The sequence below is a fragment of the Oryctolagus cuniculus genome, chromosome 5 (genome assembly GCF_964237555.1).
Source record: "Oryctolagus cuniculus chromosome 5, mOryCun1.1, whole genome shotgun sequence".
NCBI lineage: Eukaryota > Metazoa > Chordata > Mammalia > Lagomorpha > Leporidae > Oryctolagus > Oryctolagus cuniculus.
In genome coordinates, this window is record NC_091436.1 from 76,474,511 (window position 1) to 76,618,689 (window position 144,179).

Here is a 144,179-nt window from a genome sequence, read left to right on the forward strand (position 1 = left end):
AGATTTCTGAAAATGAAAACTGACTAGTGACGCAACATATGCACAGAATTTCACCCTTTCCAAAAACGTGAAGTTTTTTAGGTGCATCATTTCTTAAGGAGATACTTCTTTACAGCAATTCTAGGGTTGCTATTAGTACTCATACTTAAAAATAGAAACCGTAAGTTATCTAGAGTGGTTGAAGGAAGGAAATTGAATTGTTTTGACCAGGTTAACTGACTGCCTTTTTTTCTGTTTAAAATGTCAATTCTTTTCTTTGTCCTTTAACAACAACATGGCATACAGAGAATTAATACATCTAAGGGGTGCTTCAATCCCTTAGATTCAATTATAAATCTTCAAATACTGACATGGCAATCATTTAGTCACTTAATAAATATTTATTGAGCACATACTTTGTTACTGGACTATTAGTAAGTACAATTCTATTGAAGTGAACAGTTCAGGTAGGACAGTGCAAATGTTTTAGTTTAAAAGATTTTACATGATCCTTACATTGCCTACAAGTTCAAATCAATATTGAGCTTCTGCCTCTCTGAACTGAAATAATACTTGAACAAGATCCCTTGAGCTTATTCCACTGTCACCACGGTGTTCAGATATCTCTCTTGTTTTTTCTTGAGCAACATCTCAGTCCATTTGCACCAGCTCTTACCTCTAACTGGCATGTTCTTCCTACAGTTCTTACAGTTTTTTCTCATGATTCAGATCTCGGTATCTTCACACAGAAATCTCTGCTGTAAAATAGTTCCTAGTCCAACTTTTAATCACTATGCCCAAATTCTGTTTTATTTCTTATCAAAAATAATAGAATTTGGAATTGTCTCATTTAGCTTTATATATGTATTGCCTTTTCCAAGTCTTGACAGCATTTCTGATTTTATGCCTACATTTGTCAGCTACATTACACCTTGTAGATCTTATCTTTAGGACTCTGCTCTATGTTCCTGGGCCACATTTTTCTTATTTGTATTATAGCACTGAGTAATCTCCATACTGTAATGACTTTGGTATTAAGTTGTCACCAAGCATTAATATGTAGGCTATTTGAAAATAAGAACTATACATTTCAATTCAAGCTTCAGGTATTGAACAATACAATACAACACATAGTAGTTTCTCAAGAAAATATTTATTGAGCAAGTTAATGAACATGTCAGTTTAAAAATTGGTACAGTGTTGACTACTTAATATACATTATTTTTGCTGTTCTACATAAGTTTGAGGAAAAAGATATAAGCTTAATATCTCTTTTCCTTTTCTATAAAAGTGTTTCAAACTTACTCTAAAACTATCAGAGCCCTACAAATATTTTTGCACGCTACTTTTCAGTTCCAGGATAAAAAGCGTTCTTCTCTTTGTTCTGCAGAAGGGAAACAAGTAGGATGAACTATGAAGCTTTGAGTACTATGATTTGAAATTTCTATTTTAGGTTACATAATTCTGTTAGTTTATTTATAGGGAAAGTCTACAATATTTTACAGGAAGGAGCTCATTTATCTGTGTGGATGAATGGATGAAATAAGCTTTACACACTATTTTTTAAATTATAATTTAGACATCTGACATGTATAGAGTCATTTTAATATGTATTATGCCCTCTTTTAGCAAAGAGAAGATTAAGTTTATTCCAACAGTGACAAAAGATTACTCCAGCATTGGTTATAGCTCTTCCACTTTAAGAAATCTTAGTTCCTTCTGAAGATATATGTTTATGATTTATTTTTACATATTATGTAATTCTTGTGGTTCAAAACGAGTTATAGAGAAGATCTTGGATAAGATTGACAGAACACTGAAAAGCATAATTATATGCAGAAAACAAAATATAATTTTTATTTGATTATGCATATTTTCATCATAATTCTGTTTCAAAATGTAATTTAAATCCCAAATACTTATAAGAAAAATGGAATAAAATAGATCTGTAATTAATACAGTCACATGCTATGCCATTGGAGTAACTTAAGATGTCATTACTTTACTCATTACCTTAACATTGCACAAAGAATCATATTTCAGCCTTTAAATTGAAATATTATTCTTCCATGTGTAGTTAAAAATACATATCAATAATATAAACCTCAGAAATGGGATTAAATGAACCATTAATCTGGGCCAAGTATTAAGTAAAGGCATTGCATTATCCAATTATACTAGATATAGGGCTTTACTTTTCAAAAATATTAAACTGGCTCATTACAAAAGAGCAAGTTTCTTTAATTTGGCTCAGAATGTCAATTTTACAACATACTCTTTATGCAAAAATTACATGCTCAAGAGCACATTAAATTTTATGCTCCAGAAAAGGTATGAGATGGCATTGCTTTTTGCTTTCTATTGCCTTTACCAAAGCTGTGCAGGTAAATTGAACTGTAATTAATGTAAGACACAAAGATCAGCTGAAATTTCAATGTGCCATGGTCTATGGTGTTCTTTCTATCAATCTAAGGTGTATTGGGCAGTCTTTTCTGTTCTAAAATCTTTCAATATTGGCCTTTCATAGTGCAGGAAAAGATATACTGCGGTGACTGGCAGCCAGACTTGCCTGAGTATTCGCAGCAGTAGCACCTTGCATTTATGTCATTTTATTTTTTAATGCATGGAGGTAGTCAGAGATTTATGTTCGTAGTTCTTCAGTACAGACAACGAGGTACAAACCACCTGCCAATTGCATATGTATGAAAATACAATTGGAACAATGCTGTTTTTTTTTTTAAGATTTATTTATTTGAAAGTCAGAGTTACACAGAGAGAGGAGAGGCAGAGAGAGGGAGGGAGAGAAAGAGAGAGAGAGAGGTCTTCCTTTCGATGGTTCACTCTTCAATAGACCACAATTGACTGCAACGGCTGGAGCTGTGCGGATCCAAAGCCAGGAACCAGGAGCTTCTTGTGGGTCTCCCATGTGGGTGCAGGGGCCCAAGGGCTTGGGCCATCTCTACTGCTCTCCTAGGCCACAGCAGAGAGCTGGATTGGAAGTGGAGAAGCTGGGTTTTGAACAGGCACCCATATAGGGTGCTGGCACTTCAGGCCAGGGCATTAATCCACTGTGCCACAGTGCCGGCCCCGGAACAGTGCTGTTTTAAAAGAAAGATGGACACAGGACTGTCCAGGAAAGAGGAGGGAATATGACCTAGAAGAATGAAAGGGGAGGATGGTTACATCTATAGAATTCTGGAATGAGCCAGAATGTGAAAAAGGATGCATGGGCTGGATTACATCTAAGTCAGAGTCCACAAGAAATTTAAGCCCATTTTCTTTTTATTGTTTTCCACATTTTATCTCATATTTATTTGTCAAACTCAACCCATATTGTTTTCAGATAATTTTATTGTCTTAATATTTTATAGCACATTGCACGGATGGTTTCCAGGAAGATGATCTTTAGCCACTTGACTTCATAAGAGTGAATTCTTAGGGAGCAAAAAATATACTGACAGTTTTTATTATAATTTACTCAGAAATTGGCAGGAATATTTATGTAGGGAAAAGTGAGAGCATGCAAAAGATGATATTGTAGCCCCATTCTCCCCACATACAATGAAACACATTGTCCTGAGGACAGGTAGGGTGCTGCTGTTCTTCCCTGTCATGGTGAAGGAGTTCCCTCCCACACAGCACCCCAGAAGATATCTTTGGTACCTAACCCTTTCAAAGTTCATGATCATGAGGAGAATTCTGCTGAAAAAACAAATAAATAAGCAAACAAACCAACAATAGGCACACTGTAACTATAATGCTTTTCCTAACTTGGGTCTCTATCCTGAAGATGATTGCTAAAGTCTGGGAAGACTTGACACTGGCCATAACGTGAGCTCAGTCAAGTTCACGCTTCAAATCATGGTCTAAATATTCAAGTATATCTAATGGGTGAAGCATCTCCCTAATTTTACCAGCATAAGAGTTTAAATTGACCTTGCATTAAACAATTATTATCTTTCATCCTTTAATATCCCTATGTTCTGTTTTAATGCATTATTAAATATATAAGGATACTAGGGTCAGATCTTGAAAACAGTAAATATGAGGCCAGAAATTTACATTTATGACTGTGACTCTCAAATATATTCCCTATTACCACATATATTTCCATTAGAACTAAGTGTTTACCACTTTTTTGAGGACATTGACAGTCTTAAGTAAGTAACAAATTTTCTTCCTGGAAAAATATATGTGATTCTTATTCAGGGAAATACATTATACAGTGTAAGTGGTTCACAGTCCCTACTCTGTGGGATCAATATTTGATTCCAAACAAACTCTCCTGGAGGGGTCACAATATAGACTTTATTTATCTTCTTTTCTGGAGGCCATGAAATTTTAAAAACTGATGTTGAATTCCAAGAGGAAAAGGAAAATAAATAGGTTGATTTGAGGAACTAAATTATGTTACAAATTCAAGGTCAGCAACAACAAAACAACAAGAGCAATCATTGTGTTCTTTATGATTAGAACAAAGATTAAATTTAACATACCTCCTTCCTTCAAAAGCCTGCATTTTAAAATAATCACTTGTGCAGTTAGTCTGATATCATTTGCTTCACTCCTTATGTAGCTGCTACTCTAATTTTTTTTTTTCAGTTCTTCTTCAGGAAACTTAATCTTGCCAGAATGTTTAAACATTGATGCATTTAGTCAATATAATGTATGTGATTCAGAAACTTGAAGGCATCATAATTTAAGTCACACAATGCAATGGCATGTTTCATATTAACTAAAGCCTTATGTTAGCACAATTCTAATCTAGATTTCTGAATCAGGGAAGCTTACCATATTTGATTCTCTGTATTTAGTCTCAAGTGGCTAAAGCCTTAGATACTTTCAGGCTTTATTTGATTTTTGTTCTTTATTTAAATTCAGTAATATAAATATTAAAACAATTAGAAGCAGAAATAAACAAAAATTTAAAAATGAAACTCTATGAATCTATACAATCCACTATACTTCTGGCTTATTTATCAGAAGCTTTCAAATAAATTAAGATCAGGTCATTTTGATCTAGACTATTTCTACACTCAAGAATACAAAAGGCTACTTTTCTTTCAATGAATGGTTTTTAAAAAGTTAAAAAAAAATTCTTTACACAGATACATTGCCTTCCTACCATTTCACCTAACAACCATTGAACCATCACATAATTATAGAAGTATGCACCTCATAATCCCTTGAAAATACAACAAAAAAATGCAACTTCTTCCACAGCATAAGGAGTATAAGCAAACACAGTAATAACAAGTAGAAAGTAGGGAAATTTGGAGACTTTCTGAGGATCAATGAGAAAAACATAAAACTGCCTTATGAAATTTAAATTACTGTCTTCATATATAACTTGTCATTTTACTATTACCAGTACCCTTACTACTGCCACCCACAGTTAATATTGGGATTTAAGGGACTATAAGGTAATTTAATAGTTCCTATATGTCCATCAGAATAGGTGAAATATTATTTTTAAAGATTTATTTGTTTATTTATTTGAAAGGCACAGTGACAGAGAATGAGAAGCAGAGACAGAGAGAATAAACAAAAACAAACGCACACAAAAGCACAGAGATAAAGGACAAATTACGAGCATCAAAACTCTGAATCACTTATGTGCTCACTACAAAGCCTCTTATGCTTCAGCATCAAGATCTTAACAATGTTCTTAACCATGACTCTCACCAGTTCTTCTTTTCCTTGTGCGTAGAATACAGGGGACACGATTCCAGTTAGAGATCAAAGGTCTCTTGTAATGAGCATGGTCTAAACTCCAACTACGATAATGTGGAGAAAGAAGGCAATAGGCTGATGGATCTATTTAACAAAAAATGCCAAAATGTCAGCATTGATAGACCAGAGGACACACATAAAGTAGATATGGACACAAAAACTGTACAATGACTTGAATACATACAGATGATCTTAATTTTTGATATGCTGAATTGGAAGTGCAGGTGAAGTACTAAAGTGGAGTTGTGCAGCTAATAATAAAAAAAAAGCATCTATTTTATGTGAGCACATGCAATCGAATCTATTTGAAACAATCGCTTGTTTGGAGTTGACTACATACATCTCAGAAACTGGTTAATGAAAGTATTGACATAGAGGAAACCAAAAAACACTTAGGATAAAATTTGGAGCTAAATCTTTGGGTAAATTCCAAGGAGTGGGATGGCTGGGTTGAACAGTAGGGTTATCTTCAGGTTTCTGAGGAATCTCCAGACTGACTTCCATAGTGGCTTGACCAGTTTGCATTCCCACCAACAGTGGGTTAGTGTCCCTTTTTCCCCACATCCTCGCCAGCATCTGTTGTTGGTAGATTTCTGCATGTGAGCCATTCTAACCGGGGTGAGGTGAAACCTCATTGTGGTTTTGATTTGCATTTCCCTGATTGCTAATGACCTTGAACATTTTTTCATGTGCCTGTTGGCCATTTGGATTTCCTCTTTTGAAAAATGTCTATTGAGGTCCTTGGCCCATCTCTTAATTGGGTTGTTGGTTTTGTTTTTGTGGAGTTTCTTGATCTCTTTGTAGATTCTGGTTATTAACCCTTTATCTGTTGCATAGTTTGCAAATATTTTTTCCCATTCTGTCGGTTGTCTCTTCACTCTCCTGACTGTTTCTTTTGCAGTACAGAAACTTCTCAATTTGATGCAATCCCAATAGTTGATTTTGGCTTTGACTGCCTGTGCCTCCCGGGTCTTGTCCAGAAACTCTTTGCCTGTGCCAATATCTTGAAGGGTTTCTCCAATGTTCTCTAATAACTTGATGGTTTCAGGTCATAGATTTAGGTCTTTAATCCATGTTGAGTGGATTTTTGTGTAAGGTGTAAGGTAGGGGTCTTGCTTCATGATTCTGCACGTGGAAATCCAATTTTCCCAGCACCATTTATTGAATAGACTGTCCTTGCTCCAGGAATTAGTTTTAGATCCTTGATCAAATATAAGTTGGCTGTAGATGTTTGGGTTGATTTCTGGTGTTTCAATTCTGTTCCATTGGTCTATCCATCTGTTTCTGTACCAGTACCATGCTGTTTTGATTCCAACTGCCCTGTAGTATGTCCTGAAATCGGGTATTGTGATGCCTCCGGCTTTGTTTTTGTTGTACAAGATTGCTTTAGCTATTCGAGGTCTCTTGTGCCTCCATATAAATTTCAGCACCATTTTTTCCAGATCTGAGAAGAAGGTCTTCGGTATCTTGATTGGTATTGCATTGAATCTGTAAATTGCTTTTGGGAGAATGGACATTTTGATGATATTGATTCTTCCAATCCATGAGCATGGAAGATTTTTCCATTTCTTGGTATCCTCTTCTATTTCTTTCTTTAAGGTTTTGTAATTTTCATCGTAGAGATCTTTAACGTCTTTGGTTAAGTTTATTCCAAGGTATTTGATTGTTTTTGTAGCTATTGTGAATGGGATTGATCTTAGAAGTTCTTCCTCAGCCATGGCATTGTCTGTGTATACAAAGGCTGTTGATTTTTGTGCATTGATTTTATACCCTGCTACTTTGCCAAACTCTTCTATGAGTTCCAATTATCTCTTAGTAGAGTTCTTTGGGTCCCCTAAATACAGAATCATGTCATCTGCAAAGAGGGATAGTTTGAGTTCTTCCTTCCCAATTTGTATCCCTTTAATTTCTTTTTCTTGCCTAATAGCTCTGGCTAGAACCTCCAGAACTATATTGAATAGCAGTGGTGAGAGTGGGCATCCCTGTCTGGTTCCAGATCTCAGTGGAAATGCTTCCAACTTTTCCCCATTCAATAGGATGTTGGCTGTGGGTTTTTCATAGATTGCTTTGATTGTATTGAGGAATGTTCCTTCCAAACCCAGTTTGTTTAGAGTTTTCATCATGAACGGGTGTTGTATTTTATCAAATGCTTTCTCGGCATCTATTGAGATAATCATATGGTTTTTCTTCTGTAGTCTGTTAATGTGGTGTATCACATTGATTGTCTTGCGCACATTAAACCATCCCTGCATACCAGGGATAAATCCCACTTGGTCTGGGTGGATGATCTTTCTGATGTGTTGTTGCATTCTATTGGCCAGAATTTTATTGAGGATTTTTGCATCTATGTTCATCAGGGATATTGGTCTGTAATTCTCTTTCAGTGCTGCATCTTTTTCTGACTTAGGAATTAAGGTGATGCTGGCTTCATAGAAAGAATTTGGGAGGATTCCCTCTTCTTCGATTGTTCTGAATAGTTTGAGAAGAATTGGAGTTAGTTCTTCTTTAAATGTCTGGTAGAATTCAGCAGTGAATCCATCTGGTCCTGGGCTTTTCTTTGTTGGGAGGGCCTTTATTACTGTTTCAATTTCTGTCTCAGTTATGGGTCTGTTTAGGTTTTCGATGTCTTCCTGGTTCAATTTAGGTAGGTTGCATGTGTCCAGGAATCTATCCATTTCTGATAGGTTTCCCTGTTTGCTGGCATACAAGTCCTTGTAGTAATTTCTGATGATTCTTTTTATTTCTGTGGTGTCTGTTGTTACGTTTCCTTTTTCATCTCTGATTTTATTGATTTGGGTCTTTTCTCTTCTTTTCTTAGTTAGTTGGGCCAATGGGGTGTCAATTTTGTTTATTTTTTCAAAAAACCAGCTCCTCGTTTGGCTGATTTTTTGTAATGTTTTTCTTGATTCAATCCTGTTGATTTCTTCTCTGATTTTAATTATTTCTCTTCTCCTACTAGATTTGGGTCTGGTTTGCTGTAGGTTTTCTAGATCCTTGAGGTGAATTGAAAGCTCATCTATTTGGTTTCTTTCCAATTTCTTGATGTAGGCACCTATTGATATAAACTTTCCTCTTAACACTGCTTTTGCTGTGTCCCATAAGTTTTGGTATGTTGTGCTGTTATCCTCATTTACTTCCAGAAAGTTTTTGATTTCTCTTTTGATTTCTTCTATGACCCATTGTTCATTCAGGAGCATATTGTTCAATCTCCATGTGTTTGTGTATGCTCTAGGGATTCCTGAGTTGCTAATTTCCAACTTCATTCCTTTATGGTCTGAGAAGCTGCATGGTATGATTCTAATTCTTTTGAATTTGCTGAGACTAGGTCTGCACCCTAATGTTTCTTGCAGCTCAATTCACAATAGCTAAGACCTGGAACCAACCTAAATGCCCATCAACGATAGACTGCATAAAGAAATTATGGGATATGTACTCTTTAGAATACTATACTGCAGTAAGAACAAACGAAATCCAGTCATTTGCAACAAAATGGAGGAATCTGGAACACATCATGCTGAGTGAAATAAGCCAGTCCCAAAGGGACAAATACCATATGTTCTCCCTGATCGGTGACGACTGACTGAACACCAAGAGGGAAACCTGTTGGAGTGAGGTGGACACTATGGGAAACGGTGGCTTGATCAGCATAGCCCTGACTGTTAATGAACAACTTAATACATTATCCCTCTTAGTAGTTTTTTTATCTGTTCTACTTAATATGACTGGTTTAGATCTGTAATTGATGCACAGTTATTCTTAAGTGTTGAAAATTAACTGAAATGTGATCCCTGTTGAACATGGTGGTGGGAATGGGAGAGGGAAGAGATGTATAATTTGGGACATGCTCAGGCTGACTTGCCCCAAGTGGTGGAGTTGGAAGCATACCAGGGGATTCCAATTCAATCCCATTGAGGTCGCATGTACCAATGCCATCTCACTGTTCCAGGTGATCAGTTTCAGTTCACAGTTGGTCATGGAGGAGGGACTGGGAGTCAAAGGGAGCACATAGACAAGTCTAGTACCTGCTAACGCTAACCGATGGAGTAAATAAAGGGGAGAGTGATCCAACATGGGAAGTGAGATACTCAGCAGACTCATAGAATGGCAGATGTCCTAAATAGCACTCTGGCCTCAGAATCAGCCCTAAAGGCATTCAGAGCTGGCTGAAAAGCTCATGAGAGTATTTCAGGCATGGAAAGCCAAGATACTCTGGCAAAAGATCTCTGCGAGTGAGATCCCAGTGGAAAGAACAGGTCCTCAAAGAAGGAGGTACCTTTCTCTGAAGGGAGGAGAGAACCTCCACTTTGACTATGACCTTGTCTAAACAAGATAAGAGTCGGAGAACTCAGAGGGCTTCCATAGCCTTGGAAACTCATGACTGGAGCATAGGGAGATTACTGATGCCATAGACAGGAGTGTCAATTGGTAAAGTCAACAACAGGAGTCACTGTGCACTTACTCCTCATGTAGGATCTCTATCCTTAATGTGCTGTACATTGAGATTTAATGCTATAACGAGTACTCAAACAATATATTTCACTTTGTGTTTCTATGGGGGTGCAAACTGTTGAAATCCTTACTTAATGCATACTAAACTGATCCTCTGTAAAAAAAAAAAAAAAGAAATTATCAACTCCCAACTTGACTCTCACTGGGATTAAACATGACAATAGGTCTGCTATGATTTCATCATCATTTAAAAAAAATCATCTATTATTTTTCACTTTATGTTTCTGTGTGGGAGCAAACTGTTGAAATCCATACTTGATGTATACTAAGCTGATCTTCTGTATATTAATATAATCAAAAATGAATCTTGATGTGAATGAAAGGGGAGAGGGAGTGGGAAAGGGGAGGGTTGTGGGTGGGAGGGACGGTATGTGGGGGAAGCCATTGTAATCCATAAGTCGTACTTTGGAAATTTATATGCATTAAATAAAAGTTTAAAAAAAATTTGGAGGTAAATCTGAAATTCAGATGAGTAAAATGGAAGATGAACCAGCAACATTAGAGGAAGCATGATAAGAGAGAAGTGAGGAGATTTGCTGTGTTCAACTTGGTTAGGAGATAAATCATTTCAAGAAAGACATAATGACAAATATGTACATTTAATCACAAAGAAATCAAAGAGGAGGGAATTAAAATACAAACTATGGGGGCCAATGTTGTGGCTTAGTTGGTAAAGCTTCTGCCTGCAAAGCCAGCATTACATACGGGTGCTAGTTCCTCTCCTAGCTGCTCCACTTCCAATCCAGATTCATGATAACAGCCTGGGAAAGCAGCCAAAGATGGCCCACATGTTTGGGCTACTGCACCTACGTGAAAGATGCAGAAGAAGCTTCCGGCCTGGTCTGTCCCTGCTTGTTGCAGCCATTTGGGTAGTGGATCAGCAGATGGAAGATCTCTCTTTGTCTCTCCCTTTCTCTTTCTGTAATTCTGTCAAATGAATCTTTAAAAAAATAAAATACAAACTATGGGATTCATATAGAAAATTATTAATGTGATGGGGTAGAAGACAAAATCTAAAGGGCTAAGGATTGTATGAGAAAGGAAGACACAAAGAAGTACCTTGAAGTTGAGACAAGATTGAATGCCCTGGAGTTTTGTTTCCATTTGTTCGTTTGTTTTCTTCAATTTATATGCAAAGATTTTTGCATTCTCATTTGGAAGCATTGATAATGCAACATAAAATAAAAAAGATTTCTCCCTACTGTCAAAAAAGGCATATATAGGGGCCGGTGCTGTGGTGCGGTGGGTTAACGCCCTGGCCTGAAGCATCGGCATCCCATATGGGCGCTTGTTTCAAGACCCGGCTGCTCCACTTCCTGTCCAGCTCTCTGCTATGGCCCAGGAATGCCAGAAGATGGCGTAGGTCCTTGGGCCCATGCACCCACGTGGGAGACCGGGAAGAAACTCCTGGCTCCTGGCTTCAGATCTGCACAGCTCTGGCTGTTGTGGCCATCTGGGGAGTGAACCATCAGATGGAAGACCTCTCTCTCTCTCTCTCTCTCTCTCTCTCTCTCTCCCTCTGCCTCTCCTCTCTCTGTGTAACTCTGACTTTCAAATAAATAAATAAATCTTTTTTAAAAAAAGGCATGTATAGTAACTAGGACTTCATTCCTCCATGTTTTCTTCCCTTATCCTACAGTCATTATGCTGAAACCTCATTTTTAAAAAGTGATCAAGTAATTTCAAGTTGTTTTCTTTAGGAACTATTAGCATGTCATTGTTGGGGTATGGGGTGGTAACTGAGTGGACTAAGGACAGTCAACTTTAAAAGTTGAACTATTGCAAAATGGGCACGATATTTAGGTATTTATGCCCTTTTTTTGTAACACTTGTCCTGCAATAGAAATATTTTCTTTTTTTTTATTTTTTAACTTCTTTAGCTACTTAGAAGAAATCTGTTTATGGCACAATTTGCATTAATTCTTTCCAAGTTAGATATTTGCTTTCTTGTTTTAAAAATACTATTTAGTCCAATTTTCCAAATAGATATTGTTCATGGGAAAGTTAGTGAAGGAGTTTGGAAGAGAATGAATTGGGAAGGAAAGGGTACAATGGTATTTGACTAGCAGGACTTTTGTTAAGTGGGGAGAAAGGAGGAAAAACTGAGTAAGATCTTGCCACTTGGTCTCAACTTTCATAGTAAGGTCTGTTCCAAGACCATCTTTGCAAAGTGAAAAGGGGTGAAGTTCTCAATTAATATTAGAAAAATTAAGTGAATGAGAACAGCAGTAATAGGGAGAGGAGAAAATAAATAGGAAAATAATGATGGTGGTTTTATAGAAAGGAATGAATGGGAAGTTGAAAATAGGAAAATTGTTTTTAAAGAAATGTTGATGAAATATTGGAGAACTAAGAGAATAAACAATATTAGCACTACAGATTTCGAGACTTTTATAAATAACTGAAAATAATGAAATTATTAGGGAATGGGTAGGAATGAAATTCAGATTAGGCAATCGATATTTATAGAAGCAACTATCCATTTATTTGTTATTTATTTTTTCTGTCTTTCTTACTATTCCTGCTCATATAAAAACTTTGTCAGGAATAAGGGGGTATTTTAATTCTGTAAAAAATGCCCAATCTTTGAATTATCTGAAAAATTTTCATTATGCAATTTTGATGCAAATTTTAATAGACTGAACATATACAGCCTTGGGAAAGTTAATTTGTTTCTAAGGAATCTTTTAATAGCTACTGCAAAAACAGCAAAAAACAGACCAAAAAAGGATTAAATTTGATATATCTTGTTTCTCAGGAGATGCAAAGCTAACTGAAAATACAAAATGCTTTCAATGCATAGAAATTGTTGTCATAAAAATAAATTATCTCAGTGAATGTGCATTCAGAAGGTGGTAAATAATGCTATCTACTCAAAAAAACACATTTTAAACTGAAAAAAAGGGCAGACATCTCACATTAAGAAAGAAAGCCTCTTATGTCCTTGTAATATAGATACTCTAAATTGTATGAAAACACAACATTGTCAGGAAGTCTGAAAACTCACTGAGGTCATGTTTACCTACTGATTGCAGTAAGATCCAGGATCACAAAGGATATTGTGCCCCTTCACCTATTGTCACTCTGTTAAAAAATAATGTAACTAAAACAGAAAACAGAGAAAAACATCTTATATATCATTTCCTGGAATCAGAAAAAAATGATAGATAACTCACAATCACAAGGAGATAAATATACTCAGCAGAGTCGATTCATTTCCCACTTCGTTTCAGTGAGATAAAGAGCACACAGACCTTTTATTCTGTGTTTCTAATCAGAAGCCTCTACCCTGCTGGGTGGCTGAAAGAAAGAAAAGAAAATATATTCAATTTAGTGATCTTGGACTGAGTCAAAAACATTAAAACACTATTCATACAATTCTATCTTTGGATAAAATATTTTCCTTCCAAATATTCATCTCTCCCTTTTTTTAAAGATTTATTTTATTTATTTGAAAGACAGAGTTACAGAGAGAAGTAGAGACAGAGAGAGGTCTTCCAACCACTGGTTCACTCCCCAGATGACTGCAACAGCCAGAGATGCGCCAGCTGCGCTGATCTGAAGCCAGGAGCCAGGAGCTTCTTCCGGGTCTCCCATGGGGTGCAAGGTCCCAAGCACCTGGGCCATCCTCCATTGCCTTCCCAGGCCACAGCAGAGAGCTGGACTGGAAGAGGAGCAACCGGGACTAGACCCCGGCACCCATATGGGATGCCAGCCCTTCAGGCGAGGGCTTTAACCCTCTGCGTCACAGTGCAAGCCCCATCTTTCCCTTTTTAAGAGCGTGTAATTAGTTATGTAACTTCCTTTCAGCAAGGTGAGAATGACACTCTAGACCCATCAGGTAGCCGGTGAATTTTTCAAGATCCTGTCTATGGAGGGACTTAAACTTGCCAGCTTTCTGCTTTTTTTTTTTTTTTTAAGATTTTATTTATTTATTTGAAAGTCAGAGTTACACAGAGAGAGAAGAAAAGGCAGAGAGAGAGGTTTTCCGTCCACTGGTTCACTCCCCAGAGCTGCACGGATCCCAAGCCAGAAATCCAGGTGCTTCTTCCCGGTCTCCCATGTGGGTGCAGGGGCCCAAGCACTTGGGCCATCTTCTACTGCTTTCCCAGGCCACAGCAGAGAGCCAGATTGGAAGAGGGGAAGCCGAGACTAGAACCGGTGCCCACATAGTATGGAGGATTAACGTACCGCGCCATGGCACCGGCCCCAGCTCTCTGAAGTGAGGTGTAACAAGTAGCATTTCAGTATTTGTGTGTCATGGGCTGGCATTCAGTTCTGGAGACTGGGGTTGTAGATATTGGTCTCATGTTGCAATGTTCTTATTTGTAGTAGCTCAATCATGAAACTGCCAATTTAACAGACCACCTAATGTCTTTGTTATTATCTTGTGTCTCCCTTTGAAGTACACTGGAACTTCTAAAGTCTCAATATATGAGTAAAAGCCTAGAGGAACACAAGTTCTTTATCCAGTGTCTACCTGTCTCTGGCTACCAGCTCTGACCACTGGCACAGCACATGTAGAACATTTACCCAGTGTTTGATAGGCTCCATCATACAATTCCCCCAAAATTACATCATTTGCTACAACGTTTTAAACTCTGGATGTTTCTCAAAACTCTCATCTTAAGGTTTGGATACCAAAAGAAGAGAGTGAAGCTTTGGTTCTCATAGTATCTTATCTTAGAAGAACAAGATATAGAATCTGATCATAGACAGAATATCTTATCTGCAATGTGAAAGAAAAACTATGGCTGGGGTTTGTCAAGCCTATGTCTTCATATACTAAAACACTGTAGAAAATCACCTCTCTTTTGAAGGGTTTTGATACCTAGAAATTTTTTTCAGAAAACAATTTCTTTTGAATATCACTAAATATGCATTTCTGATAAATTTGCTGTTACTACTTATCTCTGATATTTATGTATAAAAATCTTGGTACACTTCTGAGATCTTAACTCAAATGTTCCATTCAATTGCACTTTGCTGTATCAACCATCTTTTCCCTATCCCATCCCCTCATCCCACCACTTGTTTCACCATTGTCATGGCAACTATCTTCACACAAATATAAGCTGACCATACCTCCTTCAGCTACACTAGTTAGCTACAATTTATGTCTGTCTCAAGTTCCTTGACACAGGACACCTGCAGGAACCAATTTGGCCACTCATTCATGGAGGACCTGGAAGCTGAGAATGCTAATACCTCAGTGAGTAACAAGTGGACAGTGTAGCATAGCTAGTACTCAGTTACTAAGTTTGGACCCCTTGTGTCCCTCAAGCAAGCAGTTCTAGGACACAATCTTCATGACTCCAGAGAAAGTCAAAATAAAATCAAGTTCAGTTGTCACCAGAGTTAAAGAATTCAAAAAGGCAACCGTTAAAGCTATGACTATAATGTAAATAAAATGTATTATCTAAAAATTTTAAAAAGAAAGAAAGAAACAGGGAAGAGGGGAAGGATCATTATATTCTTAGAATTATATCTATGAAGTACACTAAATGTGTTCTCTTTATATTAATAATTAAAATTGAAGTGAAAAAATAAGGTAAGCTTGGTATTGGTTTTCTCTCTATTCATGTCTCATTCTACCAATCTCTGTTTCCCAATATTATTTCTGAAAATAAGCAACCTGCCTACAGGTAATGGTCTCAGTCTGTTTCAAGGCAGATACCTTGACTCTGATATTCTCTTTGATAATCTCAGTGAAACACAATCCCTTCTTTCTTCCCTGTTATACGAGATATTTTATTTGTTCTTATTATTCCTCCTTGTAGTTGGATGTAAAATTATGGAAATTGTGGGCTATTCATGTTCACAGTCATTGGTTTCCGCATGGTAGATTTTCAATCATTTCTTGAATAGAGATCTAAATTTTTAATTCCTTAAAAATAGATGACATAAACCATTGAATGTGCATGTTGTCTGCAAAACTCAATAGTACTTTTCTTATGAAATGCACAGCATAAACTTTTGGTCAATGAGACAATATCAAATTATTTAAAACTAAATTCTTGAAAGAGAACTCTGCCAATTTGGGTTTCAGAAGCCATCAATTCAGGAGAATTATTGTCATACATTTATGTTCAGGATTTTTTGGATTTAGGATGGCTAATCATCTTTTTAAATTTTTTTTATTTTTTTTTTAATTTTTTTTGACAGGCAGAGTTAGGCAGTAAGAGAGAGAGACAGAGAGAAAGGTCTTCCCTTTTCTGTTGGTTTATCCCCCAAGAGGCTGCTAGGGCTGGCGCGCTGCACCGATCCAAAGCCAGGAGCCAGGTGCCTCCTCTTGGTCTCCCATGCGGGTGCAGGGCCCAAGGCCCCCGGCGGTCCTCCACTGCACTCCCAGGCCACAGCAGAGAGCTGGACTGGAAGAGGAGCAAACGGGACTAGAACCCAGGGTGCCGGCGCCACAGGCAGAGGATTAGCCTAGTGAGCCACAGCGCCAGCCGTGGATGCCTAGTCATCTTGAGAGGATCATTTGAGACTGTGTCTATGCAACATTAACAAAAAGAAAATAATGGAAAACAAGTTTATTGCTAGAGAAATCAGAATTTATGCTAACATAGAAGCTGGCCATATAATTTACTTTTGCCCTTTTTTCATAATGCTAGTGATAATGAAGAAGATTCCTAGTAAGAATATCCTATGTATCTATTGGTTTATTAAACTTATTGTCAAATCCCCACAAAGTCAATATCTTTCAGTCTAAAAAAATATAAAGGGTTGCTGTTCTCCCTTTTCCCCTATGACCTTCTTGAAATTCCTTTTTCCACAAAGAATATTTAAAATGCATATCAGCTCATGTCATAATACTGCTTAAAATGGGAATGCTAAGGCCGGCGCCGCGGCTCACTAAGCTAATCCTCCGCCTTGCGGCGCCAGCACACTGGGTTCTAGTCCTGGTCGGGGAGCCAGATTCTGTCCCAGTTGCACCTCTTCCAGGCCAGCTCTCTCTGTGGCCAGGGAGTGCAGTGGAGGATGGCCCAAGGGCTTCGGCCCTGCACCCCATGGGAGACCAGGATAAGTACCTGGCTCCTGCCATCGGATCAGCGCGGTGCACCAGCCGGGGCGGCCATTGGAGGGTGAACCAACGGCAAAGGAAGACCTTTCTCTCTGTCTCTCTCTCTCACTGTCCACTCTGCCTGTCAAAAAAAAAAAAAAAAAAAAAAAAGGGAATGCTAAAACAAGTCTATGGCTTTAACCTAAGTGCACAGCTCTGCATGATCTGACTTTTACTTGAGACTCCTATCTTCCACTACTGGTCACACAGTCTTCCATTCTGTACTGCTCAAAACCTTTCTCACTTCTAGATATTCAGCCCACCCCCTTTTACCTGGAATACTCATTTTTCTTTTGTATGTCTGAGTCATTAGTATTCTTTATGTATCGGTACAATATTACCCCCTTAAGATAACTCTTCCAAGAAAGCCACTTGTAATTGCACAATATACAATCATATCTTTCATATCACTTTTTGCTCTGTGTTATTAACTTGTACATTTATCTCTTTATTTGTTCTCACTTTGCTTGCCTTCCCATTTCTTCACTGCCAGGTCCATGGGAGAATGGACCTTGTCTTTTGCATGCATTGCTCTATCCCTTGTGATCTTCCTAGAGCAATGGTTTTCAATAAATCTCTAATGAATAAATGCGTGAGAAACAGGATAGCATGGTAGGAAGAGCACAGGCTCTGCCATCACAGGGCGTGGCATTGAAAGGCAGCCTCATTGCTCACTAAAATGCCAACACACTTCACTTCCCTGTGCCTGGGTAAAGTAGAAATCATCAAAAGGCTGGCTTGAGAAAATTGTATTAAAACGAGAAGCCTGGAAAACACCCCCAAAGGATGAGCACGTAATAAACGCTGTCAAACATAGAGGAGGGTGAAGACTAAAAGGGAGAGAAAGAGAAGAGAAAGGCACAGGATGAGAGAAGAGGGGAGGGAGAGCAGGGAAGTGAAGAAAAAGGAAGAGGTGTATCTAACTTTAGTTTATGAGGGCAAAGTTGCCTGTGTTTCTACCACTGTGTATGAGAAACTCTAATATTTGGGATGTGGTGGAAGAAGGATCACAGTGGTGGTAGATATTTTGCTGGTTTCATGTAAAAAAAAAAAGAAAATTTAAAATTTTTCTCTGGAATGGCTCCTGAGGAAATAGCATGGTGATGCGCTTACATACAATGTCAAAGAACACTTCCTAAGAGGGAGGGACTGATTTTCATGGAGTGCCTTGCCATAATAACGTTGAAGACTTCTCAGAAAGAAGATAGCAGAATCTTTTAAGATTACCTTATAAAGAGATCCAGTAATTACACAGCTGAAAAAAAAAAAAAAAGAAATGCTTAAGAGAAGCAATTGATATGCTAAATTGAAGTTTCCTTTTTTTTTTTCAGCTCCCATGAAATTACTATTGAATAGGAAGATAGAATGAACAAGAGAAGACAAAGCACAATTATTTTATATATCTGAGTGGTAATGTGAAAATTTTGGAATTTCAGACACATAACTAGTCAGGACTCTCCAAGGAACAGAATAAATAGATTTGTCACACACACTCACAGACTCAAAGAAAGTTCATGGTCAATGTAATTAAAACAAGTTTATTTTGGCAAAAAAAATTAAAATCCATACTTAGCTTTTTCATGACATGCATTTTCCATGAACTTTGAAGATACTCCATATGCATGAATTTCAAATTTTTTAACCAAAGTAAGTTTATGTGTGAATTACACTTTTCATGTTCCAAAAGGATTCATTCATTTCTTTAAAAGGAAGAGCAACAGAAAGAGACAGAAAGATAGAAAATAATATTCCATATTTTTGGATATACAATTGTTTTTCTACCTAAACTCAAGATTGAGGACATCTTGAGTGTTTCTTTGTGTGTGTGTGTGTGATTATAAATAAAACTGCTATACACATTTTGGTGATCATGAATACAACTGCTATATAACTGTGTGTACATATATTTTCAAATCTCTAAAATTCTTGGGAGTTTGATGATTAATCATGTGTTACAATTAGCTTTAGATATGTAAGAAATTCCAAAACTGCCTTTAAAAGTGACTGTACAATTTTACATTCCTACCAATAATCAATGAAAATGAATTATTCTGCTCACCAGCATTTTGAATTGTCAGCATTATATTTCTAGTAATTGTATAATGGTATCTCCTGATTAATTTAGATCTCCCTAATGATATGCTGTTAATTAGTATTCTAAAGATGTGGATCATATTTTCAAGAATTTATTTGCTATCTCTGTACCTTCTCTGTTGATGTGTGTCTTCAGATCTTTTGCCTATAAGTTAATAATAATTTAACTTATTTTTGTTTTCAGTTCTCTAAATATTTAGCAATATGTCCTTTATCATATGCACGTAGTGCAAATATTTTCACCTATGGCTTGTATTTCATTCCATTAACCATGTCTTTCACATAGAAGATGGCTTTAATTTTAATCAGAGCCAATACATCCATTTTTTTTTACTTTATGGATGAGGCTTTTTTAAACATTTATTTATTTATTTTGAAAGTCAGAGTTATAGAGAGACAGAGAGAGAGAGAGAGAGAGAGAGAGAGAGAGAATCTTTCATTCACTTATTCACTTCCCAGATAGCTACAATGGCCAGCACTGGCCAGGCCAAAACCAGGAGCCAAGGGTCACAGATTGTTTTCATATATTTTCTTCCAGAAATTTCACAGTTTTTCATTTTTGCATTCAGGAAACCAATTTTATGACAATTATATTTAACTGTAAATTTCTTTGCTCGTTTTTTGGCTTTGTTATTGTTGTTCAGATGAGTCTTCCCTTCCAAGATTATTTTGCCAAGTGCTTAGCCCCCAGGAAACGAGCTGCATTTCAGGCAGACTATCTACTGACCTGAGCTGGCCAGACTCAGGTAAAGCCAAATGTCTGGCAGCATTTCCTCCTTGCTTTGGTTATGATAGCTGCCAGGACCAAAACCAGGTGTTCCAGTCTATTATTCATCTCTCATGTCTCAGGAAGCAGGCATCTTTGGATCTTTGGTGACCTGTAAAGTCATCAATTAATTTTCAATATTACACCATGGGGAGGAAAAGCAGATGGTGGGGTAGGCTGCACATTGTATATTCTCAGATCTTTCAGAGCTATAATGCTTGAGATTCAGTACTGTCACATGAGTTTTATATTAAAAATATATAAAGTAACTTGACTTAATACATGCTAAAAATTCCTTTGCTCTTGTGACAATATTACTTCAGTGGTTGATACCAGCAGTCCAGACTGATAGATAACTCCTTGGCAATGATAGCATGTCTATCAGAAATGCAGGCAGGTGGGCATTGCTGACATTTTAAAAGCTAGATTTATTATACAGTCAATTTTAAGGTTGATGTACTCTCCCTTGGGTTGGAATTTAGCTTTTTTAATTAAAAGCTCATTTATCTAAATTATGTTAGGTTTCCAGCAAATCTGAAATATGAACACCTGAAAGTGATATTAACATTCTAAAGCCCAGGCAGCATAGGAATTGGTGAGTTATTTTTTATTGTTAAAAGTGCCCTAGGTCCAGTTCTCCCTATGAAGTAAATAAATATATAATAAAGAAAAAATGAAACCCAATATTACTTCCTGGGAAGATGGGTAATTTTTAGAGGCCAGTGTAAATAACCATATTGATAAATCCCTTTCTTAATTTATTTTGCAATGAATATTGAAAATAGTAGCCTATTATGATGAATGAAAGCTCTGACACCAGATTATACAGGCTGTATCCCAGCTCCAAATATGAATGGGTCATTGATCTTGTGGAAGTTACTTAACTCTCTATGTGCCTCATTTTCCTAACATGTATTTAATTTTAGTGGGTTTAATGCTGCCTCTGTTCACACATTACCTTTCAAATAAATAAATAAATCTTGAAAAAAAAGGAGCTTAGCAGGTCTGTTACTACTTGAACACAAACATCACTCCTTATTATGTCCCAGAACACTCCCCTAATTTGGAAATTCAAAATGGATTAAACATAGCAATTTTTGGCTAAGGAAACTGCAAAAAGGAAATAAAGGAAAAACTATCTTGATCCTTTGAAACAGCAACACATAACAGAGATGAAAATAGAGAATGCAAAAAGGGTTGAAAGGAAAGCAATCAGAATTCCTCTGTATGCATTATTTGGCTAATTTATATTCCCACTAAGTAGAAGTCCCTTGATCTTTATATCTAGGAAAAACAAAGCAAGTCATGTTCAGGAACTCACTTATAGTTAAGAAAGTTAGTCAATAAATAAGTTATTTCCAATGGAAAGTTATTCAATAAGGTAGGCAACTCACATCTGTGTCACATCAGTCTTTGGCTGTTGCTCTCTCCAGAGTCTGGGTCTGATTCTGGATGTCCCAGATGGTACTAAATCAAGGGCTTACTGAAAAAAAAAAACATACGTTCAGATGCTTCTAACATGTTTCCTTTCAGCAAAAATGATTTCCAAGGCTCTTGTGAATAAAGCAATTTAACAAATGGGAAAAATTCACAATATTAGTTAATGTTTACTAACCAGGAAAATAACACAGCTAGATTTGTTCCCATATAATGATTAAAACAAATTGAAAAGTCATTTTCTATTTCTTAAGCCATACTAGGGTCAGATTTATATATTCTGCCCATTAAAATAGGACTATTCCTTTTATTAAAACAAAGTACCAATCTCATGCTTTTTCTTGCAATTTCTATAAACCTCTGGAATATTGTCTGATGATACCTTGAACCTACACTGACTTAATCATATATTTTATTTCTTTCATCACAGATGTTGATATTTAGCACTAAACCTCAGCTTGGATTTCACATAATAGTCTATTTGCATTTTAACAAGCTAATTATTATACTGTTACTTTCTTTGCTATAATTAGTTTGCACTTTGTGATAAAATCCTATTTTCTAAGTTTTATGGCATGACAGTAAATATTCCCTGAAGCCAATATTAACTTACCCAATTATTTGCATTTCATTTTTATATAATGAAACATAACCTTGTTTCTGTGTATATATGTGTGTGCATTTTTTCCAAATGAGAGATGGTAATAGGTTTAGGAAATTTTGTATATTTATTTCATTTTTATTTAAACATTTTTAAAAATTGATTTACTGACAGGCAGCAGAGATCTTCTATCCAGTAATTCACTCCACAAATATTCACAACAACCTGGCCTGGGCCAGGCTGAAGCCAGCAGCCAGGAACTCAGTCAGAGTCTTCATGTGAGTGGATAGGAATCACCTTCTTGAGTTGTCACCTTCTGCCTCCCAGGGTGCACATTAGCAGGAAAGCTAGAATAAGTAGTAGAGCCTACAGTTGAATGTAGATATTCCAATATGAGATGCTTATGCTACAAGCCATGTCTTAACCATTTTGCCAAAAGCACACCATTCCTTTTCATATCCTAGCCTCATGTGGAAATTTACTAAACTTTTACAATTATGAAACGTTTTCACTAACAGTTTCTCTTTCCTAAAACTATTTTGAGCCATAAAAATCTGAAGCAATATTCTCTATCTCAAAATCTGTCACAGTAAATTGTGCTACCATCTTTCTTTTTTATTTTTTTTTGGCAATGGGTATATCCTTTTTATTACTTTAAAAACTTGACAGATAATAATTTCATATCATTATGGAATATATTGTGATGTTCTGGTTTAGATTTTCAATCATATCATCTCAAACCTTTTTAATACTTTATGATAAAGACATCCAAAATCCTTTCTTCTAGCCATTTTGAAATGAAATTGAAGAGACAACTGACAGAATGGGAAAATATATTTGCAAACTATGCAACTGATAAGGGTTGATAACCAGAATCTACAAAGAAATCAAGAAACTCCACAAGATCAAAACAAACAACCCACTTAAGAGATGGGCCAAGGACCTCAATAGACATTTTTCAAAAGAGGAAATCCAAAGGGCCAACAGACACATGAAAAAATGTTCAAGATCACTAGCAATCAGGGAAATGCAAATCAAAACCACAGTGAGGTTCCACCTCACCCCAGTTAGAATGGCTCACATTCAGAAATCTACCAACAATAGATGCTGGAGAGGATGTGGGGAAAAAGGGACACTAACCCACTGTTGGTGGGAATGCAAACTGGTTAAGCCACTATGGAAGTCAGTCTGGAGATTCCTCAGAAACCTGAATATAACCCTACCATACAACCCAGCCATCCCACTCCTTGGAATTTACCCAAAGGAAATTAAATTGGCAAACAAAAAAGCAGTCTGCACATTAATGTTTATTGCAGCTCAATTCACAATAGCTAAGACCTGGAACCAACCCAAATGCCCATCAACAGTAGACTGGATAAAGAAATTATGGGACATGTACTCTATAGAATACTATACAGCAGTCAAAAACAACGAAACCCAGTCATTTGCAACATGATGGAGGAATTTGGAACACATCATGCTGAGTGAATTAAGCCAGTCCCAAAGGGACAAATATCATATGTTCTCCCTGATTGGCGACAACTAACTGAGCACCAAAGGGGAAACTTGTTGAAGTGAAATGGACACTATGAGAAATAGTGACTTGATCAGCTCTTGTCCTCACAGTTGATGTACAATGTAATACTTTATCCATTTTAGTATTTTTTTTGTTCTAGTACCATTGGTTGAACTCTGTAATTAACACACAATTATTCTTAGGTGTTTAAATTTTAACTGAAAAGTGATCCCTGTTAGGAATTTGGAAAACATTATGTTGAGTGAAATAAGCCAATCCCAAAGGGATTGTTATCCCTATTAGGTGACAACTAACTGAGCACCAAATAGGAAAACTGTTAAAGTGAAATGAACACTATGAGAAATGGTGACTTGATCAGCCCTCACCCTGACTGTTGATGAGCAGCTTAATATGTTATCCCTCTTAGTATTTTTTTTGTTTGTTCTACTTAATACTTTTGGTTGAATATTATAATCAATACACAGTTATTCTTAAGTGCTGAAACTTAACTGAAAAGTGATTGCTGTTAAATATAAGAGTGGGAATAAGAGAGGGAAGAGATGTGCAATTCGGGACATGCTCAAGCTGACTTACCTCAAATGGTAGAGTTAGAAACATACCAGGGGATTCCAATTCAATCCCATCGAGGTGGCATGTACCAATGCCATCTCACTAGTCCCAGTGATCAATTTCTGTTCACAATTGATCGTAATGATAGGACTAAGAACCAAAGGGATCACATAAACAAGAATAGTGTCTGCAAATACTAGCTGATAGAATAAAAAAGAGAGAGAATGATCCAACATGGGAAGTGAGATACAGAGCAGACCCATAGAATGGCAAATGTCCTAACAGCACTCTGGCCTCATGATCAGCCCTTAAGGCATGCGGATCCGGCTGAAATGCCCATGAGAGTATTTCAGGCATGGAAAGCCAAAACACTCTGGGGGAAAAAAAAACCTAAATGAAAGATCTCTGCAAGTGAGATCCCAGTGGAAAGAATGGGTCATCAGAGAAGGAGGTACCTTTCTCTGAAGGGAGGAGAGAACTTCCACTTTGACCATGGCCTTTTCTAAAAATGATCAGAGTCAGTGAACTCAGGGGGCTTCCATAGCCTTGGCAACTTATGACAAGAGCCTAGGGTGATTACTGATGCCATAAGCAAAAGTGTCAATTTGTTAAGTCAACAACAGGAGTCACTGTGCACTTACTCCTCATGTAGGATCTTTGTCCTTAGTGTGCTGTACATTGAGATCTAATGCTATAACTAGTACTCAAACAGTATTTTTCACTTTCTGTTTCTGTGTGGGAGCAAACTGTTGAAATCTTTACTTAATGTATGCTAAACTGATCTTCTGTATATAAAGAGAATCGAAAATGAATCTTGATGTGAATGGAAGGGAGAGGGAGTGGGTAGGGGAGGGTTGCGGGTTGGAGGGACGTTATTGGGGGGAAGCCATTGTAATCAATATTCTGTACTTTGGAAATTTATATTCATTAAATAAAAGTTAAAAAAAATTCTTTAATGAAAAAAAAAAAGAAATGTGTATTATAGTAGCATCAACTGTAATCACAGTTCACCAGAACTGTCTAACAGAGCACCGGAATTTAATCCTCCCATCTGGCTGTGACTCTGACCACTAATTTTTCCCCATCATATCACTCCTCTACCCTCTTGGCCAATGATAACCTCCACTATACCAGCCTCTGCTTTTATGAGCTTACTTTGTTGTTATTGTTGTCTATGTGTGTCTGTGTGTATGTGTGTGTTGTGTGCTTATTGGCACATGAGTCATTGAGGAAACACGAATCAAAGCTGCAATGATGGGTGGGCATTTGGCCTGGGAGTTAAGATGCCTACTCCACACTGGAGTGCCTGGGTTTAATTTTCTTCGCAAGCCCCCAGTGCCAGCTCCCGCCAGTGTCAGCTCCTCGAAATGCCAGCTCTCAGAGGCAGCAGGTATGGCTCAAGTAGTTATGTTCCTTTCACCCACATGGTAGACCTAGATTCTGTTCCTGACTCCTGGCTCTGACTGCGGTCTAGTCCCAGTCATTGTAGGCGTTCAGGGAGTGAATCAGCAGATTGCAGCTCTCTCTGTCTGCCTGCCTCTCTGTATTTTTATCTTTCAAATTAATAACAAACATAAAAATTAAAAGATGACGGTTACTTTAATCCAAGTTAGAATTAGGTTATTATCAAAAAGGCAAAAAAGAAAAAATGACATGAATAATGAAGGACTCTTAGATACAGCTGGCAGAAGTATAAATTAGAACATACACTAAAGAGAACAGTATGGAAGCTTCTCAAAATTTTAAAACTAGAAATAGCATGTGATCCAGCATTCCTACTTCTGGGTATATAACTAGAGGAAACAAATTCAATATATCAAAGAGATACTTGCACTCTCATGTTAATTACGGCACTATTCTCATTAGCCAACAGCAAATAAGAAGTCCATCAATTAATGAATAAAAAAATGTCATATGAGGGGTCTTCCAAAGATTCACGGAAATATACTAAAAAAAAAAAAAAAAAACTAAACAGCTTTCTAAGACATTGAAAGAATCGTTCATTCTTTCAAGGATAACCTGACAGTGGAAAAATGCACTTAATGAGAAAAACAGAGACAAAAACAATCCTTGAAAACAGAGTAAATGGGTAACTTAGAAGAACTAAACAATGAGGAAAAAATCTCCATAATGATCGTTTCTTAACCTCTTTAAGAGATAAGATACAGCATCCATTAAAAAAGAATAGGATGCTATAAAAGGGAACTGTTCAGAGGGGGAAAGGGTTCTTAAAATTTAAATAAAAAAAGTATATAAAACAGATAAAATCTCAGTGGAGGGGCTGGCACTGTGGCATAGTAGGTTAAGCCTCCAGCTGCAGTTCCTGCATTCCATGTGGCACCAGTTATTGTCCCAGTTGCTCCTCTTCAGACACAGCACTTTGCTATGCCCTGAGAAAGCAGTAGAAGATGGCTCAAGTGCTTGGGCCTCTGCACCCATGTGGGAGACTTCGGAGAAGCTCCTGGCTTCAGATGGGCCCAACTCTAGCCATTGTGGCCATTTGGGAGGGTGAACTAGCAGTTGGAAGACCTTTCTCTCTGTCTTTCACTACTTCTGTCTGTGTGACTGTGTCTCTCAAATAAATAAATAAAATCTTAACAAAAAAAAATCTCACTGGAAGTATTAGGAGTTAAGATTTAGTGAAAATAATAAGATATACAGTAAAATGACTAAGAGATATAAATAAGAAGATGGTAGGATTACATAGTCCAGGAGTATCAAGATCCAGAAAGAGAGAACAGAAAGAAAATAACATCAACAGTATAGAATAAACAAGCAAGCCAAAAAAAAAAAAAAGGCAGAAGAAATTATCAAAGAAATAAAACAAGAATTGATTATATAGCTGTGGGTACGTGATTTCCATTTGAAATAAATCACAGAGAGATTATAGCATGCTGATGGAAATGTCTAACATGGAGACCTACGATTGTGACATTTCTTTGATGCTGCTTTTAAATTAGTTATTCTTTCTTAAAATCTTAATGTTTTAATTATGAGATTTTAAACTCTAAATTTTTAGACATAGAAATACTATAATAGTTTGGTCCTGATGTCTCTTCTTCAAACATTCCATACCTACTTCAGAGAGATGGGAGAGACTGTCACACTTCAATGAAGGATGCTTCATAAATGGCAAGTGCTAGTTTAAGGAAGCTGGCAATTGAGAAGACATGCTGGGTTTCCATGGAAACCTCTTCAGTTATAAGAACAACTCTTAGTGCCAGATTTTAATCTCAAAGGAAACAATCACAGAGTTACACTTTCCAAATGGAGAAGAGATGTAGGATGATGGAGAAAAATGCTAATTTGAAGGCATAGGGTGATTTTTTGTGCAAATTTCAAGTCTCATTCTAAATTTATATATATATATATATGTTTAATATACAGATCTACAGTTTACAAATAGTGTATCCAAGTTTGATTTCATCACAGGTCCAGAAATACTCAAAATGAAGCATTTTTAACAGGAGACTCTCATCTCCATTGTTAGAGGGAATTCTGAGAAAGCAATTTAAAGGACAGAATTCTACAATTTTGTGAGTTTTTTTCTTTGTGTGTGTGTGTGTGTGTGTGTTTGGCACAGGCTCATCTTTGTGGAAGCAAAGCACCATTACTAGACACCAAATGAGAAATTGACTATGTGTTGAATAGATGATAAATATGTGAGAAGTACATTAAATGAAGACTAAGTGAGTGGGGTTCTTTTGTAATACCTGCAATGAAAATTTGGTGGAAGAGAAAGGAAAACCTTTGTTTTAGTCTCAAAAACATTTGTGGGTTAGTTGGAGATGGGATGATTTGTGAGTGGGAGGGTGATTATGGGGGGGAAAGCCTCTATCATTCAAAAGTTTTACTTTCGAAATTTATATTTATTAAATAAAAGTTTTCTAAAAAAAATAAAGAGCAAGTTAAAAGGAGGTGGGGTACATTGCCAGCTAGAGCAAAGAAAAGTTCTTTAAAAATATTTTAAAAGATCTTTTCAATGTTTTCACCATTTGGGGGAAGATCAAAGCTAACTAGAAGGTTATGAATTGGGTAATGGATTTTATAAAACTCTGTAATCAATTACTTTTCCTCATTGAAAGTCCTAGAGCACACAAGGATCATTTGATGTAAAACTTTAAAAATCTTAGACATAGAACAGTTTTCTGAGTTTTTTTTAAAAAAGGTATTTTAAGTGAAGTGAATTGCAGTGGTGAGGGGCAAGCAGAATGGTCACCAAAACCACTATTTCCAGAAGAAAATAAAATTAAACTATCAGAATTGTGTTAAGAACACCAAAATTCCAGAAACAGCAGTAAGCAACTTGTAATACTTAGGTGAAAGTCTATTGCATAAGAGCAAATTCTGCATCAATCTATTAAATTTTTAGGGAAAACTATGTTTTCTATAACTCAAAAATACGAATGTTTTGATATGTCCATTTCTATGATTAGACTTCTTGCTCAAGCTTCATGTACTCCCATGAACTTGTCTCGACTGTGACACAGCAAGCATGAAACAAAGGTCCCAGGAGGACATGGAGCTAACATTCCAGAAGAGATGACATACTCTAAAAACACAATTAAATACTATTTTCTTTTGTTGAAAAGGACATTGAAGTAAGGTGAAATAGTGCAAGAGAATGATGTGTCTGCTACTTTTTCTTATCTACGTGGGGATGGGACCCTTAAAATTTTGGGGAAGAGGCCTAAATAAGATGAAAGACCAACGAGTTTGCAAACATCTCGAAAAAGATCATTCTGAGAAGGGGTAACAGAAAAGAGGGAAGAAGGAGGGTCCTGAGCAACACACTGTTTAAAATACCATGCAGACAGCCAGGAGGGGGACTTGATTAGGGATGAGGGACAAGGAGACAGTGAAGGAACATGGTCAGGACAGAAGCAAAGGATAGCTCAAGTAGGGCCCTTGCCACCTACTGCAAATACTTTGAGTAATATTCCTGGTGGTGAGGGTAATTATTGAATGCATTTTAATGGAACTGAAATGTCATGATGCAGCAACATTTTTAAAAAGATTATTAATTTATTTGAAAGTCAGAGTTACAGAGGAAGAGAAAGAGAGAGGAAGAGAGAGCCACATGGGTTCAGGGTCCCTAGCAATTGGGCCATCTTCCACTGCTTTCCCACGCACAATAGCAGGGAGCTGGATGGGAAGCTGGGTAGCTGGGACATGAACTGGCGCCCATATGGGAATATAGGTGCCACAGATGGCAGCTTAATCCACCGTGCCACAGCACGATCCCTGATGCAGTAACATTTTTAACAGGATTACACAGAGGGGATTTGGTTGTAAGTGTCCAAAAACACAGATGAGTTTAGATGCTATTACTATATCCAGGGAGGAGAAGATAATGGCTGCTAGAATTAAAATGGTCTAGGAAATGGAGTAAGAAACATTTATTTTCAGGACGCATTTTAAAGGTAAACTCAGGAGATTGAGAAAAAAAGAGTGAATGTGGAATAGTAAGTAAAGAGGGGAATTGCAAAGATTTGGGCATTTAGAATAGTATGGTGATGCCACCTAATAGGAAAGCAAATGTTTATGGGACCTGGAAGTCAAATTTTAAAAATCATATTTGCATTACCTCTGTGAAATTCAAAGTACTTATTAGATATATAAACCTGGCACTCAGAAGAAAAGTTAAGGCTACAGATATTGTTTGGAAGTCATGTGAACTTTCATATTAGTTAAAGCCATGAAATTAGGCAAGATCATCTAGGAAGGGAATGTGGAGAAAAAGAGATGTACAAGAGCAGAGACCTACAACACTTCATCCTTCAAGGTTAAGAAAGGCAGGAGGACGTAGCAAGGGAGGATGAAAAGCAGCAGCCCATGTTGGAAGGAGTAATGGCTCGAGTAATGACAGCACCAGATTTAAGGTGGGAGAGAATGCTCCCAACAAGAGGAAATGATCAATACTGTGTCTGCTGAGAGTTTTGGTATCATGTAGACTGAGAATTGCATTTTGAATTGCGTAATTTGGGGGTCATTAACAGCACTTTTAGTAGTCATAGGAAAGTATGATTACTTGAGAGTGGCAGGAAAAGTAAGATAATATAAACAACATCTTTGAGATATTTTATATAAAATAGAGTACAGGGTCTATGCCAGTGGGAGATTAGGTTAAAGAAAGGTTTTTGTTATTTAATAATGATAATTTTACACTTGCTTCTGTATAAATGAGAACTATTTCATAGCAGGAAAGGGGTTGATGGCGATGATGATAGCGAGGGAAAAATTATTACAATAGTAAAGATTTTAAGGAAGAGAGAAGAAATAGGATCAACTGGACCATTCAGAAGATGGTCTTAGGCTTATGGAAGTTCATCCATTGTAATAAGGATATGGTTGAATAGTTTAGGGATTTTAGAATGCTTCCTGACTGGAGGATGTACAAATTCTCTTTTGATGACCTCTGGTACCTCAGTGTATTCAAGAGGCTATAGACAAGGATCTGGGGATTCAGGAGCATAAGTATTGCATATTTCTGGGTAATGATATTATCACAGATTTGTACTTAAACCAATGCACATATATTCCAAATTTATGTGGTTCAGGAGTTATCTGACCCTCTGAAAGTTGGAAACCATGATTCATTCAAAGCCATGTTCTCAGGACTTGACTTGGGGTTACTTAGAAACAGATACATTGAAGACCTTAGTTGTATGCTGTCAAGTGGCTGTCACCCCCAATACTTTGCCATTTGTAGCTCCCCAAGTAAGCTGTTTGCTCCACAAAGTCAGAGGGGAGTCTTTTAGCAAAATGAACATAATACTCAAACATATCACTCTCACAGATGTGCTATCTAGTCACCTTTATGGTACTGTGTTGATTAGAAGCAAGTATCAAGTCCGTCCACTCTCTTCAAACTGCAGAAGAACTTTAATATCATGAGATTATGGTAATTGATTATCATCTTAAAGTCATCCACTGTAGGGTAGAATGGAAGACTAATAAAAGTTCAGGGTCATTTGTAGATAAGTTTAGAAAGGAGATAGGGCTTTGAACTTCTTGTCAGTGGTACTAAAATAAATAGGATTATAGGAGGCAATGTCATTAGTACCAGTGGTATTCTATGGCATGACAGGTGATTAAGTCAAATTATAGACCATGTTTTGAGTATTATTTAGAGTGGAATGATGGGGAACCAAGGGCTTGAGTGGGAGTAAGCCACACTCTGTCTTTCTCCCTCTAATTTAATAGCTGTGCAGGGGTAGTAAAATTGTTCTTTCCAGTAGCAGTGAGTTTTTAGTGCAACCTCATAGCACTTTATTCTTAAATCCTGTTGCTTAGTTAGCTCTGCCACCTCATGTAGATTATTATGTATCATTTGACTTCATAACATAGCACATAATCTATGAGGTGATAGTGTTACAATTTCACCAAGGAGAAAAATAAAATGGAGCTAAAAATCCTAGAAGGATGTTTTGAAGGCTGAAGAGATAGTAAGTAGATGTTCAAAAAACACTAGGATGAATTTCATCCTCATCTATGATGAATCAGTAATCAAAATATATGGAGAGAATGTGTTTTCATGTTATTATCTCAATTAGAGTTTGTAATTTATGGAAATATATGATAGATAATATTAGCTAAAATTAATTTCAAACCATATGAAGGTAAATAATAAAATGTAAAATTATTTTGATAGCTAGATTTATGTATTGAATAGAGAATTCGAAAAAATATGACATCTTTTATTGCATACTTATTGTTCTTCCTGTAAGACATATGTGATCTGGAATAAGTAGTATTTGTAACACGAGAGTTATTTTCCTTGTTTTTAAGAAAGTAAGGAATGCTAGAAAGTAGGAATGGAAGAAGAGAAGAATAAAAGGGAGAAGGCAGGGCAAAGGATCAAAACCATGGAAGGAATGCAGAGAGAGGAATAACTGAAGGAAGAAAAGGAGCAATATCCATATAGGCATTTAAAATTTTTAAAATGAAGTACATTTCAGCTTTTCCTTAAGGTATACATTGATTTTCAGTGAAGTGTTGCTAGTAGGCTTGCAGCTTACTTAAACCTAGTAAGGTGAAATAGAAGGGTCTTTCAAATTCATGGCTGAAAGCATTTCTTAGAGCACAGTAATTACCATTAAGCATGTATAATGCTCCTAAATGGAAAATTTAAAGAAAACATTTCTCTGGAGTCCCTGTAAATCAGTGGACAATAAAGAAGACACATTTCAGCTTATGAATTATTGGATTAGTGCTTAGAAAGTTAAAATTCAAAATAGACCAAAATGTTGCAGAGTGTCATTAAAGGAAATCAATGTTTTCTCAGACACTTTAATAATATATGATGTTATAATGCTAAGCAACAAAAGCACAGTTGTCAATGAGTGAAAGATTTCTTAATTAAAGAAAAAGTTCTGGATGTTCCATTAATGATAGAAAGATGACTGAGATCAATTCATGGCACTACAGTTCCAGCTACAGCAAATCAGATTATTGATAAGATGAATAGTGTATTCTGCAAAAAATAATATTTATGAGAGGAAAAGTTAAAATTGAAAGCACTTCAGCATGTAGAAAAATATCTGTATCAACAGGCATTAGATTTTGTGAGTGAGCAGAGAAGTCTGGAAGTCTCTCCAAACTGTCAGCTCTTACAGGAGTACTTATGTATGTACAAAAATATTTTACAATTTTCCTTATAGGAACTAGCATATTATTTTGTAAAATTATACTGTCATTGATTTTTAAAAAGTTACTTAGGAAGCATCACCCATTTTTATTTTACTTGTTTAGCTAATTTGCACTAATGGAAAGAACCCCCAATAACCCATCAACCAGTTGTCATCAGCTCTAACCAACTCAGTGTTCCAGCCTCACCAGAGCAATACTTGATTCCCATAAGGAATTGTACATAGTTTTACACACTTAAACAATAACTATTCCACTGGCATACTAGAAGCCCAGAGACTATAGATCACTGGTCATTCAATTGAGAGCTATTTTTTTACTTCTTAACTCTGTCACATTTCTGTTTTACTCATTGGTCTTCAGTATATTCTTCATCTAAAATAAGCAAAGGTTGGATGATTTCAGGACTTAAATTTTATTCCAATCCATGCTTAAATGTTTGTATACTAATTTAATGAGTTCTGAAAATATAATGGCAAACGTCAAACAATGTGTTCATAAAATATATTTTTCTGGAAGGAGCATACTATAGAATTCAAATAACAAGAATTTTTTTAAAAATCGTGTTTCTTTATTTGAAAGGTAGAGTTACAAGAAGAGAGGAAGAGACAGACAGAAGAATCTTCTAACCACTGGCTCATTCCCTATGTGGCCACAATGACCAGGGCTGGACCAGGCCAAAGCCAGGAATCTGGAATTCCATCGGGGTCTCCCAAGTGAGTGACATGGATCCAAGTACTTGGGCCACCTTCTTCTGCTTTCCTGCTTTCCCAGGCACGTTCACAGGACGATGGATGGAAGTGGAGCAACCAGGACTCGGACCAACACTCATACAGGATGAGAGCGCCACTGGCAGCAGGTTAACCTGATGCGCCACAACCCTGGCTCCACTAGCAGAGATTTAATTCTCAGATATAAACATGGACAAGAAACTTATCTCTTTGTACCCTCAATTAGAAAGCTGCTGAGAATAATGGTATCTATGTGTGTAGTTAAGACAGCAGTTGTCATATTCTAAAAACAATACTTCTGTGAGGTTTTCTGTTTGCTTTCCCACATGTTCTGAGGAGACCTTAAACTCAAAGTGTCTCATCTGTGTTTACCTGGTGGTTCAGAGCACTGGTTCTCTCTCATGATCTTTCCTCTTATGCTTCTATTTGGAATTTGCAACACTATGAGGACATTTCAAAACATTCCTAGAATTATGAAATTAAATTATGAAAGTAACAAATATAGTGGCAGGAATTGTGGTACAGTCTGTTAAGCTGCTGCTTGGGGAGCCCACATTCCATATTGGAGTGCCTGGGACAGAGTCCTGCCTTTGGTTCCCATCCAGCTTCAAACTAATGCACCTGGGCAAAAGCAAATGATGGCCCAAGTACTTGAGTTCCTGCCAGCAATGCAGGAGACCTAGGTGGAGTTTCAGGCTCCTGGCTACAGAGCCTGGATTAGCCCTTTCTCTGGTGGGCATTTGAGCATTTGAGAAGTGAACCAGAGAATTAAAGATTCATTCTCTTTCGTTCTCTCTCTCTCTCTCTCTCTCTCTCTCTCTCTCTCTCTCTCTCTCTCCATGTGTGTGTGTATGTGTGTGTGACTCTTTCAAATAAATAAATAAATCTTACTAAAAGGATTAAATGAAATATTGTTATAGAAACCTGGGGTGGGAAAACTCCCTCCATTCAAACAGGCACCGGAGTCAGTGGAGTTTAAATTGCAGCCTAGGTGACTTAGGACCACATTTCCAATGGTCGGTGGGCCTGGTATGTTTGAAAAAGAGATACCAGGGGAAGATTAATTAGGACAGATTTATGACTGGATTTCACACAAGCAGAACTTAGGACATCTTCCCTCCCTAGACTAGAAAACAGTGAGCATCTGCTTCACTAGTTAATTGTGAGCAGCCACTTTTCAAGGTCTGTGTTGGGAGGAGGGGTCCTCCTTTCTTTGTCACTGGTTTTATATATAAAATCTTTGTTTCTTGATATGAGCTCCATCAAGTTCAAGACATCTTTGTTTGATGATCCCAAACATTTAGTCCATTGCTAAAGAATTGAGGGCCCTGGGAATTTAACCAGGTTAATGAAGTCTTTCTTACATTATTAATTGAAAAGTAATGGGTGGTTTTTAAAGATTTTTAATATTGGGAAACAAAAAGCAGTCAGAAAAAGCTAAGTTGGGACTGCAAGGTGGATGTGCTTCCCATTGAGACACTCAGACAATCATCCTAATTTGATGAGAGGGATGAACAGGATTACGGTAATAGTGGAGGAGTACCCCCCATTTCCTGGATTCTTTTTTTTTTTTTTTTTTGCTAAAGCTTTTGCTAACTTTCTTGAAACACTACCACAATAAAGCAGATGTCATCATCCTTTGGCCTCCAGAAAGTCAATAAGGAAAATGTCTTGAGCATGCCAAAGCCTGTTGGCATGACCTTTGCTCTTAACTAGTCTGCTTGTGCTTGGACTGGATAATTTCACCTCCCTTTAGCTAATGGTTTGATTGTGACGTTGCTTTCTTTTCAAGATCCTACTGATACATTCATGTTTAATCTCCTGATACAACTGTTCAATGATAATCCTCAGTATCTTAATCCCACTGGCTTAAAATTTTCAGTGAATGCTTTGTTTTCATCTGCAGCTAATCAAGGAGCAAGTGTTTTGGCACCCACCAATCAGAAAGTTAGCTCTACTTTAATTTTTCAATCATAATTATGTAAGCTACACCAGTTGAAATGTCTAGGATGTTGGCTATTATTTCTGCTTTTAATTGTCAGCCATTTTCAATTAAGGCATGAACTAGATTGATCTTGTCTTAGTTAATTGATGTAGATGGTCTGCTTATGAATGCTGCTTCAATTATGTTTTGTATCTTCTTAAAACAAGTTTTCCGCTTTTAAACTGCTCATTTCTTCAAGGGCATTGTATCCAAAAGCTTTTCATAAAGCATCAATGACCTCACATTTCTTTCACTCAAGCTTTGTTGCCAATTTGATGTTTGTTCTTGCCTTTTTTAGCAGAAGTCATGCTGCCCTAATAGGAACTCTTTCCAAACTGACAATGTACCCTTCTTCATGTTCCAAACTAGATCTTGTTCAGACATAATAAGTTAGTACAGGCTATTTTTTTGAAAATATTTTGAAATCCATGCATAGATTTCATAATACATATTTTCCAAGAACATTTTGAAGATCTCTTTTACATGCAATTTCTTATCAGTAAACTTTTAGTTTCACATGATAAATAAAACTAAAATTAGCTTAATCAATAAGAAAGAGTGACTGGATAATTGAATGGGGAAGCCAAAATGCAAAAATGACTGACTAAAATGGAGAATTCAAAATATGTTACCAAGATTGTCTCTTTCCCCAATCCCTGCATTTGCTTTCCTCTTTGTGTTAGTTTTATTCTCAGATGGAAGCTTTGCATGTGGAACAAAATGTATGTGCATTGTGCTCCAAGCCAAAATTATTACAGGTTGGAGGCATTGGCTCACATGAGTAGCCCTGGAGAAGTCACTGTAGCAACAGGAGCACATCCACTTTCCAGTCCATATCATGTATCCAACACAAAGGCACAGAATCAACAACCCCTGCAAGACCACAATAGGGAAGACTGAGGGAGAAATGCTTATTTTGCTTCTAAAATGTGAACTCCTTGGGGGTGGAAATATTATGTGTCTTTTATTTACTGATCACCCAAAAGCAAGCACAATTTGTTTGTTAAACGGGAATATATAGTACAACATAAAGTAAAACAGATTGGTCAAAGGTCTCACTGGGAAGATAATAACTGAGCAAAGAGAAAGTAGGGATCCACACAGGTAAACTAAGAAGCTAACATTTGTTACCACACACTACACAGATTTCAGCACTTTTCACTTCATGTCCTTTTACTTTTCCAGGATGCAATCTCAGATACCCCATTGCCCTTGCTTGCCATATCTCTTCAGACAGAAGACTGTGTCTAAGACTTTGTCTTACCAACAGCTGTTTCTCAATCTTTCCTTATATCATGATCTTGACAGTTTTCTGGACTACTGCTCAGATATTTTGCAGACCAGTCCTCAATTTGGGTTTATCTGATACTTTTCCCCCCATGAATAGATGCAGTGATTGTTTTTCTGTGACAGTTTCTCAATCTTTCCTTTCATTATCTTGACAGCTTTGAGAACTACTAGTCAGATATCTTGTAGAACTCCTCTTACTGGTTTTTTTTTTTTTTTTTTGGCTAATGTTTTGTTTTTCTCATGACTAGATTGGAGTCAATACTATTTTCTTTTGAAAGAATACCACAAAGGGAGCATATTCTTTGAAACCAGAAGAAAACAGATCCTATTTGCTCATGGAAGCTACTCACTAGAAAAACAAGTAAATTAATGCTATAGGAGGGAGTGAGGATCACTGTCATAGTAATACCTTTGAGCAATCAAGAGGAAATAGGATTTGGAACTCAACAGGGTGAATGGATTAAGGGGAAAAGAAGAGCAATTTATTTGTGCTAAAAAGCAAGGCTGACTGAGCATGTTTGAGAATAGATGTATGTAACAAGGTATGAGTGGTGGTGGAGGCACATTCATAGGGGCTGGCGCTGTGGCACAGTAGGTGAATCCTCTGCCTGCAGCACCAGTATCCCATATGGGCATTGGTTCTAGTCCTGGCTGCTCCTCTTCTGATCTAGCTCTCTACGAAAGCTTGGGAAAGCAGAAGATGGCCCAAGTGCTTCAGCCCCTGCACCCACGAGGGAAGCCCGGAAGAAGATCCTGGCTCCTGGCTTCAGATTGGCTCAGCTCTGGGTGTTGCTGCTATGTGGGGAGTGAACCAGCGTATAGAAGAACTCTCTGTCTCTCCCCCTCTCTCTCTGTAACTCTACCTCTCAAATAAATAAAAATAAAATCTTTAAAATAAGAAGATATGAGTGGTGGTGGAGGTACATTGATATTTTCTTTTGATGGTGAGTTAGTTTTTTATGACTGTGCAACAAATTGTCACAGGTTTAGAAGCCTAAAATTATATCTCCCACTGTCTGTGTGTTGTACTATGGGGGAGGGGTCTCAGATGGCTACAATTAAGGTTTCAGGTAGTGATGACAACACATGTGAATCTCATTCTTCTCTTCCAAGTTGACATAGCTGTTGGCAGAATTAATTTCCTTGGGGCTGCAGACTCATGGTGGCTTGCTCTCTTCAGGGCATCAAGAAAGTGTCTCTAATTTGTTGTGTCTTTAATTCCTAGTCCTCTTTCATAATGCTGACCTGGTTAGGTCAGCTGACCCCAATTTTTCTGTTTTTTTCTTATCTTAAAATAAACTGATTACAGATTTCAATTTTATACCCAGAATCCCTTCATCTGTTAAGTACAGGATACAGATCTGCTCACATTCCAAGGGGCTAGGGGGATGATACAAGGCTGAGGCTCATGGATGTCACGTTCAGTTGCTTCTACTTTCACAGCTAGGGAAGAAACCAGATAACCAACTGTGCTTGTGGTTAGAAGACAAGATAGAGCAGGGGAAAATGATGAAATAAATCTAAAATGAGTGTCACTTTCAACTTTAAGCAAGCTCTTCAAAATTTCTAGTACTTCTCAAACATAACTTCCTTGGATAACTGCTTATTCAACCCCATTCTCATAATTTTGTGCATTACTAAATATTCTGAGTGCATTTGTGGGACTTATCCATAAATAGTAAGAAAGAATAGATTCTACTGTCCTTTTTAAGATTTATTGATGTGTAAAAAATGATGATTAGTGGAGAACTGAAGTTAGTATTCAATATGAGGTTTTCTAAATCTTAATACTGATTGCAAAGCATGTTAATATTTACTTTCTAAAAATTTCCAATGAACATTCTGTTTTAATAGCTGTATTAAATTTTTGACAAAATATGTAGGAGAAAGAACACAAGGATTATCCAAATAGCTCAGAAGCCATGACTATCTCAAACATTACATTATTAGAATAAATGACTGATTAAAAGTTTAACTGATGTTGAGGTGTTGTTGGTAAAGTCACTTCCTGCTATGCCAGCACCCAATATGGGTACCACTTTATGTCCTGGCTGCTCCACTTCTGATCCAGCTCCCTGATAATGAACCTGTAAGCAGTGAAAGGTGGTCCAAGTGTTTGGGCTCTTGTACCCCCGTAGGAGACCTGGAAGAAGAACCTGGCTCCTGGGTTTGGCCTGACCTAGCACAGGCCAATGAGATTATCTGGGGACTGAACCAGTGGATAGAAAATCTCTTTCTGTCTTTCTCTCTCTCTTTGTAACTCTGAATTTCAAAATAAATATAAAATATATCTTTTTTAAAACTTAGTTTAAATGGGATACTTCCTGAATTTCTGCCAAATAATACATTAATTGATGTAACAGTCAATTTTATGTAAGCTATGAAGTTTTTCTGTTTATTTTTACATAACTTTTATGAAATTGATTTGGAAGAAAATATTGATTTAAAAAACTCACGACTGACCGGAGCCACGGCTCACTAGGCTAATCCTCCACCTTGCGGCACCGGCACACCGGGTTCTAGTCCCGGTCAGGGCGCCGGATTCTGTCCTGGTTGCCCCTCTTCCAGGCCAGCTCTCTGCTGTGGCCAGGGAGTGCAGTGGAGGATTGCCCAAGTGCTTGGGCCCTGCACCCCATGGGAGACCAGGAGAAGCACCTGGCTCCTGCCATCGGATCAGCGCGGTGCGCCGGCCGCGACAGCCATTGGAGGGTGAACCAACGGCAAAAGGAAGACCTTTCTCTCTGTCTCTCTCGTCTCTCACTGTCCACTCTGCCTGGAAAAAAAAAAAAAAAAAACCTCATGACCTAGAACTGCAATTTTGTTTTTTAATATAAAATTCAATGGAGAATAAATCATATATGAGGTACATATTATTTAACTAAAGTCACCAAATCATAGAATGTTTTTATAATCTTTTTACAGGTAACTTAAGAAAGTAAAATCAGGGGCCAGAGCTGTGGCATAGTAGGCTAAGCATCCGCCTGCAGTTCTGGCATTCATTATGGGTGCTGGCTTGTGTCCCTGCTGCTATACTTTCAATTCAGATCCTTGCTGATGGCCTGGGAAAGCAGTAGAAAGTGGCCCAAGAGCTTGGGCCCCTGCACCCACATGGGAGACCAGAGCAAGCTCCTGGCTTCAGATCAGCACAGCTTTGGGCATTGTGATCATTTGGAGAGTAAACCAGCAGATGGAAGACCTCTCTTTCTCTACCTCTCTTGGTATATAACTGCTTCTCAAGTAAATAAATAAATCTTTAAAAAAAGTAAAATCAATAATAATGAATAATAATTCATGAACAGAGAGCTAGTACAATACATTGTTTTGTTTTCTATATGCAAATAATTAGGTCAATCTCTCTTTAAGTCAAGGTTTTATTCGCATCTACTCCATGCCAACTACTGGGCACTCATTAAGTGGAGCCAGGCTTCAAAGCTATAATGAGTGCTGCATTTCATTAAATTTAGAGTTGGGTCCATATCTTTAAAAACTTACACAATATATCTGCTATTTCTCTTTTCTATGCATATTTTATGTTCTGAAGAAGACATAAAACCAAAGAAATTCCCTACCCTCAAAGTTTATTTAGTGAAGACTGTTATACTTATGTATGAAGCTTATCCCAATACAAAGTAGTGAGTACTAGAAGAGAAGTACTTGGAGTGCCTAGCCTGGATGTAAGGAAATATTTCTAGAAAAATTGATCCCCTAGTAGAATCATACTATTTTTTCAAATCCATGTCTTCTCTCTATTTTTTTTTTTTTTTTGGACAGGCAGAGTGGACAGTGAGAAAGAGACAGAGAGAAAGGTCTTCCTTTTCCGTTGGTTCACCCTCCAATGGTCACTGCGTCCGGCACACCGCACCGATCCGAAGCCAGGAGCCAGGTGCTTCTCCTGGTCTCCCATGCGGGTGCAGGCCCCAAGGACTCCACTGCACTCCTGGGCCACAGCAGAGAGCTGGACTGGAAGAGGGGCAACCGGGACAGAATCCGGTGCCCTGACAGGGACTAGAACCCGGGGTGCCAGCACCGCAGGCAGAGGATTAGCCTACTGAGCTGCGGTGCTGGCCAAATCCAAGTCTTCTCATTGCAAGTTTGCACATAAAATTTCCTTGGCCTTTTATAAAACATATAAAACTCATTTTAGAATGTTGGCTTAATTTTACTTGAAACACCATGTACAACACTTACTATGGTGTTTGGAACATATTCTAGAATTGCTAAAATGTTTATTTCATTTCTTGCTTTGCCTTCTGTCCCACTCTTGCCTTCCTTTCAGTTGAATTAAAGCAAGTGATTGTGTTAGTCCTCTCTTCATTACCTTAAGCAAAATACCTGAGAAGAGCTTCTTGGGAAAGAAAATGTTCATTTTAACTTACATCTATATGTGGCTGATGGGTGTAGAGGAACAATCACATGGTGATCCAGGAAGCAGAACTGCTAGGCAGCACTTGAATTTAAATAATCAACAATTGCATGAGAACCACTTTTAAAGGGCACACATCCAAGGACCTAAACACCTTCTGCCTGACGCATATCTCAGACAATATAATTAGATCAAGTATCCATCCTTAGTCCATGAACCCTTAAGACCGCAGAGTTCAAATAGCTGTGTGAGTTTTGGGGAGACAAGTCTTACTCATCCCATAATAGTGACAAACAATGAAAAACACACACTACTAGGGCCGGTTCTGTGGCACAGTAGGTTAATCCTCCACCTGCAGTGCCTGCATCCCCTGTGGACACCGGTTAGAGGCTTGGCTGCCCCTCTTCTAATCCAGCTCTCTGCTATGGTCTGGGAAAGCAGAAGATGGCCTAAGCACTTGGGCATCTGCATTCACCTGAAAGAAGCTCCTAGCTCCTGGCTTCAGATCCACGCAGCCCCAGCCATTGCAGCCTTTGGGGAATGAACCAGCAGATGGAAGATCTTTCTGTCTCTCCCTCTCACTGTAACTCTACCTCTCAAATAAATAAATAAAATCTTTAAAAAAGAAAAACACATACTACCCAATTAGATCTTCTTGGAGCTATAAAATGACAAATTTTACTGAGGATATGCCTGACATAAAATATTGTAGCAAAGGTTGAAAAAGAAGAATGAGGAGATGAGCTTCTAAGTGAAGGCATAGATCAGCGACAGGACATCTTATGCAGCTTGTAAAGATACTTGTGATTTACTCATCAAATTTTTTGAAAGCAAGAGAAAAACAGAATCATGAGCAAAGTGTCATGACATTGTCAGTCTTTTAAAGTTTAGCTCTATGTGTGTGTATGTGTGTGTGTGTATGTGTGTGTGTGTGTGTAGCAGTAGTGGTAGGCCCTTTAGAGTGAGGCGTTAGAAAGGTTAATAGACAGCTAAGAAAGGTCCCTTTCCAGAATGACGCACCAAGTGTTTGTATGAAACTGGTTATGGATAGAAGGGAATTAAGACTGTGGAGTAGGGAGGGAGCTTGTTGTTCTAGTCTAGGAGAATGTAGTCCAAAAAATTGGAAAGTGTGCAGTCTCAGGGAAGAGTTAGGGAGAAAACAGTAGAGGAAACTCTACAGAAATTGGAGGGACACAGTGGATCTACGTGGAGGACAAGGACACACACAACTCAGGACCCCGGCAGCTGAGAGCCTCCACAATAGTGTTGGAGAGTGAGGTGAGGCCAGACTGCAGCAGCCCAAGCCACTGGCAAAAAAAAGCTGCAGGAAGAGCCTAGATGGAATCCAGCTTGGAGCCCCATGGGTGATAGTGTAGCTGTCAAACTAGAGGAGAAAAAACAAAGTGGAGGACACATTTTCTCTCTCACTGATCACAGTACAACTGCATCCTGTAATAAGCTGATAGAGGGCAGGTGCTATTTTGGACATATATATTACAGCTGTGCCAGCTAGTGTCTGTGCCCAGCAACCAGCCAAATGTAGACTCCTGGATCTGGTGGGGAGAACAGACAGGGGGCTGGATGGTTTGACTGTTGGAGGCTTGTGTTCTGGGACTGTGAAGACACTGAGGCTGAGTGGGAGGACTCAGGGTGTGGCTGGGACTTCAGTCACTATGGGAGGCTCCACACAACCATGGCTCCCTGGTTACCTGATGAGGGACATTGCTGGGGAATCTGAGCTTACAGTGAGGACTGAACAGATCCTTTGTATGGTCCTTGTGGCAGAGCAGATGAATAATAGAGCCACTGTGGCTATTGCCCAGCCACTGCTCTCCTTTGAGTAGAGGAGCTCAGCTGAGTCTATGCCAATAGACAAGAACAAATCCCCCCTCTGATTAAAAGAGGGGGAGAGAGAGAGAGAAAGAGAGAGAGAGAGATTGATTTACTAAGCCAAACCTGGGTATTTCACCTCAGACATGCCCTTCACCCTGGAGCACTGAACAGAACTACTTGGTCACACCCACCACACACCTCTAGGTATTCAGTGAGATCAGGCACTCCACTAATCCACATAAACATAGTCCAAAGATAAAAGCCACCACAGTGAAAAAACAAAGGGAGACATAGACTCAATAACAAAAGTAATGGGGAATTTCAATAGCACACATTCAGCAATGGACAGTTCAACCAGAGAGAAAAATTAGCAAGGAAACAGCAGAGTTAATCAACACTAAGACCAAATGGAATTAACTGATACCTACAGAACTTTTCATCCTAAAGTTGCAGAATACACATTCTTCTTAGCAGTGCATGGAGCTTTCTCTAGGATTGACCACATGCTAGGCCATAAAGCAAGTCTCAGCAAATTAAAAAAAAATCAAAATCATACCATGCATCCTCTCAGACCATAATAGAATGAGCTGGAAATCAGCAACTCAGGAATCTCTAGAGCATATGTAAATCCATGGAAACTGAACAACATGCTTCTGAATGAGCAGTGGCTCACAGAAGAGATCAAAAGAGAAATAAAAAAGAAATTTCTAGAAACAAATGAAGGCGATAATACAACATATCAAAACTTATGGGATAGGGCCGGCGCCACGGCTCACTAGGCTAATCCTCTGCCTTGCGGCGCCGGCACACTGGGTTCTATCCCGGTTGCCCCTCTTCCAGTCCAGCTCTCTGCTGTGGCCAGGGAGTTCAGTGGAGGATGGCCCAAGTACTTGGACCCTGCACCCCATGGGAGACCAGGAGAAGCACCTGGCTCCTGCCATCAGATCAGCGTGGAGCGCCGGCCGCAGTGCGCTGGCGGCGGCAATTGGAGGGTGAACCAACAGCAAAAGGAAGACCTTTCTCTTTCTGTCTCTCTCTCTCACTGTCCACTCTGCCTGTCAAAAAAAAAAAAAAAAAAAAAAAAAAACTTATGGGATACAGTGAAAGCAGTATTAAGAGGAAAATTTAGAACAACTGGTGCCTACATCAAGAAATTGGAAAGGCACCAAATAAATGAGCTATCAATGCATCTTAAAAACCTAGAAAAACAACAGAAAACCAAATCCAAAACATAATTAAAATCAAACCCAAGACATAATTAAAATTAGAGAAAAAATCAACAAAATTGAAACCAAAACAAAAATACAATACAAAAGATCAGCAAAATGAAGGGTTGGTTTTTTGAAAAAAATAAAAAGTGGCACACATTAGGCCTAACTAATCAAAAAGTGGAGAGAGAAGACCCAAATTAGTAAAATTAGAGATGAAAAAGAAATTGTAAAAACAGACACCACAGATATAAAAAATCATCAGAAATTTCTACAAAGAGCAGTATACCAATAAAATGGGAAACCTAGAAGAAATGGATAGATTCCTAAACACATGCAACCTACCTAGATTGAGCCATGAAGACAAAGAAAACCTAAACAGACCCATTACCAAGGTGGACCCTCCCACAAAGAAAAGCCCAGGACCAGATGGCTTCACTGCTTAGTTCTACCAGATATTTAAAGAATAACTAACTCCAACTCTTCTCAAGTTATTCACAACAAGTGAAAGGGAGGGAATCCTGCTAAATTCTTTCAATGAAGCCAGCATCACCTTAATTCCAAATCCCGGAAAAAATACAACAGAGAAAGAGAATTACAGACCAATTTCCCTCATGAATTTAGATGCAAAAATTTTCAAAAAAATTCCAGGAAATTGAATCCAACACAGCAGAAAAATCATTCACCAAGACCAAGTGGGATTTATCCTTTTGTGCAGGGATGGTTCAACATTTGGAAATGTTGACCAAGTGAATATCACAACTCATAGAAAAGTTTGGTAAAGTAGCAGGATATAAAAGCAATACACAAAAATCAACAGCCTTTGTATACACAGACAATGCCACGGTTGAGAAAGAAATTCTAAGATCAATCACATTCAGAACAGTTATAAATCAAATAAAATATCTTGGAATAAATTTAACCATGATGTCAAAGATCTCTATAATGAGAATCACAAAAAAATTAAAGAAAGAAATAGAGGAAGATACAAAAAAAATGGAAAAATCTCCCATGTTCATGGATTAGAAGAATTAATATCATCGGAAAATGTCCATTCTTTCAAAAGCAATTTATAGATTCAATATAGTACCAATCAAAATACCAAAGACATTATTCTCAGATATAGAAAAAAAGATGCTGAAATTCAAGTGGAAACAAAGGAGACTTCGAATAACTAAAGCAAATTTATACAACAAAAATAAGGCTGGAGGCATCACAATATCAGATTTAAAAACATACTACAAGGCAGTTATAATCAAAACAGCCTGGTACTGGTACAAAAACAGATGGATAGACCAATGGATCAGAATAGAAATGACAGAAATCAATCCAAGCATCTACAAGCAACTTAGATTTGACCAAGGAGCTAAAACCAATCCCTGGTGCAAGGACAGTGTCTTCAACAAATGGTGCTGGGAAAACTGGATTTTCACATGCATAAGTATTAAGCAGGACCCCACTGGAGAACCTCTGTATGATATTGGCACAGGCAAAGACTTCTTGGAAAAGACTCCAGAGGCACAGGCAATCAAAGACAAAATTAACATAGATTCCATCAAGTTGAGAAGCTTCTGTACTGCAAAAGAAACACTCAAGAAAGTGAAGAGGTAACCGACAGAGTGGGAAAAATTATTTGCAAACTATGCAACTGATAAAGGACTAATAATCAGAACATATAAAGAGATCAAGAAACTCCACAACAACAAAATAAACAACCCAGTTAAGAAATGGGCAAAGGACTTAAATAGACATTTTTCCAAAGAGGAAATGCAAATGGCCAACAGACACATGAAAAAATGTTGAGGATTATTAGCCATCAGGGAAATGCAAATCAAAACCACAATAAAGTTTCTCCTTATCCCAGTGTGAACTGCTTTCATACAGAAATCAACAAAGAAGAAATGCTAAAGAGGAAATGGGTGAAAGGGCACTGTAATCCACTGTTGGTGGGAATGTAAACTGGCACAGCCACTGTAGTAGACAGTTTGGAGATACCTCAAAAATCTGAATATAGGCCTACCATATGACTCAGCCATCCCACTACTGGGAATTTACCCACAAGAAATGAAATCAGTAAATATAAAAGTTATCTGCACTCCATGTTCATTGCAGCTCCATTTACAATAACTATGACATGGAATCAACCCAAATATGTGTCAACTAAAGACCGGATAAATAAATTATGTGGTATATAGTCTATGGAATACTACACAGTGGTAAAAAAAAATCCGGTCGTTTGTAACAAAATGGATGAATCTGGAAAACATCATACTTATTGAAATAAGTCAGTACCAAAGGGAAAAAATACCATTATGTTCTCCCTGATCTGTGAGAACTAGTACAGCACCTAAAATGAAACGGCAATCTGTAGAACTGAAATTGACACTTTGAGAAGCAATGACTTGAACAGCTCTTGTCTTGACTGTCAAGGAACAGTTCTTTTCTTTTTCTCCCTTCTTCATACTATTTGTTGAACTCTTTTCTTAACATAGAGTTAATCATATGTGTATAAAATCAAATGAAAATGGATCTCAGCAAAAAATAATAGTGGGAATAAGAGAGAGAGGAGGAAGTTTGTAAATATAAGCTGTATAGTTCTTCATACATTCCTATGGACTTACTTCTAAGGGTACAGTTTAAAAATTTGCCATGGGACCCCAATACCCATTAAGCTAGGTGGTAAAAATGCCATCTTAAGTGTTATAGTGACCATATTAAGTGTTAAAGAGATCATATAGGTACAATTAAGTGTTATAGGGATCATATAAATAATATCAAATGTCTGGTAAAAATAATAGAGTTTAAAATGAGAGAATGTTCCAACATGGAAAGCAGTCCACACAGCAGGCTCATAGAATGACAACTGCTTTAAATAGCACTCTGACCACATAATCATCCCTTGATGCATTCTGGTCTGGCTGTAAAGACCATGTGAGCATTTGACACATGGAAAGCCAAGATTCCGTGGCAAAAAAAATGTCCCACATGAAGGATCTTTGTGAGAGAGACTCCAGTGGAAAGAAGTGACCATTAAAGAAGGATGTACTTTTCTCTGAAGGGAGGAAAGAACTTCCACTTTGTTTATGGCCTTGTCTAAATGCTGACAGAAATTGTGGATTCAAAAGGATACCATAGCCTTGGCAGCTCATATCAAGAGACTTAGGTGATCACTGACATCATGCCTAAGAGTTAATTGTTAAATTAACAACAAGGGTCACTGTGCACTTACTTCCAATGTGTTGTATTATGAGAATTAACTGTAAAGCTCATTCTATTTTTTGTGCATGTGTATGCAAATTGTTGAAACCTTTACTTAGTATAGAGTTGGTCTTCTGTGTATAAAGCTAATTGAAAATGAACCTTAATGGAGAATGGGACTGGGAATGGGGGAAGGAGAAGGTGGCGGGGTGGGAGTGTGGGTGAGAGAGCAGATATGGTGGGAATAATCACTATATTCCTAAAGTGGTACTCATGAAATTCGTACTCATTAAATAAAAGGTTTCTTTGGGAAAAAAGAAAAGAAATGATACTGGATTACCCTAATCCAAAGACAAGTGCCCTAATAAGACATGGGAAACTGGGTGAAGTAACAAAAGTGACACAGAGGAATAGATTGGACTGATGTGTCCACACATTTCCATCTGCGGACTCCACAAGGGACTATCCTTGATTTTGGATTCCTGACTTCCATAACCATGAAAGAATAAGTTTCTATTGTTTTAGGTCACCTGTTTGTTGTTATTTGTTATAGGACCTCTAGGAAAATAATAAACCAATACACAGAATGCATTCATTGAAAAAAGAAAACATGGTGATTAGAGAAAAGATATTGTCCCAAGAAAATGAAAATATTGGTTCCATCCCCGTAGGTAAAACTGTATGAGAAACTGTGATTGTGGCTTCAGACCAACTATACCACAAAACTGCATGCTTCAAGTGCTTAGCAACTGATCAGGTTAGCATAACCTGCCTTTATTGGTCAGGTTAGCAACCTTTCTCAATTGTCACATCTTTCAAGTGGTTGGGCAACACTCATTAACTGGTCAGTAACCATGAACACTACTGGAGAAGAAAAACAAAGCAGTTTCCTGATGTGAAACTATGGAGAAGAATAGAACTGTTGATATGCACTCCTAATATGCAGACCTTATTTGAACCCTCCCTTGGGTCCCCTCCTGTTGGCAGGAGTCTCTGTTTCTCAGTAAAATCTCCCAATAAAATGTTTTTGCTTTTGCTCAGCCACCCTCACTGTCCATATCCCCATTCTTAGTTACTGTGAGATAAGGACTAATTTGAAATTCCTGCAACATTCGTGATGCATAATAATTTAAAATGGTGACATACAGAAATTTCATCTTTACTGTGTGTGTGAGGAGTCTGAAAGGGGTTTGTATGCTCTGTGACTTTTTGACAAATGTATACAGTTAAGTTAATTACTGTCTCAATCAGGATGCAGAATAGTTCCCTCACCCCAAAAATTATCTTGTACTTTTACCTTGTAATCAACAACCCTCCACATCAGCTCCTGAGAGAGTCGTCTATTTTAATTCTATAGTTTTGACTTTTCCAGAATGTCATATTTATTTATGTGCCATATTATTATACTACTTATTTCTATTATACTATTATATTATCTATATTATTTATAGAATCATAAAAATATGATTATTAGAGGCTGGCTAACCCACCTGAGATTTATCCATGTTATTTCATTTATCTTAGGTTCATTCCTTTTTACTGCTGAGAAGTACTCCACTGTATGAATGTGTCAGAATTTATTTATCCACTTACCCATTTAAAAATATGTACATTATTCACACTTTATGTGGAGTATAAAAATGATGGTTAATAGACACCATTTATTGAGTAATATCATTTGTTAGTATTTTTAGGTATTTGATTTATATTAACCTATTTAATAGCTGCAAAATGTTATCTGAAATGCAAGCATTAGGGTTACAAAATTCAGGGTGCATGAAAAATATGATTCTCAAGGATTACACAGTTCAATGGGATTTACATTTTTCTCCCAAAGCTTATGTGGCTGCTTTCTAGAAACACAGACTTTCAATTTGATTAGATTAATGTGATTAACATAAAGTAACTATAGTGCTAAATAGCAATCTCAGTAGACATATAGACTCAGGCCTTCATTTTAATAATATGCAAATAGGGGTGGGCATTGCAGCACAATGGATAAAGCCACTGTTTGGGCTGCCTGGATCGTATAACGGACCATTGGTTTGAATCTTGGATCCTCCACTTCTGATCCTGCTTTCTACTAATGTGCTTAGGAAGGCAGTAGATGAAGACAAGTAAATGAACTTTGATGCCCATTTGGGAGATAAGATGGAGTTCTTTGCTCCTGGCTTTGTCCTGGTAAAGCCCAGGCTATTGCAGGCATTTAGGAAGAGAACATGCAGGTGGAAGATTCTCTTTCTTTCTCTCTCTGCCTTTCAAATGAATTATTAATCTTTTTAAGGAATAAAAATGGAAATGGGTCAGATTTATCATTAGGAAATATTTTGAGTTTTGTTTTTCTCAATGAAAATTGAGATATGGTTGATACATTGCTATTCAGCATATAAAAATCATTTTATGTATGAAATTCTGAGATACATAGCTAATTACATATTTCCTTCTGGAACACACACACACACGCACACACACACTTGATTTAATTACTTTTCATTTTCACTAGGAGAAAGACTCTAACATAGATAACTGCTTAGACATAAAGACTCACCAAAGGTAAATCTGCATAATCTAGGACAATGCTTTATCACTTAAAAGCTATAAGCATCTCAAAATTGGGAAGTTAGTGTTCTATTTGTACATCCTCTTCACCACTACACTCCAGCAGAAATTCCAGAATAGTCACAAAATTTCCAGAAAATTGTTTGAAAGACATTTAAATCAGTCTTTGATGAAATATAATCTATGTTGTATTTAATATACAAAATCAAAATAATTGCACTGCGTGAATTGTGCTTTGATATGATACTGTAATCATACACTGTATATGAAATTAGGTCTTAATCTTACAGGGAAGGTACTGATGAGGATACTATTCATTATATTACATATTCTCTTTTTTAGAACCATCAAAAGAAATTCTTTTTCTTAGTAATACTTTTCTTGAGAATTATTTTTTCTATCTTATAATATGAACATTGTACAATGTACAGATGACTAGATGTCCTTTTTTAATACTGAATATTCAAAAGCTTAAAGTTGTGATCAATATAGCATCACAGATTACCAAAATATTATATTTTTACTTAGTATGGGGCTTAGTATTAATCAATATATTCCTATTCTTGCTTTACCCTTAACTGAGACTACATTGTCATTGGGTATACACACTAATAAACTACTTAAAACCTTCCCAAAACAAAGCAGGTGAACAAGAAAGGTTAGCAGAGAGTGACATTGTTGAAAGGTCAAGCAGTGGGCAGGCAGCCACAGAGACATGCATGAAAAGGCAGATAGTTGCAAAAGTTGGGGGAAAAACGGCAAAAGGAAGACTTTTCTCTCTCTCTCACTATCCACTCTGCCTGTAGAAAACAAAAAAATTAAAAACAAAAAAAAGTGGGGGCTATAAACAAATCAAGATGTAGTGTTTTCCGACCTACTTGTCAGGCTTCAAAAATGGATCTGTATCTAATAAACAACACAGAATAAAAGCATTTCAGGTTCTTCTCAGTGAATACAAATTAACTCAAATCTGCTACTCAAAAGTCAAATTAGGAGGACTATTAGAGATTGGTTAGGCGATATACACCTAATGCACCACTTTGCTTTAACGTCTTATCTTTCATCAGTTAAGACCCAGGGAAAGCTGCCACAAAAGCAGAGCTCCTCAAAGATTCGCTTTCCCTGAGTTGTCTTTGTGATTGTATCCTTGGGATTTATACAAATCATAATAGCTAGTCATTTAATATCCCTTTCTGAACATTACAAAATATTGAATATATTTTTTCATAATGGTTTGTATTCTCTATATCAGAGATCCAAATAAGTGATTCAAGAGCCAGACCCAACCAGTGAATATTTATTTATTTATTTATTTATTTATTTATTTATTGTTTTTATTATTTATTTGACACAGTTAGACAGTGAGAGAGACAGAGAGAAAGGTCTTCCTTCCATTGGTTCACCCCCTAAATGGCTGCTACAGCCGGAGCTACGCTGATCCAAAGCCAGGAGCCAGGTGCTTCCTCCTGGTATCCCATTGGGCCATCCTCCACTGTCTTTCCAGGCCACAGAAGAGAGCTGGACTGGAAGAGGAGAAACCGGGACTAGAACCTGGCACCCATATGGGATGCCATAGCGACAGGCTAAGGATTAACCAAGTGAGCCACGGCACCAGCCCTAACCAGTGAATATTTAAAAATGTTTTGCCAGTATGGTGTTGTTTCACAGCAGGTTAAGCAGCTGGCTGTGAAGCCAGCATCCCATATGAGTACTAGTGAGTCCCAGATGGTTCACTTCCAATCCAGCTCCCTGCTAAAGCACCTGGGGAGTCAGTGGAAGATGGCCGAAGTAGGTGGGCCCCTGTCAACCACTTTGGAGACCAGGGTGGAATTCCTGGCTCCTGGCTTTGGCCTGGCCCAATCCCAGCCATTGTGGCCATTTGGAGAGTGAACCAGCAGATGGAAGATCTCTTTCTCTCTCTCTCTCTTGCTCTCACTCTTGCTCTCAGTAACTCTATCTTTCAAATAAATAAAAAAATTTAAAAATTGCAATATTTGCCAACATCTTATAATTAGAAAAAATTATAAACACAAATACACATATGAAGACATTTTCTCCCTTAATGATCCATAGCAAAAGGACGACCTTGACAAGAGTTGAAGCTCAACCACTCCTTTCAGGTGAGAGTTGTTCATAGTCCCTAAGACTCTCTGTGGTCTGAATCGAGATGATTAATTTACATAACCTCAAAGGCTCCTGTAGACATTTGCAATGCAGACTCTAGGTGTAACGCCTATTTGAGAAAAAAAAATAATGTATTGATAAGGTGAAGTTTGCATTTTTTAAACTTTTATTTAGTAAATATAAATTTCAAAAGTACAGCTTATGAATTACAATGGCTTTTTCTCCCCATAACTTCCCTCCCACCTGCAACCCTCTCATCTTCTGCTCCCTCTCTCATTCCATTCACATCAAGATACATTTTCAATTATCTTTATATACAGAAGATCATTTTAGTATATATTAAGTAAAGATTTCAACAGTTTGCACCCACATAGAAACACAAAGTGAAAAATACTGTTTGAGTACTAGTTATATCGTTAATTCACATTGAACAACATATTGAGGACAGAGATCCTACATGAGGAGTAAGTACACAGTGACTCCCGTTGTTGACTTAACAAATTGACACTCTTGTTTATGGCGTCAGAAATCTCCCTAGGCTCTAGTCATGAGTTGCCAAGGCTATGAAGCCTTTTGAATTCGGCGACTTTGATCTTAATTAGACAAGGTCATAGTCAAAGTGGAAGTTCACTCCTCCCTTCAGAGAAAGGTACCTCCTTCTTTGATGACCTGTTCTTTCTACTGGGATCTTACTCGTAGAAATCTTTCATTTAGGTGTGTGTGGTTTTTTTTGTTTGTTTTTGTTTTTGTTTTGTCTTTTTGCCAGAGTGTCTTGGCTTTCCTTGCCTAAAATACTTTCATGGGCTCTTCAGCCAGATCAGAATGCCTTAAGGTCTAATTCTCAGGCCAGAGTGCTGTTTAGGACATCTGCCATTCTATGAGTCTGCTGTGTATCACGCTTCCCATGTTGGATCATTCTCTCCCTTTTTGATTCTATCAGTTAGTATTAGTAGACACTAATCTTGTTTATGTGATCCCTTTGACTCTTAAACCTGTCAGTATGATCAATTGTTCCCTGAAATTGATCACTTTGACTAGTGAGATGGCAGTGGTATATGCCACCTTGATGGGATTGAATTGGAATCCCCTGGCACGTTTCTAACTCTACCATTTGGGGCAAGTCAGCTTGAGCATGTCCCAAATTGTACATCTCCTCCCTCCCTTATTCCCACTCTTATATTTAACAGAGATCACTTTTCAGTTAAATTTAAACACCTAAGAATAATTGTGTATTAATTACAGAGTTCAACTGATAGTATGTTAAGTAGAACAAAAAAAAATACTAAAAGGGATAAAGTATTAAGTTGTTCATCAACAGTCAGGACAAGGCCCGATCAAGTCACTGTTTCTCATAGTGTCCATTTCACTTCAACAGGTTTCCTTTTTTGGTGGTCGGCTAGTTGTCACCGATCAGGGAGAACATATGATATTTGTCCCTCTGGGACTGGCTTATTTCACTCAGCATGATGTGTTCCAGATTCCTCCATTTTGTTCCAAATGACTGGATTTCATTGTTTTTTAGTGCTATATAGTAGTCTATAGTGTACATTTCCGATAATTTCTTTATCCAGTCTACTGTTGATGGGCATTTGGGTTGGTTCCAGGTCTTAGCTATTGTGAATTGAGCTGCAATAAACATTAAAGTGCAGCCAGCATTTTTGTTTGCCAATTTAATTTCCTTTGGGTAAATTCCAAGGAGTGGGATGGCTGGGTTGTATGGTAGGGTTATCTTCAGGTTTCTGAGGAATCTCCAGACTGACTTCCATAGTGGCTTGACCAGTTTGCATTCCCACCAACAGTGGGTTAGTGTCCCTTTTTCCCCACATCCTCGCCAGCATCTGTTGTTGGTAGATTTCTGTATATGAGCCATTCTAAGCAGGGTGAGGTGAAACCTCATTGCGGTTTTGATTTGCAGTTCCCTGATTGCTAGTGAACCTCAACATTTTTTCACGTGCCTGCTGGCCATTTGGATGTCCTCTTTTGAAAAATGTCTATTGACGTCTTTGGCCCATCTCTTGTGTGGGTTGTTTGTTTTGTTTTTGTGGAGTTTCTGGATCTCTTTGTAGATTCTGGTTATTAACCCTTTATCTGTTGCATAGTTTGCAAATATTTTTTCCTATTCTGTCAGTTGTCTCTTCACTTTCCTGACCGTTTCCTTTGCAGTACAGAAACTTCTCAATTTGATGCAATCCCAATTGTTAATTTTGGCTTTGACTGCCTGTGCCTCTGGGGTCTTTTCCAAGACGTCTTTGCTGGTACCTATATCTTGCAGGGTTTCTCCAATGTTCTCTAATAATTTGATGGTGTCGGTTGTAGATTTAGGTCTTTAATCCATGTTGAGTGGATTTTTGTGTAAGTTGAAAGGTAGGGGTCTTGCTTCATGATTCTGCACGGGAAATCCAGTTTCCCAGCACCATTTATTGAATAGACTGTCCTTGCTCCAGGGATTGTTTTTAGGAAAGGAAGCACTTCTTCTATGGAACAGAAGCATATATAGCCTCTAACGTACTTCAGATGTTTAGTTAATTGTAAGCACTCTCACATCCTTTTATAATGTCGATCTTTTGGGAATTGGCATTTGGTGCAGTGGCAAGATGCCAATTGGAACAATTGCATACCATGTTGGAGTCCTAGCTCTGCTCTGATACAACTTCTGCACCCTGAGATGCAGCAGATATGGTTCTAGTTCTTGGGGGTCCCTGCCACCCACTTGGGAGGCCCAAATGGAGTTCTGGATTCCTGAGTTCAGCCTGGCACAGCAATGGCTACTGGGGGCATCTGGAGGGTAAACCAGTGGATGAAATATTTGTGTGTGTGTGTGTGTAAAAACATGAAAAATATGTGGAAAAAACAGTAAAACTTGAGCTCAGATACACTTCATATAATGATTACCACTAAATATTTTTTAACGATATATGTAAAGAGAACATACTTTTCCATATGGCATTTTAATAAAAATATTATAACAAAGCAAATTTCAGTTAAGAATTTAGCAAACAATCAGATTTGTTGAAGACTATTTATATGAAGTCAGATCTTAGACTGCAGTCATTTAGTATTCTGCCATGTGGCCAATATAAGTCTGGGTAAATACAAATGATGTGTAGAAGAATAGTATTCAATAAACATAAATTCAGTACATAGAAACAACACAAGGTTAATAAAAATTCCCTTTTCACTTAGCATCAAAAGGGTATTTTATTAAGTTTTTGCAACAGATTTTTCTATAATGTTTTGGTACACAATGCTCTTGTTAAATTTTTTAACTTATCTGTAGATTATTTTGGATTTTATACATACATACATTTTTTCATTTGTTTGTTCTCACTTTACTGCAGTGGTTAGGAAGAATAGAGTGTTGGATAAAATTCATCATAATGGACAGTCTTACTTTATTTCCTATTTCAAAAGAAACATTTTCAAGTTTTATCACTAATTAAGTTATCTGCTATATGGTCTTTGCTTAGATATGTTTTTCCAAATTAAAACATTTGCTTCTGTTTTTCATTTGCGAAGAGTAAATATGTAATTTGAATTTTATCAGCCCTTTATCACAACACATTTTTAGTCAGCTAATGAAATGCAATTGCTTTTATAATACTGAACCAGGCTTTCAATCCAAGGATGAACCTCAATTGGATTTTGATCCCCTTTCCGTGCAGAGGGCACTCAATTTGCTAATATCAGGACAAGGATTTTTCTATATGTCTGTAAGATTGTCCTATAATTTTATTTAGGTTTTGTGTAATGTCAGCCTCATAAGGAATGTTCCTAATTTTCCTATACTATGGCATATACATTCTTAATACCAGAGTAATTTTTAATGAAATGTGCTATGTCTTCAGTTTCTAATTTAAACATAAATGATTCTAAGAGTTTATGAACATTTTACTTATTTTCATTTTCTCTCAAGAAGTGTATAAATAGCATGTTCACCATTTATACTGATTTGTTTCGATGTTATATGCAAGACAATGCATCATATTGTAACTTCTTAAAATTTTGCTCCCACTTTGCTTCTCCCTTTAAAAAATAATTGTAAAGGGAAAAGGATATTTCAATAAGACTTTCTCTAACAATGTTATTCATGTTAACACACAAAATTTAATGAAGGAAGGATTTTATTTACCAATGATAGGCATAAGTAAACACAACTATTAAAAATTTAAAATTAAAGAGTCCTGGTGCTGTACCTTGGTGATGTTTACACAACAATGTGAATGTACTTTACACTACTGAATAATATATGTTCTTATAAAAGATTAAGATGATCAACTTTATGCTTTTTTTAAAGATTTATTTTATTTATTTGAAAGACAGAGTTACAGGTAGAGACAGAGAGAGAGGTCTTCCATCCACTGGTTCACTCCCCAGATGGTTGCAACGACCAGAGCTGCACTGATCCAAAGCCAGGAGCCAGGAGCTTCCTCCGGGTCTCCCACGTGGGTGCAGGGGCCCAAGGACTTGGGACACCTTCTACTGCTATCCCAGGCCAGAGCAAAGAGCTGGATGGGAAGAGGACCAGCCAGGACTGGAACTGGTGCCCATATGGGATGCTGGTGCTTCAGGCCAGGGCGTTAACCTGCTGTGCCACAGCACCAGCCCCTCTACTTTATGTTATGTGTGTTTTACATAGTTAAAATTTTAAATTAGAAATAAAAATATGTAGGAAAAATATTAGACATTTTCTTAATTTTTATTTTACAAGATTAAGGATTTATGTTAATTCTATTTGCAGTTCTGTAGTGATGCACAGTATTTTAATAGAATGAAAAAGTACTAGCTAATATACTGTTTTCATTTTTCTGAGAAGTAGGAAAGAGGGGAGGGAAAAGGGGAAAAAGAAAGAGAGTATGCACACAGGTGCTCCAATCTGTTGATTCACTCCCCAAATGCTTGTGACAGCCAGGGATGGTTTACAGCTGAAGCTAGAAGCTAGGAACTCAATCCACGTCCCCCACATGGGTGGCAATAACCCAACTTCATAAACCATCAACACTGCCTCCCAGGGTCTGCATTAACAGAAAGATAGTATCATGAGACAGAGCCAGGAATCCAATCCAGGCACTCTGTTGTGGGAAACAGTTGTATAACCATTAGGCTAAATGTCCACTCCTAATATTCTGTTTTTAAGAAGCTGTGGCATGGTACTCTTTAGGAGATTCTGTTAAAATATGTGTTTCTGGAATGTATTATACATATTTCAACTGAGTTTCTCCCAAATAGTTTTCTTTTTTAGTATTTGACACCTCAAAAACATTACAATTAGATCCTATGATCAAATTATATTACATGGTGATATGATCTTTAGATAATGGTTTTTGTTAAAACTGGCTTAATATACTTTTATTAATGGTTATGATCATAATTAATATATTAAATTTAAATGTCATTGTGTAGCTATTTCTACTTTGTGTCTTCAATGATCTCTGTTCAGATTTTTAAGCTCTTCAATAATCAAAACAACAAAACATGATGATACAATATATACCATAAGCTGAATTGTATACACTATTACCTTAGAATTGTGCACCACTGTTTTGGGTTATAAAATATTTATTTCAGTGGAGTGGCTTCTAAAGGCATTTTAACTTTATGGTTAATTTCATTTAAGTTGAGAAACTTTAAATTCAATATATATGATTCTTTGAAAATTAAATCCTCTGGGCTGACCCTGTGCCGTAGTGTTAAGCAGCTGCCTGAGACACCATATCCCATATGGGAACTGGTCATATGCATGTTGTTCTAGTTCTGATTCAGCTCCCTCCTAATGTGCCTGGAAAAACAGTGAATGATGGCCAAAGTCCCTGCGCCCCTGCACCCTCATGGAAGACCCAGAAGCTCCTGGCTTTAGCCTGGAGCAGCCCTGGCTGTTGATTTGGGGAGTGAGCCAAGTGATGGAAGCTCACTCGCTCGCTCGCTTCCTCTAACTCTACCTTTCAAAGTCTTTCAAAAAATTTAATCTAGAACATTTAATATAAAAGTGTCACTAAGTTTTGGTTTCAGTAAATTATAGGTCTATGATTATTTGCTTATTAGGCCTTAAATTACTTTGTCTTTTGATACAATAAATTGTTAATTATATAACAAAGGCTAATCATGTTGCATTATGTCCTTATATTTACTAATAGTTGGGATATAATCCTGTTAGCACTTAGTTCCTTGATTCAGGATTTATGAGTCTTTATAAAGTAATTAAAGCAACAAAGCACCTCAAGGAGTTTTCAAGGAGAATATTACATTAAGTCTACAATAACATTTAGCCCTTGCTTGGTTATATATCACAGTTTACAATTTAATTTGGATTTCATTTCTTTATAGGAATGCTCGAAGGAATAGAGCCTTCTTGCTTTTATGTAGGTCATTTTTTTCATTTCAAAGTTATAAATATTTGTATGACTAACTGAAATTTTGCTGGTCATATATAGGTATTAATTTCTATGCCATGGGATATGGGAGTGTTCATAATTTGAAATTGATGTTACATATTTTACATATTTATTTTCAGTCAGTGTTAGAGAGAGAGAGAGAGAGAGAGAGAGAGAGAGATTGAGAGAGAGAACCTTCTTTCCATCAGCTTGTCCGTTCCCCGAGTGGCCACGTGGCAGTGCTGGGCCAAGCCAAAACCAGGAGCCAAGAACTTTAAATGGGTCTCCCATGTGTGTGGCAGGATCCAGAACACTTGGGCTATCTTCTGCTGCTTTTCCCAGGCCATAGCAGGAAGGTGGATTGGAAGTGGAGCAGCCAGGACTGGAATAGGTGCCCATATGGGATGCTGACACTGCAGGATGTGGCTTTACTTGCTACACCACAACACTGGCCCCCAGATACACATATCCTTTAAGGACCGTTTCTGTAAGTGTTGTATTTCAGAGTAATCATCATGTTTAAATTGAAGAACTGTGATCAGTTTCAAAAAGTGCATGGTTGTGAACTCGGTAGGTTTTCTGGTGGTTTGTTAATTTGCTATTTTAGGAGATTAATTTCCTTATAGATATCAGGATTAATCCATGAATACAAATGGTCTTGAAAAAACTCACAAAAATGTATAATATGGAAAAACTGTAAAAACTTAAAAATTCAAAACACTTTGAACCAAAATAAACCTTCTTTATTTCATTTTCAACAAAGATTTGAAATACTATCACATATGATTATACCCAAAGAAGAACAAATGAGAAAATATCTTCCAAATTAAAAAACAAGTTTATGCACGTGTGTGTATGTGTGTATGTACACATAACATAAACTCCAATTTAATGAGCATGTACATGCAATGGTGTCTTGGATGCTTGCAACCCATGTTGGAATGCCATATTCTAAGTCCTGGCTCTGTTCCTGATTCACACATTCTTGCTAATATGTACCCTGGAGGGCAGCAGATGATAGCTCAAGTAATTGGGTTCTGCCAACCACCTGGGAGATCTAGATTAAGATCATGCCTCTTGGTTTTTGTCTGGCCCAGGATAGCTGTTGTTGAGATTTGGGGAGAGAACCAATGTATGAATGATTCATTCATGTCTCTCTCTCTCTCTCTCTCTCTACCTTTGAAATAAAATGATTTTTAAAGTATATATTTACTTTGCAGTGCTGCATATGTCAATATAGAAAAATATAAATAATACTGATTGAATACTACCTTTCATGTTAATCAGAAATTAAACATGCTTCATAAACAGAAATGAACAGATTTTAATATTTCAGATAGGATTTTTTCACACATTTTTATTGGATTAAAATTACCTACTCTTCTATATATACAAAATTGTCATTTTTCAGATTATACAACCTTAAAGTAAAAGAGAAAAATGTTAACACACAACTCAGATAAACATTAGTGACATCAGTTTTGACAACATTAATCCTTTAAAAGACAATAAACTGGTTTCTATACAGCCAAAACATTTAGACTGGTTAAACTTTAAAAAACATAAAAAGAATCCATATTAATTCATTCATTGCATATACCAAACCATGTTGTGTTTTAACAGTTATTTTAGTTTATTGAATTAGAAAGTTTATTAATATATCAATTACTTACACTCAATTGGGAACATAACCATATGAATTGTATTACAAGTCAAACGGTAAAGGCAGTTGTAATGAATACCTGAGGAAGATTTCTGAATATATTCCTCTCTAAGAAATAACAAGAGTATTAGAAATATTTACTAATACATGCATTCTTTTATATCAAAGGAAAGTTCAAAAACACAGGTGCTCAAATCCCTTATATAAAATGGTAATATCTGCATATAATCAATGCAGATCCTCCCATATACTTTTTTTTTTTTTTAATTTTTTTGACAGGCAGAGTTAGACAGTGAGAGAGAGAGACAGAGAGTTATAGACAGTGAGAGAGATACAGAGAGAAAGGTCTTCCTTCCGTTGGTTCACTCCCTCAATGGCCGCCACAGCTGGCGCCGCACAGATCCAAAGCCAGGAGCTGGGTGCTTCCTCCCGGTCTCCCATGCTGGTGCAGAGGCCCAAACACCTGGGCCATCCTCCACTGCCTTCCCGGGCCACAGCAGAGAGCTGGACTGGAAGAGGAGCAACCATGACTAGTACCCGGCGCCCCAAGTGGGACTAGAACCGGGGTGCTGGTGCCGTAGGCGGAGGATTAGCCTGGTGAGCCACGGCGCTGGTCTCCCATTATACTTTCATCATCATTTCTATATTACTCATAGTATCTAATACAATGCAAAGGATTGTCATGTGGCATTGTTTAGAGCATAATGAACAAAAATCCATATATGTTCAGTACACCTTTTTTCTGAATATTTTCAATCTTTACTTTCTTGAATCTGTAGGTAATGAACTCATGAATAGCAAGGCACAACTGTAATAACTTTTTCAAAAAGGAGGAAAGAAAAAGGTATTCTAATAATTATAAACTAGTAAACTACTATCAGACCAGATACCAAATATTTTTCCCTTGAGAATGAATCTTTCCAATTATAGAATTTGTTTTCTCTTGCTTTGAAATCTGACTGCTACTTGGCTGGTTAGATTAATGAGCCAGGGAATCATAACAAAGCCCATGGGTGAAGTATGATGTAGGGGTTTAGCCATGTTGGCAATGGGCACTGATAGAAAGTGGTGGGCATCCACACTGAGGACTGCTGATCCCCTCGTTTTAAAATATAGACTTCCTCTTCACCTCAGAAGCGTTTAACAAATTAATTTTATACTCACAGTGGGTTCAAATGGAAAACAAAAGTAATAAGGAAAATTCTTCTGTAGTTGATATTTCTCTCAGAAAACTTTGATGAAATATGGTATAAAAGATTATTGGATATGACATATGTATAATTTGTCCCTAAAATAACAATATAGTGGTTAACTGCATATAAGAAAAAAAACAACAATGTGTATCTGTGAGAATGTTTCTATGAAAGCGTGTCGTTGTATGCTTCATCCCTAAAATAACATATAGTGGTTAACTGGATATAAGAAAAAATTCTGCAGTTTATAATTGAAAGATCGTTTCTATGAAACTGTATGGTTATAATAACAGTACACTGATTTATTCTTGTAATTTTCCCTGGGAAATTATCATATTATTACTATCTGTACTATTATTTTATGGCCTGATCATTCTTTGAGAATTGACAAATTTTTAAGTTATAAATAAGCTTAATGTTAATGTCTATTTTCAAAAATGTATTTCATTTCAACTTATGCTTAAAAGTAATTTTTATGGCCTTATGGCTATTTTGTGATAAAATTCCTTTTAATTTGTTTTTGAATTAATATCTTTATACTCTGAAGACTGATATACATTATTTTTAGTATTACTTGCTTCTCTTAGTAAAGCTATATATTAGAAATGACATTAATTTAATAATATATATTAGATCTTTATTATAGTTATAATTATGATAACTATTATCATTTATTAATTTTTAGTTTATATTGAGTGGGAAAGGGGAGGGTTGCGGGTGGGAGGGACGTTATGGGGGGGAAGCCATTGTAATCCATAAGCTTACTTTGGGAATTTATATTCATTAAATAAAAGTTTAAAAAAAATAATTTTCATCATATAAGTGATCAATTAACACAATAAAACAAATAGTTATTGATCACAAATATTTTAAGCTGAAAGATGCCATAATAGTGTAACATTTAAAACAAGGATATTATATATAAGAATTAAAATACTGTCTTCTTTAGAATTACGTTAAATATAAAGAAATTTTTCATTTCCACATCTCTAAAATCTGAAATGGTAATTATCTTTTCTCAGTTACTTTTGGTAAGAAATAATAAAATATAAAAAAAATCCAACTATAGTAACAACTTTTTTCTTTTTAGTTAACAGGTGATCTATGGTTAACATTACATTTAAAGACATAAATAACAAAATAAAAACAAGTTAAAGATTGGTCAGTTATCCTAAAAATAAATATTTCAGGCACTATAGTTTCGTAATAGTTGTAAAACAACTGTTTTTCCAATAATTGAGATGCAAGGATTACCTTTGAGAGAAGTATTTCCCACAGCTTCTAAAATTTGGAATTCAGCATGGGGAAGCAGCAACATTAACCATGCAAAACACTTAGCATGCTATAGGTAACCATAAATCTGCAATGATGATATGGATTGTGCTACAGAAACCACTCCTTCTTGAAGACTTAAAGTTTATGATTAAACAACAACAACAACAAATCAGAGAGGCAGAGGCAGAGACAAAGAGGTCTCCGCCTGCTGGTTCACTTCCCAAATGGCCGCAATGGCCAAGCTGAGCCGCTCCAAAGCCAGGAGCCAGGAGCTTATTCCAGCTCTTCCATGTGGGTGCAGGGGCCCAGGCACTTGGGCCATCCTCTACTGCTTTCCCAGGCCACAGCAGAGAGCTGGAATGGAAGTGGAGCAGCTGGGACTTGAACCAGCACCCATTTGGGATGCCAGCACTGCAGGTGGTGGCTCCACCTGCTACACCACAGCGCCGGCCCCCTGAAAGTCTATTTTTTAACGCAGTTTCAGATTCACAGTAAAACTGAGAGGAAGTTTCAGTGATTTTATTAGTCTTAAGAATTTCAACATTAATGTGTATTTATTCAGAGTCTAAATACCAATATAACAAAGTTGCTTGGGTCACTGATAAAAAAAATGAAACATAAATGCAACCTTTTAGGTTTGTTTTCTTTGATAGAATACACACATAGTCCTATTTTTCTGGTCCCAGTAGGTAAGTGTGGTTTAACTGTGTGCTAACTGCTTTACGGAACAAAGGCATTTACCTACCATGAAATGACAATCAGTCATCAAATCAGAATTTCAATTTCAGTTAGAAACACAGCAAATTACACCATACGAATGTTATCTGCACAATTTTTATCGTAGATATTTTCTCAGTGCAATATTGTAAAAGGTAGCAATGATCAACATTATCTTTTAAAATGATATTTATATTAAAGAGTAACAGAAACAGTGCATTTAGGTTTTGAAAGGTTTTCCCTATAATTCAAAACAAAGGGTCTTTACTGAAATTAGGGGATTTTGATAATTATTAAACTTTAACCAATACATTAAGAGGCAGGCAACTTTTTATGAGCATAAGTTGCTCTTTCCTTACTGTATTTTTCAGACCACTTACGAGTTAATTCTAGATAAAGACCTGGTTTGTGGGGCCGGTAATCTAGGTATACTGTATTGCTGGTTCTTTTGGGAATGGCTTTTTCAATTTGAGTCCCTTCATGCCACTCATTAAAAGAAGTAATAGAAATTAAACTGGGTTGGGCCTGAAGTGCAGCACTCAGAGAAACTTCGTAATACTTCCCATTGATTCGGTTCCGCGTGTTTTGAGAGTTCCATGGACGGATGCTAGTGTCTATGTATCCTGGACCCACGCTTGGGATAAATATTAAGTTGTATCTATCACAGAAGATTTTTAGACTAGCCCAGTTCTGATGTGATGAGCCATAAGTAAAGCCATTTGTGGCAAAGTAGGTATAAATTCCATCAAAACCACTTTGCAGAATATCATACTTATGTTTTTCTTCTACTAGAAGTGCAATAAATAATCCATCATAAGCAGAATTGCGAACAGTGTGAGATCCGGAAGGGGTTAACAGATTGACCCATTTTTCTGGCTTTGTGATATAGGAATCATAGATGTAAAACATAGGAAGAGCATTCCCAGTCCTTGTCTTGTATCTGTAAAAGGCTGAATGATTTCCATATCTAAAATACAAACATTTTTAAAAGTATAATGAATATTCACAACTTATTTGTCATAGACAAATCTATTTATGTACTGGAAACAGAGGGAATCATTGAGGCTTAGCATATTGCTCAACTTTTGGGGGGAACCATTAAAATATATTTTTGATTTCATATGTTAGAAAATGAGATACTGGATATATTACCAAGTAAGAGATTAATTATCTCATATTGAAGTTTACAAATGATGACACAAGTGATAAAAAAAAAAATCCCTTGTTTTCTACAAGAATACATGAAGTGCTTTTTTGCATTGGTAACAAATGTCCCACTGTAGCTGACAGGTTTCTTTGTGAGAGCCTGGCGTCTGTTAGAGACTATCATCAGTAAAATTGTTTAACAAAATGAAAATATATTAGTAGCTTATTTGTAATCAGACTTGCAAATTAACCTAGATATAAGACCACTGCTATAAAGCAGCTCACATTTAATAATCTGAACCTTCTTTTAAAAAGACAAAACTCCATGAGATTTTTAAAATATTGATTTAAAACATCAATATGACAGAATTTAGGAATGACCTTATAAACATGTAAAGTAAGAAAACTAGCAATCTTTACTCATACTGAAAGTGAATTGTAAAGAACTTTAGAAATATTGCTCAAAACAACTGTGACATTCATTAGGATAACAGCTTAAATTAATTTTATTAAAAATATCAGACCATAAATCATTCAAGCCTATGAAATATAATTTAAGTGTACCCTCCTTATAATTAAAGTTATTACTAGACCACATATCATGAATTATAAATATTAAAGAAACTCACTTGTCTATTATATACTTGATATTTTTGTACATGTTTTGATCATTTCGATTGCTATATGGTTCTATATGAAAAGCAACCTAAAACAAAGAAAAAATTCAATGAGAGTAAAAATTAGCTATGACATAACCATACATTCTGCATGCTTAATAAAGTGATTTAAAAAACTATTTATTGAACATAAAATTTGCCAGAGAATTTTTAGTAGTAACATTTACTAAGAATTTCTTCAACTAAATAATATGCAAAACATTTTATATTTATTGCTTCAGTTAATAACTGCATAGTGTAGTTGTTATCATCACCTCTACTTTCCAAATGAGGTGATCACAGTTAAAGTAAGTTCAGTAGCTTACCCAGGCTCATCCAGCAGTTAGGAAGCAATACATCCTATGTAAATTCAGAATTCCAGTGACCACCACTGGAGAATGTTTCTACCTACACTTATTCGTTATAGAGAATCTTACAAACTTACATGCTCTATGAACTATTTGGGGATAAACTCTGTATTCAGAAATATCTTTATTTACAAGAAGTTAAAAAAAAATGGTCCAGAAGAATCTGGACCATTTTTTTCAGGTGGGTGACCACTAAGTTTATACTTAAATGAAATCAACAGCAAATTTCTTTGAAAAAATATTTTACATCATTTAAATAGTAGTTTACAAATTGACCTACACTGATTTTCAACTATTATTCCAATAATTTTCAAAACTAACTGAAAAAGTACTATTTACTAGTTGATAGCAAAATAATTTTCATAATGCTTACTTGGTTGATATGGTTTATACATATGTCTCTACTACAATGGCAGAAAGCACTAACTTCTAAGTAAATACTATGTACACACTTCATGTTTTTATTCACAAAAGGTTAGCTATACATACATCAAAAAAACTAATCAAAGTAAAACCATTTTGTATGCTACTCCTAACTGCTAATGTAGATAGTAAAGCTGGTATTTCCTTTAAATGACTATCTATGCAAGATTGGTAAAGCAAAGAACATGAATATTTTTACTTTTATTCTTATTTTTAGTGAACTACCAACAGCAATTAGAAATCTTTATTGTAATGTAATTAAGTCAATGATACTGTCTTAATTTTACGTTTTGGGCTGAAGGAAGCATTTATGGAACTAGACACTTCTATACTACTGCAATATAAAACTTCATTTCCAAGTACCCAATTAAAACAAAATCTATTTTACATTAACCAGTGTTACTAATTTTCACAGAACTAATTTTAAAGTCAGTATTTAATGAAAATATTCTAAGCTTTTAATAAAATTATATTACACTAATTTTACATAAATGAAGTTTTTGCCAGTAACAAACTAACATCAATTAATGTTTGCATTATTTTGTTAATAGTGCATGGACTGTAACTGCTACGACAGTTAGATTTCTCAGTATCTTTTGTATTTACTTTATAAAATGCTTTTTACATTTTATCTGAAAGAGAGAGAAAAACACACCAGAAAGAGAGGGAATCTTCCATTTGCTTGTGTACTCCTCAGATGTTCACAACAGCCACAGCTGGGCCAGGTGGAAGACAGGAGCCTGGAACTCCACCAGGATCTCTTTACAGATCTATTTTCAGTTTACTTTATAATCATACAATTAACCCTATACTAAGTAAATGGTTCAAAAAATATGAAGAAAAAAAACTGTTCTTCAACAGTAGAGACAAGAGCTGTAAACAATCATGGAATTGCAACATGTCAATTTCAGTCCAATACATTATATTTTAGATTCTCTATTAATTACTACTGATCAGGGAAAATATATGGTGTCTATCTTTTTGAGTCTGGCTTAAGCCAGACTAAGTATAATGCTTTTCAGTAGCATCCATTTTGTTGCAAAAGATGATAATTCATTTTTTTTATCACTGAGAAGTATTCCATAATTTATATATACCACATTTTCCTTATCCCATCATCAGTTGATGGGCATCTGGGTTGATTCCACATCTTAGCTATTGTGAATTGTGCTGGAATGAACATGAGGAAGGTATAACTCTTTCATCTGCTGACTGCACTTCTCTTTGGTAAATTTCCAGGAGGGGCTTGGCTAGGTAGATCGATTTTCAGATTTCTGAGGTATCTCCATACTGTCTTCCAGAATGGCTGCACTAGTTTACATTCCTATCAACAGTGGAGTAGAGTACCTTTTTCCCCACATCCTCACCAGCATTTGTTGTTTGTTGATTTCTGTATGAAAGCCATTCTCATTGGGATGAGGTAAAACCTCACTGTGATTTTGATTTGCATTTCCCTGATTGCTAGTGATCCTGAGCATTTTTTCATGCGTCTGTTGGCCATTTGAATTACCTCTTTTGAAAAATACCTGTTCAAGTCCTTTGTTAATTACTTTTATTTTTCTTCCACATTTTTAAAATTTTCTTTAAGGACTACAATTTCATACATTTAATATACACAAATATGGGAACATGGTGATCTTTCCCCCCTTACCTCCCTCCCACTCATAATCCCACCTATTCTACTTCTTCCTCTTCCTTTTCCATTATTATTTAGTGGATTCTTTGTTATATTGTTGTTGAGTTTCTTGAGCTCTTTATAGATCCTGGATATTAATCCTGTAACAGTTGCATAGTTTGCAAATAGTTTCTCCCATTCTATCTGCTGCCTCTTCAATTTGCTATGTGTTTCTTCTGCAGTGCAGAAACTTCTCAGCTTGATGTAACCCCATTTGTAAATTTTGGCTTTGATTGCCTGTGTTTCTGGGGTCTTTTCCAAGAAGTCTTTGCCTATATCAATGTCTTGCAGGGTTCCCTTAATCTTCTCTAGTTATTTGATTAGATTTAAATCCTTGATTCATTTTGAGTAGATTTTTGTTTAAGGTGTAAGGTGTAAGGTAGGAGTCTTAGATCATACTTCTGCATGGAGAGATCTAGTTTTCCTAGCACCATTTGTTGAACAGATTGTCCTTGCTCCGGGAATTGATCTTTTGTCAAAGATTAGCTGGTTGTAGGTGCATGGATTGATTTCTGGAGTTTCTATTCTGTTCCATTGATCTACATATCTATTTTCTGTGCCAGTACCAGGCTGTTTTGATTATATCTGCCCTCCAGAATATGTTGAAATCTGGTATTGTGATGCCTCTGGCTTTGGTTTTGTTGTACAAGATTGCTTTAGCTATTTGAAGTCTCTTGTGTTTCCATATGAATTTCAGCATCAATTTTTCTATATCTGAGAAGAATGTCTTTGGTATTTTGATTGGTATTGCATTGAATCTGTAGGTCCCCCACCTCCCATTCTCTCTCCTCTCTCTTTAACTCTGCCTTTTAAAAAAAATAAATTTTACAAAAATAATATGTGAAATGTTTTTCTTCATTCAGTTATAGTTTACAGCCATTGTCTACATTCCTACTAAATATAGGGTCTTTTTGCTTTTTAATCTTTTTATCTGGTGAAGTATTAAGCCTTTTTACTATAATATAGTTTTAAAATGTTATTTAATATAATTTATAAAATTAATTTTAAATATGAATTTTTATAAATATAAAATAAAATGTTATGTACTGTAATGTAAATTTTAAAATGTTATCTCAAAAACTAAGAAAAAAAGAAAGGCAGAAGAAGGAGGGTGGGAAAGACAGAGGGAGGGAGGGAGGGAGGGATGAAGGGAATATTATGTTCTTAGACTTGTATCTACATATCATATTGAACGTTAAAAATTAAAATTAAAATAAAAAATGAAAAAATTTTTTCCAAAACAACACCATAATGGAAATCACAGAAAAAATCCAAGAGCAAAACCCATTTATGATTTTGCCTTGTAATCTTACAGATGAGGGGGGATAAGTCAAAGAATCAAGGAACTAATATCAGCCCAGAGTTATTCAGCTGGACAACCTCCAATTTCAGTTTACTGGATCCTGTCTTTCTCACATTCTACAAAGTTACTCCTAAGACATGAGGCCAAGAAGCTGTTCTAAAAATTTTAGAAAACATTAACATACCATATTCTAAATTTTTCTGATCATTAGATATAAAACCTAGAGCAAAGAGAGATCAAATATGTTGGCAACATCTACATGATTAGTGACTGAGCTCTTTTTGGCAGGAGAAAAAACTGAGCCAAGCCCATGCCTCAGAACATTTTCACTTTGCCTTTAAAAGCTTCCTTAAACTACTACAAAAGCCATGTTCTTGAGCTCTCATCTCCTAGGATTACAGCAGTGACAAATGTGTGGCCCTTAGATCTGTTTTGTGGAAGGTAAATCAATCATTATCTAGTCACGGAACTGGTGCCAGACCTGGGGATTTGCTTCTACAGACCTGCAATGTCACTGAGAACTCACTGAATGGCCCTGAGGAGCAGACTAGGTGACAGTTCCTGACATCTCGCGAATCTAAAAGGTGTAAGATGCTGTCTTAATACTTTCAGGACTGTAACCTAGGAAAGGACGCAGCTTTATGGAAAGAATCTTAAAAGTTAGCATTTTTTAGCTATCTTCCCTAGAGTCTCATTTCTATTCCTCAATATTCACTGAATTTTTAAGCAGATGGAAGAGTCAAATTAAATAACTATTATTCTTTTTGTTTGTTTGTTTGAAACAAAATATTTCAACAGTGATCCACTTCATCTTGTACAGAGCTCAGTTACCAGTATTGTGCGGATGGTCCTGCTTAGGATAGATAAACTGTATGAAGTTACAGAGCAAATAAAAAGCTTCAGCAATTTTTTATAGTGGTGGCATACAAGACACTCTGTCAAAAAAAAAAAAAAAAAATGACTTAAATGAAAGATCTCCGTGAGTGAGATCCCAGTAGAAAGAACAGGTCATCAAAGAAGGAGGTACCTTTCTCTGAAGGGAGGAAAGAACTTCCACTTTGACTATGACCTTGTCTAAATATGATCAGAGTTGGTGAATTCAAAAGGCTTCCATAGCCTTGGCAACTCATGACTAGAGCCTAGGGTGATTACTGATGCCATAAACAAGAGTGTCAATTTGTTAAGTCAACAACAGGAGTCACTGTGCACTTACTCCTCATGTAGGATCTCTGTTCTTAATGTGCTGTACATTGTGATTTAATACTATGACTAGTACTCAAACAGTATTTTTCACTTTGTGTTTCTATGTGGGTGCAAACTGTTGAAATCTTTACTTAATATATACTAAACTGATCTTCTGTAAATAAAGATAATTGAAAATGAACCTTGATGTGAATGGAAGGGGAGAGGGAGCGGGAAAGGGGAGGGTTGCAGGTGGGAGGGAAGTTATGGGGCGGGAAGCTATTGTAATCCATAAGCTGTACTTTGGAAATTTATATTCATTAAATAAAAGTTAAAGAAATAGTGGTGGCATATGAGAACTCAGGGTTTATGGTCACTAGTTAAACTCTAATTCACAATTAGATTTACAATTGGAAAATACATTGCATTTAACAACAAGGATAAAACTGATGAAACCTGAAAATAAATATGAGCTATTAGATAAGAATATGATTACTCAAGGACATAGAAGACAGTGTGGATAATGCAAGGAAAGGAATAACTACACCAGTATCAATGGAAAAGATCATGGATAAATACCCCTTTTACACATGATTTTAAGTGACTCTTCAATTACATATTAGATGCCCATGTAATGTGCTTGCTTCAGGGCCTTCTTTTATTTTTTTATTAATATCTTCATATTGAGGCTAACACCATATATTTTAATTTTTCCCACTTCCTAAAATAAACTTGCTGTTATCTGGGAAAACAAAGTTTGCTTCATTAATAAACACTTTTAAAAAATTAAGTTTATTCCGGCATGTAGAACTTTTGGGATTAGCCCGTCAAATTCTATATTTAACATTTTAGTGAAAAATTACACTAGGCTACATTAAATTTATAAATTAAATAAAACAAATACAATTATGTGAGAGACTGGCCATTTCAGCAATTCTGAGTCTTCTTATCAAACTTAGTTTCTCCAGGGCTGGCACTGGAGTGAAGCGGGCAAAGCCACCAACTGTGAAGCTGGCATCCCTCATGGATACCAGCTTGAGTCCTGGCAGCTCCATTTGTGATTCAGCTCCCTGCTAATGTGGTTTTCTACTTTAAAATTCATGTATTTATTTGAAATCAGAATTATGGGGAAAGGAGAGAGAGAGACAGAGAGAGAGAGAGAGAGAGAGAGAGAGGGCGGGGGGAGGATGGGAGAGAGAAAGAGACAGAGAGAGAGGGAGGGAGGGAGGGAGGGAGATTGAATCTTCCATCTCTTAGTTCACTCCCTAGATGGCTACAATTGCTGGGTCTGGACCCAGGTCAAAGTCAGGAGCTGGCAGTTTCATCCAAGTCTCCCACAACAGGGGCAGGGGCTCAAAACACTTGGGCCATCCTCCACGGCTTTTCCCAGGCCATAGCAGGAGCTGGATTGGAAGTGGAACAGCCAGGACTCTAACCGGCACCCCTATGGGATGCTGGAGTCACAGGTGGTGGTGGTTTTACCCATTATGCCATAATGCTTTTTGTTTTAAGCTATTGACTTTTGGGGGTAATTTATCATGCAGCAATAGATAGTGAGTCCACTCAACACTATATTTCAATATTGTACAAATTAACTGTTTTTCTCAGAAATTGAATAGAACTGACAGGTAAAACTGATGCTTTGGGGAAGACTTTATTCAATTATCTTTTATATTTTTTCCTTAGGGTAATTAGTCATTTCAATTTTTTAAAACCTTTTTGTGCACAACATTAACTTTTTTCTGTATTTCCATTCCTTGTAAATTTTATATGTACTGATATAAAATCTTAAATTTTTTTGTGACTCTAATGTATAATACCCTCCTTTTTTCAGAAAAGTGACATTTTACTATTTAGAGGCTCATAAAAATAAAAATAGTATCTCAAAAGGCAAAATAGACTTCCAACCTCGACCTACAGAACTGGGTAAAGACCGATGAGCTTCTTGGCTCACATGAAGCCACAGGGAAGGTATGAGAACAGACAACCTAAAAATTGCTAATGTCACCATGGGAGAATGAAAAGAACAGGGAGTACTCTTCCTAGAATGCTCAATAACGGGCACATTTACACACCTACTCAGAAGACAGGTTGGCATTTCAGCATGTTGCCATATGGCTGCAGAAGAGAGGTCCTTCCAACCAGACCTGGCACCTTTCATGGCTTAATATTAAGAACTGGGGAGGGATGGCTGGCAAGCCACTATGGAAGTCAGTCTGGAGATTGCCCAGAAACCTGAACATAAACCTACCATACAACCCAGTCATCCCACTCCTTGGAATTTACCCAAAGGAAATTAAATTGGCAAACAAAGAAGCTGCCTGCACCTTAATATTTATTGCAGCTCAATACACAATAGCTAAGACCTGGAACCAACCCAAATGCCCATCAACAGCAGACTGGATAAAGAAATTATCGGAAATGTACTCCATAGAATACTATACAGCAATAAAAAACAATGAAATCCTGTCATTTGCAACAAAATGGAGGAATCTGGAACACTTCATGCTGAGTGAAATAAGCCAGTCCCAGAGGGACAAATATCATATGTTCTCCCTGATCGGTGACAACTAGCCGACCACCAAAAAAGGAAACCTGTTGAAGTGAAATGGACACTATGAGAAACAGTGACTTGATCGGGCCTTGTCCTGACTGTTGATGAACAACTTAATACTTTATCCCTTTTAGTATTTTTTTTGTTCTACTTAATACTATTGGTTGAACTCTGTAATTAACACACATTATTCTTAGGTGTTTAAATTTAACTGAAAAGTGATCTCTGTTAAATATAAGAGTGGGAATAAGAGAGGGAGGAGATGTACAATTTCGGACATGCTCAAGCTGACTTGCCCCAAATGGTAGAGTTAGAAACGTGCCAGGGGATTCCAATTCAATCCCATCAAGGTGGCATATATCACTGCCATCTCACTAGTCCAAGTGATCAATTTCAGGGCACAATTGATCATACTGATAGGTCTAAGAGTCAAAGGGATCCCACAAACAAGACTAGTGTCTGCTAATACTAACTGATAGAATCAAAAAGGGAGAGAACGATCCAACATGGGAAGTGGGATACACAGCAGACTCATAAAATGGCAGATGTCCTAAACAGCACTCTGGCCTGAGAATCAGCCCTTAAGGCATTCTGATCTGGCTGAAGAGCTCATGAGAGTATTTTAAAAGAGGATCTAAATGAAAGATCTCTGTCCCAGTAGAAAGAACGGGACATCAAAGAAGGAGGCAGCTTTCATTGAAGGGAGGAGTGAACTTCCACTTTGACTATGGCCTTGTCTAGATAAGATCGAAGTCAGTGAACTCAAAAGGCTTCCATAGCCTTGGTAACTCATGACAAGAACCTAGGGAGATTACTGACGTCATAAACAAGAGTGTCAATTTGTTAAGTCAACAACAGGAGTTACTGTGCACTTACTCCTCATGTAGGATCTCTGTCCTTAATGTGTTGTTCAATGTGAATTAATGCTATAACTAGTACTGAAACGTATTTTACCCTTTATGTTCTGTGTGGGTGCAAACTGTTGAAATTTTTACTTAATATATACTATTGATCTCCTGTATATAAAGAGAATTGAAAATGAATCTTGATGTGAATGGAAGTGGAGAGGGAGCGGGAGTTGGGAGGGTTGCGGGCGGGAGGGAAGTTATGGGGCGGAAAAAGCCATTGTAATCCATAAGCTGTACTTTGGAAATTTATATTTGCTAAATAAAAGTTAAAAAAAAAAAGTTTACCCAGATTGGCTACCCTAGGCTGAAGACCCTTGTTCTTGTCTGGCCCATGGGGATATTTATGTATTATCTATTTTATGTAAATACACAGAAATTTAAAAATATATAATTTGAGGTCTTGAGGGGAAAAATGGTAGGAAAAAGCTATAAAGAAGCCAGATTAGGGGGCCAGTGTTGTGGCATAGATGGCAAAACTGCTGCCTGTGATGCTGGCATCCCATATGGGTGCAGGTTCATGTCCCGGCTGCTACACTTCGTATCCAGCTTTCTGTTAAGGGCCTGGGAAAGGCAATGGAAGATGGCTCTGCTGTTTGGGCCCATGCCAGCCACATGGGAAACCGGGTGGAGCTCCTGGCTCCTGGCTTTGGCCTGGTCCAGCATTTGCAATCTGGATGGTGAAACAGTGGATAGAAGACCTCTCTCTGTCTCTCCCTCTCTGTGTAGCTCTAATTTTTAAATAACTAAATTATATTAAAAAATTAAAATAAAAAACCTCGGGAGAGTTCTGCTACAGCCAACTTGACCTCCTCTTTGACCCCTTTGGCTTCTGGTTTCTTCCTGGATTTTCTTCTCTTCTGTTACTTTTTTCTTTTCTACTGGACCATCTTTTTCATCTTCTGTTTTGACTCTCCTGGCTTTCCTGAAGTTGGAAGAATTCTTGCAGCCACCTTCTCCCTCACTGGTCGGAGAACTCTTCCTCACAGGCAATTCACCTGTCAGAGGAACAGACTATAACGCACCTGTCAAGGTCTTGCTTGTCTTGATGACCACTGTCCCCTGGGAGGACATCCTCAGGAGGGCCCCAGGTACATGGGGCAGCATTCTCAGGTTCCCAAACAGCCAACATTTGACCTTCCGCAGGTGCTCATTGTCGCTCCCCGTCTTCGTGGAGGAACGACACAGGACCCTGCGCTGTTCTTTTGTCTGCTCGGCCCTCCCCGGGTTTGCTGCTGGTTTTTCCCGGGTTGGCTACTGTCCCTTCCACCTCCGTGGAAGGGCGGTTCCCCCTGGCCACTTTCCCCACTTCCGCAGGGGAGCGGCACACCGCCGGCCGGCTCTCTCGGGGGCTGCACAGGTGTTCCCCTTAGATGTTCCTGGTGCATGCCGTCTCTCTCCTCCTTTATAGTCCTCCTCTGCCAATCCCAACTCGGCTGCCCACACGCCGAGCACGCTGCTCTCCTCCAATCAGGAGCAAGTCCTACAGTTGATTGGCTGAACTGGAGGCAGCTGTGTAGAAGCTGTTTTCTTCTCTCCCAGCGCCATATTGTGGGAGAGCAGATGCGTAGAATAAGTCTTAATTCCAGTAACAGTATAGTCCGAGTTGCTCCCAGTTGCTCCCCACACTCATTAGTGTTCTGCTTAATCACATTAGAAAGATTGCTGTGAAGCTTAAAATCTGATTCAAAAGTATTCTACAGTCATTATATAGAAGCTCGTTAAGCATCTCTGTGTGCAGGGCCATAGTTGTTTTCTTATGTCCAGCATTGGTGACATTACAAATGATGTAACCACCTCCGCCCAGCATCAGCATATGCAGGATAAAGCTCTTGACAAATTCCACCCACTTGGTGTGCTCATTGAGGGTCGAATTGAAGCAATCCAGAGGATCCCCAGACAGGCAGTCTGAGCTGCACACTGGACATTAAGACCACTGCGCTTGCCTGGAACAGCTCCATTACTTTAGGCATGAACATACTGAAAACGGCCTCAAGGACATGACATCAATCCCATTACCTTTCCCAGTCCCACTATCCCATAGGCCTCCAGTTCCTGGGACATATTCTCCATATTTATGAAAGGACACAGTCATGACCAGGTGGTCATGGTATAGGAGGTATAGGAGGTCTCATCCACGCTATTGCCATACTGAATATCAAGGTCAAAATACAGCATCCTTTGGTGATGTTATATCATTGATGTAACAGAAACCAGACGCCTCAGACTTCTTTGCATGGTGTTGGTCCCCAGGAAAATTCACAGTCATGCCCGCCTGCTGTTTATTAGGTTACACAGAACTTGCCACAGAGTCACCAGCAGAGAACTGACAGAACTCAGTCAGGCATCACATGCTGGAGAGTCCTCATCAACACTGAAACTCTGCATCTGCTTGCTGTACTCAGTCGTGTTGTCCAAACAAACAGACTGCATGGGTTTAGCATAGTCATCGCTGGGGTACTTGGTCATCTCCTCAGCATGGGCTTTGTGAGGGCAATAGTTTTCCATTTTTGATAGAGACCATAGTTAAGCAGCTAATTATGAGGTATGCAGATTCAGTAAGGCTTCATTGGACGGCCTTGTCCATAACAGTAATTTCCAACATCCCTGTTGTAGCAGTCTTTTCTCCTGGTGTCCTGAGGCTGAGCTGTCTTGCTCACCCCCTCTCCCTCACATCTCTCTGTCCATCCACCTCCCTGGTATGTTCCTTTTTAATTTTTCATATTATGTTTTTCCTATTTAAAAAATTTTAGTATCAATGGTGGTTTATAAATTTTTTTTTTCCAAAAAAAGCTTAAAAACTGCCTAATTTATCCAGGCTACTGATTTTGAAGTTATTGTATTCTGTTTATTTGTTACATTTTTTTTTTTTTTTTTTATTTTTGACAGGCAGAGTGGACAGTGAGAGAGAGAGACAGAGAGAAAGGTCTTCCTTTTGCCGCTGGTTCACCCTCCAATGGCCGCCGCTGCAGCCGGCGCACCGCGCTGATCCGATGGCAGGAGCCAGGAGCCAGGTGCTTTTCCTGGTCTCCCATGGGGTGCAGGGCCCAAGCACCTGGGCCATCCTCCACTGCACTCCCTGGCCATAGCAGAGAGCTGGCCTGGAAGAGGGGCAACCGGGACAGAATCCGGCGCCCTGACCGGGACTAGAACCCGGTGTGCCGGCGCCGCAAGGTGGAGGATTAGCCTATTGAGCCACGGCGCCGGCCATATTTGTTACATTTTTAAAGATGTATCTACGTGAAAGGCAGAGAGAGAGGGAGATCTTCTCTATGTTAGTTCATTTCCCAAATGGCTACAACAGCCAGGGTTGGACTGGGTTGAAGCCAGAACCCCAAAATTCTATCCTGGTCTCCCATAGCAGGGACTATTCTTGGACTAGCATCCACTGCTTTTCTAGGTGTCTCAGCAAGCAACTGGACCAGAAGCAGAGCAGCCAGTACTCACACTGTTGCTCATATAGGATGCTGGCATTGTAACTCACACTGTTGCTCACATAGGATGCTGGAGGGTTAACTCAGTGTGCTACAGCAACAGCCTCATAATTTTTACATTATTTTTATTAGTTAATTTTTCTATTTCATTGTCCATGTCTCATTAGTATTGATAATGCAATTCCACTGTTAATTACTTTTATATTATCTTAAATTTCATTTTTGATATTTTCTTCAAAGTAGGCATTATTTTCAACTATGTGATAATTAAATAATTAAGCATGCATTTTCAACAGTCTTGGCTTTATTAACTTCCAGTTGAATTGACTGCACAAAGAATGCATGTTTTATGTTTATAATCTGTATACATTTATTAAGATTAATGTTGCTAATTTTTCAAAAAATATCTTTGGACTCTAATCAAAGAATGTTGATTTTCTTGTTCAGTTTAAAATTTTTTTTGTAAGGCTATTTAAATCCCTTTAATGATCACCACTTATTTACATCATTCATTCATTTCTGAAATAAAAAAGTAAAATCTTAGTGAGAAATCTCTTCTCATTTGTAATACATTTTAGTATCTGGGGAGAAGATACTTGATCTTCTTCTTCTTGAAAGTCTTCAGACTTTCACCTGCATTTTATATGTACCTAGGTGTATATGTGTGTATGTTAAAGAAGGTAAAATTAGATTTTATACATATTTAGGCAATAGTTTACTTTCTAACTGATTTACAAATATGTAAAGTCATATGTTAACATTTAGTTTTAGTGGATTTTTAACATCTAAGGTATTTAGACATGTTAACTTTTCTACTAATTTTATCTTAAGAAAAGAACCTTCAAAAGTCAGTTTTTGTCAAAATAAGTGATATACATTAATATTAAACATAGCTAGAAAAATAGTAAGTCATCTCTAAATTATTACAATTTAGACAGTATTTAAAATTCTTAGACATTTTCTTTATGAAATAGTGTTATAAAGGATTTTATTATTTTCACATTATTTTTAGTTAAAATGAGCACTTCAAAAATTGTCATTACTGTCCTCTTCTCCAAACAAATTAACTTACTAATAGCTTGAAAGTGAAATAAAATACCTTCAGATTATATTTATGAGCTTTATCCAAAATAGTCGGTACCAAGTCATCAGTAGGTTCTCCATTCTCATCATTTGTATCAGGCGGATACCAAGACAGGGCTAGTACACCTAATAGAAACAATCAAAAGCAAAAGAAAAAGACAGGAATACAAGTGACTTGCAGGTATTCTAAAAAGGGTAGAATAATTTCCAAATAGCTAATAAAATATAAATATATCGAAAAGAGGTTACTTTACTGCTTTCCTTCAGGCTACGTACAGTTATTTTATTGCTTTGTTTAGCCAACAATTATCAACTTTTACTTCAGCATCAATAGTATCTCTTAAAAATTAATACACTTTTTATTTTTAAAAATTTATTAACAATTATACATATTTCTAGGCTACAGTGTGATATTTCAACAAATGTATATACTATGTATGCTGATTAAATCAGTGTAAGCATCACTTATCCTTCCTTGGTATTAGTTTATGATTGAAGGCTTGGAGCTCCTTCTATTTGTTCACTATATATAATACATATATATACACACAAATATATATGTGATTATTGTGAACTACTGTGCTGTGTAACACTAGGAAGTCACTCCTTTGATCTAGCTTTGCTCTTTAGAATATCATATATTTTCACCAAAAAAATGACTAAGAAAGTGCAGAGTTCTTATAAACTATTAATCCTAGGTTCCCAACCCTACGTTTTTCCCTGTTAACATCTTGCATTAGTGATAAATTTGTTACAACTGATGAACCAGTATGGGTAGGTTATTATTAATTAAAGTCTACATTAGGATTCACACTTTGTCTTGTACAGATGAGTTATGACAAAGGCATGGTGTCATATGCTCATCATTACAGTATCATACAAAGTTAGTTTCACTGCTCTATAAAACCCCTGTGCTCCACTTCTTTATTCCTCTTCCACTTCTTTGACATCTAGAAATAATTAATCTTTTTTTACTATCTCTATAATTATTCCTTTTCTAGAATGTCAGAGTCATAAAATATGTATCTTTCCTAGACTGACTTTGTTCACCTAGAAATTAGCATTTTAGTTTCCTTCATGTCTTTTTATGGCTTAATAGCTCATTTCTTTTTATTGCTACAAAATATCCCATTGTGTGGATATTTATCCATTCACCTACTTAAAGACAACTTGGAATTCTGGCAATTATAAGTAGAGCTGCCATAAACATTCATGTGCGAAATTTTGTGTGGATCAGTATCTTTTAAGAGAAGATTTTAAAAATATAATTATAGTTTCTCCATGGATACCTACTTACTTTTGCACTGATTTTGAGAATAAGCATAAGAATACATAGTAATCATTAACAGAGAAAGCATATTTATGATTAATTCAAAGCTTCATTACATACATGATGGAAAAATGACACTGATTTATATATCAATCAGTAAACACTTAAAGACAGAGAAGAAAAACAATGGTAAGAAAAGTGAACATTAGGAAATGGAAGATTAGAAACTGCCAGATAATTGAAAGTAAAGATGAAAACTTAGTGAGAGCCAAGCTAGGTACTGAGAAATCCCCTCTAGAGTAAAAAAGCATGACTAAGTTAACAGAATAAAGATGCCTATGTCTCTGTTAATTCTGGAAATGAAAATAGCTACAGGAATATGAGAGAAAAGGAGAGGTCATTAATATATGTGCCTTCAGGAAGGCTTGCCTAGCCAGGAAGCGAGTCATAAATTAGAGAATAATATTAGTGTGAAAATGTCTCCAAACGATCAAACATTCAAGCTGTTTATTAGCCTAGCTTCTAAGCAAAATACTATCAACGAAAAGAAGAGTGACAATAGAATGTTTTTCAACATGCAACCAATGGAAAAAAAGTTGTTATTTTATGCAAAAAAATGGAAAATGATCATGAGGAAAAATAATAAAGAACACACTACTGAAAAGTTTTGAACACAATGAAGCACATGAAAATTACAAACTAAGCACTTTTCTATCAAATTAAAACAAAACAAAGGGTTGGCATTGTGGTCCAGTGGGATAAGTTGCCCCTGGCAATACTAGCATCCCACTTTGGAGGTGCTGTTTCAATTCACTTTGCTCCACTTCTAATCCCGCTCCTTGCTAATTCATCTGGCAAAGAAGACAATGGTCTAAGTACTTGGGTCCCTGCACCCATGTGGGAGACTAGGATGGTGTTTTCAGTTCCTGGTCATAGCCCTGGATGTTGCTGCCATCTGGAGAGTGAATCAGCAGATGGAAGATCTCTTTCATATCTTTTTGTCCTTTTGCATTTCAAACAAATAAATAAATATTTAAAAAAACAAAAACAAGATTTCTATTTTTAAACATAGTAGTATAATTTCTAGAAACAGTTGGTTAATGGCATTTCAATAACCCATGTGAAAACCGCTACAATTAAAAGTGAGACATGGAGAACAAAAAAATTTCTTAAAGCCAAAGAGCTAAGGAGAGTAAGGAATTACTTGGCCAAAATGAAGGGCAGGGAATATATGTAGACAGAAAAATGAGCAAAGAAGTCAATCTGCTCCAACCATAATTGGCAGAAGTAAAGTAAATCACCTCTCAAAACCAGTGGATTATAGCCCAAGTCCACAATGCTTACGCACTTTTCCAGTTTTAAATCTAAGTTGATCCAGGACTGGTATTCTTTTTTTATTTTATTTTATTTTATTTTTTTGACAGAGTTAGACAGTGAGAGAGAGATGGAGAGACAGAAAGAAAGGTCTTCCTTTTCCATTGGTTCACCCCCCAAATGGCCTCTAAGGCCGGCGTACTGCGCAGATCCGAAGCCAGGAACCAGGCGCCTCCTCCTGGTCTCCCATGTGGGTGCAAGGCCCAAGCACTTGGGCCATCCTCCACTGCACTCCCGGGCCACAGCAGAGAGCTGGACTGGAAAAGGAGCAAGCGGGACAGAATCCGGTGCCCCAACCGGGACTAGAATCCGGGGTGCCAGCGCTGCAGGCGGAGGATTAGCCAAGTAAGCCAGGGCACCAGCCCTTTTTTATTCTTTTGAGGTAGAGACAGAAAGAGAGGTCTTCCATCTGCTGGTTCACTCCCCAGATGTCCACATTGGCCAGAACTGCACTGATCCAAAGCCAGGAGCCTGGAGCTTCTTCCAGGTCTCCCACGTTGGTGCAGGGGCCCAAGGACTTGGGCCACCCTCCACTACCTTCCCAGGCCATAGCAGAGAGCTAGATCAGAAGAGGAGCGGCTGGGACTAGAACCCAGCGCCCATATGGGATGCCGGCACTTCAGGCCTGGACCTTAACCCACTGCACCACAGCACTGCCTCATAGGGCTGGTATCCTTAACAGTTACCAGGCAGATACAAAAACAAACTTTCTCTGGAGAAGGTATCTTCTTCCTTGTCTGAAAATTATTTGAAAAAGTATTTTTTAAAAAGGGAGAGGACTATCCAACATGGGAAGTGGATACACAGCAGACTCATAGAATGGCAGATGTCCTAAACAGCACTCTGGCCTCAGAATCAGCCCTTAAGGCATTCGGATTTGGCTGAAAAGCCCATGAGAGTATTTCAGGCATGGAAAATCAAGACCCTGTGCAAAAAAAAAAAAAAAAAAAAAAAACCAAAAAAAAACCTATGAAAGATCTCTGCGAGTGAGATCCCAGTGGAAAGATCAGGTCATCAAAGAAGGAGGCACCTTTCTCTGAAGGGAGGAAAGAACTTCCACTTTGACTATGACCTTGTCTAAATATGATCAGAGTCGGCGAACTCAAAAGGCCTCCATAGCCTTGGCAACTCAAGACAAGAGCCTAGGGTGATTACTGAGGCCATAAACAAGAGTGTCAATTTGTTAAGTCAACAACAGGAGTCACTGTGCACTTACTCCCCACGTAGGATCTCTGTCCTTAATGTGCTGTACATCATGATTTAATGCTATAAATAGTACTCAAACAGTATTTTGCACTTTGTGCTTCTGTGTGGGTGCAAACTGTTGAAAGCTTTACTTAATATATGCTAAATTGATCTTCTGTATATAAAGAGAATTGAAAATGAATCTTGATGTGAATGGAGGGGGAGAGGGAGTGGGAGAGGGGAGGGTTGCGGGTGGGAGGGAAGTTATGGGGGGGAAAGCCATTGTAATCCATAAGCTGTACTTTGGAAATTTATATTCATTAAATAAAAGTTTAAAAAAATGGATAACTTATAATCACAGATATCCAACTACACAAAGACATACTGCACCATGAGCAGGAACCAGCAGAAATAAAAGACAATAGAAATAAACCTGAAAAAACTTCAGATATTGCCATCACATGCATTTTAAAACAGATACTTTCTGAGTTTAAGAAGTAAAAGATAAATAGAGTACTAAACATGAGAAATTCAGAAAATTGTCTCTTTCGTACTGTTATTCACTCAGTTCCTACTCTGTTATCTCATTTTGAAAGGCAGAATAGTATGGAAGAATAGCATGGGTTTTGAACATGTATCTAAATATCCAATCATTTATTAGCTATACAAACTACAGGTAGTTAACTTCTCTTGGCTTGTTCACCAAAACTCAGATGGGTTTTACCTTACAGGATGTATTTAAATATATACATAAAATTTTATTACCTATAGTATTCAACAAATGTTAGTTCTTTTTTTCTGATTTGTTCTGTTCTTTTTTCACAGTCCAACCACACCCCCCTTCTCTCTCTCTCTCTCTCTCTCTCTCTCTCTCACACACACACACACACACACACACACACACACACACACAGGAATCTTTGCATATGAATACTGTGGTCACCATTCCAATTCTTAACTCTCATCCTTTAGTGTCTTATACTCTAGTTCTTTGCTATCCAACATGCTATCCACTAGTAATAAATGTTAAAATAAAAAATCCTGTTCCTCACTCAACTGAGCACATTTCCAGTACTTAGTGGCCACATATGCCACTGAACAGTACATATATGTGACATTTTCATTATCACAGAAAGTTCTACTGGACAGCAGCACCAGATTATCTTGATTCTCTGAGAATACAATGACTTCACTCTTGTCTAATGATTTCTCTTCCTCTTTCATTCTCTGTGCAGACATCCTCTAAGGCTTCACCAAAATATTTGTTGTTGACATTCCTGTTGCTATGTTTCAGCTCCTTAATGCATCAATTATGACTTCCTTATATCTATTCCTATGACTATACTATGCTTCATAGTTCCCTTAATTTTTATAGTCTCTTATGAATGGTGCCACTCATCAGCTCTGAATAAATAAAAGCTTAGGAACCAAGCCAATGGTGGTTCTACTCCTGAAGATGTTTGGAAAACTTACAATGCTAACAAATCCTTAAAAGTAAACACATGGGATTCTAAGTCAAGCGAGTATTATTTATCAGTAAGACTTATCAGTCTACATTTCTGTTGTATCAATTGCTTAGTTAACTAATATACTCCTTAAAGTTCATGTTTGGAATATTAGCATACTAAATGCCAAAAAAACATGCTGTATCGCTCATGCCATCCTTCCACAGTAATTTCTCACAGGACTGTCAGTGCAACTCATACACAATAAATTGGTGAGGATTTTTGGAATACTAGTAATGTTTTGTAGTTAACTTGTGTGTTCATTATGAGCGTGATCTGAAGGGTGAAAAAAAACTTTATCTGTACATTTATGTAGATTTCTTAGTATATATAGTAAAATGCTAAAATTAAAAAAAAATTATTTGAAAGGTAGAAAATAGGGAGAGAGTGAGTGAGGGCTTTCATCTGCTGGGTCACTCCCTAAATGCTGCCTCTGCAGGGCTCTGACAGGCCAAAGCCAGGTGCCTGGAGCTCTACCCTGGTCTCACACATTGGTGGCAGGAATCCAAGATTTTAGGTCATCAATGGCAGTCTCAGAGACGCATTAACAGAAGCTGATCAGAAACACAGAGTAGTGAGGATGTAAAGTAGGCAGTTTGATATGAAAACAACTTGCTGCACCATGACACCCACCCCTACAATATTTCTTTAAGTGAAACTATTAAGTGATGCATTACATTGTGTCAGACCCTCAAAAAGTGATCCAAATGACAATCAATGACAAGAATAATAGTAAACATATTTGGATAACTTCTATTCCACAGGGCTTGGGACAGGTTTTCTTATATACAAAGCACTTCCTTAGAGGTTCTTTCAAACTAAAGATTTAACACAAATAAAGCAAGCTTATTTGCTTTCCATAAATAAGCAGTATTATCACTGTCCCACTTAGGATGACACACTTTCAAAAAGTAATATAAGCAAAAAGCACTGTCAAACACCACAGCAATTAATAGAAATAGACTTACATGTGAAACAGATGTTAGAATTAACAAAGAGAAAAATTTTAAATTATTCTGATTAATATTGTAGAGGTTCTTATGGCAGAGGTAGCAAAATTGCAGTAGCTGGTGGAAAACTTCAGCAAAGATACTGTAAGAAAGAATTAAATAGAAATGCCAGGAACGAAAAACACATTGAAAGAGATAAAGAGTTTGAAAAGCTCATCAATAAAGCAGAGGAAAGCAGTGGTCCAGTTTAAGCCAAGTCAAAAGAAACTACCCTAAATGAAACACACGGAATGATGCATAGAATAGCTGTGTGTTAGATAGCAAGGATCTAGCACACATATAATTAAAAACCCAGAAAAGGTAGAAGATTTATTTGAAGAAATAATAATTAAGACTTTTGCAAAATTAACAACAGACATGGAGCAACAGATTAAGAATCTCAGAAAATATCAAGTAAGATAAATTCCCCCTAACCCCTCCAAAAAATGCACCAAATATAAGTTATACTTTATAACTATAAATAGTTATAAAAATCCCCAAGAATAATTACTAAGTTTCTGTAATTATTCTGTAATTATTTTCTGTATAAAACTACAAAAGAAGAAAATGAATACAGCCAGAAAAAAAAAGATAAAACAAAGAGGAAAACTAGCATATAAAAACAGTTATATATTATAGTAGAGTTCTCATGAGAAACCATAAAATAAAATGGAGTAACATTTTGAAAGTTCCAAAAGAAGCAAGCAAAAAATAACCTTAAAATTACCCACCAAGAATTCTGTAGACATTATTCAAAGCAAGTGATACAAAAATTAAAGACATTTTGAAAGAATTTAATGAATGCTACAGGAAAGTTCTGAGATAGAATGAGCGTAATACTAGAGTTCCTCTTGGACTTCCAACAGAAATATAAGGAACACTGAAAGTGGAACAAATGTTAATTTTTCTCACTTCTTATAACTAATAAAAGCTGACAGGGACCAGCAAAGGAATTACAACAGCTAAAGCAATGTCAAAAGAGAATAACAAACAGGAAACCCACTGTTTGATTTCAAGAACTATTATAAATCTGCATCAATCCAGTCAGGATGGTAGTGGAGAAAAGATAGACAAATAGAATCAATAATCAGAACAGACAGTCCAGAAATAAATCCAAATAAAATGTAGTCATAGTACTTTTGATAAAAGTCGATCAATGCAATGGAGACAGGATAGGCTTCTCAGTAGTGAAGCCTTGAAAGTGAAAAAGGCATGTTTATTTTATAGGGATTAAAAACTACTTACTGCAGTCTCACACAAATGATTTGTTTCTCATTTTTTAAAATATGGGGCATATGAAAAAGCAAGGGGAAAACACACTGATAAAAGATAAAGCTATCAGCATAATGATACTCAGTCATCTATGGCAAGAGGAAAGCTGTATGGAATATCAATACTTTACAGTTATGAATTTAAACTTAATGCAAATATAGTCATCCTAAAAGAAAAATATATATCATGACAGATATTAACAGGCACATCTAAACTTTAAAAATACAATCCACCATATTATACCATGTTTCTCCTACTATTTATGTATACGTGTTGAAGCCAGGAGACATAGAAATAAAATTTTTAACCTTATAGAAACAGATATTTTCTGCTTCCTGATATTTTAATCTAGTGCTTTTGAGGCATCAGCGATGGAAAAGAAAGACTAGGGGATGTGACGTTCATCTTTATGCATTCAGAATTACAAAATTAGGAAATGATAGAAACTCAAGTAAATATTCCACGCTAAAGCTAATTTTAAAGACATGGAGTGAATTATGTTGTTACGTGTACTACAGACTGAGCATCCCCTGTGGAGAATGCTTAGGACTACACGTGATTCAGAGTTCAGATACTTTCCAGTTTTGGACTATTTACATATGAAATGAGATTTCTTAGGGACAAAACCAAGTCTAAACAATATTCCTTCACGTTTCATTTACAATTTATACAAATAGCATGAAAGTTAACCTTGTGCAATATTTTTAATATCTTTGTACATGAAACAAAGTTTGCTTACATACAACAACCAGAAAGCAAAGGCTTCACCATCTCCACATGAACAATCTGAGATTGTGTGGCATCACCATCACTCCTGACCTTGAATTTATATGCTACCAATAAATGAGCAATCATTTTCTTACACTCACAAGCACTTAATAGTAAAACTATGGCACCCCCCCCAAAAATAATGTATCCATCACAATGTCCAACACAATAACATCATAGGAATAACCTGTATCAGCTGGTAAACAAGAGCAACAACAAACAATTGCAGGCTTTCAGTATCCACTTATGATGCTGTCATTTGAATGAAAAAGCTTGTTGTTTATTATTTTTTTATTTCTCTAGATGAAAAGAAACATTGAAGCGGTTGAGGGACCAGGAAGTAAGTCTTTTGGGAAAGAGGAGGTACTCTGTTGATGGCTTTTTAAAATGTTTCCTCCACATGCATCTATATTAATAACAATGGTTTTTGTCTTAGAAGTGTCTTTTATAAGCTGACATATTTCTTGCTCTATTATGAATGCATACTACGCTAACCCTTCAGTAAGACCATTACACATTATACCATGTTGTCTCCATGCATTTTTTTCTGTGGTGTTAACAATGTCATCTTCATCTTTACTATTGTCATGATCACTGATTCAGATCCATTTGGCTACTTCACTACTGGTCAATGGATCAAAAACTGGAGCCTCAATATCAGCGCTAAATTATTTGATATCCACTTCTTCCAGACAAGTTCAGACAATTTTGTTTTTTACTTTCTCACTTCATAAACAGAATTCTTCAAATCACTGCTTTGTGTGCTTTGTGTTCATTCTAGAACATAGTCCCTAGCTAAAGGTTTCCCAGGCATACACAACAGTGTCTTCAGTCACAGTGTTCCAAGTCCTGTCAACAACACATACAGCATTTTTCACTTTCCTTACTCATGCTTTTGTTACTGCTGTTAGCACAATGTTCATGAAAGTGTTTTCATATTTACTCTTAATCGGTCTAAGGATATTTAAGGATACACTATTCAAATTGGAAGTAATAATGTTGTGTTTGGGGGTGAGTGCTTGGGATAAACACAATTTTTGAGGAGCATGAGCAGAACAATTGTGAGGCAAAACAAAGTTTTAACGTTGTCACCCAGTCAGTTTTCCCATCAGTCAGCATAAGATGCTGATACCAAATGTTTGTGAAGCCAATCAGGGAAGATATTCCTGGAGATCACGTTTTATAACAGAATGATAATTGGACCGGTATGAAATTCACTGTTTAAAGAAGTGAGGACACAGGATTTGCCTATCATAGCCAACTTTACACTTACACATGCCCGCTGGGTTAGCACATCCCAAACAGTTACCATGTCCTCAGTATCCTTAATTCTTGTAGGAGCTTTCTCATCAGCAATAGGCAGTGTCCTTCCATGGGAACAAGGCCAAAATAGTGATGTTTCACCAATGGTAACTTCAGCAAATTTGTCAATGATTTTCCCCACTGCATTATGATCAGCAGATGCTTCACTACCACAAATCTTTAAAAATGCAATGCCTACCTTTTCTTAAATATTTGTAACCAGCTTGTTGGATATTCACATTCCCCTTCATTATGAAATATTTCATAATGAAATATTTTTGATGTTTCATGATCAGTACATGACTAAGTGGTAAATGTTCACTGCAATGCCAATGGATCTCTTTGGGTACATGATTAAGATCTTCATTTTTAGTTTCAGCCAGTGTTTTCTATGTTTAATTAACTTCTGTTCAATGCTTTAAGCATGGAATTTTAACAGTTTATGCTTTTGTTTCTTCAAATCATACATGGTGGTTATTCTAACAACATACTCTTCCATAAGATGCGTAACAGGCATACTCGTGTCCTCCAGCACCTTGAGTTTCTTTGCTATAGATATAAATGATTTCTTTTCTTATCATTCTTACACACAGGAGTACCAGCTGACCTTTTGACATTTTCAACAACTTTATACCACTTAACAGAGAATAAGCAAACAACCTCAATAAGCAAAATACATAGGTCTTGATCCCATATGAGGCATCACGGGTAACATGGTATTGGTGTCTCCAGTCATTTTATTATCCTTTGTGCTTCCATGTGGGAATCTAGGCATAAGAGGAAAAGATACAGTGTAGCTGAAGGGGGCTGGGAGGATGTTTTTATTAACAATTTTTTCTCGTAATCCATAAGCTGTGCACCTGTTCTTTTATTGCATTTCATCACATGATATCAGGTGTGGAAATTTCCACTTATGGCATCATGTTGTCACTCACCAGGTCTCAGATTTTAGAACATTTTGCATTTCAGATTTTAGGATTAAGAATGCACAACCTGTAATTTTCTATTGTTGTAAAAGCAAATTATCACAAAAAACTCAGTTGCTTAAAACAACCCAAATTAATATCTAACAAATCTGTAAGTCATGCATTTCAAATAGGTCTCTACCGAAAGTGCTGGATTGTTCTACATTTCTTCCTAGAGGCTCCAGGGAAGAATCCATTTCCTTGCCACTCAAAGCTTGCAGAAGTGATCAGATTTTTGGTTCATGAACACCTTACTTCATGGTCAAAGCTCACAATGGTAGATTGAGTCCTTTTTAAATCTCATCCCTCTGACTCTTTTTCCTTCTTCAAGTGATTAGAACTCAAGTGATTAGATCAAGCTGACCCAAATCATCCAGATTAATATCATCTCAAAGTCAGTTGACTAGCAACTATTTGCATCTGCAACTCTAATTCTCTTTTACCATGTAAAATAACAGACTGAAAAACCTATGGATTAGTAGGATGTGGCTCTCTTCTGGGATATCAGTCTAAATATCCTACTGAGTTTTTAGAAAATTTTATAAAACTTGAAAAGGTATCTATCTGATATTTTTAGAATTGCAAGATACCAGTACACAGGACAGCATATATATTACCTCACCCTTTAAAGACTTGAAAAGGACATAAATTTATCATAAGCCGTAAAAATGTACAAGACAAATTATAATAATATAATATCTGGATTTTAAACATAATTTCAATTTCATTTTATCATTATTTTCAGAAACAAAAAATGTTAGACCATTAGGGCTCATATACTTCTAACTGTAGGAGCAGAAAATCAACCAACTTGTAATGCGATATAACATTATATTTACTTCATATAGCAATTCATTTATGTTCCTAAATCTGTACATATAAAATACATGAAACTTGTATAACTTAAATAAAATTAAAAAAAAGAAAAAAGATAAAAAAGACCATTTATATAAAAATGTGACTATTAAATACAAAGTCAAAGCATACTCAACAGTAAAACAATTTAAACAGCCTTCATTTACTATATTCTTTAGTTCAAAAAATGTCAGTCAGCACACCAGCTCCATGGATTAAGTGTTTTGTGTATTTGTACAAATTATTTTTTGCCAACTAATGAGTGTATATCAATATTTAACATATTAAGAAATATTTCATTTATTTACAGATTGATTGTAATATTGTTTTTATTACAATCAAGTGTTTTCCCAGCAGAAAATCTACCAAACTGTGAAATATTTTCATCAACAAAGAAATTCTCAATATTTAAAATAAAATAATTGTATCATTGCCAGTGTTTCCAAACAGCTAATCTTCATGTAATGATGTAGTAGTAAAATCATATATAGAGGAAAGGTTTTTATAAGCATTAGACAAAAAAGTAAATATAAACAAACATTTTACTCTAATGATTACTAAACTTTAAAGTATATTGAATGAAATTTATATATTATTTATATATTTATATCTAAGTTTATATATACTATGGGTCTATTTATATATGATAAATATATACATTTATGTATATTGTTATATATTATAAATATAAAATCATATGTAAAAATGAGGAAAAACCCCTCCTTGTAAACAGTTCAATTTATTTAAAGAAAATTAAAACTTTTAAGAATAATTATTTACTTTGTCAACTAAGCATAGTTTTTTAGCCACAACAAAGCACTCTTGAAGATAGAAAAATACAAATTTGATATAATTTTTAAAAAAATTGGAAAAACATTTGAAAACGTTCTCCCCTCCAAAGTAAATTCATAAATAGAAACAAATACATGCCTATATATTTATAATACAGCAGTCAATGCTGTAAAAATTTACTAAGTCTTTTTTGTGTGGTAACACAGATAGAACACAAAAACTAGAGTTTAAGATGTTAAAAGCATTTAAAAAAACAGCTACTCAAGTAAAGCAAGTACATTCATAGTATTCTACAATTTTTAATGAAAAAGTCTAGCATTTTTCTGTATAAATATCAGCTCCATTGTGAGTTTTACCTTTTCAGAGATAGAACAATATGAGAACACACAATTTCCTCTTGTGGTCCTAGTTTTAGTGGCACCATGAAGACAGATGGAACCAAAACAGAAAGATTTTATAAAGGATATACTCAAAAACTGAAGATTTTTTCAGGTACCAAATTACATATTTTTTTCATATAATCCATCTATGGAACAATGTGACTCTATCTAAATATGTATAACTGGAGTACCAGAAGGAAAAGTAAGTGAAAGTTCAGGGAAGGCTGGAATTACAGGAGGAAAAACCAACAACTTCTTGTCACTTAAATTAAACATAAGCATTGTATACATTAGCACGATCAGAAAATAAATAAAATGAAGGACTATATATAATGGAATAAGAATTTACAAGATAAATCAGAAAAAAGAGAAAAAGGAATACAGATAGGTAGGAAAATAGAACATAAATAGAATAGAGGAGCATTTAAAATTCTAATATAAATCAAACATCAAAATTTAAAAAGAAAACCTGTCAGTCTAGTTTAAGAAACAGAAAAGCAGCCAGCGCCGCGGCTCACTAGGCTAATCCTCCGCCGGCGGCGCCAGCACTCCAGGTTCTAGTCCCGGTCGGGGCGCCGGATCTGTCCCGGTTGCCCCTGTTCCAGGCCAGCTCTCTGCTGTGGCCAGGGAGTGCAGTGGAGGATGGCCCAAGTGCTAGGGCCCTGCACCCGCATGGGAGACCAGGAGAAGCACCTGACTCCTGGCTTTGGATCAGCAGGTTGCGCCGGCCGCAGCACGCTGGCCGAGGGGGCCATTGGAGGGTGAACCAACGGCAAAGGAAGACCTTTCTCTCTGTCTCTCTCTCTCTCACTGTCCACTCTGCCTGCCAAAAAATAAAAAAATAAAAAGAAACAGAAAAGCAATACTTAACTACATGCTACATGCCTGAAATTTGAAACAGCTCAAGTGTTCATCACAGTTGAATGCAGAAGTAAATTAGCTATTACCCCACAATGGAATGATATCCAGCAAGAAAAATGACTAAACTGCTGATACAGTTAGAAACATGGGTACATTGCAAAACATCATGCTGAGCCAAGGCACACACACACAACAGCTTCTATGTGTAGATAACAGATGGTTCTATTTTCATGAAGTAGTAGAATAGTCATAACTACTACACAGTAAGAGAAATCAGATGCGTAGTCTCCAAGGTTGACTGAGGGGTGGGGCTTAATAAGGCAATCATGATGAAACTTTCTGGACTATAGGAATATTTTACTTATTGAATGGGTGGCAATATAAACCTTTAAGAAATATTTACATTTAAGCAAATATATACCTTTTTAAAGTATATATCATAGCAAATACAAACCTTTAGCTATATAAAGTGGGAGAATTTATTATATATTATGTAATTCATACTTTAATACAACTGAGAAAGAAATTCAAAATCAATAAAAATAATATTTTCAGAAATGTCCCTCAAATTTAGTAATTAAACAAAATACAGTAATGGTACTATTAAAACGTGATTGCTTGGATGTTTAAGGGCACATACACAGCCTAATTTGGAGATTTTAACAATCTGAAGACTAGTTAGTAATTTTATGTTCCACATAATGTTACACAAAGTTACTGATACACTTACAGGCATGCATACACACAACACAGATACATAAAATGAAATAGTTACCAATTGAAGCTGAGCGCATTTGTTTCATGTGAGTTTCTATGACAGAAGGATCCCGAGAGCTGTAACTTCCCAACTCAGGATAAAAGCTGGAGCCAATGTCATCTGGAGGGCTGTGTCTCCCTTGTGGATAATTCTTGGCTATTCTAGGGTCCCAGTGTTCCAAGACTGGATGGTTCCAATGTATATATTTACCATCAAACTGTGGATTTCCATACCAACTGTAATAAAATACATGTAAATAATAATTCAGAGGTGGCAGTTCTTCCAAGTTTAGTTCAGAGGCTTTAGAAGGTTTCACAGTGATTTCAACATTTTTATTCTTGGTATTTACTTCACTGTTGATTCTGTTACTCTTTTGGTAATCAGAATTTTTTCCCAAATGAATAGTTCGTTGATGAAGTTCTGGAAGAAGGTCCAGTCCAAAAGGAGCTCCAAAACCAGCTGTAGTTGGTCTCAGCATTTTTAAACCCATCATCAGAGAGAAAATAAATAGAATAAAAAGTGACAAAATGATGCAAGTCCTTCTCCGAAACTTTGCCATGATGACATACTTTAAACTCCAAAACAGTAAACGTTTTGCTGCAATTTATTGAAAAAAAAAAATACAATTAGTAGGTGTCATTAATAATGTTTTCCAATGCATTCAAAATGAAAAATAAAAACCATACTTTATTACCTTAAAAAAGGAGTACAATCTGATATCAATTCTACCATCAAATATCGAAATCTGTAAAAGAACCTATATACATCTGAACTAAATAGTAGCACTGATTTAGATATATAATTTCCATGCAAATTATATTTGGTCAGTAAGCCTTTTGGAAATTTTATTTAAGAAACAATATATTTTCAACATTTTAACAGATTTTGTACATAGTGAATCAATATACAAAGGGAATATTTTATGCATATAGACTAAAATTTTCTAAACTAAGTATAAAATTAAAAAATCATAGTTAATAACAGGAAATACTAGTGGCAGACACTGATTAAGTGATTAACCTCCCTTTTAAGATGCTCACATCCTCATATCAGAGTCCCTAGGTTCAAGTCTTGGCTCTGCTTCTGATTCTAGCTTCTTGCTAATGCACACAATCACAGGCAGGAGGGGATGTCTTGAGTAGGTGAGGCCCTGCTTTCGAAACAAGAGACTTGATTAAGTTTCAGGCTCCAGGTATCAGCCTGGTCTAGATATGGTTGTTGCTAGCATTTAGTGAGTGAACCAACTGATGGAAGATCTTTGTCTGTCTGCTGGTCTTTCTGTCTTCTGAATAAAATAAAAATAATTGTTTTTTAATAAAAAATAAATACTTAGCAGTATATTAAAATCTAGTCATAATTTTCAAAAACTTTTAATTAAAATAACAATTTCACAAGAAATGAGTAATTTTAAATTGTTTTAAAATGGAATAGAATTAGAAAAATTTTAAAAAATAATAGAGAAAAAATATAATTACACTAGATATTCCTAATTTATTTATTTATTTTTGTTCATGATAGTCATTACTGGAGGTGTTTACAGAAAACCCTTTATTCCAATACGAATTTAGGCATAAGAAAGTTGTTTCTTGTGAACTCCTTGTAGAACTTTTGTTTTAAAAAAGTCATAAAACTGAGTCTGAGAAGGTATTAAAAATATAATTCTAACTTTGAAAATACTGAATGTTAAAAATTAACTTATAAGTTCTAAAATGATGTCATTGTATGTATTCTTAAGTTTGAATAAGTATTTTTGTACATACACATACTATTGGTGTTTACTCACATATCTATAAATATATACATTATATGAATAAAAATATTTAAGTCTCTTTAGGTAGAAATGTCTTATTAGGTAATTGCTGAAAAGTTGACATAAACTATTTTATAAAATATGACCTTTGTGATATACTATTATCTAAACTAACCCTGATAATAAGGTAAACATGTAAAATTCCCTACAAACTCCTGCTTCTCTTTATGTGAAAGTACTACTATTATCAACCATATTTATTTATTTTATTTATCTCAGAGACAGACACAAAGAAGAAAGACAAGAGCTGTCACCTGTGGTTCACTCTACAAATGCTCAAAACAGCCAGGGTTAGGTGGGGCTAAAGTTGGGAAATGAGAACTCAACCCAAGTCTTCTATAGGAGTACCAAGGGTCCAAGTACTTGATCATCAATGCTGCCTCCCAGCATCTTCATTAGCAGCAACAACAATCAGGATCTAGAGCTGGTATCAAACCCCAGTACTCAGATATGGGACGTGTGCCTTAACTGCCATCTAAACCGCCAATGACCACCCCAAGAATATTTCTTTTGAGCTAAAATCATAGAGCTTATTTTTAATACCCACCTTGTTTAATTATAAATACAACTACACCTAAAGAATAAATAATAATCAAAATGACACAGTTTTCTTACCACACAAGCACATCTAACAAATATTAATTTTACTTTGTCTGTTTCAAAATTTTATGTCAAAAGGTAAAAAGGAATTTCAAAAAGGTCATAGAAAACTGGAATTCAAGGGTAAATTTATCCTGAGGCAAGGATTTTTTGAAATGCACATACAGCTTTTTCTTTTTTTTTTTTTTTTTTTGACAGCCAGAGTTAGACAGTGAGAGAGAGACAAAGAGAAAAGTCTTTCTTTCGTTGGTTCACCCCCCAACTGACCCCTATGGCCGGCACACTGTGCCGATCCGAAGCCAGGAACCAGGTGCTTCCTCCTGGTCTCCCATGTGGGTGCACGGCCCAAGGACCTGGGCCATCCTCCACTACCTTCCCGGGCCACAGCAGAGAGCTGGACTGGAAGAGGAGCAACTGGGACAGAACCGGCGCCCCAACCAGGACTAGAACCCGGAGTGCCAGAGTCACAGGCGGAGGATTAGCCTAGTGAGCAGAGGCGCCGGCCAGCTTTTTCATAATATGTAATTTTCATGAACTCTTTGATGACTCCACATAGGCATGAATTTTGGTATTTTGCACCAAAAATAAACTTACCTCTTAATTCCATTTTCCACATTTAAGTACCTTTATACATATTTCAATGTGTTTACTACATTTATATAAATGTTTGCATATATGTGTGCACATACACTCCAATACACATATGTACATGCATATGCAAATATATACATACATTAATGTTAATATGCACTGTTGTATAGATACATGAATGCTATAAATATATTTATTTATAAATATCTGTAAACATAATTAAATGTAGATAAAAATCCATAAAACTCTAGAGAAACTATATTGATTACAAAACTTTTCTGACCCTTTACCTGGTATCTTCCCTTTTACCTAAGGCTGTACTCGTATCACATCAGTTCCCTCTTTCTCTCACATAAAACTATAAAAATTGACTCTCAGCAAAGGAATAGGTAAACTATCTGAGTTTTTCTTTTTTTAATAACTATGTTAGTTCACCAGTATAATAAAAAATCCTTTCATGTCAAATATTTTCCATCCTAAAATCTGAAAATAAAATTACCAAAGGAAAGATTTATGTTGTTTTTAAGACTCGAATTTAGGTAGGGATAACCTCCCATAAGATTGATATTTCAATAGAACAATTACATTTATACACTGTGACTACAAACGAAGGTGGGCTTGTTAATTAAGAAAATAAGATAGGGGGCCAGCTTTGTGGTGCAGAACGTTAGGCCATAGCCTATGACACTGGCATCCCATATGGGTGCCAGTTTGTGTCCCAGCTCCTTCATTTCCAATCCAGCTCCCTATTCTGCACCAGGGAAAGTAGCAGAGGATGACCCAAGTAATCGAGCCCCTGAACCCATGTGAGAGACCCAGATAAAGTTTCTGACTCCTAGTGTGGGGGCTTAGCCCAGCCCTGACTGCTGCAGCCATCTGGAGAGTGAACCAACTGATGGAAGATCTCTGTCTCTGTCTCTCTCTCTCTCTGTAACTCTATCTTTTAAATAAATAAATAAATCTTAAAAAAAAAAAAAAAGACATAGTGGGGCCTGTGCCGTGGCACAGTGGGCAAAGCTGCCGCCTGCAGTGCTGGCATCCCATATGGGCACCAGTTCAAATCCCAGCTGCTCCACTTCTGATCCAGCTCTCTGCTGTGGCCTGGGAAAGCAGTAGAAGATGGCCCAAGTGCTTGGGCGCCCGCACCCACATGGGAGACCCAGAAGTTCCTGACTACTGGCTTCAGATCAGCGCAGCTCTGGTGGTTGCAGCCATCTGGGGAGTGAACCAGCAGATGGAGGACTTCTCTCTATCTCTCTCTGCCTCTACTTCTCTGTAAATCTGCCTTTCAAATATAAATCAATAAATCCTTTTTTTAAAAAAAGAGAGAGCTAAAATAAGCATTATGCTTGTAAAAATTAACATAGTTGACTTTAAGACAAAAGAATCTAAACTATTCCTCTCCAGAGGGAGGACAAAACCAAAAAATCTTTTTATTTTCTCGCAATATCCAAACAATCAAATACACAAAAAGTGAAATATGAAAAATTCAGTTCAATTGAACAACTACATTATGTTAAAAACAAAAAAGACCTTTATACTACGGCTAGCCTTGTGATATAGTGGGTAAAGCCACTACCTGAGAAGCTGGCATCCCATATGGGTACTGGTTCAAGTCTTGGCTGCTTTACTTTCCATCCAGTTCCCTGCTTTTGTGCCTGGGAAAGCAGCAGCAGAAGGACCAAGTGCTTGGGCCCTTAGACCCATAGCAAGACATGGAATAAGTTCCAGGCTCCTGGCTTCGGTCTGGCCCAACACTGGCCATTGTGGACCCCTGGGTTGTGAACCAGCGGATGGAAGATATCTCTCTGTTTCTCCCAGTTTCTCTCTGTAACTTTGCCTTTCAAATAAATAAATACATCTTTTAAAAAAATTTTATGCTGGGTGTCACAAGACATAAACTGATTGGTAAAACTCAGTTCTTATTCTTTAGATATTTAGAAGGGAAAGACAAAACTAAAAACTATAAAACCAAAAACAATTTAAAAACCGGCAGTAGTTCTTATCTGTCAATAATTACTAAAAAAATATATAGAATAAACTCCCTTATCAAAAGTTATAGAATTTCTGAGTGGATAAAAAAAGATTCAACTGCATGTCATAAACAAGAAAGTCCCTTTAGACTTAAGAACATATGTAGACTCAAAGTGAAGTGATAAAACCAGATAGTCCACACAAATTGTAGTACAGAGAGAACAAGATGGATAAATTTATAACAGAAAAAAAAGATTTTAAGTCAAAAACTGTTCACAAGAGACAACTGCCATTATTTAATGAAAAAAAGATAAATTCAACAGAAAGATAAAACAATTTTAAATATATAAACACCCAATAGCAGAGTATCAAAATATATAAAGCAAAAATTGACAAGTCTGAATAGAGAAAGAACAATACAATACTAGGAAATGATTTCAAAAGCTCACTTTCTATAATGATACTTTTAAGGATGTTAAATAAATGGGATAAAGAATACTTTCTTCTGTTAGAACACCAACTAATATATTTATATGGTATAACAGAATCAGAATATTACTATTGTACAACTACCAAAATGCCATGGTCTGAATGAGTCCCCCAAAAGTTACATGTTGTAATGTAATTCTCAATTCAACAGTGGTGAAAAATGTGAACTAATGGGAGAAGTTTGGAGAGCACATGACTGGATTAATGCTGTTATATAAAAACTGTGGGGGGACTGGCATTGTGGCGTAACGGATAAAGCCACTTTACTCATTACACCACAGCACCAGCATCCTACATGTATGCCGGTTCGAGTCCTGCCTTCTCCTCTTCCAATCCAGCTCTCTGCTATGGCCTGGGAAAGCAGCGAAAGATGGCCCAAGTCCTTGGGCCTCAGGACCCATGTGGGAGACCCGAAAGAAGCTCCTGGGTCCTGGCTTCAGATTGGCGAGGCTCCTGCTGTTGCAGCCAACTGAAGAGTGAATCAGCAGATGGAAGACTTTCTCTCTTTCTCTCTGCCTCTCCTTCTTTCTGTATAAGTCTGACTTTTAAATAAGGTCGGCACTGTGGCTCACTTGGTTAATCCTCTGCCTGCGGCACCGGTTTCTAGTCCCAGTTGCTCCTCTTCCAGTTCAGCTCTCTGCTGTGGCCCGGGAAGGCAGTGGAGGATGGCCCAAGTCTTTGGGCCCTGCACCCACATGGGAGACCAGGAGGAAGCACCCAGCTCCTGGCTTCAGATCGGCTCAGCACGCTGGCCGTAGCGGCCATTTGGGGGGTGAACCAATGGAAGGAAGACCTTTCTCTCTAGTTTCTCTCTCTCACTGTCTAACGTTATCTGTCAAATAAAAATAAATAAATAAATCTTTTTAAAAAATGGAGTTTGGGAATAGGTTTGCACTCTTCTGTTCATCTACCACATAAAGATACCACTCCTAATGATATGTATCAGGGCATCATCTTGGGAGTAGAGAGCAGCACCACCCAATAAATAGCACAAGCTGCAAGCTTCTTGATCTTGGACATCCCAAATTCCAGAACTGTGAGATAAATCTCTACTCCTTATAAATTATATAGTATCAGATATTTTGTTATATCAGCAGAAAACCAAAGCAAAGAAGAATAACTGTTAGCGAAGAATCATTAATGAGGGAGAAAGTCTGATTAGAAACAGGATATCCACATATTGGCAAAATATTTCTCCTGAAAAATCTCATTACGGGGGAAATGTAGCAACTTAGTGGATGGAGAACCTACCAAACACCATCTTAAACAAGTGGTCAATACTAATTTCCTCAATTAGTTTTGGATAAACAGATATTATCATGACTCTACAGGATCCAACAAGAGGAAAGACTCACAGCTATATAATTCTTTGAAAAATCAATCCTATTTAATCATGAGGAAACATCAGACAGCCCATGAAACAAAAATACACAACCATACAAATACATGGTACACATACCATCTATGCATACATTCACAGGCACACACAAAAATGCAGAAACATTATAAATAATGTGTTTGGTATTTGAGAATTTCACACTCATAAATTGAATAAATTAGAAAATATTAAAAAATATGTTTGTATTGAACATATACACACTTTTTTCTTGTCATTATTCCCTAAATATACTGTACAAAAACTATTTAAACAGCATTTACTTTGGAGTAGCTATTATAAGCAATCTGAAGATGACTAAAGGCATATAGGAGAATGTTCATGGATTATATGCAAATATTGTGCTTTTTTAAAATAAGGGATTTGAGTTTCCAAAGATTTCTGTATCTGAGTGAACAAATTCTTTATGCTTACTAAGGGATGACTACATTTACAGTGCAACATTTAAGTGTGTGTGAACACATGTATGATAAACATGGAAGGTAAAGTACAGCTATTCGGTAAATCTGCAGAACAGGACAGGAATTGTTGAATTGTTTATACTGCTTTTACAACTTTTCTCTAAATCGAAAATTATTTGAAAAATCATAAAAAAGAATGCTGAGAACTAACGGGAAGACATGAGCTGTTAACTAACACGTTTAATTTTGGGAAGCAGCAACTCATTCAGTACAGTGAGCTCTGAACTGCAAAGCTCCAGTGAGTGGAATCTCTATGTGCGGAATGCGACAGCCCCAAAGCACTGAACAGGAATAATGAGGTGATATAACCATTTTGGCATGCTTCTATAATCCGATATTTTGACATTTCCATGTTTTTGAGATAAGAAATCCTTGCCTTCACTTAAAGTAAGAATTTTGACATGCAGCTGAAGAAAATTGTGGATGTGATACAATATTGAGACAGAAAAGGTTAACTGGGGAAGCCTAAAAAAAAAATCTTTTCTCAGTTTCTTTATGGCATATCCTCACCCCTGGAGCCAGAAAAAGGCTACTTAAAGTTGAGGAAAAAAATGCAAGCTTGAAAATCCTTCACTTAGAAGCTGCAGGTATAGAAATGATAATGGCTGGATGGCCTGTAGGTCAGACAGATCTCAGAAGCACAGAAAGGGCACCTCACCCAATACCTAACTGTGCCTATGAAATATGTAACGAGGGACCTCAGGTCTCTGATCTGCTGGCCAACCCCTGGACTCTTAAGGAGTGTATTTTATTTCCTGCAATAAATTTTCACTGTTACACTTTGAGCCTAGTCCAATCCCTTATAAGAGGTATAAAAGAACCCCAACAATATCAACTATGTTTAAGATATGCAGAAGAAGGAAATAAACATGCAAAATGTTATATCTAGATGAGAAGATAAAGTAACATTTTCTTACATTGTTTAAAAACAGAACAAAAATGATTCACAAAGAAGAAAAGCTGATTTAGAACGGTATTTTGTAAGGATATAATCAATGGTAATAAATGTTGAACAATCAACGGAGAATGGCAGCAATAACTACTGGACTTAGAAATTATTAAGACATTGACTTTTCAGATGTTGACTTCAACTGTGAATCAACTATATAATGAGTGGAAAACAGAGAATACATAATTGAAAGCATGTTGATCTTGAAATCTGAAAATATATGTTCAAATCTGCCACATGGATGCAGTTCAACGATCACTTAAGAGCATAATATCTGCTTTGTCTTCCGCCTGTTATCTGAATCGTGCAATAAAGTTTTTGTGAAAATAACTTGCAAGAATAATGTCTTAGGATTTAAGAATAAATGAGCCGGCGCCGCGGCTCACTAGGCTAATCCTCCACCTAGCGGCGCTGGCACACAGGGTTCTAGTCCCGGTCAGGGCACCAGATTGTGTCCGGGTTGCCCCTCTTCCAGGCCAGCTCTCTGCTGTGGCCAGGGAGTGCAGTGGAGGATGGCCCAAGTGCTTGGGCCCAGCACCCCATGGGAGACCAGGATAAGTACCTGGCTCCTGGCTTCGGATCAGCACGGTGCACTGGCCGTGGCGGCCATTGGAGGGTGAACCAACGGCAAAGGAAGACCTCTGTCTCTCTCTCTCACTGTCCACTCTGCCTGTCAAAAAAACAAAACAAAACAAAACAAAAAAAAGAATAAATGAACAGTGAAGGAATACAGTACACAAGTAATTGAAACTTTTAGATTTGCCAGTTTCATTTTCAGGATGTACAAATGAGTAGAAAACAAAAGCTGTGAATTTACAAAAACTGCTTAATTTTTTTTGTTGCTCTTTCCATGCCCCAAATGTAAATGCAATTTCTTAAGCCAGTCCCTTTCTCTCTTTTTACATCACTTAAAGGGCTTATTATATCATTAATATAGAGGATCCACTGGCTCTATTCCAACTTCTATGTATCAATTAATAATAAAGTCAACTTGATTTAAATAAAGGAAGATCATTCTGATAAAAAGTATGGGCTCTCTCTGCATTCGAATGCCTGAGCTCAAAATTCCAGCTTGGCCTTTTTTTTAGTTATTTGATCTATACAAGTAACCCAATCTTTCTTCACTTCGTTCCCCATCTGTAAAATGAATTGTTACCTCACTCATGGAATATTTTTTTTAGGATAAAATGAGTGGATATTGTAAAACCCTTACAATTATGTCTAGCTTAGCAATTATTTATTATGTTGATGATAATGATTAAAGAGGGGTATCTGGCAAGCAATTCAAGCAACTAAAACCAACACAAGTTTTTCTCCAAATGTCTATCCCCTATATGGCTAACTTCTAAAATATCACTCATTGTCCAAGCCCAAACCAAAATGCTGCTTCCTCTTCCTGATAGTTCTAATGATTAGAGAAAGAAAAGTATTCTTTTCTTTCCCATATTCTATGGGGACAGCATTATCTTCTTTTAAATTGCCATGGATGTTCTATATTTCATCACGTGACATATTTACATGTTATAAAATGTCTTTATCTTGATACCCTATTATAACCCAACATATCTGGTATATAGTCACTAGTTTATACTTAGCAATCATTAATTGGTCAGTGTAAACCATTTAATCTCTGCCCCTTTTGCTTCTGACATTGGTACATATTTGGGCAGTGAGAATATAAACATTCTACTGACAAATACACTTGACATGCTTATAGTGTATATTGAGAATGTTACACAGGAAGAATCAAGATTTGATAATTTAAAAAATCCATTCTAGTAAGAATTATTATCTTCGCCATTTTAAAAATACAGCAATCCCTTAGATTCTTCAATGTCTAATGATTTTGCAATAAAGAGGTGGAGGAACTACTCATTTGGTTTCAACAAAAGGAATAAACCTCAGAAGTCACCCAAGAAAAATAAATTACTACAGGTATATGGATTCCCCTAACAGGAACCTACTAAGGTATCAGCTACTGAAAATCTGTTCTCTTTTAAGGGTAGTTTATATTTCTCACTATTAAGTTAAACACAATTAAGGCTTTTTTGTGGCCCTAATCTTTTGAAATGTTAGCTGACTTTGAAATTTAGTGGTACTAAGAAAATATTGGACATATCTAGCTAGCCAGGAGACAGATCCAGAAGTACTGTGAAAACACCTATTTTAAAACTTTTCTATTGTCATGTAACTCAGAAAAGACAAAATAAATCACACCTCTTAATTAATACAAATTAACTATGCAGCCTCGATGAACTTTTTCTTACTATTCTGTATGAAGTAGCTGGAGATAAATGTAACTAATACCAGACAGCACATCTGCAACTTTCAGAATGTTTGGGTACAAAAGCTGCCTTGCCCAAATCCGTTTTATTTTAAATACTTGGACCCTTTGATTAACAAAACTTCACTTATATGTAACTGAGACATCTTTCCATTGTACTCTTCACAGCACCTATGAAGTAGAATTCTCTTCACGGTGATGACAATGAGTAGTTGATAACTTTTTCAATGCCTCTAGGCTAGCAAGCAGCCCTGCAATCTAAGGTTAAATTACTAGTAAGGGACAGAGAAGCCCCGCTCTAGAACTTGCCCCTGCACTATTCTGCTTTCCCACATGGGATTAGCTAAATCAGAGACCATTCCACAGGGTTTTTGTTGTTCCGTGTGTGTGTGTGTGTGTGTGTGTGTGTGTGAGAGAGAAAGAGAGAGAGAGATTGATGAGAGAGAGAGATGGATGAAATCTGCTGGCATACGGCTATGTTTTCTTTTAAAGATTATGGACTTGGAAAAAAATGGTTAGCTTGTACCCACTCCTTAAACTGCAGCCCCAACAACCCAACAACCGGAAGCCACGTTTTGTGTAAACAGCAACAACTCTAGACATGCTTCCCATGTAAGGTCAGGACAAAACTTGCAGCATCTCGCCGGTGTGACTTACTGTCACCAACACCTGGATCTTAGGCCTTATTTTACTTTCAAACTCCTGCCTCGAACACTCTAAGGCGAACAGCCCACCCTCGTCTCATCTGTCTTTTGCGTTTATATAATGAACACTACTACCCTTTTGTCCCTTTTTAAAGTACTGCCACATTTTCTAACACGTATCCATAGAGTCTCGCAACAACACAGGAAGCGAACTGTCCTGTCTTCCTTCAAGCTGCTCCTTCATAAATCGGAAACTCAGAAGCACCGGTCCCGCAGAGCTGCACCCCAGACTCAGCGGAGCACCCTAACAGGTGAACGGAGGCTCCATCTCCCCTGCGGCCTCGCCATTCCGACCGCCTCTGCCGACGCCCAACGGCGCCGGGACACAGGCGCAGGCCAGCTGCACGCCGCACCGCGGGCCGGCTAGGCCTCACTCCCTCCACGTCCCCGGCCGCCCCAAAGCCCCTCGGAAGCTGGGGCCCAAAGACAAGGCGCAGAAAGACGGCTTCCGGCGGCCCGGAAAATTCCAACCTGATGGGGTGAGGGGGTTAAAGGCCGCAGCGGCTCCCGCTCGGAAGACTAGGGGAGGCTGGCGGGGTAGCAATCAGGGGAAAAGGCAACCCAAACTAAACCCAGTAAGACGTGGGGCTGTGAGTGCCAGGGAGCACCCAGAAAAGGGTCCCGCGGCTCCAGCGCGGCGGCTCGGAGCCGCCCCCCGCCCGAGGGGCGCAGGGTCAAAGGGCGGCGGCAGGCAACCTGCGACCAGATTGGCTGGCGGGCGGGCGCGCAGGCGCTCGCCGCCGACGCCCTGCCCACCATAACCGCGTCTCAGGGGTCCTGAATCCTGCAGCTACTCACCGAAGTGTGGAACGGGCCACCAGCAGACTCTGCCGGAAGCGCAGTTGAGAGTGGAAGTCCCGGCAATTCTGACAGCGGCTCAGCGCGAGCCCGATCAGCCCCGCCTTCCCAGAGGCGCGCGCAGGGCGCTCCGGGACCCACGGGGGCGGGGCGTGGGCGCGTGGGCGGGGCTCCAGCGGTGGGCGGAGCTCAGGGTCTCCGGGCGCAGGACCCGGGGTGCGCAGCCTGAGGGTCGCGGTTAGGAGGGGCAGCGCTCCTCAGGGCTTCGCGTAGGGAGGAGAGAGCGGGGGTCGGCCTGAGTCTCTGATTCTGCAGTTGGAGGTATCACTCCTCTCCTGGAAACTTTCTTCTAAGGCTTCCCTCGGACGGCCTAATTTTTTTAAAATTTTTTTCCTGCGAGGCTACCAGAAGTTGCTTTTAACTCGAGGAGAAAGATTGCTTCCAATTTTTTAAGCTGAGGGACCGAGTTGCCCTTTTTTTAAAAATGGATCTTGGAAGCCTGAGGTAGATAAATGGGACATTTAAAAGTTTCAAATGTGTAAAACCACATTTGTCCTAGAATACATAAGTCATTGAGATGAAAGCAGCCGTGAAATAGGGGTTACAGCAGTCGGACTTCATCTTACATCATCCTGGGAAGCCTAGAGAATTCTGTATTTTGTTTTGGTTCCATAGTGACGAAGTCTTAAAGGCTAGAATTTGATGCGAACAGTTACATAAAGGGCTCCCTTAAAATCTGACTGTTGTCTTTTACTTTCTTCTAAAAAAATTAAGCCAAGATCCATAAAAATCCCCATTTGTTTTTTGAATGAACTTTTCATTAACTTTGAAAATAGAATGTATTAAGGAAATGTATTCTTATTTATAAATGTGTATTTATTCAAGTATTTTGTGTTCTGTACTCTTGTAATTCAATGTTTTAAAGTTTTAAACACCTTGCATTATAGGTCCCTATATCTTAGTGCTAAAATTGAAGGTACCTTTCTTTAAATTACATTTTCTAATTGGTTATTAATGTATAAAAAGGACATCCGTTTTTATATACTGGTCTCATAATGTGAAACTGTGCTTAATTGTTCTTGCATATTTTGTTTATTTATTACATTAAAAATATCCTATAGAGACAATCCTATCATTTGTAAATAAGAAAATCCTTCCCTTTTCTACTTCTAAACCACTTTATTTTCTCTTTGTTATAAACTGGACCTCCAGTACAATGGTTAATGGAAATAGTGATTAAATTCTTATGCCTGACTTCACTGCAGTATGCTCAAGCTTTATCAGGAAAATACAATGATTGCTATGAAGTTTTGCTATCCACTTTATCAAGATTCTCAAGTGTTCTGTTTCTTTTTTTTTTTTTTTTTTGACAGGCAGAGTTAGAGACAGAGAGAAAGGTCTTCCTTCTGTTGGTTCACCCCCCAAATGGCCGCTGTGGCCAGCGCCGCACCAATCCAAAGCCAGGAGCCAGCTGCTTCATTCTGGTCTGCCACGCGGGTGGGGTGCAGGGCCCAAGCACTTGGGCCATCCTCCACTGCCTTCCCGGGCCACAGCAGAGAGCTGGCCTGGAAGAGGGGCAACCGGGACAGAACCTGGCGCCCCAACCAGGGCTAGAACCTGGGGTACCAGCACCCCAGGCAGAGGATTAGCCAAGTGAGCCATGGTGCCAGCCTATTTCTTATTGTTTTTTAAAGATTTATTGTATTTATTTGAAGGACAGTAACAGAGAGAGGTTGAGTCAGAGAGAGAGAGGGCTTCCATCTGCTGGTTCACTCACTCCCCAAATGGCCGCCAACAGCCAGAGCTGAGTTGATCTGAAGCCAGGAGCCAGGAGCTTCTTCTGGGTCTCCCATCTGGGTGCAGGGGCCCAAACACTTGGGTCATCCTCTGCTGCTTTCCCAGGCAGTAGCAGAAAGCTGGATAGGAATTGGAGCAGCCAGGACTCGAACTGGTGCTCAAATGGGATGCCAGCACTGCAGGCCTGGGCTTTAACCTGCTGCGCCAAGCACCAATCCCAAGTGTTCTATTTCTTACTCCTGAATTGTATATATGTGCTTTCGTGTAACGTGACTGTTTAATTAATCAGTTACTTCTTTGACTTTTATTGAGATGGTCAGTGTTTTTGATTCTGTTATACTTATGGAGATTATTAATAGAGTTTCTGATGTTGAATTACAAGGAAGGATTTTTTTTTTTTTTTATTTTAAATACTAGATACTTGGGGCAGACATTTGTCATAGCAGTTAAGATGCCACTCTGGACACTTGCATCTCGGAATGCCTTGATTTGAGTCCCAGCTGCACTCCCAGTTGCAGCCTTCTGCTCATGTACACCTTTGAAGACAGCAGGTGACAGCTGAAGTAGGTGGGTTCCTGCCTTCCATGAGGGATATCTGAATTGAGTCCCTAGCTGTTGGCCTCAACCTAACCCAGCCCCAGCTGTTGCAGGCATTTGGGGTGTGAATCATTACATGGTAGGTCCCTGTATGTCTATCTGTGTTTTTTTACTATCAAATAAGTAAATTTTTCAACAATTTTTTGAAACATTGGTATCATATGACTGTACGTAAAAGCAAATTATAGTAAGTAAATTCTCATTGTATTACCTTCTGTATCTGCAAATTCTTTGCACAGTATTGCTTGTAAAATGAATTGGGATTACAGCTATTATCCCATGCTACAATTCTTGACTATTCTATTCCTGTTCCTGTATTACTGACAAGGAACATTGAGATGACACTCATAGATAAAATTAAGTATTTTCAGTTCCCACGTTACTTTTTTTTCCAAAATGTTTTTATAGAGATTGTTATTTTTCCTTTTATATCCCTGGAATGTGGGGGGAAATATTTTGTTGTGATTAACTTACATTAGCATTCTTAATATTATAATAATAACTTTGAATCAAAAATGCTACATCTTGGGTCTAGCATTGTAGCCACCACCTGTGACACTGTTATCCCTTATTGGCGCTTGTTCATGTCCTGGCTGTTTTGTTTCCATTCTAGCTCCCTCATAACGTACCTGGGAAAGTAGCAGATGATATACCAAGTACTTGAGCCCCTGAAAACCACGTGGGAGACTTAGATGGAATTCCAGGTGGCTTTGTTCTGGCAGCGCCCTGACCATTACAGACATTTAGGGATTGAAGTTGTGGGAGATCTCTTTCTCTTTGTCTCTTCCTTGCTTTCCATTACTCTCCTTTTCAAATAAATGAAAAAATTTAAAAAAAAATGTTAAATCTTGACTTTTTTTCATTAAGCCATGGCCACAATTAACTGCCGAGTGCAATACTCTGTTTATCCCATAGGTTTAAAATTAGTTTCCTGAATGAAAACTGCATGGAATTTAGTGTGTTTTTAAGGAAAGATCAGAAAAATATTGGAGATGAATAAGCGATTACTAAGTTAATAAAAGAGAAGTCCATTTATATGTTTTTATAAATATGTATGTAAAATCGTATAAAATATTTGAAAGGATATTTGCATTGTTACCTGTATCATCTAAGGGAAAAAAAGAATGAAAAAGTTTCTTTTAGACTCTAAATGTATAAAGTTTCTTTGCTTTCCTTTTAGTATCAGCAGAATTTTTAAAGTTAAAAATGGAGCACATGGGACCGATGCGGTACAGTGGGTTAAACCATCACTTGGGTTGCCTGCATCCCATATCAGAGTGCTGGTTGGAGACCTGACTTCTCTGCTTCCAATCCAGCTCCTTGTTAATGCACCCAGGAAAATAGTGGAAGATGGCCAGAGTGCTTGGGCCCCTGCCACCCACGTAGAGGACCCAGATGGAGTTCTGGGCTCCTGACTTTAGGCAGAGCACGGCTTCTGGCTTCTGCCGTTAGAGCCTCTGGGGAGGTAATCAGTGGATAAAAAACCCTCTCCTTCTCTCTTTGTTTCTTTGCCCTCTTTTATCTTTCACTCTGTCTGTTAAAGAAATACACCTTTAATAAAGAGATAAATTTCACAGCACTGGGCGAATATGCCATGTATCTAATAGATGAGTTCCTAGAAGGACAAAGAGCTGCATGTGAATTGATTTTATGTAGCAGATACATACTTAAAGCATGCTGCATCAAGGGTGGTTAATAAAATAACAATCCAGAGAGTGAAGAATGGGGAAAAAAATCACAAGTTTTTCTCGTCAAATTCTTGCCAAGAATGATTCTAACCTTAAACTACTATCAGCTTTTTGTTTCTCCTAATTACCCATTATTACTGTTTATTACAGTTGTATAATCAGCCCTACAGGATGCTTGAAGTTGATCTGATCATGCTAAGAGAAAAGCAGCAGTCAGTTTTGTTCTTTTGTTGTTAGTAATGAAGACTCACTTCTCAGAGCTAAGCCGATACCTGCGCCTTCGGCTATCTTTTGCTTGTCTCCCTTCCAGTGGACTTTACTATCTGGTTCCTGAATCTTTCATGCCTGTTTTGTTTTTTGTTTTTTCCCCTTCTAGCCCTTCAGTTTTGTACACATGTGATGCCAGTTTATACCTTTGCTAATTATTCCTCCCAACTAAGATGAGAATTCCTGTCCATATCCTTTTCACTTGCATTAATAAGAGTTCCTTTTTAAAAAATATTAATTTATTTGAAAGGCAGAGTTACAGAGAGACAAGAGAGACACAGTGAGAGATCTTACATTTGCTGGTCCACTCCAGCTGCAACAGATGGATCTGGGGCAATCCTAAGCTAAGAGCCAGGAGCTTCTTCCACGTCTCCCACATTGAAGGCAGGGACCCAGCCACCTGGGCCATCTTTCCCAGGATGTTAGTATGGAGGTGGATGAGAAGTGGAGAAGCTGGGACTCAAACCAGCACCCATACAGGATGCCAGTGCCACAGGCAGAGGCTTAACCCATTATGGCACAGTGCTGGCCCCTAAGAGTTTCTTTTATAAGCAACAGAAACTGAATCTGGAAAACCTAAACACAGACTATGTGTAAGCTTAAAAAGTAGAGTGCAGCACTAAGATGAAGGTAGGTAACGTAGGCACTGGCAATATCTAGGAACCCAGAGGGACTGAGAATTGGGAAGAAGCCTCATAGATGACTACAAATTAAAGCACTGCTACATCTAGGGCTGTACTGAATTCTCAGCACTGTTGACACCCCAGGGAGGAACTTCTTATCTAGGCTTCAATTAGTTGTACATGTTTGTCAGTATTCAAGTTTTTGGTTGCTGTAATTTGATTAGCCAGACTCTGTGCTGTCTGAATGTTCTTGAAATGGAAGTCAGCCCGTTAGCTTCTTTAATGAAAAATGAAGCAGAAATCACACAATATGGCATTCTTTCAAAACCAGAAGGATTGTTGGAATCCAAGTATCAAAATACAAAACAAATATATAAACAATATAAGCAAAAATAAAACCCAAAACAAAAGTCCAATTATCCATCATAATATGCTTCAATGTACATGTGAAATCTTCTTTATTATTATTCTACTGGCTATTATTTTATTGGTTCAATCCCAGTTACATTTATAAATGATAATATGGAACAGAGCAATATTTTGTTTTTTAAGTAAATTGCTTTTATTATTTAATGCTGTGCTTTTTGGTGGTATAATAGGGTATCTCTTGAGTTTAGGATACAAATAATAGAACTCCCAGAAGTCTCCTGAGTGGAACACCAGAGGTTCCACAAGCTGAGAGCAGATGATTTCAGGCACAAGCGTTCTTTCTTATGCCGATGCTGTCATCCTTTCACTGTACATGCCAAGAGATCCTGAGCACCTACCTGTGTCCTTGCAACAAGGAATCCAGTCTTATATCATCCTACATAAATTCATGAACTGTGACACAGATCAAAGGAGAAACAGGCCTTAGACGGTCACGGATGAAATGTAGGAGCTGTGTAAATTCACAGACCTTGCGGTGGCCATGGGCACTTGGCTGACCCTTTGACTTACTGGTTGATGCTGTTTTAAGAACTGATGCATACCTCTGGACTAAACTCAGCGTAGGTAAATCCCGTCTAAACACACCACACCACTTTAATGAAACTTTTCTTCATTCTTTGATTCAAGTACTCCCAGGTCATGTTACTCTTGAGTACTAGAGATAAGAAATTAGTGTCATCCTTCCTATACTGAACAGGAAGAAAATTCACTCTTAGTTGATTGGTGCTATTGGATCCTAATGTACTAATGACTAGATTTGAGCCATCTCAGCTGAAGGAAGTCCTGGGGTGGCTGGGGCAGAGGCATGTCTGCAATGGAAACTGCCTACAGAGCAATGCAGCACTCCTGAGTGGGAAACGTATTCCACAGGTTAGAACAGAGCACCTCCATGTTTTAAAGAAATGAGCATTCGTGTATTGAGCCTTAGTGTTACACCGTAATCAACTGTGCCTCAATTGTTACACCACTGAAAGTTTGGATGTTACAGAGTTGTTTCCTAAGGTGTTGGGCTTTAAGTTTCTTCAGTCCCACCATGGCATGGCTTCTTTAATCAGACTTACCTACCCTTTTGCCTACCATAGCATCACTCTCTCCTGCCTTGAAAAAAGTGGTAGTTTACAAAGTTAGTAATAGAAAAACCACGCTTTCCTTCTCCAAATAGTTAGTCCCACTACTACTGTCTGTGCAAACAGACTATCTTCTCAATAGTATCTGCTATGAGGTGATTTCTGTGCCTTCATATTCTAAGGACTAGATGGCAAATTATCACATTAAAAGAGGAAAAAAAATACATTCACCTGTAGATAAAATATTCCTCTGTTAGATAACCCAATTAAAAAGCAGGTATATGGGACAACAGCTGTGGTTCAGTGGGTTACACTGCTGCTTTGGATGCATACATTCCCTATCAGAGTGCCAGTTCCAGTGCTAGCTATTCTACTCTGATCCAGCTTCCTGGAGGCAGCAGGTTATAGCTCAAGTACTTGAGTTTCTGCCACCCACCCGGGAGACCTGGATGGAGTGCCTGACTTCCCAGCCTTGGAACTGTTATGGCTATTTAGGGAGTGAAGCAGCAGATTTGGAAGATTCTCTCGCGTGTGCTCGCTCGCTCTCTCTCTCTCACACACACACACACACCTTTCAAATAAATAAATCTTTAAAAAAGCAAATATGTGATGTACACATCTTTTATATCTCCACATAATCACAAGCACTATCAGTGCAGAAACAGAAATTTTCTGATTTGTGACTGCAACATCTGGTATATACTAGATGCTTATAATAGGATGATTAATGACTCCCAAAGATTTCAAGATCTCAATCCTATGAACCTGTGAATGTTATTTTATATGGCAAAAGGAATTTGGCTATGTAATTAAGGACCTTGAGATGAGGATTATTAGGGTGGTCCCAAAATATAATCATAAGTGCTTTTACAAAAAAAAAAAAAAAAAAGAAGAAGGAAAATGGAGCAGGCCATGTGACTGCTGAAACAAAATGCTGTGCTGCTTTGAAGACTGGATAAGGAACCATAAGTAAAGGAAGGCATTCCAGCTCTAGAAATGGAAAAAGTCAATAAAGGATATTTACACTTGAACTTCTGAAGAAAGAATGACACTAACAACACTTCAATTTCAGCCCAGTAAAACCGACCAGACTTCTGATATCCAGAACTACAAGAGAATAAGTGAATATTATTTAAACTACCAAGCTTTTGGTAATTCGCTCCAACAGCCATGGGAACCTGATAGAGAGTCCATCATATGTGGGTTGAATGATGAAGCAGTGGACAGTGGTTAAATAAATGTTACATACATTATCAGATGCTGAGGTTGATCTAAAATTATTATGTGGGAAGAAAGATAATAGATGTACTAGGTTTTCTCCTTGGTTATAGACTTACATGATTATTTGAATGTGAGAGAAGCATTGTCCTGTAACTAGATCTACAGAGTTAAAACTAATCATAAATCTGTAACCTGGGTTTTTATTCAAATTATTCTGGTGGTTTTGGTTCATTGAGATAGAACTTTATGTTGATTTCATGATAATTGGTATGATTTGATTATGCCTTTTTTCACAATTGGCAGCCATCAGCTACTGTAAGGGTATATCAAATCATAAGAAGTTTCCCATTCACCAAGAGATAAAGAGATGTGTATTGTTTCATTTATAGTATCTCCTTACCTTTACTTGGATTGCTTCAATTTTATTTGTGTATGTCTGTATATCAAAAGAGTTTGTAGTCCTTTAAGTTAGACTATTCTTCATTCATGTGTTTATTTTATTACCACCTTATAAAATGTCTTTCAAATGCAAAGTCTTCAGAATTATTAGATTAATGGAATTGAATGTGTCTATTAGCCAAAAATTCACCCTTTACTGACAGTGAGTGTGTACGTGTTTCTATGTGTTTGTGTTTGCATGTATTCATATGTCTGTAATCACTTGGTGGTAACATTTTTTATTTGCTTCTTTCAAAGTAAATATTCTGGGTCTGATGTGTACGCATTTTTTAAAATGAAAAAAGTGGGGCTGGCCTTGTGGAGTAGCAGGTTAAGTTGCCACCTGTGATGTTGTCATCCCATACGGGGGCCTGTTTGTGTCCCAGTGGCTCCTCTTCTGATCCAGCTCCCAGCTAATGTGTCTGGGACAGCAGCAATGCCCCAAGGCTTTGGGCCCCTGCACCCACTAGGGAGACCCAGTAGAAACTACTGGTTCCTGGCTTCTGCCTGGCTCAGTCCAAGCTGCTGTGGCCATTTGAGAGTGAAGCAGCAGGTGGCAAATCTCTCGTTCTGTCTCTCCCTCTCTCTGTAAATCTGCCTTTCAAATAAACAAAAATTTGTGTTTTTTTTTTTTTTTTTAATAAAAAAAAGACAAGTGCTGTGTGGTGGGTTAAGTTGCTGTTTCCAATGCTTGTATCCTATAGTGGAGGACCATTTCAAGTCCCAACTTCTCCAATTCTGTTCCAGCTCTCAATGTTTCTGAAAAATTATTGGAAGAGGGCCCAAGTATATGGACCCGCCACCTGAATGGAAGACCCCAGTGGGCTTTCAGGCCCCTGGCTTTAGTTGGGCCGTACCTGGCCAGGATTGCCATTAGTGGAGTGAAGCAATAGATGGACGAGCTCTCTCTCTCTTTTTCCCTCCCCTTCTATGTCTCTCACTCTGCCTCTCAATTAAATCAATATTTTTTTAAATGAACAAAGCAATAATAAAGATATAACTCATGAAGTTACCTTTTATAATTTCACAGGTGAAAAAATGCATATCTTAACATTTAAATTCCCATATCTCAATAACACTTTATGATTTAACAGAAAAAATAGGATATTTCCAAAATAGTTACTCAAAATGCAGTTTTATATGTACATTTTAGCTACTTTTGTATATTTGTAATTTGTGATTTATGGAATATTCAGCAACAATATTTTTTGTGTTTCAGATAAATTTGTCAAGAGAAGAATAGGAAGAAGTGTCAAGACAGTGAGAAAATACTTCAAAATATTTTTCAGGTGAATTTAACTGCTGTTTCATTGAAGAATTACACAAGGGATTGGCACTGTGGCGCAGGGGGTTACAGCTTCAGCCTGCAGCACTGGCATCCCATATGGGTGCTGGTTCGAGTCCCAGCTGCTCCACTTTTGATCCAGCTCTCTGCTATGGCCTGAGAAAGCAGTAGAAAGATGGCCCAAGTCCTTGTTCCCCTGCGCCCGTGTGGGAGACCTGGAAGAAGCTCCTGGCCCTGGCTTCAGATCAGCTCAGCTCTGGCCATTGCAGTCATTTGGGGAATGAACCAGCGGATGGAAGACCTCTCTTTCTGTCTCTACCTCTCTCTGTAACTCTGTCTTTCAAATAAATAAAATAAATCTTAAAAAAAAAACAAAGAATTACACAAAATGAGGGATTTTTGATTGGGTTTACCAAGAAACAGAATGAGTGGGTTTCACTTTTTCAATTTTGGTTTCCTCTTACATATGTTCAAGTTCCCCAGATAATTCTTGTCCTTCTAATTAATTGGTCCTGTGGTATTTTTGCCCTCCGACCTGATATTTCCTTTGTTTAAGCTCTTACTGCTTCAAGCTCAGTGATATTCCCCTACATATAATAACCTGCATGTCTGAACACTCTTACAAACTGGCATTATTAATGCCCTCTTTGATCATCCTTGTCGTGCATCTTCTGGGACTGTGTTGGAGTATGGCAACACATAGACTTTTAGAAACTAAAGAGACATTAGAGATCAATTAGACAGCGTTTCTGCTGGTAAAATTCTTCCGCAGAACATCAAACAGGTGGTTGCTGTAATTTGATCTGAAACAACCAAGAATGATTAACTGATTCTCACAAAATCAGGCCAAATTGCTGCAGAGTTTTTCTCAAAATAAGTATAAGTGAATTTCCATATTGCTTCCAAATGCTGGTCCTAGTTCCGTTATAGAGCTAAACAAAATATTATAATATATTTTGTGCCAAAAAAAGCCCTACAAGTAAATGAGAATGTGTACTACTTTTCCAAATATTTAGAGATCCCTTTACAAATTTTCTGTGTAAGTTTATGTGTGTCAGTGAGGGTGTAATGAAGGAGCAAGTTGCCAGTGCAGAATGTGCTGTATTTTAAAGGGTATTTTCTGCCAATTCAACAGAGATGGTAGTACACAGAGGAGATAAAAAGCACTAATTATTTACAGCAACCTAACTCTAAATTTCAGGGGAAAAATTCTAGAGAACACAACTAGTAGTGAACACTTCTAGAAATAGAACAGCTAAAACACTGACTGAACTAAAGAAAGCAAGAGAAATGGAGAGATAGAAAGAAAAAATACATTGTTTCAAAAAAGAAGTAGAGAATTTAAAGCCAAATGGCATGGTAAAGAAGATAATACTTGGGTATTATTTTTTATTTAAAGATTTATATTTTTATTTGAAAGGTAGAGTTACAGAGATGAAATAACAGAGAGAGAGAGAGAGATTTTATCTGGTTGGTTCACCCCCTGAATGACCTCAACAGGAACATGGAACTCCATCTAGATTTCCCACATGGGTGGCAGGGGCCCAAGCACTTGGGACATTTATTTGGATTCTTTGTCAGATGCATTATCAGAGAGCTAGATTAAAAGTGGGGTAGCTAGGACTTGAAGGAGCACTCATATGGGGTGGGAGCATTGTATGTAGTAGCTTAACCCACTGCGTCACACTGCCAGCCCCAACTTGGATGTTCTTATCCTAAGTTCTAGCGTTGTAACATTCACCCAGGGAAACCACTCTGCTGTGGTTGGAATTCAATTTATACCTTGAACTCATGTAGCTATTTGAATTTATAACAGCAAATCCTATTGTTGTAAATTAATGGTACTAAGAAAGTAGGAACTTAATCCAATTGTGACATTTAGGAAATGGGCCTAATGGGCAGTCTTCAGGTCACTGGGATTATTCCTTCAAAAGGTAAGTCTTGCAAGACAGTTGGTTAGAAAGGGCTGGATTGGGCCCGGTTGCTTTCTGCTTCCTGGATTATCATATGATCTTTCTTCCACATGGCTGTGCTCTGGCTATATACTTACCTACATCTCTTGGGCCCTACCTTTTCTACTTATAACCCCAGGAGGACTACCTTAGTCATTTTATACCCCCTTTAAAAAGTCAGACTGGAGTTGTCCTCTTTATGACTTAATTCCTTGGCTGTTTCCAACACCCTTAGCATCTTCTGCAAGCGTGATTCTTTTATCAACCTTCAACACCAACCAACAGGGCCCAGGGTCATGTTGTTAGTCCCCTCTCTGCAGGCTCTAGTCCTCAGAGATCTGCTTCAAACTGTCTTTCAGGCACATTTTCAATTACAGGTATTCAAGAGGTGATTGGATGCAAAGTTTAATAAAAGATCAGAATCAGGGTCTCAGAGAACTAGATGTGCAAGCACAGGTAAAAGCATCTACTCCTGTTCTCTGACCACTCACTGCTGTGGGCTTCATGATGCTATGCTCCCATAGCCAAGGAAATTGATGAACATGTCAGGTGGGGAGAGGAAGAAACCTGGGGATGCCCTTGTGTCTTGTCATGTCATTTTAGATGGGGAATATGCCATTTTGACATGCACCCCTTTGGACTAAATCATCAGGCACTGGGATTCTTTGCCCCTCAAACCTTGAAGAAAAAAAATATGTGCTCTATTTCTGTACCATGGTAGGCCAGGACACAAGTTAGAGTGGGGAGACTTGCCCCCGAGAAGGGAGTATTAACTATAAATCCATCCTCCAACTACACCTCTTCTTTCACAGACCAGGAAAATGGTCTGAGATACCTTATTTCCAAGAATTCTTTGCCCTGAGAGATAAGCCAGATGTCAGTAGATCCAGTGCTTTTAAAAACTAAGAGAGGCTTTGGTCAAACGTGCCTCCCTATCCCCTGACTCTGTGGAGGGACAGGCAGTCCTAAAGCATATGTTCATTAATCCATCAGCATCAGTTGTTAGGAGAAATCTTCATAAACAGGCTATGGAATGTGAGAGCACATTAGAAAACCTCCTGAAGTAACCACTTTGGTCTCAAACAGTTGAGACTGGGGGAACCCAACAATGAAAAATAAAGACACAAGGAAAAAACCACAGCTCTGGTAGTGGCCACATGGCCACACTGACTTGGGGGTCCCCTTGGGTCTCCAGAGTGCTATAAATGTGGGGCACTTCAAGAGCAAATCCACATACCTCTTACCAAAGAAAATCCAAAAGGTCCTGTGTTATTTGCAGCAGGGACTACTGGAGAGCTGACTGCCTCCAGACACCAAGGCCTCTGAGGCAGAACACCCCTCCCCCCCTGCTCAGATGACTCAGTAAGACTAGGGGCTACAGTACTCCTCCTTCAAGCTACTACAAACCAGACCATCAGTACTCAAGTGTTCCAGGTGGTCTTAACACTAGATGTGAAGTAAGTAAACCTAAGTAGACAGAGAGTAAGTAGACTTACTCTAGACAGTGGAGCCAAATCTTTTCTGTCCTCTCCAACCCAGGCTTCACCTTTTCACTTGGCATGACTGAGAGGAATCTTAGGAAAGTCCCCAGTCACACCTTTCACCCATTCCCTAACTTTTAACTGGGATGTTAAAAAAAAAAAAAAAAAAAAAAAAAAAAAAAAAAAAAAAAACTGTGAAGTAACTAAGTTTAGATACTATAAAAAAATGCTTTAGTGTTAGAGGACTGTTTCAGGACATGAATTACAAGAACAGTAGGTTGTAAAGTGGAGAAAGTTTTAAGCATGATAATGTATTCTTTTTTAAAGTTTATTTATTCATTTATTTGAAAGAGTTAGAGAGAGAGAGACAGAGAGTAAAGAGAGATCTTCCATCTGCTGATTCAATCCCGAGATGGCTTCATTGGCTGGTTCTGGGCAAGACCAAAGCCAAGTGCAAGGAGCTTCTTCCAGGTCTTCCAATATGGATAGTGGGTGCCCAAGCACTTGGGCCATCTTCTGCTGCTTTTTGCAGCCATTAGTAGAGTGATCGGATCAGAAGTGGAGCAACCAGGACATGAACCGGGATGGCAGCACTGCAAGTGGAAGCATTATCTGCTGTGCCACAATGTTGGCCCCTGAGAATGGATTCATGTTGAGAAAGATTAAGAGAGAAAATTAATGAAATAAGCAAAAAGTATGTTGTGAACGGTTTGTAGAAGTTACATGCTGTGAGAGATTAGGATGGATTCAAGTAGAATGAAATTATCTTAAGGTTAGTTCCTATATCTAAAAAGCCCAGAAAACAAGATTGCCTGATTGTACTGTATTTCACTGTCCTAACTAGTGGGAGTATATGTTGATGTCATGTGTTAACAGTTTTAAAGGAGTCAGCATTATCTGCCTATTTAAAAATATTTGAGTTATCAGTTTAGTGAGATAGAACTCACAATTTTGTTTAAAGCCCTCACAAATAAATTATTACTTTTGTTTTGAGCAAATGTTTTAAACCTTTGACAATAGAATGATGCCAAATTTATGCTGTTTGTACATAAAATTCTAAGGTTTTTAGGAGCCAGGGTCAAGGTTAATATATCACAGTTTCAGAGTTGACCCATCCTCCTTGGTTTTGCACATGTCTTTGTATTCATTGTTAGTTAAAAAAATAAATAAAGGTTAAATAGGCACTTTTGTCCTGCCATTGCCACCTGCTGATTTTCTTGTTTGGAAAATCAGTCCTGAGCCCCAAACATAAAAGCCATTCAAAGGTACCCCTACAGGAGACAGTGGGACCAAACAGCCCTGAAAGGTGTTGGCTTCTTCTCACCTAGGTCATTCTCAAGAGAGGAGGAGACTGCACATTGAGGGCCTTAACCCCAGGAGGCCTTCTCATTGTAAGGAATACCACCATCTGCCACCAATCTAAAAGGAAAATTGGCTAAGTCATAGCTGGGTCTACAGCAGCCATCACTGCTGTCACTCCTGAGGAAGATCTACATGTCGTGATGTAACTCTTCAAGCCCTGACCCAGTCACCACAATGGATGTTCCAAAGACCTAGAGATGCCTGCACTGGGCTCTCAGTCATCAGACTCCCTGGCTGTAGTGGCCATGGACAATTGCTTCACCTTAGACTATCTGCCAGCAGAGTAGGGAGGGGTTTGCACTGTAATTAATACAACCTGTTGCACTTATATAGATGATTCAGGATAGGTTGAGACCAACATCAGAGAGAGCTATAAACAGGCCACTTGGCTACATAATCTGAACAAAAAAGTAAACATCTTCTGGCCCCTGTATTGCCTAGACTTTCCTGGTTGTTTCCACTCTTGAGGCTACTTGCCATCGTTTTCATACTTCAGCTGTTTTCTCCTCTCATAATTAACTGGATCACCCATTTTATTTCCTCTCACGTGTAGGCAGTTCAGCTACAAATGATACTTGACTCTGATCCATGGGAAAACAGTTTCTGCTACCAAGAGGCGTTAGACAGACTTGACTGAGAGGTATCTGCAGATTCTCCTCCCTAACCCTCACCAGCAAGAAACAGCTAGCATGGTCTTTGGCCCTGTTCCCTAGTGGCAGTTACTATTATGTCTCCAGAAGAGTGATTGATGTAGACAGGAGGCAGCTAAGATGTAGGTAAATAGTCATAGACAAAAAGGGCCCAAGAGATAAGAAACTCAAGACCAACGTGGGATATGATTGGAGCAAAATGCCCTCACTACTCAAAAGATAGAAAAACAGAACAGCAGTTACTTCTGGACCCATCCAGTTCCAAAAACTGACTCTCCAGCAACAAGAGGATCATCAGTAACTAACACACTTTTGCAAGACCCTCACAAACTTCTCACAGCCCAGAGACTGTAAACCCTTAGACAACTGTCCTGTATGGCCCACCTCTTCTGGGACCTGTCTTGGTGACATCATAAGCTTTTTATTTAGTTTTCTCATTTTGCTTTACAAACTTGCCTAGTCACCTTCCATTGTTCATATGGCTCATTCTTTGTGTCTGCAAAACAAAAACCCAGCAGAGAAAAAGAGTTGCAACCCAAAACACCTGTACTATTCCTAAAAATTCAGAAAAAAAAAAAAAAAAAAAACACCTGCAATACCTTCAACTGCTTCCTTCCAGAGTTCACATTATTAGAAACTGGAATCAGAATCAGAGCCAAGACACCAATCCAGGTACTTTGAAATGATACTTGGAAGTCCCAAGTTTCATGTTCACTACAGTGTGAAAGGCCTGTCCCTAAAAATGTGCTTGAATTTGATAGAATGCCAAAAATCCTGCAAAGTTATTGACAATAGTTAGATGTTTAACATGCCTCTCCCAGAAATATAGGTAAACATAAAAATAGTGGAATATAGAGTATCTGAACTTAACATTTAAAGAAATTCAATTGTTGGGCATACAGAGTCTCCTGTATCTGGAAATAATAAAATTTATACTTAAGTAAAAGCTAATATGTAGAAAACTTCTTCCATGTAGGCCACATAAGTCTCGAGAACACCAAATAGTCAATAACATGTAAACTATGCTTTAACAAAAGTTTAATAAAATTATAAATCAGTAACATAATGACAACTACCTCAGTGAGTCTAAAAATTTAGTAATCCAAGAATTGTTGGATAAAAAGAAATAAAATTAAAATATATTTAGAATAAAATTATTCTAAAATGATTGCTATATTAAAAGGTAAACATTAGTGCAAATTCAACATATCAAAGAAAGGAAAGAATAGTGATAGTAGAATTAGTGAGATAAAATAGCCTTTTTTTCTCTTAAGTAGAAAATTGAAAATAGATAGACCTTTGAAAGAATGAGAAGGACAAGAAAAGGAAAAACCAAATACTCCTAGGAATACATAGGAAGTAATACATCATTCTTCATTAACCAGTATTTTACTTTCTGTATTATCAGTTACTATTGATCCACAGTGGTCTGAAACTACTAATATTTGTCTTAGCTCTTTCTAAAGAGAAATCACATTAACAGTTATATTATAGTAAATTGTCATAACTGTTGTACTTTCTTATTAGTCATTGCCATTAATATCTTCCTGTACCTAATTTATAAATTGAATACTATTTATATCATCAGTGACTAATTCATTGTGTTATATGTGTATATAGGGAAAACATAATATACTTAGGATTTTGTGCTATTTGTGGTTTAAAGAATCCATGTACAGTTTGGGACATGCTCAATCGGACTTGCCTGAAATGGTAGAGTTAGAAATGTGCCAGGGGATTCCAATACAATCCCATCAAGGTGGCATGTACCAATGCCATCTCACTAGTCCAAGTGATCCATTTCAGTTCACAGTTGATCACACTGATAGGTCTAAGAGTCAAAGGGATCCCACAAACAAGACTAGTGTCTGCTAATACTAGCTGATAGAATAAAAAAGGAAGAGAACGATCCAACATGGGAAGTGGAATACACAGCAGACTCATAGAATGGTGGATGTCCTAAACAGCACTCTGGCCTCAGAATCAGCCCTTAAGGCATGCGGATCTGGCTGAAGAGCCCATGAGAGTATTTTAGGCATGGAAAGCCAAGACACTCTGGCAAAAAAAAAAAAAAAAAAACAAACAAACAAAAAAAAAAAAAACTAAATGAAAGGTCTCTGTGAGTAAGATCCCAGTGGAAAGAACGGGCCATCAAAGAAGGAGGACCCTTTCTCTCTGAAGGGAGAAGAGAACTTCCACTTTGACTATGACCTTGTCTAATTAAGATCAAAGTCGGCGAACTGAAAAGGCTTCCATAGCCTTGGCAACTCATGACTAGAGCCTAGGGAGATTTCTGACGCCATAAACAAGAGTGTCAAATTGTTAAGTCAACAACAGGAGTCACTGTGTACTTACTCTTCATGTGGCTTCTCTGTCCTTAATGTGTTGTCCAATGTGAATTAATGCTATAACTAGTACTCAAACAGTATTTTACACTTTATGTTCTGTGTGGGTGCAAACTGATGAAATCTTTACTTAATACGTACTAAATTGATCTTCTGTATATAAAGATAACTGGAAATGAATCTTGATGTGAATGGAATGGGAGAGGGAGCGGGAGATGGGAGGGGTGCGGGTGGGAGGGAAGTTATGGTGGGTGAAAAGCCATTGTAATCCATAAACTGTACTTTGGAAATTATATTTACTAAATAAAAGTTAAAAAAAATACATCCCCAGAAGATAAGGGGTTTTATAGGCTTTTAAAAAGTTATCAAAGAGAGATGGCGCTGTGGCTCACTAGGCTAATCCTCTGCCTTGCGGCGCCGGCACACTGGGTTCTAGTCTCGGTTGAGGCACCGGATTCTGTCCCAGTTGCCCCTCTTCCAGGCCTGCTCTCTGCTGTGGCCAGGGAGTGCAGTGGAGGATGGCCCAAGTACTTGGGCTCTGCACCCCATGGGAGACCAGGAGAAGCACCTGGCTCCTGCCTTCGGATCAGCGCAGTGCACTGGCCGCGGCGGCCATTGGAGGGTGAACCAATGGCAAAAGGAAGACCTTTCTCTCTGTCTCTCTCTCTCACTGTCCACTCTGCCTGTCAAAAAAAAAAAGTCATCAAAGATTATTATGAAAAGTTAATAGCAGCATATTTGAAAATTTACGTAAAATGCATGAGTTATAAAAACATACTCAAGTATAGGAAATCTGAGCAGACTAATATGATTATGAGCTTTCTGTCATTAATAAAAAATATAATATACCCTAATAGTATCTACTACAAAGCTAACAATAAAAATGGTAATAGCAACAATCTATTAAACATAAAACTTTTAAAAAAAGTACTTAAGTATTAATCAGTAGAACTTTCTTGAAAGGCATTTTGGCTGCTTGTGATAACGTGCATCTACTATTAAAGGACATTGTTCTGTTTTTAGTAATTTCTCCTACAAAACTACACCCATAATGTGCAAACTTTCCACACAGATGAGCTTTCTTTCTTTGTAAATGACTTGGATTAAAAACTATGTAGATAACTATGTAAACCATTTATAGCCATGTTAATTTTCTATTGCTGACCTAACAAAGTACTACAAAATTAGTGGTTTAAATAACCAAGTTTATTATCTCACAATTTTATAGATTATAATCAGATGTGTATCTCCAAAGTCTTAAATTGGGGTGTCAGCAGTGTTGCCTTGCTTAGTGGAGACTAGCAGAAATCCTGTTTTTTTGTTTATTCAAAGTGTTTGCAAAATTCAGGGCCTTGCAGCTGCATAACTGAGATCTACGTTTTCTCATAGGCTGTAAACCAAGAGCAATTCCTAGTTTCTAGAGACTTCAGTGTTGTCTGGCTCATGACTCACTTTTTCACTTTCAGAGTCAGTAATGGCAGCCAGTCATGTGGTTGACTCACTCTTTTGCTTTCTTCCTCCTCTTCTAGGGAAATGAGGTTATGTTAGACCTGACTGAATCATTAGGATGATGGTCCCATCTCAAAGTCCTTAATCACATGTCCAAAACCCCTTTGCCATGTAAGATAATATTGTCAGAGTTTATGGATAAGAGGAGCATCTTTCAGGAACCACTGTTTGGCCTAACACACATCTTTAGGTAAACTTGTTATATACAAATCCTGTTATGTGTTTACACATACTCCCACATATGCAGGCACACATACAGGGGTGAGGAAAGGGATAGAGAGAGAATATCACCAATTAAGCAAATACATATGTGAATAGAATACATTTGTAGAAATAAATATACAAAACACTTTTAGCAATGTTATTTCTGGAAGTTATTATTACAGTCTCAATTATATATATGTAAGAATGGCTTGTATTTGTACAATGAGCACCCATTAATTTTGCACTTAAAAAAAGTAAAATAACAATAAATTGATCAATTAAGTTGGAACACCTGATCTAATTTCCCTTGTCACGTTTCCTTGTATCAACACCTAGGGAAAGAAACAGTCTGTAATTAAAATACGTGTTCCTAAGTAAAATACGTGTTATTCATTTACATAACATTGCAGACACTTCCCCACAGGTGTTACATGGTATTAATTAAAAGAATTAACCTTTAAACCAGTGATTGTTTGAATGACTGCATGTCTAAATAGAGCAGTAATTCTCACTACAGAATAATTATAATGGTATTACTACAACAGGACCCCTGTGGTGGTAATAAACATATAAGTAATAGATTGCTTTATATTTTGGTGATTTTTATTTTTAATGTTCAAATACATTACTTTTTAAGAAAAAATTGAAATCCATCCTAAATATCAAGTAGGCAAACTAGATAATATCATTATCACTTTTTTAGAAGGATAAATATTCCAAAGATCTAGGTAAGATGTTTAACTTCCCAAAATGTGAAAATATTCAGAACCAAAATAGTCCCAATTTAGGATTGTTCCCCTTTTATAATTATTTTACTATATGATGTTGTGGAAAAAAAAACACACTCAACAGAAACTATACTTTGAATGTTGAATTTTGCTCTTTTCCCAGACTAATGACATGTAGTAATATACTTTCTCATGATACTGGGCAGAGACAACATGGGATCATAAAGGTAAACAAGCAATTCTCTATAGTGCACTGGCTTGTTCAGCTATGATATTCAGTAAGTTACGTGTATTAAATGCATTTTCAGCTTATGATACTTCAACGTTACAAAGTGTTTATTGAGATATAACAACATGTGGGGCTGGTGCTGTGGCACAGAGGATTAATGCCCTGGCCTGAAGCACCAGCATCCCATATGGGCGCCGGTTGTAGTCCCAGCTGCTCCTCTTCTGATCCAGCTCTCTGCTCTGGCCTGGGAAAGCAGTAGAAGATGGCCCAGGTCCTTGGGCCCCTGCACCCACGTGGGAGACCTGGAGGAAGCTCCTGGCTCCTGGCTTTGGATCAGTGCAGCTCTGGCTGTTGCAGCCATCTGGGGAGTGAGCCAGCGGATGGAAGATCTCTCTCTCTCTTTGTCTCTACCTCTCTCTGTAACTCTGTCTTTCAAATAAATAAAATCTTTAAAAAAAGAGAGAGAGAGAGAGAGAGAGAGAGAGAGATAACCACATGATGACATCCAGAGGTGCTAGCAACTTTTAAGAGTTAGGCACCTAATGGAAGGTAATTGGATCATGGTGGTACTGCTCTCAGAAGAGATTAATGCTGGTCTCTTGGAGTCAGTTTGTTCTTCTGTGAGCAGATTGGTGTAAAGTTAGGCCACCCCATAGCCTGACTTAGCTTTGCATGCAGCCAGTTCCCTTTCTGCTTCTCTGCCTTCTCACCAAAGGATGAACAGATGAGGCCACCTAGTCTTCAACTTTCACTTCAAATTGTGATTCAGCATAGAATGAATGAACAAATGAACATTCAGTTGAACAAGAAATTTTAGGAGCCAGAAGATAAACCCTGGATATGTTCCTTTGACTTAACACATCATCAGAATATTTAAGGCAGGGGAAGGCAGTCATTGAGTGGTTGAAATAGAGTTTATGAAAGCGGCAAATGTGAGGAGTAAAATGTGAGAGTCATCCTCAGAGAAAGCTGAAACTATAAGACTGAATGAAATTGGATATTGGGTGTGGGAAATATAGAGAGGAGTGCTAAAGATAAAATATTAAGGAATATCAAGATTTATAAGTAAAAGTATTGTGCACTTGAAATAAAGTGAGTAAAATTTTGATTAAGAATCACACACACACACACACACACACACACACACACTGGATGAGGTTTATATTTGTGAATGAGGAGTTGATGATGACTTCCAAAGAGATAAAGTACTTGAACTTTGGTATATCTAACTCTTCTGCCAAACCTAACACTCTCAATTATCTAGTATTAATGACTAAAACATTCAAAGGAAGATGAAAATCTTGCATAGCATTAGGAACTATGAATGATCAGTCTACTTCAAACTTGAAATAATTTACTTGGAAACAAGTCAGGGAAAGACACATTGAGTCTTCTGAAGAGTAGTATGACTGTACAGAATATAATTACGCCTCATAATTTCTGACACTTCATAACTTCATGTAGAAAGGAATGAAGTCAAGTGCACACACAGAACAGAACAAAAAGACAAATCTCTTCAAACCCTATACTTTCCTGGAGAAGGAGTATTCAGACCTATCTGATATATGAGAGTAAGTTAATCAAAGTGGCAAATAATAGGTGATGACTCTCTCCATGATCCACTATGATTCTTCCTGAGGGGTGGAGCAATAACCCAGCAAAGCAACTGATTATGTCAAGGAGAAAATGACACATAGGAACCTTGGAAATTACCAAGAAAAATCCTGCAAAGATTAAATTATCCATGTCTCATGCTCTTGTCTCCTAATTCTTTTAAGCATGTTGGGTCACTTAATTTATACTAACTGCCTTGCTAGTTTAAAACATTAGAGAAGTGGTGTATATTTGACCTAGTATTTAAGACACTGTTATGGGTTGAGTATGACTTCTCTCTCCCAAACCCATGTAGGTGACTATGATGTCTTAATGTTAACAATTGATGGATTAAGGGAGGAGGAGACTTGATATAATTATGACATCTGAGAGGTGGGTCTGGTGATGAGTCTGTATGTCATTGGAGGTGTACCCTGGGAGGATGTTCTTATAATAGGGTTGGTTATTTGAGTACAAATTCTGTGTAGCTATTTTGCTTTGCTTCCTAATCACCATGTGATCATTCCTATATACCCACCAAGAAGCTCTTCTCAGGTGTTTCACTTAAAGCATTGAAAATAGGAGTTCCTGCTCTGCTTCAATTCTGGTTTTTGTGCTAATGCACACCCTGAGAGGGAGCACATGGGGAATTAAGTAGTTGTTCCACAGTTACCTAGGTTGGAGAATTAGATTTGGTTCTCAGCTCCTGAATTCAACCTAGCCAGCTCAGGTTGTTGCAGGCATTTCTGGATTGAACGAGCAGATGTTTGCTTTCTCTGTCTCTGTCAGTCTCTCTCTGCCTCCCAAATAGATGAACCAATAAATATTTAAAATATAGAGAGATAATCTTAAAAATATATTAATGTATGTGGTAAAGGCATAAAAAAGTTTCCTCCTTTTACTACTTGGGCAAATATAAGCCAGTAATGACAACATTCAAGAAAGAGAAATCCAGTTGAACAAGGTGAAAAAAGCTATATTCTTCTAAGGAAAGGACAAGGACAAAACTCCTTATATTTTGTGCTTATAAAACTTTTCTTGAAACACAGTCAAAAATGTTTTAAAAGTACTTGTCTTATGGGGTCAAAAAATTACAAGGACTCTTGAAACAAGAGATATAAGACAAAATGGCAATCAAAATACTAATCTTAAATCTTAGGGGACTTTATTTAATATTTCTTAGTTTTAAGGGATTTAGGCTGAAGATGTGTGCTATATCTGAGGCATCAGTCCCTACTACACGTCAATAGGAAGAGAGGAAAGTGCTCAGAGGGATGCCCTTTGTTGTGTTTCTGTAATAAGGTAGTCAGGAAATATTAAGGAGTTTCATAAGATGGAGAGTTGTGTGAGGCTCAGATGCAAGTATACCTACATTGCTTACACCAGAATCCATAAATGAAGAACTACAAATTAAAGTGCAGGTGCTAAGGAAATAGGGCACCCGTGTACCAAAGAGAAAGCCAGCTCGAGTATTGGCTTTGACCTCTTCAAAATTTTGTCCCATGTGTGAAAATCAGGATAAAAAGAAACAACTCATATTAAACATTCTTGCATTAGGCAGTGGGTAAAGTACTTGAGGAAATAATTTTAAAAAATTCTCTTGTTTTGATGGTAGATATTGGGTCTCACTCTTCTTTCTCCAGGTAAGTAAACAATTGGAATGATTATGAAACTATGTAGCCTACCAGCACACATCCAACTTCACTTTTTAGTGCGTGATCCGATGGGGCACAGTAAATACAAGATGACATGGGAGAGCCAACCGAGTTCCTGTAGCACATAAGTTGCTTTTTGGCAAACTGAAAATGATATCCTCTCTGAGCTGACACAATACTAAAAGTGATAATTTCTTCTGAGCTAATTCAGACCTTCACCCAACCTCATTCTCCTTCTACTCTCCAACATTATGTCAGTGTGTTCCGTTGAGTGAACTGAACCAGAAGCCAGAATGCAAGAGAAACTGATTCAGGCCAGAGCACAAAGGACCTCTTCTCTGGCACAGAGCAGGGTGGGGGAAATAGAAGAGTAGAGGCAAATGCACATTGATCAGTAACAAAATTAATGCAAAAAAATTAACAGATTTGTTTTCTTCAAAAAGTAAAAACCTGAAAAGTAGAATAGACACAAGAATGTTCAAGATCTTGGGATAAGCATTGTGGCATGGTGGGTTAAGCTGGCGCCGGCAACACTGGTGTCCCACATGAGCACTGATTCAACTCCTGGCTGCTCCACTTCTGATCGAACTCCCTGTGGTTGCTCCTGGGTAAGTAACAGAAGATGACGCAAGTGCTTGGGCCCCTGCACCCATGTGGGAGACCCAGATGAATCACCTGCCCTGGCCATTGTGGCCATTTCAAAAGTGAACCAAAAAATGGAAGATCTCTCGTTCTGTATCTGTTCCTCTCTCTGTGTAACTTTGCCTTTCAAATTAATAAAATGCATCTTTAAAAAAAAAAAGTATCCAAGATCTATCTGAAGATAACTTTATTTGCCCCAGGTATGTAGAAATTTAGAATGATGGAGTCACTTACCTTATTTTGTTTTGGTTTTTGTTTTTGACAGGCAGAGTTAGACAGTGAGAGAGAGACAGAGAGAAAGGTCTTCCTTCTGTTGGTTCACCCCCCAAATGGCTGCCACCGCCGGCACTGTGCTGATCCGAGGCCAGGAGCCAGGTGCTTCCTCCTGGCCTCCCATGTGGGTGCAGGACCCAAGCACTTGGGCCATCCTCCACTGCCTTCTTGGGCCACAGCAGAGATCTGGACTGGAAGAGGAGCAACCGACACAGAATCCAGCACCCAGACCGGGAATAGAACCCAGGGTGCCGGTGCCACAGGTGGAGGATTAGCCTATTGAGCTGCGGCACCGGCCTACTTACCTTGTTTTTAGGTATGAAAATTCAATGTCTAAAGACATCTGCAGGCGTACACCTTCCGGATAGGTTAACGCCGGCGAGACCTCGGAGACACCAGACGCGTTTATCGGCTTTTCAGCTTCCACTTTACTTTTTCAGCAGACTCAAGTTACATGTCGCGAACGCCCGCCGTCTTCGCCTCCTCCAACCCTCTTATACATCCCGCCCTGTTACCGGCATTCATTCACAACTCCTTCATTCACCACTCCCGCTTATTACTGGCGTTCATTCACAACTCCGCCTGTTACCGGCGTTCATTCACAACTCCCGCCTGTTACCGGCGTTCATTCACAACTCCGCCTTTTACCAGCGTTCATTCATTCACTCCCACCCACCGTCCACCTATTTATATATGATTCACGGAAAACATGTTACCAACTAAGTGTGGGAAACATGCAATAACAGGATGCTTAAAGTCAAAACAGGATCTTGCAATTAGCAACGGGCAGGGTGGAAAAAGCCCAGCACTAAACTTCTTGTGCTTGTACATGTCGGGAGGGGCACAGCTGGCCAGGCTGTCCCGTTCCCCGACAGACATCAACTCATACAACTGCACCAACGTATTCACTATTTTTGCAGTTAAAAATCTCAAGGGGTCAATTTCACAACTTAAGACAATTTAAAACTACACATTAGAAAATTAACTGGTAACAAAATGAGTAAAACAATTCCAAAGTAAAAGGAATGAGTAGGATGAAAGTGTTAGAGTAATTGAAGCTGCATGGTTTGGGGGAAAGATTAGTCAGCCAGATCAATGCAATTGAACAGAGAATCTAGAAATTGATTCCTACACTGCCTTGGGCACATGAAAATTGTGGCATTTTTAACTACTGGGGAAAATATACATTACAAGGCAAATAGGTCAACTGAATAACCAGTTTAGAGAAGATAAAATACACTTAATATTTGACCTCAAATAAAAAAAATTTAGATTGTTTATGTGTGTTGCTCCCCCATTTGTGGAGGAACGACACTGGACCCTGCTCTGTTCCTTTTGCCCGGCCCTTCCCGGGTTAGCTGCCGTTCCCTCACTCCTGGAGGAACGACGCTGTCCCGGGTTAGCTGCCGCCCCCCCCCCCCCCCCGACCGCCTCCGTGGAGGGGTGGCACCCCTGCCACTTTCCCCACTTCTGCGAAGGAGCGGCACACCACCGGCCGGCTCTCTCTGGGGCTGCTCAGATGTTCCTCAGATGTTCCCCTCAGGTGTTCCTGGAGCGTGTTGTCTCTCTCTTCCTTTATAGTCCTCTTCCACCAATCCCAACTCTGCTGCCCACACGCCGAACACGCTGCTCTCCTCCAATCAGGAGCAGGATCAGCTCCTGCAGCTTATCAGTCAAATTGGTGAGGCAGCTGCATAGAAGTTGTTTACTCCTCCCCAGCGCCATATTGTTGGAGATCAGATGCATAGAATTAGTCCTAGTTCCAGTAATTTAGTCTAGTCTCAGTTGCTCCCCACATATGTGTATTTTACATACAAGCAAAAACTATTATAATATATAATTAAAATTAGGGAATTGTTACTATAATTTGTGTGTGAGGCTATATAACATTTTCTTAATGAAGCAAGAAAACTATATACTAGAATTCTTTTTACAAACTAATTGAACCCAGATGTAAAAATAAAGGCATTTATTCCTGTATTTATTAATATATTTATTCAACATAACCAAAATATGTGAATCAATCTCAATGCTCATAAAATTGATTTTGAGTTGAAAAATATATAGTTGCATATTATGAGTTAAATGTGAAATGTTTTGTAAATTGTATGTCCAAATAAAGCATACATTTGGAATGTAAAGGTATATAGTGATATGGAAAGAAATCCATGGTTCTTAAAGTGAAAAGGAGACAATTCAACAGCAAGCAGAGTGAATTGGTACCTGTAGAAATATTTTACATATTTGTATAAAACTATCTGCAAAGAAAACACAAATATATTTTTCTCTGAAGTCACAGAAAATTTTCCCTTTTTTCTTTCAGTGTTAAATAGTCTTTTTTAAACAATGAGCTCTTATTTCTATTAAAATCAGAAAAAATATTATTTTGAACTCAACAATTGAGCCTTTTAATTCTGGATGATTATTTAAGTGTTTAAATAAATAATTACAGATATGATTTGTAGAGATGCTGCATAAGTGCCTCTCAGGTGGGCACACCCCCCTGCAATTAGAGGCATGGCTGCAGTTTCTGCTCAAGCTAAAACAGGCCTGGGATGGGCACCGCTGCCCCAAAGGAATGTGGCAGTGGAATCAGCAGGGGGCTAATGGACGTTAATTGGCACCTGGAATATTTTAGGGAATTTGTAAATTTGCAGGACCATCTAAATGGGCCTGTCTCTGAAGATTTACAACACAGCTCTAATCCCTATGTTAGACCACCAGACCGAATTCCTTTTCCCAAACCTTTAAGTTTATGTATAACCTTGCTAGCTTGTAGAGTTGCTGGTACCCTCTGAATAAAAGTGAGAGTGCATAGCTCTCCAGTGGCGCTCTTAGAATGGAGGCGCCCGTGTCCTGTCTCCCCATTTGAAAAACCTCATCAATGATTAAATTTTATGTAAAACAAGGAGAATCTAATAAAAAGTTTTGAAAGAAAAGATAAATCAATACAATGTTTTTAAAAATAAAATATGTGGTTGAATACAGGCAAACTAGAGGCATGGTTTGTGGCACAGCATGTTAGGCAGCTGCTTGGAATGCCTGCATCCTACGTCAGAGAGGTGGTTTGAATCCTGGCTACCTGCTTACAATTAAGCTCCTGGCTATTGCCCTTGGGAAACAGTAGATCAGACTGACTCAAGTGCTTGAGTCCCAGCCACCCGCATGGCAAATCAGGTTGGATTTCCTCTCTCTCCTTTGGCCTGGCTCAGCCCTGGCTGTTATGGCCTTCTGGGGAGTGATGCAGTGGATGGAAGATTCTCTCCTCTCTCTCTCTGTGTGCGTGTGTGTGTGTGTGTGTGTGTATGTATGTGTGACTCTGCCTTCTTCCCTTCAATTAAAATTAAATAATAAATCTTTTAAAAAACACAAAACATTAACATACAAGTTACACAACTGAAAATTAGGAAATGGTAATAAAAGTGCAGTGACTTCCTCCTCATCAAAATAAACAAATATGTACTACTTCAGTTCTTACATGTATAATTAGAGAAATATGTTTAATTTCACAAAGTAAAAGCTAGTAGAGGGGCTGGTGCTGTGGTGTAGTGGGTAAAGCCACCACCTACAGTGCTGGCATCCCATATGGTTCCTGGTTCTAGTCCTGGCTGCTCCACTTGTGATCCACCTCTCTGCTATGGCCAGGGAAAGCAAGAAGATAGCCCAAGTCCTTGGGCCCCTGCACCCATGTGGGAGACCTGGAAGGAACTCCTGGCTTCTGGCTTTGGATTGGCGTGGCTCTGGCCTTTGCAGCCATCTGGGGAGTGAACCAGCGGATGGAAAATCTCTCCCTCTCTCTCTCTCTCCCTCTGCCTCTCTCTAACTCTGCCTTTCAAATAAATAAATAAATCTTTAAAAAACAAAAAGCTAGTAGAACTTATAAGAATATTGGGAAGCATGAATAATTATTTGAGAGTATTCAAGATTATGGAATAGAAACAGGGTGGCCTTGAATTGGAGTGAAGAATAGTAATTACTGTGAAAAGTAATAATTTACTTGGATTCAAACTTAATTGAAAAGAGAAGAAACCATATCACACTTAGTGAACTATAAAATTTTAATATTTCATCTAAAAAAGAACACATAAAGTATAGTTGAATCCAGATGATATATTACAGTCATTGAGTTAATTTTATATGCTGATAAAAATAAATACACAATCTCCAATAAATTGCTTCCTGATAGTCCTTGAAGCTGTTTTACTTGAAAGGGATTTCAAATGGAGAAAAATAGCAGATATCTAAAATAAACATAACAGCACCTGCAATATGACTCTCTGGAGTCTGATGATTAGATATTTTAATCAAGTGTCTGAAGGGAAATATTTCATTTCCATCATCATCTTTGATTCAGAAGGGGCGTTTGAGGCAATCCTAGACAGTATTGCAGCCAGATTGAAAGGTAATGTAATGCAAATGTTATCTGTATATTAGTACTGTTAAAACTTGCTTTTAAAACACTAAGTTTTAAATATGTGTTTAATACTTTTTTTAATTAATTTGAAAGGCAGAGGTATGGAGAAAGAAGGAGAGACAGAGAGCTCATCTATCCACTGGTTCACTCCCCAAATGGCCACAACAGCCAAGACTGGGTCAACAGCCAAGACTTCTGCCTAGAAGCCAGGAGCCAGTAGCTTCATCCAAATCTCAGGGGCCCAAGCACTTTGGGACATCGTCTGCTGTTTTGACAGGCCAGTGGCAGGAGGCTACATTGGAAGTGTGTTAGACAGCCCTTGAACTTGTGCCCATGTGGGCGACAGCTTAACCCACTACATTACAACACCTGCTCCTGTTAATATTTCTTGCCAAAAGTTTATTAAGACATATGCTTTGAATTCTTTGGAAGCATTTTTTATCAATGACATTAAAGTGGTAGAATTAGAAAAATTATATAAAGAAGCAAAAATTGAGTCTTTTGCCTATATTATTTATATTGATTGCTGGACAAAATGAATGAATTAAACAGTTTAAGATTTTTTGAAAATTAACTGGAAGTTTCAGTTATACAAGTTTAGTTCTGCAGAGCTACTATATAGCATAGTGCCTATAGCCATCAATAGTATTCCTTAAAATTTGCTGAAATAATAGTTCTTATGTTAAGACTTCTTAACACACACACAAAATGTTTAAGAAATAATAAAAATAAAGGGTGCAATGCTCACTCGGACTTACCCCTAATGGTAGAGCTAGAAACGTGCCATGGATTCCAAATCCCATTAAGTTGGCATGTATCAATGCCATCTTACTAGTTAAAGATCAGTTTAAGTTCATAATTGATCATAAAGATAGGATTAAGTGTGAAAGGGATAACATAAGCAACACCAGTGTCTGCTAATAATAACTGATATAATTAAAAAGGAGAGAACAATCCCACATGAAAAGTGGGATACACAGCAGTCTCATAGAATGGCAGATGTCCTAAACAGCACTCTGGCCTCAGAATCAGCCCTTAAGGCATTCATATCTGGCTGAAGAGCCCATGAGAGTATTTTAGGCATGGAAAGTCAAGACACTCTGACAAAAAAAATTATCTAAATGAAAGATCTCTGTGAATGAAATCCCAGCAGAAAGAATGGGCCATCAAAGAAGGAGGTACCTTTCTCTGAAGGGAGGAGAGAACTTCCACTTTGACTATGGCCTTGTCTAAATAAGGTCAGAGTTTGTGAACTCAAGAGGCTTCCATAGCCTTGGCAGCTCATGACAAGAGCCTCAGGTGATTACTGACGTCATAAAGAAGAGTTTCAGTTGTTAAATCAACAATGGGAGTCACTGTGCATTTACTCCCTATGTAGGATCTCTGTCCTTAATGTGTTGTACTATGAGAATTAACGGTAAAACTACTACTCAAACAGTACTTTTTACTTTTGTGTCTGTATGGGTGCAATCTGTTGAAATCTTTACTTAGTATATACGAAGTTGATCTTCTGTATATAAATATAATTAAAAATGAATCTTAACGAAGAATGGGATGGGAGAGGGAGTAGGAGATGGGATGGTGTGTGGGTGGTAGGGTGGTTATGGGTTATGGGGGGAAACACTGCTATAATCCAAAAGTTGTACTTTCATAATTTATATTTTTTAAATAAAGGTTTTAAAAAATAAAGGGTACAAAAGAAACTTCTGGGAGGCATTGTGTATATACAGTGCCTTCATGGTGGCTGTGGTGTCACAGGTATATACTTCAAATTCATTGAGATGTTTATGGTAAATATGTTACAGCTTTTTGTATTCCAATCATATGTTAATAAAGTGGGTTATGACAAAAATAAAGCAAAAAATTCCACATTAATTGAAAATACCACTTGTTCTCCCTGATAGGTGACAACTGAGCACCAAAAAGGAAAGCTGTTAAAGTGAAATGAACACTATGAGAAACAGTGACTTGATCAGCGCTCACCCTGACTGTTGATGAGCAACTTAATATGTTATCCCTCTTAGTATTTTTTTTGTTTGTTCTACTTAATACTTTTGGTTGAATACTGTAATCAATACACAATTCTTCTTAAGTGCTGAAACTTAACTGAAACGTGATCACTGTTAAATATAAGAGTGGGAATAAGAGAGGAAAGAGATGTGCACTTCGGGACATGCTCAAGCTGACTTACCTCAAACGGTAGAGTTAGAAACATACCAGGGGATTCCAATTCAATCCCATCAAGGTGGCATGTACCAATGCCATCTCACTAGTCCCAGTGATCAATTTCTGTTCACAATTGTTCATAATGATAGGACTAAGAACCAAAGGGATCATATAAACAAGAAGAGTGTCTGCAAATACTAGCACTCTGGCCTCAGAATCAGCCCTTAAGGCATGTGGATCCGGCTGAAAAGCCCATGAGAGTATTTCAGGCATGGAAAGCCAAGACACTCTGGGGAAAAAAAAAAAAACTAAATGAAAAATCTCCACGAGTGAGATCCCAGTGGAAAGAACCAGCCATCAAAGAAGGAGGTACCTTTCTCTGAAGGGAGGAGAGAACTTCCACTTTGACCATGACCTTGTCTAAATATGATCAGAGTCGGTGAACTCAAGAGACTTCCATAGCCTTGGCAGCTCATGACAAGAGCCTAGGGTGATTACTGATGCCATAAGCAAAAGTGTCAATTTGTTAAGTCAACAACAGGAGTCACTGTGCACTTACTCCTCATGTAGGATCTGTGTCCTTAGTGTGCTGTACATTGAGATTTAATGCTATAACTAGTACTCAAACAGTATTTTTCACTTTATGTTTCTGTGTGGGAGCAAACTGTTGAAATCTTTACTTAATGTATGCTAAACTGATCTTCTGTATATAAAGAGAATCGAAAATGAATCTTGATGTGAATGGAAGGGGAGAGGGAGTGGGAAAGGGGAGGGTTGCAGGTTGGAGGGACGTTATGGGGGGGAAGCCATTGTAATCCATAAGCTGTACTTTGGAAATTTATACTCATTAAATAAAAGTTAAAAAAAAGAAAATACTTATGAGTTGTGAATGTGTAAGATTAAATTAATGAGTGCTAACTTGTGGAAGATATTGTTTACTTAAAATAAAATAAATTGGAGGGACCAGCACTGTGGCATAAGTAGGTAGGGCCACCTATGGGTGCTGGTTTGAGTCTCAGCTGCTCCACTTTAGATCCAGTGCTCTGCTATGGCCTGGTAAACCAGTAGGAGATGGCCCAAGTCCTTGGGTCCTGCACGCACATGAGCTACCCAGAAGAAGCTCCTGGCTCCTGGCTTCAGATCGGCGTAGTTCAGCCATTGTGGCCATTTGGGGAGTAAACCACCAGATGAAAAATTCTCTCTCTCTGTCTCTCTCTCTCTGCCTCTTTGTAACTCTGCCTTTCAAGTAAATAAATAAATGTTTAATAAATAAATAAACTGGAAGTAGATCATTGTAAAAATTAAAAAAAGAATAAGACAGGAAGGAGGAAAAGGGGTGGGAGGGTGGGTGGAGGTGAGGGTATTGTGGAAAGTATCACTATGCTCTTAAATATGTGTATGTGAAACACATTGAATTTGTTCACCTTAATAAAAGAGATGCTTATTTAAAAATATTGTCACAAAAAAACATAAAAGAAAAAAAAGAAAGGGAGGAAGAGGGAGGGAGGTAGGTAGATATTATATTCTGGGAATTGTATCTATGAACTACTTGAAATCTGTTCTCTTTATGCTAATAAACATTAATAAAATCATAAAAAGTAACTTAGGCTGACCCACTAAAGGGGTGGCTGTCTCAGTGCCAATAAACAATAGGATGGTTGTGTCAACTTTAGACAACAAGCAGCCAGGTGAAAACAAAGCATCTGGCTATTGTTTTTCAAGGTATTTTCTATAGAGCTGTCAGTATTAGGAGTACCTGCTATGTTCTTTAAAAATTCAAACATGTAAACGTAAGTCCAGAGTTAACAGATCTAAATGTCTGGGACAATGTCGAGGCTGCATTTTTTTTTTTTTTTTGGTAACAAAACTACCAAATCCGTCAAGCAGTCTTGCGCATTAACTTCTGAGAACTGCTGCTCATTGTGTCATAGGCAAGAATCCACAGAAAGGGAAGAGGAAAAGCACATGGAGCTGAAGAAGGCTCACAAGCGGATTCTCCACAAGCAGCTGACAAGTGTTCTCATTTACATGTTACTCTGTGTGTGCTTTGGAAACAACACAATGAACCCTGAAAGGAGAGTTAGGTGCACAATATAGGGTCAGGATGTAGAGTGCAGGAACCTACTTTGTCGGCAGTTTTACAGACAAACCTCAGAATACAAAGTTGAGAAACTGCCCCATGATTTTTGGAAAAAAATATTTAATATATTTAATTATTAACGGACAGAAATAAGAATAATGTTGTACCCTTTCAAACTCAGATAAATACATGAATAACTAGGAATATTAACTGGAGTTGGCATTTGGCCAAATGTTTACGATGCTGATTGGGATGCTCACATGGAGTGCCTGGATTTCATGTCCCAGTCTGACTCCTGACTCCAGATTCCTGCTGATGCCACTCCCGTGAAGCAGCAGTGATGACTAAAGTGGTTGAGTTTGGGGGCCGGCGCCGTGGCTCATTTGGCTAATCTTCTGCCTGTGGCACCGGCATCCCATATGGGCGCCGGGTTCTAGTCCCAGTCGGGGCGCTGGATTCTGTCCTGGTTGCTCCTCTTCCAGTCCAACTCTCTGCTGTGGCCTGGGAGGGCAGTGGAGGATGACCCAAGTACTTGGGCCCTGCACCCGCATGGGAGACCAGGAGGAAGCACCTGGCTCCTGGCTTCGGATCGGGGAGTGAACCACCAGAAGGAAGACCTTTCTCTCTGTCTCTCTCTCTCTCTCTCTCTCTCTCACTGTCTAACTCTACCTGTCAAATAAAAAAATTTTTAAAATTTAAAAAATAAAGTGGTTGAGTTCCTACATGGAACCCGTGTGAGTGAGTTCATTTTGGTTCTTGGTTCCCAACTCCTGGCTTTGGCATTGGCCAGCCCCAGTCAGTATTGTTAGTGGGTTCTCTCTCTGTTGCTTTCTGTGTGTCATTCTGCCGATTAAATAAACACATTTTAAAAGAAATATTAAGTAGTTTGATTTAATTAGGCCATATTTTCATAGATCGTAATATCACTTTGTACTCCATAAATTTATATAATCATTAAGTTGTAAATTTATAGTAACACTATTTTCTCTTTTAAAACAGATCTTTGGCCTGTCTTCAGACTGCACCTGCTTTAAACAAGCCTATCATTTACTACCAAATCTTTTCCTTTCACTGAATTACATCCCATCCCACATCTTTACCTATATGTAAAGTGGTATTCTCATATACTGTTAGTTTTATACAAAATCAAGCACTGTCACTAGGTATATGATATATTGATAAGAAATATTTAATATCATGAATAAATTGATAGCATTTTATTTCCATTTCAGGTTCACACAATTTTTTTTTCTTTTACTCATTGGTCAAATATTACATAAGACATTGCTAAGCCACAGTCAAGGAGAGATGAACCGAGCAGACACGATCATGAGGTTTTCGGAATAATATAGGGTATAAACATTAGACGGGTATTCAGATACATTTTTTTAAAAGTTAGAAACATTACCAACAAAATGTACAGGATGCAGTAAGAGAATATGGCAGAGTAACCTAAAATAGAAGTCAGTAAGTGCCTTTTGGATTGTACCATTTCAGGAGTGCTGGGAGCCAAAGGATAAAATCATTGACACTGTCTGTAGAGTGAAATTGAGCAGGTGCCTGATGGAAGAGAACTTAAATAGTCACCTCCAACATCCTGGAACATTCCCTCATGGGAAGAACATGTAAGAGAGGGAGGAGGTATAGGGAAAGGAGCTACAAGAAAAGCTCTAGAGGAAGACATGAGCAAGGTGCAAGACTTGAGGGCAGGCTAACACAATGGGGAAGACTCTCAGTAATTTAACAGGAGGGTGACTGAATCCCCTTGGCGGCCCTGAGGAGAGGGGTTGGACAGGAGCAGGAGTAAACAGGAGGAGAACACTAGAAGTTGTTTGATTTTAGGTAAAGGGTAATGCTGACTTGATTTAGGGTCTTCTATTGAAATCTGCTAGAATTAGTGTATGTGAAACCACCTAAATCAGAGATAAACTGTAGGAGTGGCTGGAATGAAAGAGAAGAAGCTGCCAAGTGTAACTCAGAGGAAGATCAGAATATCTTGCTTTTCTGGCATTATGTTATTTTTTTAATATGACCACATATGTCCCAGAAAATAGGGGCTTGTATAACTCTGGAGGAACTTTGACCTAGAGATAGGTCTTACGGTAATGATTAAATAGAGCTTTCTATCAGGAGTTAATACATTTCAGGATGTAGAGTGCAATGTGGAAAAGGAATCACAACAGATACCAGTTTGGAAGGTGTGGTGTCAGAGGATGACTGCTGGGAGGGTGTGTTGGCAATCTCAGCAAGGAGACAGAGAAAACCAGGCAGCTTTGAATGTTCTCCTGAGGCTGAGCTGTGGACTCTGAACTTGAGCATTAAACTCTCTCACTTTGTCACAGGAGGTGGGTACTCCCAGAAGATCTAAGGCAATGGGTAGGTAACCAAGAAAGGGGTTTGGATCTCTGGAGAGAACAGCCAGGGCTCTGTTTTCAGTACTCCCATGTGAAAACTGTACGAAGGCAAAATTTTCAAATGCACAGATGACAATGCTCAGGGCCAGAAGTTTGGTTGGTCAGGTCATCCTTGTCCTAAACCTCCAAGGCTATTGGAACAAATTAAAAAACATCAACTCTTAGAAGAGCAGGGAACAGAGACTAGGCAGACACCTACAGGTGAAAAATCCATCCTGTGTTAAACCACTGGACACTAATAGTGAAATATGCACTATAAAAAGTTACGATTTGTTGAGGATATTGCTGCATTTTTAAAATGATAAAGGCAAACATCAGAATCACATGGAATTGCAGTGCTTGATCTTCTCCAAATTCCAGTTATAATATCTACAAAAATGTCCCCAATGGGGAAGAAGAACTGCTTTCTTTTTTGCAATTTCCTCCATTTTAGCTTGTTCTATTAATTTTTGAAACAAATTATTATTATTTAATTCCTGCCAGGGGCAGACAAGGAAGAGCATTGTTGTTGCTCTGTCTGGGATGTGATGTATGGAGTAGGAGTAAGGAGGGGTTGTGACTGGAAGTATCATGGAGCACTGTGTTTTGGAGGATGTCATTGTATGCTCCTGTGTCTAGCAAGGGGTGATCTAAGGAGTGTTTACATTCATCAAGTTATAAATTATCATTTTCAAAAGGCAAGCATATGATCAAAAGAGAGAATGTCTTCTGGAGGAAAAAAGTTTAATAGAGGCTCATTAATAAGCTTCAGGTCAAAATCCATCGTAGGGGATGTTGGACTAGAGTCATTTGGCACATGAACTCACAACATTGATGGACAAATATCTTGTTTGGATATATATATATTTCATATCTGGATCAGAAGATATAAACAATATGTGGGTATATTATCAAAATGTTGCATATAAAGAATATCTAGCTTTAAGCTAGAAGAACATACTCTTCAAAAAGGTTTATTATAAGGAATTTAAATCAGACTTTAAAAAAATATATCTGTGTACTTATTTGAAGGTGGTGCAACAGAGAAAGAGAGAGAGAGGGAGGGAGAGAAAGAAAGAGAATGAGTTTTCTCCCACTATTTGACTCCCCAAATGGTCACAAAGGCAGGAATAAAGGCAGGAGCTGGGCCAGGCGAAACACAAGAGCTAGGAACACCATCTGGATTTCCCATGTGGGTGGCCAGGGAACAAGCACTTGGGACATCTTCCCTGCCTTACTGGGTGCATTACTAGGGAGCTGGATTGGGAGTACAGCAGCTGGGACTTGAGTTAGCAACCTGATATGGGATGCCAGTGTTACAATGACTAATTAACTTGCTGCACAACACTGGCTCCTAAATCACATTATTTGAAGCGCTTATTTTGTCCTTAATACAAGTTAAGAAAACATGGGCTTTTCTGAGAATATGAAAACATGGAGTGAAATGTAATTGACAAGAGGAGGATGTTAATTGAGAGGCAAGTGGAAATTAAAATGAGAAATAAAATAACAAAAACTCTCCATGAGAAAAATTACTCAAGACACACGTAAATCCACTTAAGAGATTAATTCAAATAAAAGGCTGAACAATGCCTGGTGTTAGACATTAAAATAGTGAAACAGAATACATTGAAGTAAATGTTACAATTCAGTGATGAAACAAAGGTCAAAAGTACTTACTGAAATATGGGCCAGTGCTGTGGTGTGGAAGGTTAAGCCTTTGCCTGTGGTGCTGACATCCCATATGGGCTCCGGTTTGAGTCTCTGCTGCTCCACTTCAGTTCTAGTTCACTGCTATGGCCTGGGAAAGCAAGAAGATGGCCCAAGTCCTTGGGCCCCTGCACCCACATGGGAGACCTGGAAGAAGCTCCTGGCTCCTGGCTCCTGGCTTCAGATCGGCCCAGCTCCGGCCATTGCAGCTATCTGGGGAGTGAACCACCGGATGGAAGACCCCTCTCTCTTTCTCTCTGTCTCAACCTCTGTAACTCTGCCTTTCAAATAAAGAAATAAATATTTAAAACAACATTTCCAAAGCGTTAAAATATATGTCTTAGTAAACTTTTGGCAAGAAGTATTGACAGGGGCAGTGTTGTAGTATAGTGGGTTAAGCCACTGCCCATGTGGGCAACAGTACAAAGCTTGACGGTTCCACTTCCAGTCCAGCCCCCTGCAAATGGCCTGGAAAGCAGCAGATGTCTGAAATACTTGGGCCCCTGCACGCACATGGGCTATCTGGAAGAAGCTCCTGGCTTCTCACTCTTGGCTTCAGCCTGGCACAGCCCTGGCCTTTGAGGCCATTTGGGGAGAGAATCGGTGGATGGAAGACCTCTCTGTCTGTCTGTCTCTTTCTTTCTCTCTCTGAATCTATGCCTTTCAAATAAATAAATAATTCTTTTAAAAAAAGGTGTAAGTTGGCCGGCGCCACGGCTCACTAGGCTAATCCTCTGCCTGTGGCGCCGGCACTCAGGGTTCTAGTCCCGGTCGGGGCCCCGGATTCTGTCCCGGTTGCCCCTCTTCCAGGCCAGCTCTCTGCTATGGCCCGGGAGTGCAGTGGAGGATGGCCCAAGTGCTTGGGCCCTGCACCCCATGGGAGACCAGGAGAAGTGCCTGGCTCCTGCCATCGGATCAGCGCGGTGCGCCGGCCACAGCGCACCGGCCGCGGAGGCCATTGGAGGGTGAACCAATGGCAAAGGAAGACCTTTCTCTCTGTCTCTCTCACTGTCCACTCTGCCTGTCAAAAAATAAAATAAATAAATAATAAAAAAAGGTGTAAGTTGTCTACCGAGTTAAAAAAAAGAAATAACATATACAATATGTAAAAACGACTACAGCAATCTGTACCTCAAATTCCAGAATAGAATAATCTCCTGTCACATAAATGAGAAGTGAATGAGGATTGACGAAGCAATAATAATACTCAATACTCAATACTAACATTCAGAATTATGTTGGATAGCATCAAAGTGCTCTTTGCTTGTGCAATTCATAACTGAAATTCAGTTTTTAAGTTGTGTTCATATGTAAAGTTTTAAAATAAAGTCTGTGTTTTATATAGTACTAATAAGGTGATACAAATCATAGCCAATGAAGAAACAAACAACAAAGAATAAGAGAGAGTAACGATCTTTGATGGGTAAAACTCCTACTGAAAACAAATCAAATTATGTATTATTTGTAAGAGGCATAGCTAGGGAAATTTGACATAGAAAAGTGAAAAAAGTGGAAACAGAGAAATATTTGCAGAGATATCTTATGTAATGACAAACAAAAGAAGGCATATATATTAAAGTCATTGCTATTAGATTTGGAGGCAAATACATCATTGCAAAGTTGGGAAAAATGACTGTCATTTTATATTGAAAAATGATATATTCACAATGAAGGTATTAGAAGCATCAGACTTTATATGACATAGCCACAAAATTTAAAGTTAAAACTATGCTATAAAATTTTATTAAGGGGGCTGGCACTGTGGCGTAGTAGGCTGAGCCTCTACCTGCAGCACTGACATCCCATATGGGTACGGGTTCTAGTCCTGGCTGCTCCTTTTTCCATCCAGCTCTCTGCTATGGCCTGGGAAAGCAGTAGAAGATGGCCCAGGTGCTTGGACCCCTGCACCTGTAGGGAAGACCCAGAGGAAGCTCCTGGCTCCTAGTTTCAGATTGGCCCAGCTCTGGCCACTGCAGCCATTTGGGAAGTGAACCAGTGGATGAAGACGTTTCTCTTGATCTCTGACTCTGTCTCTGTCTCTGTCTCTGTCCCTCTCTCTCTGTTGGTAGTTCTGTCTCTCAAATATATAAATAATATCTAAAAGATTACTAAGAAAGATTTAAAAAAATCGATGTATCTTTGAATGTGCATCCCCAGATTTGGAAGAACCATATAGGAAAAAAGTAGAAATATAAAAGTATATAATACTCTAATTTATAATGTGTTTAATAAACAGAAAATAATGCAAAAAAGACCATATATGCATTATTTTAAGAGCCAACTTATCTTTCAGAAAGCTGGCCTTATTATGGGCCAGATAAAAAAAGATAAACAAGTTACAACAAACCTAAAATTGTGCATGACATGTTATTATATCATAAAACAAAACAGTCATTAATAACAAAAGTTGAAACTTAATTATTTGGAAATAAGCAAGGCATGGCTCATTAACACGAATCAAGGGGAATTGCTGATTATTTACAAAGCAATAGCAAATAAAAATCTAACTCAATATTTTAATAAAAGCTTTATGTCCATATACCCTCTGGTTAAAATCAGAGAAATGGAATGTATTATGAATGAGTGGACAGTGAATAACATCAACGCAATCAGAATACAGTGCTTATTACCAGGCACTATGTGCACATACACTTTTCCTCATGAAGGACAAATGTATTAAAAAAAGAACATGGATACATGGATATAGTAAAAAAAAAAAAAGCAATACTCAGTCTACAGAAATTCATATGTAAGTGCTTTTAATACAAAAGAAAGAACAGAAAAGATACATGAAAAAAAAGTCCAAAAATAAATCAAACATTCAAATCACTTGTACTAAAACGTAGGTTTCATTATTCAGTGTTGTGAGGCCAACAGATCAGGAGACAATTGTCA

At 37.7% G+C, this 144,179-nt stretch overlaps 1 protein-coding gene, 1 long non-coding RNA gene and 1 pseudogene across 15 annotated transcripts; 1 reads left to right on the plus strand and 2 right to left on the minus strand.

Annotated features, from left to right (window-relative positions):
• Window positions 1–63,527: 63,527 nt before the first annotated feature.
• MANEA (mannosidase endo-alpha) lies at window positions 63,528–104,627 on the minus strand. Of its 13 annotated transcripts, XM_070073770.1 has the most exons (9): window positions 104,487–104,600; window positions 101,263–101,370; window positions 98,467–98,726; window positions 97,011–97,271; window positions 93,455–93,580; window positions 92,449–93,027; window positions 78,172–78,281; window positions 65,202–65,278; window positions 63,528–64,393 (listed from the first exon to the last, which is right to left on the minus strand). In XM_070073770.1, exons 6-9 carry the CDS (start codon window positions 92,987–92,989, stop codon window positions 63,739–63,741), a joined length of 1,383 nt encoding a protein of 460 aa, XP_069929871.1. In that variant the 5' UTR covers window positions 92,990–93,027; window positions 93,455–93,580; window positions 97,011–97,271; window positions 98,467–98,726; window positions 101,263–101,370; window positions 104,487–104,600; the 3' UTR covers window positions 63,528–63,738. The 13 variants fall into 13 exon arrangements, with proteins under 13 accessions (XP_069929871.1, XP_069929870.1, XP_069929869.1 ...); XM_070073769.1 differs by lacking the exon at window positions 97,011–97,271; XM_070073768.1 differs by lacking the exons at window positions 97,011–97,271; window positions 98,467–98,726 and having other exon boundaries at window positions 101,263–101,366; window positions 104,487–104,605.
• Window positions 67,729–77,229, minus strand: LOC127492999 (histone deacetylase 1 pseudogene; annotated as a pseudogene).
• On the plus strand, window positions 104,487–114,287 carry LOC138849632 (uncharacterized). 2 transcript variants are annotated; one of them, XR_011388614.1, is made up of 3 exons: window positions 104,487–104,807; window positions 113,833–113,902; window positions 114,041–114,287. It is a non-coding gene; the product is annotated as an uncharacterized lncRNA (long non-coding RNA). The 2 variants fall into 2 exon arrangements; XR_011388613.1 differs by having other exon boundaries at window positions 104,645–104,807; window positions 113,833–114,287.
• Window positions 114,288–144,179: the final 29,892 nt, after the last annotated feature.

Coding starts and splice junctions, on each gene's coding strand:
- MANEA (XM_017345286.3), bottom strand. CDS start 92,989: ATGGCAAAGTTTCGGAGAAGGACTTGCATCATTTTGTCACTTTTTATT. Junction 78,282..92,448: donor AATGCGCTCAGCTTCAATTG/GTAACTATTTCA, acceptor TGTTTCTATTAG/GTGTACTAGCCCTGTCTTGG. Junction 64,394..65,201: donor ATCAAGTATATAATAGACAA/GTGAGTTTCTTT, acceptor TTTGTATTTTAG/ATATGGAAATCATTCAGCCT.